The sequence below is a fragment of the Trachurus japonicus genome, chromosome 24, assembly GCF_045865225.1.
Source record: "Trachurus japonicus isolate A0001 chromosome 24, Traja_1.0".
In the NCBI taxonomy this organism is placed as follows: domain Eukaryota; kingdom Metazoa; phylum Chordata; class Actinopteri; order Carangiformes; family Carangidae; genus Trachurus; species Trachurus japonicus.
This window is the reverse complement of record NC_140930.1, coordinates 28,689,906-28,834,084: the sequence shown is the minus strand read 5'-3', so window position 1 is coordinate 28,834,084 and position 144,179 is coordinate 28,689,906. Positions and strand designations below refer to the sequence as shown.

General features: G+C 41.0%; 1 protein-coding gene across 2 annotated transcripts; it reads left to right on the top strand.

Moving 5' to 3' along the window:
* Positions 1 to 48,456: 48,456 nt before the first annotated feature.
* Positions 48,457 to 92,225, top strand: flrt2 (fibronectin leucine rich transmembrane protein 2). Of its 2 annotated transcripts, none has more exons than XM_085771763.1 (2): positions 48,457 to 49,162; positions 87,424 to 92,106. In XM_085771763.1, exon 2 carries the CDS (start codon positions 87,876 to 87,878, stop codon positions 89,856 to 89,858), a length of 1,983 nt encoding a protein of 660 aa, XP_085627889.1. In that variant the 5' UTR covers positions 48,457 to 49,162; positions 87,424 to 87,875; the 3' UTR covers positions 89,859 to 92,106. The 2 variants fall into 2 exon arrangements, with proteins under 2 accessions (XP_085627889.1, XP_085627887.1); XM_085771761.1 differs by lacking the exon at positions 48,457 to 49,162 and adding an exon at positions 84,298 to 85,028 and having other exon boundaries at positions 87,424 to 92,225.
* Positions 92,226 to 144,179: the final 51,954 nt, after the last annotated feature.

The following is a 144,179-nucleotide window of genomic DNA, read 5'->3' as shown; positions in this document are numbered from 1 at the left end:
CTTATGGTCGACCCTGATACTTTTGCTCCTTACCAAAAAATCATAAACTGAGTGGTCTGTAAAAGTTTTTTATCAACTCATATTTAATGGAAAGCTGTTCCGCATGGCAGCAGCCACTGCCAACGCTTTGGGTGAAATGTTAATACGCTAATTTGTTCACTATGAAAATGCTAACAAGTTAACTGTTGTAGCATGCAAATGTTTACTAAAATCAAAACTAAATACGATTAGGCTTAATCAATTGAATTTAAGTGCAGCTGAGGCTGATGGGAATGTTTGGACAAATTAAACTTTTGACCCAGAGGATGAGTCCTATAATTCATCCTGAGAGAAACATACAGTCTAAATACCTGCTTTATATTTTTTTGTGGAGCCATCCGAGAGCTGCCAAGATGCTTAACTCAAAACCACAAATGTCAGCCTCACAGTCACGCTGAGGAAAAGTCAAAAAGATCAGAGTCAGTAGTTTTTATTCCCTGGATGCCGTGGATGCCTTTTATTGCTTGAAAACAGCTTCTGGCTACATTAGATGGGGAAAAATGGACCCAGGAGTTTTGCTTACTGGTCAGCTTGCCAGCTCCCAGACTTACCTGTTTGGGATATAAAGCAGACATTCAGCCTGTTTAGATGAGAGGAAGACAGCTGGCTGCTTTCAGTAGAAGGTGCATGTCTGCAAGTTTAGAAATAAAAGTATCCATAAACAAAATCTATCACCACACCTTTAACTGGCTCTGCAGTGTTTACCTTGCATTCACTATTCAGAATGTCGTTATAAGCATTAATGTCTCAATTATTTTATGCAAAGATTTTGTGTAATCCAGTCTTAATTTGTTCTGTTAAAGATGAACTATGCAAGATTTGCACCTTAATTAAACAGTAAAGAGTAATTGTGATGATTAAATGACTTGTTAAAGGGAGAATGGAGGCTCTCTGCCTTCCACCAAGGGTCTCTTGGCAGAAAACCAACCTTACAACATCAGTGCCTCCAACCGGGTGTCCCAGATCTCGTGTCATGAGAAGCATGCTGCTTTACGGCACTATGACACGAACACGCCCTGTAATCTGTAACCTCTTGTTAGCATTACCCACTTCAGTAAACATTGCGAAAATATTCACAATTTGAAACCGTAGGGAGAGCGCCATAGAGAAAAAAAAGACCAAAACAGTGAAAAGGCAACCACACTTGCATAGTTCCCCTTTAAATATTTATTGCAATTATTTTGTTATCTGATTTTACATATTTCTATGATCATTTTATATCCTTTAATGTGATGCAGTGGTGCATGTAATATAAACTTCAAGATGATAAGTGCTAGAAACACAATTTCATTTTTATTGCTATTATTATTACTTTAATATTATTACTTTCATTATGAAATGAGTTCCTAAACTGTGACCTACGGTATGTCAAAGCTGTGCTGTGTAGTAGCTAGTATACAATAGAAACAGGTATTTCTAACTTTTTGTTTTTCTCTGCTGACCTGCAGTTATTATTGTCCTGATCAATGTTATTATTACCTGTGTTTCCCAAATCTCTGCAGTGGAGGTTGTGAATAAAGCCTCACCTTGTGCACAAAATAGAAGAACAAGGCCAAAGTTAATAAAGACCTGATTTCCCCTCACAGCGTCACTCCTACAACAATGTGCTCAGCTTATTTCAGATGGACGTGTGCAAACCAGAGGGAGAGAAGGTTTTTTTTCCCTGTGGTTAAGCGGCACTTTCAACAATAGTCAGGTTTACAGGTCAACAGCACCTGATCCTTGTTACAGCTGTTTCTTCGGATCTTCTAAAGAAAATATGTGAACCATTTAACCCTGTTAGAAGGGTCAAAATCTTTCCTCGCATAAGTGGCAATTAGGTACATCCAGCAGCGAGGTGACTCCGAAAGACAAGCTGACCTGAGTTGAAACTGTCGGATTGGATTCTTAATGAGGGCCACATTCTGCTGACACTCACTTAGCAACTGTTTTGTACTTTCTTTGGAGACTGACTTTTCATTCATTTAACCTCAACACAAAAGAAAAATATCCAATATCTTGTTTTTGAAGTAGAGACAGTGCAGACAAAGGTGCAGGTATTCTGACAGAGTGCTGCTGCTTTAACAGACTTGGCGAAGGAATGATGGGACCGGAGGATCTTTACAAAGAGCCAGACACTGATGATTAACAGAATCGATCCTGGATTCGGAGCTTAAAACCACATAATGCTGGAATTAATTTCCCAGAGAGCCACACGTGCACGCAGGCTTTACTCTCCTCATCCCCATGAATAAAGTTCACCTTAGCCTGTGCGGGCAGCCGTCGAACTTAACATGCAGTCTGAATCTCGCTGTGCTATCACTGCTCTTCCATTTCCCCGGTTTCACAAATCCATATTTAGCTGCGATATGTCTTTGGGGTTTGGCACCTTCACACTTTTGGACGTGGAGGAGATGAGAGTCGGCCTGTTAAATATTAATGCGGGGCCAGATGCCCGACTGGCCGCTGGCATTTATCTTAACCTGCTCCAGCAGGTGTGAGCCCAGCAGGTCCCTCTGACATCCAGGAGGAGCACTCAACCTCTGGATCATTTAGAGGCGTTAAAGGATTATATCTGCGCTGAACCAAGACTCGACCGATACACCCGAGGGGGAACGGAGGGAAGGACTGAGAGGGAGAGGGAGAGGGAGAAATGATTGTGTCTTCACGGCAAGTGTGGGTAGCGGGAGAGGGGGAGCTCAGAGATGGATGGGGTGTAGCATGCGCCTGGGCAAACACTCCCTGCTGTTTGCTTCCCTCTTCCCATTTTTCTCCCAAGGGCAAACAGAGAATCGAGCGAGCTGCAGCTGTCTGACAGTGCGAGAGAGAAAGAGAGAGAGTGTGTGAGTGTGAGTGTGAGTGTGTGTGTGGGTGAAGATGACCTCTGTGGCCTCTACATAAGTAGCAGGGAATCACCACCAACAAACATCCCTCCTGGGGCCCTTGGCCGCTGGCCCCCCATCATTACTCCCTCAGGATCCCGTTGCCGTGCCACAGCCCCCCACCGCCAGCCTCGTATTAGCCGTAATGAGGACACCGCGGCGAAGGGAAGGGGAAGAGTTTGAGTATGTGTCATGGCTGAGGAAGGCGACACCCCCCCTCCCCCCACTTGCTGGGAGTCATGACAGCGCCTCGCTCCTCTTCCCTCCTCCCCCCATCCCATAGCTCCTTCGCTCCTTTATGCCGTATGCCTGTATGTTTTCCCTCAGCAGTTCTGCCCTACAAAGGCAAAGTGCATTTTTTCCAATTTTTTTTTTAACCAATCAAAAGTGTGGCATATTCTCTTCAATCTGGTAGAATTTGATAGTGGTACTGCTAAAATTTAGAGTTATTGGGCTTTTTATTTTGCTGTCCATCCGAAAAAAGGACTGTGAAACCAAGGCAGAGCGCAGTATCTGCAAAGAGTACTACTCCCTACATTCTACTGTATAATTTATTCTATCCACCTTTTTCTGAACATCAAAAAGGTAAGCCGGTTTTGAATTTTATGTTTACGTTTCTATGTTTTTGTGGGGGTTTTTTTCAATGAAAATCTGTAAAACGCATGGATCATCACACCAGCTTTTAACAATGGATATCACACAAATTGACATCCGTGTTAAAAGCCAGTGTTAATAGATCCATGCGTTTACCGCAACTATGACAACGACTAAAAACCATGGAAACGTAAACATACAATTCCACCTGAAATGCAAAACCGGCTTCCGGTTTTGACCATACAGTAGATGATGTTCGGAAACTTGTGGATAATTCCAAAGTACTGTATTTGTTGCTAATACCAAGGCAAAGTGCAGTATCTGCCATAAAACTGTCAAAATTGGTCAGAAAGACAAACTACAAAATAAATTTAATTCAATCCTCCTTCATCTAATCAATCATAGACTTGGTAGTTGTTCCAAACCTGACAATGAAAAACACAAAAAGCTGTTTTTTCTCAGTTTGGAATTTTTACAGATACTGCACTTTGCCTTCGTAGGGCAGAGCGAGCATGGGGAAAAGGCAGTCTATCATGTTGCCGTAGCATCTGTCCCACACACATACACACAAACGTCTGAGATCATCAGGACAAGCTGTTGGCCATAAAGGAGGGACAACCTGATGAGACAACCTGGTCACTGTAAAATCAAACTGTGGCTCATTTTTTAAGATGGAGGAACATGGACAGGTGAGAAATTCCACTTCCTCCTCAGACATGTTATATCCATCCATCCATTGTCAGCTGACACAGGGTGAAGGCTGGGAACTCCCTGGACAGTTCACCAGTCAATCACAAAGCCAACAGATAGCGACGCACAACCTCACAGTGCTTACATTCACACCTATGGGTAATTTAAAGGTCACCAGTCCATCTATTGCATGTTCGTGGACTGTCGTAGAGAACCCACACAGGCACATGGAGAGCATTCAAACTTCATTCAGAAAGGCCCCACACCTGGGAATTGAACCCAGAGTGTGTGATTAATATGTTTTAATAATTTGTTTTTCACACATAGGAAATGGAAGAAAAAGAAAACTGGGACAGGAAGCATCCACAATTACTTCCTCTCTGTGAAATCTACATCACCACTACTGCTATAGAACTCAGTGACAAGTACATGAAAGAGTGGATGTGAAGAGTATGAGATGGTGAGCACAGGAAGCAACAGAGACACTGAGCCACACCTCAAATAGTAACCTGGGGCCTTTATTTACACAACTGCCCAGGATACCCGGCTCATTTGAGAGAGGCCTAATTGCCTCTGGTAATTTCTACATATTAATGACCAAGCTCATCTTCATCTTCCTCACGTATGAAGCCCTGACTGTCTGAATCTGTTTTTTTGTTTGCCATTCAGTGCAGCTCCAAGGTGCAGGTGCAATATTCATCCATGGCATTACCTGATATTAACTGCTCTTGACTTCACTTCTATCACACAAAAAAAATGAACATTTTTACCAAGGTTAAAAATGTGATTTTCACCAGAGGAGGCCTTGACTTAAAGGAAAAACGAGCAGAGAGACAGGACGGCGATGCCCCTGCTGATAGAGCACCTGGGATCACTAAATGATTGGATGAATAGGAGAATGGTGTGAATCATGTGCTCTGGCCTTCACAGTCATGACACCTCAACCCATTTGGAGATGGGAGATGTTTGACACTACCATGATCATAACACCAGTGTTGTATGATAAATTCCAAGGAGTATTTAAGTTCTTGCTGCTCATGGTGGCCTTACAAATGACTTTGTGTTGATTTCTCCTTCATCACCCATCTCTAACACAATATGATTTGGTTTCTATGGACACAAAAAAGGCATGCGAATGACAGAAGCCAGACTGTAAGGTATAAATCTTGCCGAAAGAGAGAGAAAAAAATCCTTCATAATAGATTTGTAGGTTTGAGAGTGAGAGAAGGGAGCCTTGGCTGTTGATTTGGAGTGTATATTTGATTCAAAGAAAAGGGATGTGGAGAGGTTCTAGGGAGCCAAGGAAAACAGCTGTAGACAGAGGAAGGTTCAAACCAATCTAAAACAGACTGTGCTCTGTTCTCCTGTCTTCTTTAGTTGATGTGTTTGTGTAAAACAGCGAAGAAATGATTATTTGCTTCTCCTGAGCTCCAAATAAGAGAAACAAAACTACGAATTACGAGCACGATCAGGTGTTCTGTTTTCATCTGGAAGCTTTGCAAGTCCTGAGTTTTGGTTTGTGAGAAGGAAAGGTTGAGACTTGAAAGTTAGAGGTTTAAACTCCAGGACCAACTGGATCATGTAAGTTGTTAAAGGGATAGTTCAACATTTTGGCAAATTGCCCCATTGCCATAATCCCTACAGTCATAGCAGTATAGGTTCGTTACCTTTAACTGTCCGTGAAGATGTTTTTAGAACGGCAGAGCAGAGCCGTGAGCTGCTCAAAGCTACGCTACAGAGGCTAATGGGATTTCTTGGTTTCCCATCAAACTCATCAAATACACAATCCAACAACTCCAAAACACTCTGGTGGACAAGTTGTGACCTGCACATTCACCACGCTATGAGATAATAACAGAACGTTACGAGAGTTGTTTTCGAAGCAAATGCTAGCGTGGCAATGGGCCAATTTGTCAAAATGTTGAACTATACCTTTAACAACTTACATGACCCAGTTGGTCCTGGAGTTTAAACCTCTAACTTTTAAGTCACAACCTTTCCTTCTCACAAACCAAAACTCAGGACTTGCAAAGCCTCCAGTTGAAAACAGAATGTACTGTAGTAGTTTGCCAAAATGTTGAACTATCCCTTTAAAATGAGTGGCCTCTGTCAATTAAGGTGGCTTCGAAGATGTCCCATTAGCAAGGTGTGCTAGGTGAAAGCCCCAGCTGACAGGGCTCTTCTCAGTTGCACCTTCAAAGACAAATGTATGTCTCCCTTTCACTGGTCAAAAAACAACAAGACTCACAGCAATGGAAAAGAAACAATCGACATTCAGTGCCAGTTCAAATGGCTCAGAATTATAGGTAGATTTCAACCAGGTCGAGCCCAACAGGCAGTAATATAAACTCCACATCTCAGTGGAGGTGCTGATTTGCACCCCCAAATATTGTAAAGAAAAAAATCCAGATGAAAAAAAGAAGTGAGCAGCAGCTCAGGAATAAGTTGAAAAATCACACATTCACCATTGAAGCGTCTCGCGTATACAGCCTCCAACACAGAGAGAAGCACCAACCGGGGAATGAGATGCAACACATCCATCTTACCAGTTTCAATGGCGGCTAGCAGACAACCGTTTCCCCCCTACATCTGCATCTCTATGTGTGCATGTAAGGCTGTGTGTAAAAGTAGTCAATCGCCTTTTCTGGACATTTACTGTACTTACATTTTTTTTTAAATCAAGGTTGTCCCACACCAACAAAAAAGAGACCTTACTCGGTATTCATGGAATACATCTCTTTATCAGACATTTGCTTGGTATTTTAAGGTCCTGCCAGACTCGGTGCTTGTATTAACAGTAAGTGTCCTTTTGGATTCCACGTGTATTCTTTTAAACTGAAAGGCCTGTGAAAAGCTTTCCTCCGTACCTTTACTGAGCGAATGGGGAGAATAGCTGAAGGTCACTACTACTGGGAGTAAATGTATAAAAGCATTCAGCAGCTCAGTGTGTGTGTGTGTGTGCGTGTGCATGTGTGTGTGTGTGAATTGCTGGTCATGCCTAAAGTAGCAGATGGGCATTGTGTATGACTGATAGCCTTGTGAAACATGAAGGTGTTGTGTCAATAAACGATGTTCCAACTCATACATCAACCAGCGCTGACAGGAGCATGTGCGCGCTTTTATCTGCTACACTTTTACCACACACACACATTATACGCACACACGGACACAGCCCTGTGCACACGTACACACATTCACTTATGGTACAGTACAGTGAAGACCTGCAAGTCCATGCATATGCAGCACAAACACACACACACACCCCTACTGTAGAAGTGTTGCTTCGATACTGTTACTTATGTGGGAAAATACACAGTGAGGAATAAATCTTGTCTTGTGAAGCGTGAAGGTATTGAGTTTTCCATGTGTTGCCTGTTCTTATGGTTTCAGCAGTGAGGGACTCGAGCACCTTTACGGCACCAAGTCTCGTGTGAAAATCACATCTTGTGGAAGTTGTGCGTGGGTTTTCCCCAAGTGTTGACTTTTCTTCATCGTTCATCATGACAGTGACATCATGCACCCCCCCATCCCAGCTCAGTGTGCACTAAACTTTTAGTGAGGTGTCGTAAAACGTATCTTTTGAATATTTTAACCTCCAATGTCTGTTTACATTTAAAGGAAGATTCCAAATTTCACATTTGTTAAACGGTTTGTATTGATTGAATGTTCCTTACACCACATATGTAACATAAAGTTTGGGTTAATTCAATCAGGAAGATTTTCATGATCGAAGCCTGCTACTTCATGCAGAAAACTCGAGCTGTGTTGCTTTACTCACACGACAAGCTTCACTCAATCATACACGCCCTCTTAATATGGTGCACTATTTAAACTGCAAAATTGTCCCATCTTCCTTTTTGCTGCCAGTGATACTGCTATTGCCTACTGTCTATTGTTGCAGCCCCACCTCCAACCCAGCATCCACATGCAGGCTCCTGGGGGGTTAAGATATGTCCTCACCGCTCCCATGTGCAGTATATTCGATGAAATTCAGGGAGTGATGAGCTGGAGCCTAGACTCTAAACTCTAATTGTATACTGAAGCCGCCAGACTGTAAATGTATACTGAAGTTATAATAAACATTTGAATAGTGAGTTTTCTCACTGAAATCTATTCATGTATATAGTATTTCACAAAGTTAATGGGTGGAAAATTGAATTATTTTGGGGGAGCGGTTTGAAAAGTATGCATGCATGCTCTGATTGCTTTTGTTTACTTAGTTTGTGGTCATTTAAAGAAATGTTTCACCTGAAAGTAAAACTGTGGGTACAAAAGAGACACAATGTTCAGGATGTTGAAGTCAGTGTCTCTTTATTCAAGTTGTGCACATAATCTCCCACAGCAGAGTCATGAGACTCTCCGAAATTTTGTCTAAGAAATGTCATATTGCCTTGCAACATCCATGCTATGTCTTATGTTGCAAGGAAGATGTTTTTGAAACTTTCTCTCTCAGAGCCATCCACATACCTCCACTATCATCAAAGCCGCTTTAGAAACTAAAACTGGGCAGATTCTCACAAAACTTTCCTGCAAGGCAGGACATATAATCATCATGGTTAAATGAACACTCACTATTTTTCCATCAAAAACATGTGGAGGTTACATGCAAAAAAACAAAAAACAAAATAAAGTAAGAAAAATGAAGAAAAAGTCTGAGAAAGAGAGAGGAAGAGACTGTCACAATCCACAGAGCATATGGTGTTGACTATGATTTGATGAGTATCATAATGTGATCCACTGTGACCTTCACAGTCACAGGCACCAGATCTCAACTCAGGTGAACAGCCATGTAATGGGAGATTTTGGTAGGACATGTTAGACAGCACTTTCCAACAATATCATCAAAACACTTAAAGGGATACTTCATCCAAAATCGATAATTCACCAATTTTCTACACACCATCATGCCAAGGAAGGGTTTGGAGGAGTTATCAAAACGCTTTTGTGGTTCCAGGGTGGGTCAAGTGTCCTGAAACCACCACATGAAAAAGTTGTTCGGAAAAAAATAATTTGATCTCTGTTTTTAGCCTTGTTGTAGTAGTAGCTCCCAGTGGCTCTGTTGAAGTTTGTGCGCATGCGCGAGATTTGCTGCGAGATGTTCTATATATCTAATGAGGGAATATCTAACAAAAAAAAAGCTGAGCCTCTCCATGTTGTTACGCCCTTTAATTTGTCACTTGTGCATGTTTACATGAAACATTTTGGACTGAAATGCTCTATATATGACCTACAGTAGAGGTCTTTTCTGTAAAAATATAAATCAGTTCCAACCAAATTGCTTACAGTACATTCATGTGTACTTGCTATGTTATTCTTCTTTGCCTTTTGTTGCTGTGTTACCACATGCCTTCATGCCAACTGTCAGTTGGCGTGTTAAAGTGTGAAACTAACAGGAGGAACGTGTCTCTTGCCCTTCATGTGCTTGTATTTAAATGCTCCCGCTGTTGTAGACAAAACAGGGACCCACTCATTGGAACATCGCTCCCCATTGCTACTAGTAATAGAAGCTGCTACAGGGTGCCTTTAATATCGTGCTCAAAAAAATGTTTGTGTAGTGATCAGTGGGTGGGCAACAGCTAATTTCTGTCCAGAAGTAATAAGACTTGTTGGCGTGAGATCCAACTTTGAAGTTTGAAGTGGGAAACGCAACCATGAGATGATTTGATTTGTATTAAATTACCAAAAAATATTTGCGAGACTTCCTCTTTAATTGTGGACTTCAAAGATGTGTAAACTCACTCGAAGGCACGGCAGCAGAAGCTGCGAAACAGTGGGCTTCATCCTCTGATCATAATGACTTCTGTGCACATTCCTCAGATGATTCCTCCACTGTAATATATGGGCAGTCCTTTGTGGTTAAAGAAAACAGAAAACTCAATATTCTCCGAGGTTATTTCCATCTCTCGGGCGTCTGTCTCTGCAGATTATATCGTTCTCCACGTTAGACAATGCCTGTCTGTCTGCTGTTTCCCTGTGTTTTTCAGACAAAAAAACACACCCACACCCCTCCCCCTCTGACATTATTACTCCATCTATAAGAGTCTACTTCCAAATGTCAGGCACATGCCCCGAGGAATGTCATACAACCTCTGGCCGAATATTAGATGAGGAGGAGAGCATGGGCTCCAGCTACACGGGCTACCCTCAGACTGTTAATAAAGACCAGACAATGCTGTCGGCTCTGCGATTCAAACGGAGTGTTTTCAGCACGCTGCCAGTGGAGATTACAGCTGGAGAAATGTCGGACAAACCGCAGTCATCCCACAAACATCAGCAACTTCCACTTCTGTTTTGCGAGACGAAAGCTGAGGATCAATTTTGCCATTACATGTCTTTGTTGTGGCTTTTTTTTTTATCCCTGTAGCTTTTCAGCCAATGTCATAACACCTCGGGAGCCCCGGAAAACAGCCAACACATTCTGAGCAGACAAGGCAGTAATATTCCCAGCGATTATTGCTAACAGCATTACCTCCATTACACCTTGTTATATAATTCACTCTAACTTTATCCCTCCTGCCAGCCCATATTACCAGCCATGTTGATCATCCCTGATGCTCCAGTGTTTGCCTGCTTTCCTTAATGGTCGCTTTTTAGATGACGGGGGTTCACCTGAGTGTTTGATGTTGGTTTGTATGTTTGAGCGTTTATAGGTAAATTGCAGGCATTTCCACATACCTCTAATGCCTCATAATACCATCACAAAGCTGAAGTAAAGGTAAAATAATGTTTATGTTATGTGCAATTTTGTTGTCAAAGAATTTGATGAATGCAGCTTCACAGGAAAAAACTAAACTGAATACAAATGTACTGTAGTCATTTTATGTGACTTCAGTATTGAGTTTATATAAACTGTAGTCACAAGTTGGATAATCAATATTTAAACATGGTTTATCATACATATTTAATTTTCACTGATTATTATGGCACTCTAGGGGCTGTGAAAACAGGCATAATGTTCAGGGCTTTAGTTTTGGATGGCTTTGACTATGTAAAAACACAGACTCCTGGGTCATGGAGGTGAAAGACTCTGATTGGACTGTTTTGTGTCAGTCAGATCTGGAGACGCCCAACCAAATAAGCCCCATTTTCCAGGCCTTGTTCAGTCTGAGTGCCCATTAACTCAAAATGAGGCTCATTTATGTGTCAGGAGGATATGCATCAATATGCACAATCTGTGAACATGCATGTAAACCTGTTAACATCATTTTTATCCGCTCCAGTAGTGAAAATATGAAAATGGTCAACAAAACCAGTCAGAAAGGCTGTCTGCTTTTGGAAGTCTTATTCTTGATCTCATTCTCAGGTTAAGTGTTCGCTGATTCATTCAGTGAGCAGCACCACTGGTCCAGCGCTGCTACCGTCCACACAAGTGCATGACATGTAGGGGTGGAGAGAGTGGACAGATGGACACCCAGGCTGTTTGGATGGCCCCCCTCATTAAATCGTCCTCTTGCGGTTGACCCCGTGTGGCCAGGAGGGCTCTATTCTGGCACTGGCAGTTTATGCAGCGGGACTGGGCTACCATTCATCAGCCATGGCAGGTTAAACCATGTGCACAATCTGTTTATATCCATAATTATATGGCATCGTCGTGCCCATGGGCTGCGAGGATTCAAGAACATCTGCTTGGAGATCTCTACCAGGAGGACGGCTGTAGCAGGAGCTGTCTATGGGTTGTATATCTGGCGGGGATAAATCTACTATGATGGGTATATTAGGTGTGTTGGTGTGTGAGGGGTCGGCAGAACTCACATCTCTATCTGTGAATCGCTCAGAGTCTTCCTAAAGGTTATAGCTACAACTTTTTTACCAAAACGATTAATTTTTCAAAAATAATACATCCACAGAACGTCTAAAGGGGTGCAGAATTAGTATTAATTTTTCGTTTTTTTTATAGTATAGAAATAATTGTTAAATAGGCCAAAATTCTGATGGATTCAAAATATAAATTTACATCCGGTTATGTTGGCAGCGTCGGCATGAAATGATCTGATGATGTCACGTGAGGCGGAGCTGAAGGGGGGGGGGGCAGATCCTGATAGCTCTGTGGAGACATGGCATTGTGCCAAAGCTAATGCTAACTAACGGTCAGCCGGTACTGTAACATTTCCGGTGCAGGTGTGATGCTGTGGGTTTGTCAGGTTCATCTGCAGGTGAGTTAGTGTGAAATGATTCAGATGTGTTTCCAGTCCACTGTCAACACCGGAGCTGCTGCTCGTTAAATGTGGTTAGAGTAAGCTTTAGCTACTAGCCACTCCCTATAGGCATACCTGACAACTAGTAGGCTACAATTAGAAGGTTGGAGCGAGAGCGGGCAAGTGTGAGTGCGACACTTACACGTTTTTTTTAAGTGGGGTTAAATGGCCCCTAAGTATAATATATGCATGCATATGCATTTTTTATTTTGCCTACAAGAAGTCCCATTTCAAATGAATACACCACTTATAAGTGTATGCTGTAGCCTATACATTTTTTTTTTCTACAGTGCATCAACTGGAGCAGTTTATCTGGAACTAATCAACTCACTCCTCCACGCAGGCAGGCTCCGTGACGCGCTGCATCACTCCAGCTATGATTGACGCCACTAAGAGTTTGACCAAAAAAGTTGATAGACATGTCATTAGAGACTGGAAGTAGTGCCACATCACTGAATGTTCTAATTCTACTGTTTACATCAACATCATTACAGAAATGCGCTAGATGTATCCTGCTGTGTTATGAGTAACATCAGTCTTGATGAAAAAATGCAGCCTGTTCCCGACAAACCAGCATCACCACGCAGTTGCCATTAGACACTAGTTAGATGACCATGTAATGAAGATTACTTTGGCGTACGAGAAACTTCACTGATGTGCTGCTGCTGCTTGGTTTCACCCATAAAACCCACACACACTCTCTTTTACAGTCATTTTGTCCAGCTTTCTCGCTATAGTCTCACCTGTAATTTCCTAAAAAGCTTCATAAGCACTGAATCCTGTCTGTCTCGGTGCCATTACAGACTATGTCTGTGCTAACCTCGAACCTTGCACATCAACTCAGCTCTTATGTTGAGCTGTGATGTTTAAACTGTGGCAGATAGGGCCCATGGGAAATGGTGTTTGTTTAAAATTTATCAAAAATATATGCCCACCACATTTAATTTGAGTTATTAGCATGACTGCAAAGGTCAGTGGGGGTTTGAATTAGGTTTTATTTCTTCCAGAAATAAGAAAACCTTTTTGGAAGAAATAAGAAAGGGATACCTACTACAGTAAACAGGATAAAACAGAGAGAAAGGACAGCAGACCCACATAATGCATAAGCCAGTACATATGCATATTCTACTAAGAGCAGAGTGAGAGAGACAAAGACTGATAGCATAATGATATTAATGAGAGGCAATTTATTATGCAGACTCATCACTTAAGTTGATGAATACCAGCAATTTAAAGTAGAGACTCAAGTGGAACATGGCTCTCACTGCTCCACTAGCTAACCTTTCAGTCTATTATGCCATGTGTCTCCCCAGACCTAAAACTGAATGAACCGATACCACAACTGCTGAATATTTACTCGGATGTATCAGCAACAAAATAAAAAAGATTAGTGGAGCATTAGCAGGAAAAAAAAAATAGTCAGTGTTTTTGAAGATGAGCAAGAATCCAATTAAACAGCAGCGTGCATGCTCTCACATTTTGGTGCACAGAAACCCTCAGCTGGAATCAAACCCTCAAAACCCTGGAAGGATCTCAAGCCCCCCCCCCTCACGCATATACTCCTCTCTCTCTTTTAAGTGCAGCATATAAAGTACATTTTAATTAGATATTAGTTAATTAATTACTCCCAACCGTGAACCTTTCTGCATAATTGCAAAATGCTGATATGTTCATTACTATGGACGAACGGTAAACATAAACATAAAGTTTAGAAGTGATAGAAATCAAACGAGGGGATTCCTGGCTAATTAAAAGGATCTAGTATTGGCTGATTAGGGCAAAAGCTTAAACCTTATCTGGAAACTTCTTAAGCAAGATTTAAAAAAAGAAAAAAGAAAAAAAGAGTGCTGTGTGTGCTCCCCTCGTAGCAGTTTAGTGAGTTGTACATGAATAATTCATATGCAAAAATGCATTTGTTTGTGAGTCAGTCCTAAGATTTAAGGCATTTAACTGCTGGGCTTTTTTTTTTTTGGACTCTCTTTTTTCTTCTTCTTCGCCTTAGTTAAAAAAGATAACAAGCAGCTGCAGATGTTCTCTTTGCATTAGCTTGAATCCCTTATATACACTACATTTTGGAGGGATGCAACAGAAATGAGTCTTACTGTAATGAATGAGACCCACTGACAGAAAAAGACTATTATTTCAGGACAGGAAGAAGCGGTACACTTGCAAGTTCACCAAATAAACATTTATTTCTTTTACACACTAGTGGAAGAGGAATCTCTGTCATCAGCAGAAACAGAAGTCTGTGATTCCCATCTGCCTCCTTCTGAAAACCCAATTCATTAAAGTACAGAAAGAGTTTATATAATATCACTTTCCAGGCTCAAATTTCTGTCCTTAAACCCATCAGTGCTATTGCAGTTTCATTTTTTTTCACCACGCATGCCTGGAGATAATTACCATACATTAAATCAGGACTATTAAAGACAAAAGGAAATTGTGGCTGTGCTAATTTACTCAGTAATGAGCCTATTTGTAGAAATGTAATTTTCCAATAATCCAATAACTGCTCCCTGCGATTCATATAGGCATGTGTGCACAGATTCATTTTACGTAAGAAGCTGAATGTGAAACTAGTGTTTTTTTCCTCTGGCAGATGAAAATCTATCAACTCATCCATGTCTCCGAAAATAAAAGTCAGGTGGAGCAACTGTTCCCATCTCAGAGGCAATATTTCAGTGTCAGACCAGTAATAACAGCATGTGGGAAGAATGCGTTTAAATCACTCGAGCTCCGGGGATACACATTTTTGAACATTGAAGTCCGACCAGACAAGTGTTTTCTTTTGTGTGCAACTGGCGAGACAATGTTTTTTTGCCGCACTCCTCTCCCGGCTTTCATTTTGTCCAACAACACTTACTTTGAGCGCAGACGAAAGGCACAAAGAAACAAAAAAGAAAAAAATGTCACAATCAAAGGATCCCGATGTTTAGATTGTACACCAGGGGTGCTGACAGCTGCGCAGCGCTGTGCAACTACAGTGAGATGCACTTTCACATTTTCCTTCTGCTGGTGCTTCCTGTCAATCTGGCCCTGTCATCCCCGGCTCTCTCTGTATCTCTCAGCACGTCAGTTTCATCACTCCTCTCTTTCCCTCACCATCTGTTTTCTTTCCTCTGTCTTTTTTACCTCTTTTTTTTCTCTATGCTCCTTCCTCTTGGCACAAAGATCATCCTTTAGTCCCGTGCACATGGTTATTCTTGCAATATAAGTGGGCGCGCCATTAGACCCATTAGTCCAATATCCCAGTGTTGAGTGGGGACGGTGAGAAATGGATCGGTGATGCGGGTTGCGTGCACTGCTGCGAGGTGTGTGTGTGTGTGTGTGCGTGGGCAGTGATGAATGTAACAAGTGTGTGGTTTAATGGATGGCTGTGAAGTGTGTGTGGTATGGGAGGGATGGTGAGTAAGAAAGAACAAGATAAGAGAAAGCGGAGGGTAATGTACAGTAAAAGTTGCATTATTGGTGAAGTACGTCAGTACACATGAGTGTGTATGAGTGGGTGCACAGAGGTAGGAGGTGAAAAATAGTAATCTGTCAGATTTTTATATTGAAAACCTTTGCTACTCTTTTGTCCATTGACATTTAGGTCTTCCTAAAAATGAGAGATGGACTTGAAAACTCATGGCAAGTCACAAGTTTTCTTTCAGTGCATTTTATTACTTATTTTTTTGCCATTGGGATAGCAGTGAGAGGAATTTAATGTGTTTACAAGAAAAGAAAATTAAAATTGCTCTATAATAAGAAATAAAAAACACATTACAAGCAACAGCAGTGGTATGAGATGGTGTACACCTCTGTCAGCTGTGGTCCAGACTGCTTGCTCGTGTCCAAACATGACAATTCATGCATTATTTCATCTGCTACCTTAATATCTGATCAATATAGAGGAACTATGCAAGATCGTTTACCTTAATTAAACAGCTTTGGAGTAATTGTGGCAGTTAAATGACTTGTTACAGAGAGAATGGAGGGTCTCTGTGTCAGGGTACTGTGGAAGGACTGGACCCAAATTCAAACTCAGGGGAAGGTTTCAGTGGCACAAAAAGGTTTAATTTAAACTCACAAAATCCAAAGACACATGCAGGTGGAAACACTGGCACACGGGGCATGGACACGGCAAATGACGCAGATGATCAGACAAAGACACACGGAGAGACTGAGGCTAAATACACAAAGGAAGACACAGGTGGTGCAATCAGGACAAGTGAAACATATTGGTGCGGGGTGCCCCCTCGCTCGGCACTCCGGATAACTGCAAAATATACACATTGTAAAACATACTATATATGATATACAACGTTATCCACTGCTGCATGGATTCCCTTCTTGCTGTCTTCAGCAAAAAACATTGCAGAGGGATGGAGGAGGGTTAGCAAAACAGTGAAAAAGCGACCAGACTTATAGTTCACCTCTCATCCCCAGAAACTAAGTGTGTGGCCATTGGAAATCTTGTGGTGTGCCAAAGAAGTGATTAAATTCAACATCAGTTTTGAACAAAGAAAAGCACCAGTGGCCACCAACCCATGCTCAACGTGGAGAAAAGAAGCAGATCTCTCACTAATAGAACAGCAAGTGTGCTGAATGGTAAATTATCTTCAAAGAAAAGTATTGTGAAAATCAGCATTTTTTTTTTCAGATGAAAAACATTAAAAGCTGAGATGGGATTAACTGTGTTTTTTAAATGCATCAACATCAATCACATAGGTGGAAGTACAGTAGCTGAAATCTCCCTTTTTGACAACACAAGGAGCTTCTGTCTTGTTTGAAATAGAGTACAGTTTTGCTGATTTGCAAAAATGTATTCCCTACAATAACAATAATAATGCCTATAAAGACTTGACTGTGCAATCATCCACCTTAACAAGGTTGTCCAAAGTAGGAAAGAACTCATCTGGCAATAATCACCAGGGGGAATACTCTGAGTAAACATGGTGTTATTTTACAGACAAAATGGTAAGCATTGAAAAAATTAGGTAAAAATGAGAATGGCTTATCTTTATCATCTTGCTATATTGCTATTGTGAACAAAGATTGTTAAGATGAAATGCTGTTACACAAGAAAAGTTCCTGGGTTAAATAGAATAAGTTGGTGTGTCGTAATGAAAAAAAAATTGAAAATGTCCCTGAAAATATAATATCAATTTACACAGCCAGTTTCTCGCTGTGTTGCTTCATACAACAGTTGAGGTTATTTAAATTCTAAATGTTTCAATTCTTATGGTTCAAAGATACTGAGGCTGAATCAGATCTGGCCAAACCACATCTACATGGTCCCAATGAAGAAGTTCCGGTCTCAACATAATCATTTAGGCTTATGATTAGTATTGTTATTATTGCTATTAGACTTAGAATTGTTCTGTTAGAAAGATCATCATTTTTTCTTCCCTTTTTTGTTGTAGGGGAGAGCGGGGCACAACCTAACAGATTTTGTTTTGGGTAAATATCTACAGATATATGAGTTAAATAATTTTTTTTTTACACAAGCAACATACACATCTCTACTACAAATGAGCACTGGAAGTTTGTTTCTAGAACTTACCATTCTTTTACAATTTCACCACAGATGGAGGAAGTGAAACGTTACAACCTACCCCACTGGTGTGGGGTAGGTTGTAACAGGGAGGGTGTTAGTTGTAACGCATGCTGGAAAGGTTTGTTTAAACAATTGATTCAGTACAATTTTATCTGAAGACTGATTGTTTGTCCATCTATGATACTAATAGATACTCTGTAAGAAAAACATTGCTATTTTTAGAAAATAAAAGATGAAGAGCACTTTCAAAAAAGCATTAATATAATTGGAATTAATCAGGCTGTCATTAGAACAAAAAAACGCTCTCCAAAATGTAACATGAAATTATTATTTTAAGTTTAACTGATATAATGTATTTTAATAATAATAATAATAATAATGATAATATTAATATTAATAATAATAATGCTCATTCTCCCTTTTCTTTCTAGACTTCATTCGGGAGATTAATTGCTTTTATCAAGGGTGCAAACCTGTCACACACTGTTTTGTTTTTTATTTTTATTTAATTTTCATCTTAATTTTTATTTCTGTTTTGTGTAATTTATTTATTTATTTATTTATGTTATGATTGTGCTTGATCAGGTTTTTGACGAGGTGACAAAATCATGGAAGGAAAAAAAATAGGCCAATATATATATTATTTTTTAATTATTAATAATTCAAATTATTATGGACACTAATGACCTATTTTGCATTTAAAACTGCTATTTTCGCCGAAAGGTTAAGTTTGCACCCCTGTTTTATGTCGAAGACTACATGAGGGGTTAGTTGTTGTAACACAGTGTTACAACTAACCCCTCATGTAGTTTCCTTACTCTTGCCTAGCTAGCACTGGCTACGAGCTAGCTACAAGCTTTAGCATGGTACCATTTTTTAGCTAAGAAAACGCTGAAAAAGATGATATAAGAATGGTTTTGGGGACTTGCACACATGCTTCAGCAACCAAAAAACTAGCGATATGGAAAAATATACTTTCATGGCGCTAAAACACACTTTCGCGCATAACTCTGTGAAATCGCAGCAGGATCTTCTGAAACTCCTCCACATAAAAGTGCTAACTAATACGGACCTGTGGCCGGAAGTTGGCGGAAGTTGACTTGTGCGTCTGGATAAAAAGTCCGTGTTTCAACTTGCCCCGCGTTAGGTTGTGCCCCGCGCTCCCCTATACATTATTTAAATTTTGTATTAATTTTTGATATTGGTTACCTTTGGGCCAACAAATAAGAAATATGGCAGCAAAAATGTTGAAAAAGGCAGGATGCACTCAATGCTCTGTACTTCTTTTGTAGACCTTGAGGATGTACACACAATGATAAGTAAGAGTGAATGCAAACATCATCATCCTGAGTTAACAACAGAACTCCGCTGTGTGTTCAAGAAGAAACACTTAAAGTCAAGTTTCCCGAGGTTTTAAAGCTCCAGACTTGCAAAGAAAACTTCCATGTTATATGAGAAAGTGACCATATTTTTTTTCCCCCTGATACTTGTGTAACTGTATGAACCACAAAAGTAAAGCACTGAGGTGACGGACCTTATCTGTCTCACCGGTCTCTCCAGCAAGACACTGTGGTGTCTCTGTCGGAGTGAGGAGCTTCTACTCCCCACTTCTTCCTCATTTATCACTCCTTACAGCAATGGAATCTTCCCCTCCGTGTTCAGACACATCCACCGGCTCCATAACTCACTGCTCTGACGTTTTGACAGCCTGATGAGTGTGTGTGTGTGTGTCTGTGTGCGTGTGTGTTTGAATGTGTGTCTCACTGTGTGTCTGTGTGAATTTGTGTGGGCCATCTCTCAGCTGAGTGTAAGTCTATGCATGCGGGCACTTCTGAGGTGTGTGAATGTGTGTGCATTAAGCTTCCCCCCACATACACAAAGACCTTTCTGTTCTGCTCCGAAAATGTATCACAGTTTCCTTTCCAAGGACGTGACGGGACAGGTGTGAAAGGCCTGGTGGCAGTGTCTGGCATGGGGGGGATAATGTAAACAGCCAGGAATGTGATCCACATCACAGCAACTGATTTAGGGGAGGGTTTGGGGAGGGTGAGAGGTCACTGACTGCACTGCAACAAAAGGAATGAAACATTATCTCCGTGACAATCAAACCCTGCTTAAGTTGCCTTTTCAACCAATTGCCAGTGTCTGTCAACTTCCTGAGCGAGTAATGAGCGCTATTAGTGATTTATGAAGGGAGAGTAGTCCCAGCACAGCAGTAAAAAATAATGATTAAAATAGATTAAAAATAATATTATATTCACCCACCCAAGCTATAGAAAAAAACATGTTTTTCAGGAGGTAAACATCTTTACATTTTAAAAACTTAAAAAGACTTCTTCCAAAAATAGCCCATATCTCATTATAAACACTGTTTTCAAATGACACAGTCCCTATAAAAATTAATTGACTGTTTCTTCAATATAAAGTAGCTCCTGTGGAAAATGTTGATAATGACGTCTGTGGACTATCTATCATAGATTGGATGTTTCTAGAAAAAAAATATTGATTTCGTATTCCATTAAAGCAACTGCATATCTGAGATATTCCCCTGATAAATACAGGTGAGCTGACCTTTTGATGGTGATTTACCGAGCCTCATTCCGATTTTGAGACCTCAAATTACAAGATTGACTACTTCCAACTGTTTCTAATTAGATCCTCAGTTTTATGAAGCACAGAACAGAATTAGCATCGACACCACATCCAAAGTTGCACAACATTTCATCCACATCTTTAAAACTATTTCTACTGGGAATGGACGATTGCAATGACATGTGTTTACAAAATAATATATAAATAAGCATGTTGTAATCAGGCTGAAATGTGATTTTTGAACATTTAATGAGACAGTAAATTAAAGCAGGATTTTTTTCTTTCTTTTTGGGCCACTTAGAATTATGTTGTATGGGAATATGGCAATAAAACTGTCAGCAGACAGTTTCCTATTTACTCATCCATCAGACATGAAGCAACATGAGCCTTCATCTGGAGGCATGGGTTGCATGACGTGTTTATTGTTTGGTGTTGTTGGGCAGGAAGTGTACAGCGGGTTTATTCAAATTTTTCACCGAGAGCAGCTGCTGCTGTGGCTGGAACCAACGCTGATGACAGCGATGAGGATGAATCAGAGTAGTAAAGCCAACAACACAAAAATAACGAATTGAAAAAACACTCAAATCTGGGGCTGAAAAATAAATGCAGAGTTAAGTGATGAATGCCTGTGGGTATGACACGGCCGTATTAGCATGTTGTCAGTTCGGTGAGGTAATTCCTTACATACGTACGCTCGTTGGTGAAGATGATGAATTTGGCTGAACCAGGTACAGCAGCGGTAACGAGAGACCCCGTCTTGATGAATCTTCCCTGACCTGCCAGCTCATCTGTTTGCGCTGACAGACCAAAAGGGCAGGAGGATTAGTCGCTTATTAAACAGCGCAACTCGCTCTTTAATCACAGCCGTTGTTTAAGAGACAGGAAAGTGTTGCCATACACCGCGGACACCACTTCCCCATGCCTCCTACAGAAACTGCGATTAAAAACGGCACGGCTAGAAACAGCAGTCAACCGAACAGATGTTGGAAATGCTGACAAAAAAAAAGCCCTTGCACACATTAGTGTTTAGAAGCAGCAGCAAATACTGTACATGTGCAGGAGTCTTTGTTCTACACTGCAAAAACTCAAAATCTTACCAAGAATATTTGTCTTATTTCTAGTCCAAATGTCATTCATTTTTCATTTTAGGTATAATGAGATTTGTCAAAACAAATCACATTATACCTAAAATAAGACTCGTCACATAAAGAGTAGCTTGTTTTTAGACAGCCTATTTTCACTTGAAATAAGTAGAAAAATCTGATAGTGGAGCAAGTTTTTCTTTCTTGTTACAAGCACAAAAAACTTCCCTTTACTGGCAGATTTTTCTACTTATTTCAAGTGAAAATTTGTTTGAAACAAATGAAAATGATGTAAAAACAAGTAAATTTTTAGGTGATGAGTCTTGTTTTAAGTGGAAAGAGATTAGTTTTGACTAGAAATTAGACATTTTGACAAGAAATAAGACACATTCTAAAGATTTTGAGTTTTTGCCGTACCTGTGTGGTGGCGTTGTTTATCATCTGCAGCTCATTATCACTTCTCATCTTGGAGTTACTGAAGAAATTTAAAGCTAAGAATAAGGGAAGATAAACCAAGCTGAAAATGATAAGGCATCTTTACTGGTTGTAGCCCCCCCCCCCATACAGTATGAGATCAAACAGCATGTTGCTGGACTTGTTGTGATGAAGTGGCAGTTCTTCCCACATGTACAGTGGTTACATCTGGAGAGAGATTCAAGAACACTTTACACCTAATTACCACTTTAAGAAGATAATAAAATCAGTGGTAGTCAAGGGCATTAAAACACACACCATTGGAGTATATGTGGTGGCGTACATGTAATGTTGTCTTAATTAGGAGTAATGAGGATTGCTTGGTTGGCAGAGGAATGATAGATGCCACCAAAGTGGTTCCAGACATTCAGTGGGTTTTGTCTGCTAAAGTGAAGGAGAGGGACGATTGTGCAGTGACATAAATACAGCAACATTAAATTTTTATGTCGAAAACATTCTCTAATGCCACTGCAACCAAGTTACGCAGAGCAGGAGGAACAACGCCATGGATTGTTTTTCTTGTTTTTCTTTTAATTAATTATACATACAGTATCCACAGTGTTCTTTAGTGATGTCCCACTAAAAGCTTAACAACTCGGGCATTAACCTCTCCGAGCTCAGCCGCAGTTGCTATCATAATTTACTTGATTGTTCCAAAGTCGACAAGTTTGTCATCACTCAAAAATCCTGAGATGCTTTTCTACAACATTTAACATTCCCCATGCAAGTAATTAGTGACAGCCATCTGGTTGTAACTTAACTCAGACTAATCACGGTGTGAACAACAGGATGTGTGGTCTGAATTGAAGAAGAGAGAAAGCATGTGCAGTTTGCTGCAGCTACAGGATGACGGCCATTGAATTTCCCCATGACTTAAGTCAGTTGCTTTGGGGGGCATTATTATTGGATGGCCTGGGTGACAGTGAAGGAAGACTGGGCCATAGGCACAGCACTTTGTGGAGATATATGGTGTGTTTGGCTCTCCCGGACATATGTATATGATTTAGGGCTAAAACCACTGAAATGTTTACATGACATGTTAGCAGCTAAACAAAAGAGGGTGAAAAAAGGAGACGTAGCTTGTGATGTTAAATCAGTGATGTCAGTTATGCCATAGTACCTCTTTAAGGCCTTTTTAACTAAATCTAGCAGTTGGTAATTTCCAAAGTACTGAATAGAGCATTTGCAAAGGTGTGTAAATCACTCTGAAGTGACAGGGGTATAATTTAGAACATGGCTATGGTGTTAAACTACTGCTTTACTTTTATAATAAAACCACTGTAATGGAAAATTTAGATGTTAACCCATATTATGCTTTAAGTGTTGTATAATCATGGTTGTGATGTGGTACTCAGTTAATCCCTTTGATGACAGCAGTGTGAGGTACACCAGAGAGTCCACTCAGGACAGGTTAAAGGGCCAGAAAGGCTCCAAGAAAAGAGTGTCCTGTGGAAATCTACAAGGGATTGTTGTGTCCTGGTGGTGAGACTAGGAAGAACCAACGGAGGTGCTATATTTTGTCTATGTATGTGTTTGGAAACTATTAAGATAGTGATAGTGTTCAGTTGTATGTGTGTGACTCCATTCATGAATGTTTATTAAAACTCAAGTAAGACAGCCGACGTGTGAAGCTTTTCTTTTTTATTCTTTATTGAGCCAAGATAATTATTTTTTGCTGTCATATTAACATGCAATATATATATATATATATATATAATGTTTCCTTAAAAAACAGTTAACAGTGGTATATCTTCTCTTAATAGACATTTAATCTTTAAAGTTCAGCCTCTATTACCTTGAGAGAGTAATAGCTGTGAAGTTATGATGGCCATAAGTGTCAGACAGACTTTTAGCCAAAAGCTAAGATGTTAAAAGGTCCAATTTCTTCTTCTTCAAGGAAAAAAAAAGAAGACAAAAGTATGCAGGGCTAAAATTAGCATGACAACTTGACAACGCTCTAATCGCCGAGGTCCTGAGAATCCTGAGACCTAAAGAAGCTCAAGGTCAAGGGCCAGAAAGAGTTGGGATAGCTTTGCACTACAGTGATTTAAAGTTCACGCTTAGGTTAAGAGTTAGAGTGACTGGTGACTGGCAGGGCCAAGTCAAGTTCCAACAGATCTCAGACACTGTGTGCGGTGTAACAGTATCACCTCTTGTCACTGATGAGAACAGATTGTTGTCTTCAGTTTGGACACGTACATTACTGCAACTCTACCCCGTTGGCACTTCAGAACTTCAAAACATCGAGTTATCCACGAAAATAAAAACCGGAGCGCGAGTCTCAGCTCGTCGCTCGATAACTAAGCTCTGTCAGTCTTTGACATTTTCTGTGAATCCACTGAAAAGCTCCTCCTCAGGTGTGTGGGTGAAAATGTCAAGAATTAAAAAAAAAAAAAAAAGGAGTAGCATTTACCAGAAGCTTACAAGTCTTATCATTTGTGATGTGGCTTTATACAGTAGGTTCCTTACTGACAGTTACCAACAGATTCCTCACTGTTTCAAAGCGCCCTCAGGCCCTTGTGGGCATGGGCCTGGTTTCCAATCTCCTAAATCACATCAAATGGGGTCATTTAAACAGTCATTGATTATCAACAGCCAACATCACACATGTTGCACCAAAAACATCTGAAACTCAGAACAGATGTCATGTTGGTATCAGTGTTTGTGTGAAAAATGTGTGTCAGGAATTCATTCAGACCCAGGCATGATAAGATAACTCCATTGTAAAATAAACATCTAGAAATCAAACGGTAGATAAGAAACAGGAACTTAGGACAGTAGCTAATTTATTCGTAGCTTTCTAAAATGTAAACAAACATAGATTTGAATAAAAATGGGGCTCAAAATGAGGCACACATAAGTCACTTAATCCACATTAATACACTCTGTGTCGAGGGAACATTTATTCCCTAAACTGATCCTGTTAAATACCTGTATCTGATGTAGTTGCACTTGGAGTAGATTTACTGAGTCAGGTTGTGTTGCTTTAAAGGTACATTGTGTAGGAATTACTCCCATGTAGCGTTGTGGTTGTATATCGCAAGCAACTCAATCGTATCTTTCATTTTGCATTCATGTGAAATTGGGCAGACAGCAGACGGACGACAGCCGCTGCATGTAACGGCATATGTAAACAAGTGGTCCGTCAGCACGAGGCAAAACAATACACGTGACTATATGTTGTCATGGCGATGTGGTATTGTTTACCTGACCCATGTTTTACCGGCTTTCTCTGGACTTCTGTGACTAAAATGACATCTGGTTTGGTACCGACGGCCGTCTGCCCGACTGCAGGTGAATGCAGCATCAGTGTAACGCTCCATTCCTCCTCACTGCGTTACCGCGGTGACTTTTCACAGACGCCACCTCGACCTGAGCCGACAGCTCCGGTGTCTCCGCTGAGTTTCCGTGGTTTCCTACCGTCACGCTGCCACTGAACGTAAAAACATGGAGACACCACATGGCAGCCAGCACCGAGCTTACCCGCTCCGTGTAGATATGAATGATATGAACGGCAAATTCAGAGCTGAAAGGAACCTTTTAGTTTGTTGATGGGGGGGATTACTGATTAATGAAAAACAGACTTTACCAAATAATCGATTTTCATGAATAGATAACAGGAGAAGTTACACAATGTCCCTTGAAGTTATACAGATTGTATATAATCAGAACCTTTGGGTGAGTTAAAACAGGGGGTGAGCGAGTTGAAAGCTAGCGGGTTATGACTCAGAATCATTTCCTGCCTGTCCTCCTTCCTGCATACCTGATTTCCAGCTGCCTCCTGGCTTCCAAGTTCACTCCTGCTGTATTAGTCAAACTTCCCTTCACTCCCTGCTGCCCCTGGACCCAGTAAACTCTTCTACAATGATCTTCGTCTTACCGACACCTCTCTGTCCATTTGTTTCCTCAGTGAGGGCTTCACAAGCGGGCAGTGACAGCTCCACCGCTAATGCAGACGGAGGGAGACAGAGACGAAGACATCAAAGTGCAGGTGGAGTTAGTAACATAGGGGCTGAGCAGGATGAAGGGATCACATCACTGGAGATAAAAGGCCAGGCGTCTCACACACACCAAAACAAGACCGCCGCATCACCAGGGCCCCAATATCTCTCACCTGTTACACCATGACCTTCTAAAGGTCTTGTTTTATCTTTTGTCTACAAAGTGTCTTTTAGTGGGAGTGAGGAGGGATGTGCGCAGCCTGTGCTCAAGCCTGTTTGTTGCATGTGTGCTTTTTTGTTTTTTTTAGTGTAGCAGATAAAACGAAAGCCAAAGACAGACAAAAAGAGAAAAAAAAACAGAGAGGAACGTGACCGAACTTGCAGTGTGTTTCCTCCGAATAATCCGCGCAGGCTCTCGCTCTCTGTTTGTGCATATGTTGATACCTTTCGCTTGCCTTTGCCTCATCTCTGGAGCTTTACCCCCTCTCTCTCCTTCTATTTGAGGTGACTCCGCGGCTCAGAAGTCTTTGAGACCAGACAAAAGCAACCACCACACAGACAGGATGAGCTTAGAGCTGTGTGTAACCAGATTTGATCCTGCAGCATTGTCAGTGATGCTCCGCTCTATGCAGCGGCCTGAGAGACGCTGCTGCTCCTATACCTCTGCCTCTTTGCTGATACCGACTCTATCTGAGCCGGACGGTGTAGTGGACCGAGCTCTCACCTCATCTCAATCATTAATCCCTCAGAGTCATCTCAGTGAGGAAAGCTCAATCTCAAAATGTATTAAAGTTTAAACCCAGTCTGACGGCCTGATGAATTAATAATAATGTTCACATGAAGGTCTATTCAAAGTGAGGAGAAAAGTGACGGAAATCAAGGTCTCGTTGCAAACACTTTGGACTTCTGAGATCTGTGTGAAGCATCTGAATAAAATATTACCTCGGGAATATTTAGCATGGATCATTTTGCTAATGTAAAACTGGAGGCACATCAAACATCTATTACTCCAGATGTATTTTTAGAGCATTTCAAAGGTAATTTTCATTTGTTTGGAAGACTCTGATGATGCTCAGTTTCACTGCATTGTGTGCTCTCGCGCTAGAAACGGTTCAAATCAGGTCACTTTGAGGTAGGTTTCTTTTTTTTTTTCTTTTTTAACGTTGCACAGTAGTGTTAGAGCCATCTGGTGCTGTTTTTCATCAACTCCTTATTACAATATGTTCTTCTTAATGGTGGTGTTTCTGACTTTATGAAGAAAGAATTGAGAGTGTGTAACACAAGCACAAACATATAATAAGAGCAGGTTGAAAAACTGTGTAATTATTCTTTATTTATTCATGATGTATGTGTGGCTGTTGGCCTTTCAAAGAGGGGGAGCTAATTTTCGGCCTACATCATCATACATACATCTAACTAACCAAAACTATATTAAACTTGACCAAATAAATGTGAGAATTATGTTAAACTGTAACAAATAAATTCTTCAACTGTGTTTCATTTACAGTTCGTGCTATGTACAATGGAAATGGACTGTATCGCTAAGCAAATACCACAAAATGAGCTGCAGTTTGTCTCCAGACAGCACTATCAAAATCTGCAATGAGAGCGAACTCAAACGCACCACTGCTGGTGTATGTTTCAAAATTGCTGTCAATCAATAAAGGTTTCAGCCTTTAGTTCCTCCAGTCATCTTGAAGAAACCCAGCGTCCAAGTCCGCCCACTGCCCCTTTCACTCCCGGAGACGTTAGGCGTCCGTTGGAGGGACAAAATTTGCAGCATTTATCCAATGGCTAGTTGGCTCCAATGGCTCCAATGACTAGTTTCACTGCAGTGAAAAAAAAAGAAAAAACATTCTATGCTGCCCCATTGAAGTCCATGGGCGCTGAGCTTCAACAGGTTTAATGCACTGAGATGCTACGGGAATGAATGAGAAGAAAATCACGTCAGTTGACCTGTGACAGGCAGCTGATTCTAAACAAACTCGCCTCTGAGTTGATCGTGTTCAAACACATTTTTAGTTAATGAAATGTAAACACAATAGTTCATATTCAACCATTTATTTTTTGACATTTTAGAGGCAGCAGAGCTTCCCTTGCAGTGTTGGAGCAATCACCTTTGGTGAGGAGCTATAATAAATTATAAGTTAGTTGAATACAGACTATACAGAGAGTTTACAGCCATGGTATCAGCTCTGTGGGGCTTCAGCACAAAGCTGCTCAAGCTAAGTCCTATTGTTATTATGATAATATGGCCACACTGTGACATTGTTTACATGCTTATGTTTGGCAGGAGCAACGTGTATCACCACACACACTACAGTCATGATTTATACTCCCACTCATCATTATTTTATATATTACACATCATTGTCTATTTCTGTCTGTTTTCTATTTTGTATATTGTCTACTTTTGTGCTACTAACTTGCCTCTGACTATGAAAGTACTTGGGAGCAATGCTACATTGGAGTCATATTCCTTGTATATAGTATACGCACATACTTGGCCAATATAGCTGATTCTGATTATTATGTCAAACATCTTACTTTGATGTGTTAGCATGCTAACAATTGGCAGCTAAAAACAAAGTACAGAGGATGTAGGGACCGACATTAGTATTCCACAGATTTTGTTTGACTTCGTGGCAACCTATCCAAGAGTTGTTTAGACATTTCACAAAAAAACCACAAACCTCAGCTTCATGGTGGCGGGTACAGAGAAAGTCAGAACATCATCAAAGTCAACAGGATACATTGTCTGGGAACCACAAATGTCTGCACCAAATTTTGGGCCAATTCATCAAATAGATGTTGGTGTGGTGGCACCAGATGAAAAAGTAAGGGGATGATATTGTGAGGAGTCTCGAGGGACAATGAATGTCTGACTGTCTATTCGGTATTGTTGATATTTCAGTTTGGACCAAAGTAGTGGACCACCTGGATCAGACAGAAATTGTATCATTGTAATACAGTTGTGTTGTGTTCAAAGAAAACTAGTGATCCCCAAAAGGTTTTCTCAATGCTGAGGGATCCTAAAAAAGTGACGCACACTAGAGTTCTGGCCACCTCTTTTCATTTTCATTTAATTTCTACTGAACCAGCTTGGGACATGACAGAATAGCACAGTAGTGTGAAGTGCTTGAAGGTTGTTAAAGGATATTACTTTGCCCAATTAAAGTGTATTAACAGGGGTTCCCTGCACAGTAGAGGTGTTGCCCTTCAACTCTGCATCTTCCACGTAGTCCAAAAACTCATAATGTGCGTCCACCACTGCAGAGGCGGTGGAAACGCTCCCTGCACGGCTCTGTGGCTGCGAACTCGGCGATTCGGCTTCGCAACTTTGTTCATCAGCAGGTACAGGAGACGTGGGGTGCGTCTGCTAAACGGTGGGTGACCGACCGTAATGATGCTGCTTTCGGTAGCGCTCTGTGTGCAGCTCGAGGCGCCCCGCCGCTACGGCCTGTCTCAGCATTTCTTCTCCATCTGTGGGAGACGGCGTGACCTGCCGGGCAAGAGTGAGTTGCCAGGGAGGAAGTAAGGGATCTGTGCAGGAATGGAGCATGATCTAAGGACGAAATGTTTACATCTAGAGTTGGAGGATGGTCGGAGAAAACATTTTTTGTGGGTTTTCTACATATTTCAGTGCTATTCTAGTACAGTATTGTTTTTGTTTCCCAGTAAGCATCCTCAAAGCTGTTGTGAATGATGTCAGACATGGAAACATCTGCCTCAGTTTTCGGCTGTATCTTCTTTTTGCCAGTCAGTCTAATCTTTTTTTGTCGCTCCGCCAGATGAAGCCTCAAACAGAAGACAGCAGCACAGCAGCATAAATACAGTTTATTTAATAAAGTATCAGCTGCAGTCACTTTGCTTTCCGAGTGATATACATGTGAAGAAAAGACATTTCCCTCAATGCGACTCAGTGGTATATATTTGTTGGACTCTCAAATACCTTGTATGTGCCTTTCAGTGGTGGCTTCTGGTCTTTAGAAGAGGGGAAGCTTATTTTTTGGCCTACATAAATGTGTCCATTTATTTATATGTTCCTCCTTACGCCCTCGCCTACAATATGAATGAATGACAGAACAGAACTACATTAACCCTGAACAAGGAAATGTGAGAATATGTTAAACTGAAACAAGGAAATGTTATAATAGTGTTTAATTTACATTGTATGATAATGCAAATGAGCTGTATTGCCAAGCAAATAGAAAGAAAGAAATGTGCTGCAGTTTGTCTCTCTGGACTTCACTTGCAAAATCCGTAATGGGACTGAAGTCGACAATCCTTCGGTGTTGGCGTGTGTTTCAAAATAGCTGTCAATCAAAGAGGGATTCAGCCTTTAGACAGATCCTCCAATCATCAAGCAGTAGCACAGAGTTCAGGCCCGCCAATGTACAATTTGTCCAATGACCATCTAGTTTTGCTGCAGTGAAAAAAAAACTATTCAATGCTGCCTCATTGAAGTCCATGGCCACTGAGCTTCAATAGGTTTGATGCATGTATTGAATGAGATATGAGATGTGACTGTTCATTAATTTGGTGATCCATAATTTAGCAGCTGGTAAGTTCAAAAAACATGACCACTCACTTTGTAAAAGACGTCATGCAGCCATGCACAGCCTTCATTTTTGATAGGTTTATTACTTGTGATGTTTGACCAATCAGACAGTGCTATGGACTGGACATTGCACAAGTCCATAGTGTGTGTCTATGAGCACTATATATAGAGAGGGGGTGGTAGAGAAAAAAAAGGAGCAGCAGCTAAATCAATAAATATAAATATGTATTCTATAAAACGGCCCGTGGTGAAACAGCGTCACGCCGGAAATCCGGCGCCCTGCCGGAGAACTTGTGTCCCCGTGACCACTGCTGGAAACGAGGTTCATGAGATCAATGAGACCGAGCCAGAACAGTAGCGTTGTAGGCCCTAAACCCACACAGTGACCTGACCAGTGTTAAAATACTCCACAGACCTGAGGGGATCTGCAGAGCTGGCTATGGGTTGTCCCCAGAAGTGACCCTCTCAAATTACACATAGTAATTTGATCTATAGCTAATATGAAGTTATTGATTTGTGCAGCTTTAATGAGAGACTGTGTGAAGTTAGCTGACCAGATAGGGTAATGCTAATGTAGACAACAGTACAGTAACAGAGATGTGTATCTGAAGTTTGCTGACATTAGCACCACAAACTATATACTGCAAGGCAAAAAGACAGAAAAAGCTTGAGCTGAACTGAGCAATGGTATTTTTTTTCCTATGAATTCATTTTTTATTTAAGAGAGAGATAATACTTGACTTTCTCTTCCTCAAAAGTTACATAGACTCAAGTACTTCTGAGAGTTCTGGCCTCAAGAAAAAAACTAGTTTACTTTTATGAGTATAGACAGAAAAGTCTTAGGGCATGGACATGTTAGGCATTCTTCAAATGGAGCAGCTGGCTCCTTTAATTTCTGTTCTAAGTGTGATTCCCACTGTTGATTTCAGTAGTTCTGTAGGTCTTGTCAGCGTTGGATCTCAGGCTTTCTTGCTGTATTTGTCAATTATGTATGTGCTGCAGACAGAAAGTATGGGAGACACCCTGTTGTTCTGCAAACATGCTGACAGCTTTCACAACCTGTGGGTATTTCCTCCGTTCGGCTCTTAAAGCTGTACAGCCCAGCGTTGTTATGAATGTTTTGGCTTCAGAAAACTAGTAAAACGCTCTGCGTCAAGTAGTAGGGTCATATTCATGTGCTAATCTGTCAAAATGACAACATGAATTCTGTGCATTTTCAGAATGAACCAACCAATCAAAAAAAAAAACATGACCTTATAATCACCTCATCATATTTCATATCAGTTTACAATCCAAAACATCCTGCTGACAGTCAGGTCAATCCTTCCTTTTAGAATTTGTCTTGCTTAGACTTTTAGATATGTTTTTTTGATTATCCTACTTAAACAAATGTTCAATATACAGGCAGACAAAGTATTTTTTTCCAGCTGCGAGGCTTTTGGAAAATCACAGAAGTGATTATATACAAAGTAATGTTAGGAAATTAAAATATTTGCATAATTGTGTTTACAATGTTGAAAAAAAAAAGCTACAATAACAGCAACTTTAGCTGGAGCACGCACACCCAAACCATGTAATTTGCTACTGTGTGTATGCCGCAGATCAGAGGTTTGTAAATTGTTTAGCAGAATACGGAAGCACAAAAGTGCATAATGTTTGACACAGCCCAAGACGACGCAATGAGCCAATGAAGCATGATGATAATGCTGCGCAACAAAGACAGCATGAAAAGTGAGCGGAAAGATAAAAAGGAAAAACACAAAAAAGAACAGAAAAATTGTGTGTGTGTGTGTGGGGGCGGTTGAAAAGCAAAGCAACAGGCCTACATAAACCAAAATAAGCGACTTGTGGAGAGCCTAATGCAGCCCTGCAGTAAACAAAATTACAGATCAGCTTGGCTTCGGCTCACATTTCTGGAACCACAAAAGCTGATATCCTGTTTATCTAGATGAGAAAATGGGAGAGAGTTAAGGTGTAATTTGAATCCATATTTCATCCTTTGACTTTAACAGGAGGTTTTTCCTGACTTGACATCTGTGCGATGACACACACACATGGCCAGTCATATGACTCATTAGTGTGTGCATGTGTCATGCTGCGTTAAGGGGTTATGCAGTGTGCATACTGAGCATGCGAGTCAGCGCCTGTCAGCATGTGATGTATGGGTGGATGTGTGAGTTTGTCCACATTTTTTAACACTGAGCATTCAAGGTGTATTGTAAGCACATATAGACAGGAAGACCTGCTGGGTGCTTTCTCATATAGTTCCCCCGATGAGCAGGATGAAGGAGAGTGATGGCAGCGGCAGAGCAGAAGTTGTCAGGAGTCAAATACTGAAACAGACTGTAGAAAGTTGGGAACCCAGGTAGAAAACAAGCTCTGTAAGTACAAATTCAGAGCAGATGTGAACCTGCTCAATGAGGTCAAGGCAGCGATAACAAAACACACCATTTCACCACAGATCCTTGTCAACAATGGGGAAGGTCAATGACCAGTGGATTAGCAGACTTTATTCATCTCTAAATGACTATACAGTGACAGTGCAGCCGTTCACAGCACTAAGTTGTTTTCCACCCACGTTGATACAGTATGTGTCCTTGCTTCTGAACCAAAACATTATATATAATATCTTTTGAAAAAAATCATTGCTGCCTCAAGCTTGTCTTACTCTAATGCGTTGTTAATAAGTGAAAACACCTGTATATAGGTCGTCCTCCTGTCTTCCTTTAAGCTACTGAAATTATCTCAGGAACTTTCACCCATTTCCCTTTGTTGGCTATCTTCCAACCCCGCAGGATGGTATGTTGTGCAAATACATTTTCCAAAGGCAAGAATAGTGCACATAAACCTCATTAATTAGCACTATGTGCCACAGAGGAGGTTAATATTCAATAAAGTGCAACCTTGGACTTCATGTAAAAATAATCTGCCGAGCCAAATCAGAGTTAATTACAGTGCAGAGGACCTCACAGAGCCGCTTTTGTTGTGTGACAGGACTTTACACAATCAGTCAGAAATGCAAAAGGTGAGTTTCCCTCAGGCCAAGTCTTTGACAGCTTCAACTCTCACTGCTATCAAAATACATTGGCTTTTCCTGGGCCGAGGGCTAAACACAAGGCAAAGTCGCCCAGACTGCATGAAACATTATACAATAGCCAATAAATTGTGAACCTAAGCCGTGGCCTTAAAACCTTAACGCATAAATGTAAAACGACCTCACTTGTCAGGAAACACCCTTTTAGCACCGACGGGATGAAGTGGGTGGGTGGGAAGGAGTTGTTGAAGTCAATCAAACAGACTTGCCAGGGATCAGTTCTTTCACCAGAGGAAAATGGTCGGGCTGCTTATAGTTTTCATTAAATAGTGGATCAGTCAGTCTGAAGATTTAGCACTGTGCTAATGTCTAGTTAAGCAAATCCACTGGCTCCCTTTATGTCTGACATACAGTAGGCTACCTCCTCATCAGATTAGCTCAACTACACCTTCGCTGACCTGCGTGTTCAAATGTATTCATAAATGCTATTACTTTCAGCTTTAGCTTTTTTTTTTGTGTTTATCCATCCATCCATATCTAGCTTATTATTTCAACTGTTTGATTACTTTTTAGCTAATTTTTCTGTTTATCAAATTGCAAGCGTTACCATAAGTGAAGCATTTAAGCTATAACTAACTATTGAACTGTATATCCCTAACAATTTAAACTTTATTTTTTAGCTAACAATTTCAACTGAGCTACAACAGCTAATCCATTACTTCCAGTTTACTGTTACAACTATTTTACCTTCAGCTAATTATTTAAACTGTTATTACTGACTTTAGCTGGATATTTCTACATCAACTACTGTATGTAGGCAATCTTTTGTTTTTGATTAGAATTCTTTCAAATGTTCATTCTCTCCACTCAACAGTTTTGACTGCTCTCCTTCCCTGCAAACTTTATATGGCAGCATATGGCTTAAGGGCATTGGCAGGGGTCAGGTCAGTAAGGTATGTAGTACTGTCTTGACCAATTGCCAGGGGTGGAAAGAGTACCAAAAAAATCTACTCAAGTAAAAGTACTGTTACCTTGATGAAATTTTACTCAAGTAAAAGTAAAAGTACTGGTGTAAAAATCTACTCAAGTAAAAGTAAAAAGTAGTTCATTTAAAATTTACTCAGAGTAAAAGTTACTTAGTTACTTTTTTTTGGCAGGGCGCTATAATGGCCAGAGATTGGCCTAACATTCTCCGTGCATGTCTCTATGTTTCAAATGTGTCCCTTCTCCATCGATACACTGGTCTCCATCATCTTTTAGCTCCTGTGGCACCAACTTGATTCTGACCTTCTGACACTGCAGTTGTCCAGAGCCAATCAGATGGACAGTTACAGTTACTGGCCTAAGGTTGTCACGATCATGATCATGATTGCCTACTAAAATTTTCAACTCAATATCGATATTAAGGAAAATATTCGATACTCAATACCATTTTCAATACGGATAAAAAAAGAAAAGAAAAATCTCTCTCTCCCTCTTTCACTCACACACACCTGTTTTTTTTTTTACTGTCTTTACTGTCTGCTCTCAAGGAAGGGGGGAGGGGTATTTTACTGTAGGTTCTCTCTCTCTCACTCACACACACACACACACACACACACACACACACTTACTTGCCTCTTTACTGTAACTGCTCTGAAGCAGTGGGCTGCTTGTCTGTTTCTCTGAGCATGGCCATGGATCTGACTGGGCTCCTACATTTAACTCAACGGACCGCCGGTCCGGCCTTCAGCCCCGGTGTGTCTAGTCATTTAATCTGGCAGGGTCAGCGGTCCCATTACCGAACACAGCCGGTCGGACATGTTCATGAGTTCATAAAAAAAAAAAGCCCGGACGCCCCGGACAGGACGTGAGAAGTGGACATGTCCGGGCAAAAGAGGACGTTTGGTCACTGTAAACGTAGCCGAATAGATGGACATGCCTGATAACGTTGTCTTTAATCATTATAACGTCAGCTTTTAACTGCTAGCTGTGGCTAATGGCTAATATTAAGACGACAACATAGCGACGAGCCCTGTTGCACAAACTCACGTAGCGCCGGTGAGGGGGAGAGAGGTGTGTACCTGCTGCTGCTGTGTGCGTCTGTGAAGGGACACACAGAGAGAGAGAGAGAGAGAGAGAGAGAGAGAGAGAGAGGCGGCAGCGGCGTAGCTACTTTTGACAACCCACACAGACGCAGTGCAAGTTCATATATTTTTTACTTTGTAACTTAAGCTATTTAAAATGTAACTAAGTAAATTTCTTCCAACAATATGTACTCAAGTAAAAGTAAAAGTACTGATTTTAAAAATTACTCAAAAAAGTACAAGTACACAAAAAAGCTACAGTAACTTGAGTAAATGTAACTCGTTACTTTCCACCCCTGCCAATTGCTAATCCTGTTTGGAGATATTTTTCTCCCCAACAAAAAACTACAGTTAATCGAAGCATAATGTCTACTTTCTCAATTAAGCTGAGTCACCGCAACATTTCCACGTACCCCCTGGCAGCTGCAGTAGTACTCCCATGGGTGACCCGGTTGGAAATCACTAATCTTTCCACCAACTGAGCACACCCAACCTGACTTGTAGCTTCACCCTCGGGGAAAATCGACGAACAGCAATTGACATCAAACTGCTTCATGCCACATGTTCCATGAACTGACACCACTGATTGGTTTTTAAGACACATCCATCCTTTAAGACTCTAATATGGGAGTGGTAGAGTGGTATAATGCCACAGGGCGATGTTCACTATGTGTGAACAGCAACAATAAATCAGCTGCCAGCTCTTTATCTCCTCACTGCCGCAGCCGTTAACAGGATTGTGGAGTGACAAATTCCATGTAGCATAATTACATCAATCTGATTACAAATGATGTTAATCCAATTACAAAAAAGTGGTAATGGAGTAGAATGGAGATACTAGGTGACATCCGTTTGATTCATTGGAATAACCAAAGGCACAATGGTTGTGGATGCAGATATTGACAAAACTATTTGAACTACTGTGTGAAATTTGCTATGAAAGATGTATTTGGTTCAAAGTACCTCCCCAAAAATGATTATTCTAACCCTTCTCATCTGGAACTGTGGGATAATCCTGCCACCACAGAGTGTTTTAGCAGGTAGTAGTGCTAAAATTTCATTCTGAGAGAGTGACCTTGCCCCGTTTCAGCCCAGCAGCTGCTCAGTCTGTCAGGCTTCTCTCTGTGTGCCACAGCAGCAGCTGAGGAGCCATTTTGAGGCCTGATGCATTCAACAGCTGGTGGTGCCAAACCCAGGGTGGGTGTACAGTACTAGGAGGAGAGGAGAAGCGCGGGGGAGGTGAGTGGGGGGGGGACATGAGGTCGCCTGTCTATCGAGCCGTGGAAACATGGGACACGGAGCATGTCGGACGACAGGCACAGAGCCAAATGGCAAAACAATGTTTGCAGGAGGTACGGGATCAGCACTTCACTCACATTGCTCTTCCTAAGATCTATAAGGCTGACCTAAAATCACATTTAGCCTAAACTGCAGCTATAAACATGCCATCACTGAAACTACTATGTAATGCATGCAATGAGAACACTGCATGTACCGTGCAGGCTGCATGTTTCAGTAACAAAAGCTCTCAGTTCGCATTGTTCTTTCCTGGTATGGGTCAGGTATGCATGTGTGCATGTGGACAGGGTGAATTTCCGAGATGTGAGTTCGACTTTACAGCAGTAAGAAAACAGAGAAACTGGATGGTATTCAGTTTGTTCGTACTTTCCCAGGATGTGTTTACATAAAATCAACCTTAGTGGTGTCAGGTGATGGAAAATTCTCTGCTGCTTTGAATGTTTACAGACACAAGTGGATGTGAGAGAGGGAGTCATTTAGTGGATGACCTTTGTCTTGAAATATCTCAAAACCTCTAGCTGCACTTCACAGGAACTTGCTCACTCTGTAATGATGACACTCATCTACAGCCAAAGCCACTTTTTCCCTCATCTTTCTGTTTGCTGTTTGGAGTGTTGCGGTGTCCACGCAGCTTGGGTCTGGTTAAAATGAAGCAGAGAGTATGCCACATGAAGGTGGAGTTTCCTGTAAAGTTGTTTTTCTCAAATGTAAATCACCCTGCATCTCTGAAGTGACACTCCTGGAAGAGTTTCACTCTGCCTTTATGTTTCGCTCAATCATGCAACCTGCTGTGTGTGTTACGAGTTTCTCGCTCGCCTTCAAAATGATGTGCTCTGTGTACTCTTTGTGCCGGCTGTGAGTGTGTGTGTTTTAAGGAGAGTCTGCAGAGATGACAAGACAGCTGAACAAATGAAGAAAGAGATAAACATTTGGACAGGACACACCAGGTGGATTGTGAGTTGTATCCAGGCGGCACTGTGAAGAAAAAGACTGTGAGATATTGATACAGTTTGATGCAGAATTAACAGGATTGTTTTGTTTGAACTTGTCTCAATACAATTAAGGATTTTATGGGAAATTCTAATTTTAGAAATTGTTGTTGAAATTGAGTGTATGTCAAAACAAACCTTAGCAAGACCATTTCAACATTTAGATGTATTGTGTATGCAGGCCATGGTTTTATTCCATATGTCGTTCTCTTTGGTTATGTAACTACTTCACGGCGAGACTGCACAGCAAAGTCAAAAAGCAGTGAAAACATCTGATAGGTTTAAACAACCTACATTTAATAATATGATCTAAATCAGTTCATTTAATAGGCCACAAGGCAGCAAAAGTGTGAGGAAAAAGTAGGCCTTTTATTGCAGACATTTAGACTTATAGCAGGAAAAACACAGGTGTTAGGATATGAATCATGGTTTTGTCCCAGTTAAGTCATCACATCAATTATCTGTATTCTCAGTTTGTGAATAAAAACACCTGAGTGGAAACTCCAGACATTTGAAAACAAGTCTAAATGGGTTTAAAGCGTGGTTGCTGAGGTGGAAAAGAAGATGCAGCAGTAAAACAAATGTGACAAAGTACAATGGGAACAGACTTAGTCATGCAGAAAGCATGTGCCAAGGTCCCATATTTTACACATTCCTGCTGCTATAGTTGAAGCCTTGATCCATATGAAGATTTTTTATTATTATTTTAAGAACCAAAAAGTCATCTCATTGTAGTTTTACCTCTGCTCTCACAGGCTTCTCTCTTGAGCTCTAGGAACAACAGGTTGGTGAACCAATGTGATTGGCTGAGAATGCAGCAGATTTCAAGTAAACACTCAGAGAAACAAAATCCTGCAAGGTTGGATGGTCGGTCCAGGTGGGCGGGGCTTAAGCATGGCCGAGAGTGGTGACTGCTTTGTTGTGACATCACAATGTTATACAGGTCCTGAGGCTTTCTATGGATGGTGTGCATTTGTCTGTGGACTAAGACCTGGGAATCGTGTGTTTTATTTATTTAGAGAAATGGAACTATCTTATATTGCCACTTATAATGCCATTGATAGGAGAGGGACACTATAAATGAAATATCAATGAGGAGACTGGCCTTTTAACCTCAAATTAATGCTTATAACACATGGCACCATCTTGCTGGACTTTCTTCCTCACCATTTGATTACTGACATCCATCTGGAGAATGCATCAAATCCCATTTAAAAACAGTTTTCTACAAAGCATATTGAGTTTGTGCTGAGAAGAAATCTTGTCGAGTGTGTTTTCTCACAAATATGGCTAACCTTTGAATCTTCTGATTGCTTGTGGAGCATTTTAATTTTCTTTTGTTGATGTTCACATGCTCCCAAAACTCAGAGATGAACTTGGTTAGTACAATGCTACTATTACCAATAAAAATGATGGCAAACACTCAAAAAATAACAGAATTTCCATCCAAGGAATGAAGTCAGTGTTCTGTGCTGCTTCTCAGACAAACTCTGCAGATTTTCTCTACAGATACATGGACCTTACACTTGACTGTGCTTTTGTGCACGTTGGAGATAAGAATACATGAGTCATAGCTAACAAGTAAAACACAATTTTACTTAAATCCCTGCATGATAAGTAAGATTCACTCACCCAAGAGTACTGTATATGCAGTGAGTTTTGTTATAGCTCATCTTACATGTAACTTGAATGGATGAGAGACCGTATCCAGTAGATAAGGGATGAAGTAATGAGTTGGAGCCATGGTCTTCCTGACCCTCTCTCTAATTAAGTAAAACCAAATAGTGGATGTTGGCCTTATGAAACATACACTGCCTATTTCAGTGTATCTATGGTGCATATTTGTATGAATTGTTAAAGACATTCTTAAAAGTCTTAAATCCTGTGAAATGCATTTTTCTATATCTGTATCTTAAACATAGTCCTTCTTTTTCTTTATTTGTACACATACTAACATTCGATGTCCACTTTAATGATTATTCGCTGCCATTAGCCTCCATTTCCAAGAAATTTGGCAAAAACTGCTGCTGTATCCTTATTTGACACATTATACTCCTCCTCTGGTGCACCTAAGGTGTGCCAATGAATATTTCAGCAAGTCAAAATGGATATAACTCCTGAGTTTGCCATGCTGGCACAGGCTGTGGTGCTACAGGTGGTGCATTAGAGCCATGCGTGCTCAAAGCACAGGGGTTATGTATCAAGGCGTTATGGACTTAGGTCACTTTGGTTCTTTTTGTTCCAATGAGAGGCAGCGTGTGGGGGGGGTTTAACGGCAAAAACAAATGGCTGCAACAGTTTATGACATTTGATGAAGTTTCTGAGTTCAGATCCTGAGAGTGTGACAACATTAGCAAGAAGTTTCTACAAGTACAAATTGTTCCCTCTAAAGAAGTATGCACACATAAATTGCTTCCTCTAAACACAGATGTTACCTCCTTTAAGCAATCTAAGTCACACCCATTCATGCACCTGCTTGTGTATGGTTAACATATGGTATAGTAAGCATGCTAACACTTACTTCAAGCTACTGTAGATTTCAGGTTTCTCAGACACTAGCCTCAGCTGCTTATGTGTCATCCTTAGGGTTTTAGGCAATAGAGTCCTCACACGGCTCATCAAAAGATAAGCTCCTCTTACAATTCTTGTATTTCAGCTGAGCTGAGACCTCTCTTCCCACAATTATAAAGCTGAGCACAGGAATTGCCTTTAACCAGTCACTGTACAAATACTTGACGTAAACCACGCATGAAAGAGCTTCTACCCCAAGCGCTATTTAATGAAAGAGAATGCGGAAACGTGACACTGTGCTTTTTTATAAACCCCTGAAATCTATGCAGGCTTAAGAAGTGATAACATTGGACTTGGTAAACTGTGTAGCCAGGATCTTATAAGGATGTGCAAAGCACAGCAGCCATTATTTGGACATAAGTGGCACATTATCCTTGGCTGCTAGCTCTGAATTTGCAAGAGGCACTTTGACTGCAGCTACAAAGGGGCTATGCGCCCTAATCAGGGTCTTACCCATCCCTTTCACTCTTATTCATGACAATACATCTTATCGTCGAGTATCCTTCCCCTTTCATGTCTCTCCTCAGGGACCAAACCAGTATCATAAGTGATATTCCATGCATCAAGTCTGATTCTGCCAATTTATTTTCCATAAGACTGTGTCAGTCAAGGCTCAAAAGTAATCAGCCACCACCGCTGGTACAGACGTTTGCAAAGTAAATAGAGGCTCCTGCCTGACACTGCAAATGTGTGCCTATGACTGCTGTCGCGATGGCACCGCCTGTCAGCATCGTTGTCACTGGTGTCGTCATGGCAGCATAGGCTGATGTTGATATATTGTGTGGGTGTGACAGTCCGTTGTTGGGCAGAGTAGGAACTCCAGCAGGGGTGTGGCAAATGTGTCAGTCAGCTACTGTTTGGGCAAAGAACCAAGATGAAGATGAAAAGCACAGACTGTATTCACAAAAAAAGACACACAAAAAAGATATTCTTGAGCTTTAATTTGTTTAGAAACTTGTTGAAAAGTTTATTCTACTTTTCATGATGTATGTTCTTTTCTTTAAACCAAACTACCAGTGTTTAGCCCTGACTGAAACATCTCAACAACTGCTGGACGTCCCAGAGGATCATTTTTACTGACTGTCTCCTTCATGAAGTCTCAACAATATGGACTGACACAGTACTCTTTGCAGTCACTTTGCATTAACTTTTGGGAAAAAAAGGGAAAAAAAAAAAAAAAAACTTCTATACTCACTAAATGTTACTGCCATGTTGCATCAGTGTGTTAACATTGTCACTGTCAGTTATCATTTACAAAGCCCCATTGTTGTGGCTCAGGGAGCTGTCAGCGTGCAAGACTGTGCTCTCCTGGAACCTTGAACTTGTTTTTTGAAGACAGTTCGACCTCCACCTTTTATTCTTGTGTATGAGACAATGGAAGTTTCCTGTCGACTTGAGGGATAAATGTTGTGTCTGCTGTGCCTTTTATAATTTGTATTTTGATCTAGTTGAGCTTCACCATTTGGTAGCTCTCCTATCTGCTTGGGGGGACAGAGTACGTGACTACACCTGAAATGTTGAATCTGAGATGTATTTATTATTACATAAGAGTTGTCAATGTATTTATGTTTGTTATTGCATAATGTTCTCAGTGTGAGAAATACAAAAGTCTATGTGGTTACGACTAGAGGATCCTCTCACTACTTACTTTCATTGACATTTGATATACTCCCTGATAATCAAAATGTCTCTAGATGTAAATGGTGTCAATGAATTTCACTGGGCACTATTCATATTAATATTTAACCTCTGAGTTGAAGAGAAAATATTGAGTATTATGTTCTAAACCTCGGAATGTCAACCCCAGCACCGTAGCTGTTCTTCTATGTTTTGAAGGTCACTGAGTGGTTTGAAACCTATCTGCCATCCCTGATACTGATTTCTTATTCTCCTCAACAACAGGAGGCATATGTTGCTAATTGAAATGTTGGTTATTCATTTCCACTGTTATATTTAAAATCTTTTACACTTCTACAGTAACACAAAATACACATTGTGAAGAAACGGGCACAGATCCAAGTGTTCCTCCCCTAGATTTTAATCATATGAAGAGATGACCAGCTACTACAAGTTAAGTCTCACATTGACACCGGTCGGTCAGTGAAAGACTATGAAAGACATCTTTCATTTCTCCACCTTTCTATTTGTTCAGTTCAGCCTGTTTCTTTCTTGTGGGGAAAACAGACCTGAGCATGGAACACATCTGGGATCAGACAGGACCGGTCTGGTCTTGATGTGTGTGTTGGATGGTGGGGTACCTACTAGGGTAGCCTGGGTGCTGGAGAGAATCACCACTGTTTTCTTTTTCAGTAGCGTGCCCTGAGCAGGTTTACACTGTAGCTGTGCCATATGCTCTACCCAGGAAATGTGCTTTATTAATACATTTAAAGGCACGTCAGGCTTTGGTGACTTATGGGCTATGTAAGCCGGTGTGAAGGTGCATTGTCGGCAACTTTTCACAAATAAGAGACGGGGTTAAAAAAGAAAAAAAAGAGGGGGTGAAATAGATGGAAAGAAAAACATTCTCATGGGGCCTCTGTGGAGCCGGGGACCCACTGGTTTCAGCCGTGTCGCGGGGGCCTCTGTGTTCCAGGTGTTGCTTTTTAATTGGCAATTCCGTGAGCAATAAAGCATTTCACTTACTTTCGCTTGTAAAGTGCTTTCATTCCATCTCCAAATGATGTAATTACCCAACCGTCCCAGGCGAGAGGGCGGCGGGAGAGGAGAGGCTTTCTCTCCGTGCAGCTCGCTCCCTCTCAGCAAGAAGCCTGGTGAAGGGTTTCATGGTATGTTTTCATTTAGGAAGCCAAACACCATAAAGTGAGTCAGTCGTTTGCACAATGAACATACACTTTAATTTTGTTTGGAGCTTTCTCCCCCTACTCTGTGTGTGTCTAATATTTATCAGAGCAAGAAAAAACATAGCTGAAAAAATGTAGGTTTGGAGCTCTCTTTGATGTATGAAGGTCAGCGGGAGACGTTTGTTCTTTGTTCCTGGACACAGATGGCGATTGATTGTGTTTGTCCGAAATTAATCATGTATTCCTTTTCATAAAGCTGCAGGAGCATATTTTATTTTCATCACAGTTTGAGATTGACCTTTTAAAGAGAATGATAAGTCAGTATTTTGCACAGTTTTGCTTTCATTTGCAACACATCGCTCGCTCACGGCTGGCTGATCCAGTGCCAATGCAAATATGCTTTAAAACTTCACCGTTCCTCACCCTCCTAGTGGTGGGGGGGGGGGGGGTTATTTTTAGGAAAGAGCAAGAGGTTTACAATTACAAGTATGCTAATGAAGTCAGCTAACCCGTGCAGTGATGTTATCATTTGAAACTTTATGGGAAGGGGAGATTTTTTTGAAAAAAACTTATTTTCCTGTTTTTGTAGTGTAAAATTCCCTCTGTGACACAGAAAGGTCAAATCCAAAGCCAAGTGTCTGTCGGCCAAGCGTGGGGAGACATGTAACACTAACCTGAAGTCATTTGACTAAAACGGATCTCATGATCCACCTGAGAATTGTGAACCCTCAAGAACAAGTTCAGCCTGTCAGCTTGTGTCGTCGACTAGCGCTGAAACATAAACCCCGCTTGATCAACATCGCCTACCGATGAAGGTGAAAAACATTGAATTCCACTAAAGCTGTATGACCAAATAACTCAGCATGGATGCAAAAACACAGAGGAGAGAGTCAAAGGGAAAACATTCTTTTCGCATCGGGCCTACCTGGCAACGTTTTTGCATATCAGACCTCCCCAGTGCCTGTCAGTATTCCAGCAGTGGCAACATTGCCAAAAAACACAAAAACAAGCTGTTCGCTATCACTGCTGTTCCCATGGGAACAGGCCCGCAGAGGGTGTGCCCGCTTCGACACTCATCTGCACAAACAGTATGCAAGCCTATACTCCCCAGCACACTACACAAACCAGGAGGGGGAGAGCCTCCACCACCCCCAGCCTCTTTTCTCCCAGAACCAGGGCCTCATACAGAAACCCTGCTATCAGTGTAAGCGATTAGCTGGCCCCGCTTGTGAAAAGTGCCACAAGGGGAAAAAGGATCAAGATTCCTGAGATGTTGGGCCTGCAGTGCTCATTCGCACACTTCCTCTCCTTAATAAAGACCACACATTCCCAGCGGCTGGAGCAGCGCTGGGCCAGCGGAGCCGCAGTTCAAAGCCAGCCGAGGCTGCAGAGGAGAGGGGGAGAAGTAAACAGCAGAGAGTCGACTGGCAAAGTAATCAACAAATAAATGCCAGGCCGCGTATATACCAGCCACAGTTATTTTTGCAGCACTACAGAGGCAAAGTCTTGACGATGGCATCTTTAAAAGGCCTCGCTTGGTTATTTGCTCTTGTTCTTTTGCAGTTGGCTCGTGTTGTCAAGTTAGCCACCGCTGCTGCACGGACACAGGTGGCACAAACACTGTGTAATTACATACCTGCAATATATTTACATCCCCTCATGGAGGCAAACGTACTACAAAACAGGTGCAAGTGATTGGTAAGACTTGCACGTCAATGTAAAGCTGCAGCTTTACAGTTTAGAGTGGTATGACATTTTCAAATGACCATAATCAAAAAGTGGATTTTTTGTCCATATGCTTTGATATATAACAGCTAAAAGAATAGTTATATACAAAGATGTAACTTTAAAAATGTAGTTACATAGACATAAAATATGTAAAAATTGCATATGAAACCTATGAGAAACTGGAGCAATTTCATACATCAACATAGCAGATACATTTGCATTTCGACATTTTTTCTGTATATTGTTAACATACAGTAGCTATATGTTTAATATAACCCTACATCATCTATAAGTGATAATAATATAGCTACTTAAAGTTTTATTAGTATAACTAACTGGACCTAGAGTCTGTAATGAAAATGTATTTAGTATTGGTATCAGTCTTGGTATTGGGATGTCCATATATTATATACATGGGTTGGAATCCTAACTTTGCAAATTATATTATATGAACTATTGAATGATTTTTCCATGAACCAAATTCCTAACCCAGAGTGAACTCAGTCACATGAAACCACTGCATAGGCTCAAATAATTGAATTAAAGGCTTGATTCACCCCTATTTCTGTCACTGAGATCTCAGCCTCCTTTCTTGTATAGTTAACGTGACTGAAAAAGTGGTGTTCAAAGTGTTATTAAAAAAATACATTTTTAAACATACAAACAAACACAAACACCTCTTTCCAGCAACACTGCCCCTGTTACTCTGGATAATCCACAGAACTGTTAACAGTTTCCATTGGAAGTCGGCAGTTTCTACCAAATAAAAACCATATGACTACTGTTAACAGTGTGTTCAACACTTTTCGGACTCAGTTACAACAAACATACTGTTGCCAGTTTATTGAATAACCACCTCGCTAAAGTAAATAATCTCATACAAAAGCCCTGAAGTGATTTTCACTTTATTTACCAAACTTTCACCAGTTTTGTGGACTGTAGTTTGTCATGTAGTTCTATACGTCTTATATTTATGAAAATGTTTTGTTTTTTTCTCATAAGAAAGGAAATTTTAGATAAAATAATCCAAACCTTTCCTTTCTATATCGCCTAATATGGCTATAGCCTACCCACAGTCAGCAAGATTAGCTTTACAACTTTATACAAACATTTCACCTCAATAGACTATATGCCAGGTTTTACTTTGGTGAGTTGAGACATTTAGATGTGAAGTGAAATGCAAACTGCTAGTGCCGTCACTTAAGATAATACTACTCATTTTAACTCGGATGTTCCTGCTCTGACTGCTTTAAGCAGGTCAGGTCTTTTGTTTGCATGTGTTCTCTGGTGAGTGGTGATTGACGGAGGAGTCTGTCCAAGGACGGCGAGCCTCCAAACCAGGATTCATCACGCTGAGCATTTGATGCTAAGCAACTCTGAGCTGCCTTGGACTGACTGACTGAGCTGTGGTAACTGACTGAATGGTAGGACAAACCATTGGAACTTGCTTTCCTGTATATATCTTTCAAGAACAAAAAGAGATTTGGGATTGAGTAATTTGTATTTCATGTGGTGTGTGCAACCACCCTGAAGCCTGAATTATATCCTGGGGGGTAACTTTTCTTGTTTTATTATTTTTAATTCTTTAGCTTTTTCTATTGTGAGCCAATTTCCTTTTTTGTACTGTTTTCTTTTCCTGTGAATGTAAATGATTATAGCTCCTTTAAATGGTAGCTGGTTGCAAACGTCTCATGGTTTCCTAATACACAACTACTCCAGTCGACTACAACAACTGGTTTAATGTTAGATCCATCCACATAATTCACATTCCAACACTTGAGATGAGTGCTACATGTTCCTTTGTGAAGATTCTCTTGAACAAAGAGTGAAAGTATTCTAACTCTTTCTCTAGTAATATCCAAAAGCCAATAGAAAGATCCCACAGGTTTTTTTCTCGAGGGAGCTGTGTGATGTTAACTCTGCTGTCTGAGGGGAAGAGCCAGTGTTAACAGGAGCAGCCCTGCTGGTTACTTCAGAGACACCTTGGCAGTGTTATGATTCTAAAAATGTCCCACAGAGACACAAGTCTGAAGAGCAGCTAGAGTGTAACTGGCTGCTGTACAGAAAGATGAGGGGGACAGGAGACATGTAGAGGATAAGACTTCATATCAGGGTTCCTCGCTGAGCACTGTGGAACCTTCCTTATTGAGAACATCTGGAAAACCTCTTTAAACCTCCTGTATTGTGATCTTTTTCATTTCATTTATTGTTAAATTGTTGCTAGATACATTTTATGGTCTTGCTTTCACTGAGTCTTTTTTATTTAAATTATTTTTTACATCAATGCTGTTTTTTTTTATCATTAGCAGATAATTTCCCAGTCGTACCAAATGTATGATTTGCATATAAAAGTATGGTAACACTTTATTTGACGCCTATCTCTATAATGCATTATAACCATAGTTATTATGAGTTATAATGCAGTTATAGCACTGTATAACTATGTATAAACACTCATAAATGATCATAGTGCTTTATAACAATAATCATAATACACTATAAAGCTTTTTATCTTGACTTATAAGGTCAGGTATTATGTTATAATTGTTAGTAACTCACTGACAATGCCCACATCGATAATGCATTATAAATATATAGTTATAATGTGTTATAATTGGCCTATAAACATGTATAATTATCATTATAAACACTCAAATGATCATAATGCTTTATAACAATAAGCACAACACATTAAAGAGCATTATAACCCTATTATAATACTTGATCTTATAAGCCATCATACAATGCTCTATAATGTGTCATGCTTATTGTTATGAAGCATTCTGATAATTTATGAGTGTTTATAATGATAGTTATACACGTTTATAAGACAATTATAACACATTATAACTATATTTATAACACATTATCGATGTGGGCATTGTCAACGAGTTATTAACAGTAATAACGTATTATAATACCTAACCTTATAAGTCGTGATAAAAAGCTTTATAGTGCATTATGATTATTGTTATAAAGCATTATGATCATTTATGAATGTTTATAACTATAGTTATACAGTGCTATAACTGCATTATAACTCATTATAAGTATGCTTATAATGCATTATAGAGATAGGCGTCAAATAAAGTGTTACCAAAAGTATTATTCTTGTGATTGAGGTCAATCTATTTTTGATTTTACTTTGCCTGTGTAATTCACATTGAGCAGCCTCATGTCTGTTGAAAATGTGCCCCACAAAAGTTAGAAAAAAAAGTTTTTTCCCCTGAGGAAAACACCCCACTCTCTAAGTGAGCAATAAATCTGGCACTTAAGAGAGGTTGTCTGTGTGTGTGTGTGTATCTGAGCGTGTAAATGTACTCAGTGTCCTTAAGTCCATAGCCTCCAGAGCTGTCAAATGTTGTCTGGCCCCACAACATCCGTAGCCCGTGACCCCTGTAACTCCTGTTTTGTTCTCGCCACTCCAGGCCCCTCAGATATCCCCCTACTGGAACTCCCCCCAGATGACGGACAGCGCTCTCCTCTCCTGTTCCTCCACACACCACCCCGGTAGCCTTTGACCTCCCCGGCACCTCTGCCTCTCTCTGCACCGCTGCCCTCGCATTCCAGTTAAAGGCGCTGAAACCTGAGCCCGCGGTGAGCTCATCGCCGGGCCACGGAATCAAGAGTTAAATGATACCAAAAAACAAGAGAGGAGAGAAAACGGAGACAGAAGGGGGAGAGGCAGCCGTTGGTGCAGGACAGGTCTGGAACTGGTTCTCTCTGTGTGTGTGTGTGTATGTGTGTGTGTGTGTCTGCTCGCTGGGGCTCCTCGGGGGGTTAAGTTACACCAGAGAAAGCGAGGAGGAGGAAAGAGGAAGAAGAAACTGCTGGCGTCTTTGAATTTTCTCCCTGCTTTTGTCTGTCTGTCTGTCGGCGTCCTGAGCGACTGGTGCCTGCAGCTTCCTCTTGACACACTCCAGCGAGCCCGGCCGCCGACCTCCATCGGCGCTTTCAAGTTAACGAGCCTCGTCGGTCTCGTTCCTGCTTGTCTGGGAGTCCGGCTGAGATGTGAGCGTATAGTGCAGCGAGGTCGTGCTCTCCACTCTCTCTGAGTCTCTCTTCTGCTCTGACCCCTTGCCATGACCACCAAGTGTCCAAAGACGGTAAGTGTCCACCTTTAAATTGTCCTCCAGTGTGTGTCTGTGTGTGTCTGTGTGTGTGTGTGATGCAGAGTTTGGAGCTGTTGTTAAAAAAAAAAAAACTGTTAGCAAAGAAAATACTTCATCCTGAATGTCACATCTCACAATGATTGTGATTCATGGCTCATATTGTGATGAGCACCACTACGATGCTTAATCACTGCAAACATAATTAAACCAATCAGTGTCTCTCTCAAGCTGAGTTCAGAGGGTGACTGCGCTGGTTTGGAGAAAGAAGCTTTTTTATCCAAGAGCAGCTCCAGCAGGAAGCAGGGATGAACTTTTAAAAGTTTTAAGAGTGCCATTAGATAAACCTTTCATCCATGCATTATTCATGGCTGCCATGTTTCTTTCTAGTTCACTGCCTGTTGTTGGGCATGTCTCCCCGTGACCTCTTGCTCTTGTCTTGTCAACCTCTGGGGTGACAAATCCCTCTGAAGCAAACGTTTAAACAGGGTTAGTGATTTTAATGGGTGCCCTACAGGAGACACTAAATAAAAGGTTGAGTACACTATTTTTTAAAAGCATAATAAAAGAGCACATTCACATCCTGTCTCTCAGGGACTGTTTTTAAAATTCAGGAGGAGTGGAAGGTTTACATGCTGGACTCTGCAACCTGCTCTTCCTCTCCTAGCACAAGGTAATTTGAAATAATTGTGAGCGCTGCCTGCAATAACTTTCAAAATGTCTGAGGTGAAACAGTAACAATTATCTCTCACATCTTTTGCAATGGTCTCATTATTTAAATAGGTGTGAAGTGCTCCATCGCTCCTCACAGGTAAACACACCACGCTTCCTGGGAAATAATGACATCTCTATGATCAAAAGCCTTTTTGTTTTTTATTATATTTTTGTGGGGCCAGAAAAAGCTGCCCTGAATGCACTCACTTTAAAAACAAGCTTTATTCACAGGTTTTATTTAACACACCGCCAGCCAGCGCACCAAATCCCAGACCATGACTGCCAATGGATCTGATTAATGAGTAAACATTACCACTTCTGGAGAAAAAAAACAGCACATACCTCACCAGCTTCAACATATAACCCAGCATTTAATTACCCCAATAAATGCTTTTATTTACAGAGGTGGCAGCGCTGCTCTCTGTAGATGGTGGAAAAAAAGAACATCAGCCTACTCTTGGAAAACAACAAATGTTTAAAGGTCCCTCTGTTGTTTGTAGTGTTGATCAATAGAAGGACATTTGTGAAGAGAGGATCTGATGCTCTCTTCTGTTGGCCGACTGTTTTTTTTTTTTTCTTTCCAGTGATCAAATGGAAATACAGCAGATTTCAATGAACCACCAGAAAAAAAAAACAAATCTTTCACTGCTGGGTGGTGGGTCCTGGTGGGCAGACAGGAAGCTGGTGATTGTTTTGTTGTGACATCATAAAGTTACAGAAGTCTTGAGCGCTTCTTTTAAGGCTCGGTGCCTGAATACATGCTGTGTCCATTTGACTTTGATCCTTTCACAGTGATAACACAGAACCTCAACCTCCTTTATAATCAAAAAGATACAAAAATCTGCCTTAATACAAGATGGGACCTTTAATGGACACAAACAAGTCAAAGCTCAGAGCTACAGTATATCACACCAGTGGTTCCCACTCATCCCATCATATTTCACATATATTTATTTCAGTCAATTTTAAGGTGATTTTGATGTTCTCCATAGTGTTACATTGTTCCTATGTGATTATTCCTATTGCAGATGGAGTTGGAGCTGTTTTCCATTACTATTAAATAGCTTATCCACCTTAGCTAACTGTTAAAATATGTATCCATACAGTAGCTAACTATTTTGACTTCTTTTCCCACTTCCTAAGAAGCTCTGATATTATCTCTATGGCAATATATGACTGTGCAGCCTTTTGTAGCTGTTACCTTAATTAAGAGCATGCAGCATCACACAAAACTGTCAGTTTCTGAACCTTTATTTAAGAACTAACAACACAACAATGTGAAACAACTTAAACTTCTTCATTTAAAGCAAAGCAAAACATACTAATTGTTAGATAAATATTACTCATGGACTATTTTAATGTGGTGGAGGTGGAGCTCATCATTTGCAGTTAGTCATCATTTTTCAAACACGATTGCCAAAGTGCTGCTTTCCTATGAAGGGAATGTGCTTGGTTTATTGGCCTGTTGGTCAGACAGACATCTGAAGACATCAAAGCAGACATTTCATACTAAATATAATTAACTGATTCATTGAAAGCACTGCAGCACTCATTTGTGAGATCGTCTCATCTCATTCGCATACAGAATGGTATCCTATAAATTAACGTTGTAACGACTGCTTTCAGATAGCAGTAGTGGAGCAGAGCCAGCGTGAGGTGACATTTAAAAATCTTTCAAACTCAACTACGAATTCCACGCATCAGCCCTGAAAATATGTCACTAATGTGTCAGTGCAGCTGACAGCTCAACATGCACCTCGTGGAGTGCAGGGGTTGAGGTGCTGAAAGTAAACTCTTTCACCTATAATTGCTTTAGGCGACAGGCAGGTAGTCAAAAATGGTTTTATATAGAGGGACAAGAGTGAACGTATTTGACAGCTGGAATGTGTTTTGGTACAGTGCAGGGGGAAGAAAGAAGCAGGCTCTGTTTCAAACTGTCCATTTCAAGTCATTTAGTCGCAGGAATTAAAATCATCTGACATTATTTTGACACTAGGAATGACTCAGTATGTCTGGATTTATTTTGTACTGTATATATATAATGATATAGGATATGTTAGGAATAAAAAACGTCCTATTCTTTGATTATTCAGCTGCTCTCTTAAATTACTTTCTTCTCCAGGCTCACATTCAGTACAATAGAATTGATCAGCATCCTGGTAGGACATTGAATCAATCCTTAACAATCCCGGTCTTATTGTACTATAGAGTCAGCTGACCGCAGCGGCCAAGTGAAGGCATGAATCAGACGTTGTCTGGCGCTGGACATGGCCCCGGGGCAGAGCTCAGATATGCAGCGAGGGAGCAGAAGGAGAGAGCTAAAAAGAGAGCATGAGGAGAGCATTGAGAAAGACCGAAAGGGAGAGGGAGGGCAGACCATAGACTGGTTCCCTGGCCAACTGGGAAATATAGCACAAGGAGAAGCTTGTTCTTGCACCGCCACACTGCTCTCTGGGCATGTAGCAGGAGGACATGGCCTCTCTTGGATGAAAGAAAAATAGAGTCAAATACCAGAGGATAATGTGATTACAGGCAAATAGGAGAATGAAGGTTAATTGGAGTTAAGTGTCCATAAAAAAAATGACCCTATATATACATCTGCAAGTCAACCTATATTCTGCCAGCAGGGCTTAAATTCTTACTGCTGCCTTTAAAATAAACACATAATTCAATAGTTTAGAAAGAATGTTGTGGATGTATATTTTCTGACACATGAGGTCCAATCATTAGATTATAGTCAATGGTTTGGACACATGATTAGAATAACATGAAGGCCTATGTGAAAAACATTAAGCCGCAGCAGTGACCTCACTACGAGAGCCACGAATGTCTGGAGGTCGAACAGAAAACAACACAACGCCATCCCTGATAAATCCCACCTATACCTGTAGCTGCAATCAAACACTCATAATCTTCCACTTGTGACCATTTGTGCCCCGTTTATGTGGGAGCTGTCATTCACAGAGACAGACCGCGAAAAGATAAAAATGCCTCGCTACAGAATACAACCTTGACCTTTAAAACTTGCCCCGAGCCAAACATGGGAGGAAGAAACCACTTGCTTTCGCCATACCTCGGCTTCCAGGATGCCTGTTTTGGCAAGTACGCTGACATTCCCGCTGTGACAGTAAATCCACCATAGGATGAGAGGTGACGAAACAGCTTTTTTTCTTTCCCAGATGAATCAACAAGCAGTAACTGATACCTATAGTTGTTCTTTAGAGAGCAATATAGAAAAGGAAAGTCATTTGATTACTGCAGCAACAATATCTGAAAAGCTCTGCAATGAAGAAACCTCAGAAACATTCAAAACAACCATTTACATCCACCCCACCCACTCCCCTCTCTAAATAACAGAAAACATTTTTACACTTGCACTTAGCTAGACTTCTTCAAAATAAAGGCTATTACAGTATTAGAAATGACATGTCAGTCAAACACTGTACGAACTTATTCTCATTGATTATTCAGCTGTGAGAGTGCAGCTGTTGCTTTGAGTTTACCATACTCATATCTGAGCCGCGGCTCTGCTCAGGAGAACTAGATGCAGTGTTCAAAGATGATACCCAAGTCATTCATCAGAAAGTTGTTCACTGAGCACATAAGCAGAAAAAAAGAAACTCTCCACAAGTTTTCCTTCACATTTTTGTACTCATAGAACATGCACAATGCAGACTTATAGGCTACACTAGATGAACCAATGTTTGTGTGTTCAGGACTTCTGCTTGCCAACCGACTTCCTGTTGGCCGCCCACACACATACTAAATGAGGCTGATTAATTACATTAAACATACTTCTAGACTTTCTAAGCATGCAATTCTTGTATTCATCGTTTCAGAGCTTATGGTGCATTATCAACTTCACAGTCACATCAGAGCTTCATCTGACCTTCATGCCATGTCTTTTTTATAATGGTGGATGAAAACAGCAGAGCCGCCGATGTCACAGCAGGCGTTGAGATGAATCAAAAAGTAGTTGCAATCCTTATTTGTAATTGTATCAAACTGGTTTCCACTTTTCCATGTTCCCCTAGCTTTATAACTTCCTCTTTCCATGCCATTTAACAACATAGTGGCCCCCTTCAGATATTGTAATATAATAAAGCTGAACACAGTCAGTTGTGTATAATGACTGACAGTTCTTTTCATACTGACTCTCAAATGTCAGTTAACAGCTGCCATGGGAAACACCCACCCAGAGGCTTGAAGCTTAGACTTTGTTTCCACAAATATATCAAAAGATTTAACTGTCATTAACAATTTATAGTCGTTTGACAAATGAAAATATCGTGCACAATAGCTGCAGCATTTTTTTTCCTATGTTTGTCCAAAGTGTGCAAAAATATATATATTTTCTTTTTTAATTTTTAGTATGCCTTTAAAACTATCTTAATAAAACCTTATGTATTGCCGTAACATTAAATCACATGATGTTTTTTTGTTTTAGGTTGAGAAGAAAATGTAAACACCTTTATGCCATTTTGTTGAGACAAGCGTTGTGTGTGATTGAGGACGCTGACCCACAAGTTTTACGGCCTGTAAGCGAGGCCGTTCCTGTTTGCTTTGGAGCCGTCTGAAAGCAGCCAAAAAAGCATCTGTGAATGCCAGAGAAAGCGGCTGCCAGCAGGCGTACAGCACACAACACACGGTCCTGCTCCAACCACACTGAACTTTTAGCAGGCTTCATGCTGATGACGCATTTTGGACTCAGCCACAGTTAACCACCCTCCGCCCTCACCTCTACCCCCCCCCCATCTTCCCCCTCTTATCTCAGATTTTGCGTTCACACCTCATAAAACCTCAATTCGTTGCTCAAAGTTGATCTTTCGGAACTGAAATCGCCGCTGTCGTTTACAAGCCACGTTGCTTTGGGTGTTCAGGCGCTGTAAAGCCATCAGCTGTAGTCTGTGTGGTAATGACTTTTGTTGCACTGGCACTGACTCCTGGAGCGTTTTTTTTCAGGGGTGAAACCCAAACAGTATACTGCAGAGTGTGAAGAATGTATATTATTCATTTGATCTGTGCCGTGCTGTTTGGGTTTCACTCCTGTAAAATGTTTAAGAATGGACAGTGAACGCAGCACCAATAACAAGGAAGGTTCATATATTTCTATGAGGGAAGGAATTGAAGTAACGTACTTTTATGGCACTTGTACCACTTGAGTATTTACTCTACTTTCTAATCCTGTATCACTATCCTACTTCACTCACAGATATAGCTGTTTTCATTTCAAAATTTTGATTTGAAAGAATTGATTGAGCTGTCATATTTTAGATGTCCATCAGCCCCTAGCTATTTCACCTCGGACTGTTTTCCTCTACAACTTACTCCCATGGTTTCATCAAGTAACTTAACCAAAGAAAAATCCATTAAGTATCTGTTTTAAAATCACTTGGCCAAACTGAGAACTAATGCCAGTTACCTTTACCCAGTAACCAATGGGGAGAAAATCCTCCCATTGAAAATACAGTTCAGTTTCAAGCTTAAAATTTATTCTGGATTTTTTTTTCTCTTGTCCTTTTTCTTTTTTTTTTTTTTACATTTCCATGTCACAACTTGTTAGCCAGTGATACTTTTATCCTTTGTGGGTTTAAATGTCTCATGCATATCTGTTTCACAATCAAAAATGTGTGTGTGCTCTTTTCTAAACTTGTTGAGCTGAGTTTTTGTATTGAACACTGAGCCAAAAAAGCTCATTTTAGATACAAAGCAAAAAAAATAAACTCCCACGCATTGTTGACATGATGAATTAATTCAGTAACTTTGTTTGGGTCAAGTGTTATTCTTCAGCCTTTTCACACACCAAATAAAAATGAGTCAATTACATACAGAACAAATCTCAAGAACTAAAAAGACCACGATAAGGAGTGAATTTAAGAGGTAACACCAAACATTGGTACTGGGCTGAACTAGCACACTATTCGTACACATAATTGCAAAAGCAAAATGCTTCATAGACCTTAAGTATGAACAGTTTAAATATATTTCATTTTTTCTGCAGAGCTGCTTTCCTTTTGGATCTTTAAGTAGATCTAGCTGATACCTCAGGATTTTTACATGGTTGTAGTGGAACTTTGGATTAAGGATCTGAGTACTTCTTACACCACTTCGCGTCGGTCGTAGCCAGATGTGATGTCACCATCATGTGTTCTGCGTTATGCTCTGTAAGTGACGTAAAGGACAGTATGAAATCTGATTTGAGTGGCTATGGCTAAGTCATTTAAAATTTGATTTGAATCAGATTTCAAACCACCTACAGAATGACTTCTATGTGTCTGCTGCCATCCACACTCGATAAAAGCAATCTGATTCCAATCTGGATACATGGAGAAACTGATTTAGGCTGCCAGTCTGACGCTGAGCGCTGTCTTAATCTAGATTTTCTGCCTCTCTCTCTCTCTCTCTTTTTTTAATCTCCTCTGTGTTTCAAGGTTTTCTCACTGTTTCTCTCACCAGACATGCTGACATCACCTTCCAGTAAGCAAACTTCATGATTCAGAGACCTGACTTGGATCAAAGGTCTAGTCAACATAATGTTTCTCTTCCAAACTAAACAGTACAACCCCCCGGGCCTCGTCGGATCACTCACCTATAAGTTCTTCCATATTAAACAATCATGCCCTCAGTAAAAATCCATATCATGAAATGAAATAAGCCTTTCACATAGGAACAAATTTAATCATTTTGTTTATATGTGCTACTTTAATACAAACCGATTCAAAATCCACTCTCAATAAAACCCTTGTGAACATACCTGTCGAGACAGATGTTTCTCTGCTCGTCCAGCTTTCAGTCAGACAGGCTCAGTTGACGTCCACACTTTGACAGCCCTCACTGGAGAGTGTGGATATGTGTGTGTATGTGTGGATGTTCACTTCTCCTTGGATAGGTGTCTGTATTGTTTGTATTACGTTTTTTTTTCCACCTGTCTGTATAAATTAGTTTTGTTTCCCATCTATGTGTCGGCTTCTCCATCTTGTTTATTTGAGCGGACTCTTTCCACTTCTGGCACTCTACACCATTATTTTCCTATTTTGCATGTCACTTGCTGAGTTAGCTCCTGTTGTCAGCTGCCTGCTGAGTGATGCATTCTCCTTTATCTCAAAAGCTTCACAGTAATTGCTGGGTAATTGTTTGTCCAGTAATGCAGCATGCAAAAGCCTATCCGCTCATTATGTCTGTCTGTTTGTCAAAACAGCACACCATCTCATATATAGATATTTATGTATAGTATGATGGCAAATAATGATAATAAATGAGTAGATAAATAAATAAAAATCTGAGATCTGAGCACCGGGGCAAAAATATTGTTACATTTTTAAAAACCCAATTATTCGAGTAACCTGGACTGTATTGAAACAGGGAGGAATAATCTCTCCCAGGTGGAATACAGTTTTCACTTTGTTTTAAGAAAAATAAGCTTTCTTGACTGAACACAGCCTCTGGCAAACATCCAGCTCGGCCACATTCCACTTTCACATGACCTCCACACAGACCTGGCCCCGAGCAAGAGCTGCACCGTCCGTCCCTGACCACACCTCCTCTCCACTGGCCTAGATAATTCAAGGCCTGCTTATCTTTTCTTCTTCTGCCTCCATCCCCACCTCCTCTTCCTCCATCCTCCACCACCTCCTCCTCACTGTTTACAAGCTTGACTCAACTCCAGAGATGCAATTGACTTGTAAATTTCATTTACAGTTTTGTTTTACAAGGACAGATACATCCCCTCTCAAACACTTAAAGTCTTTGTGGCAGGCAGTGGGCTGTCTGTCTGTACAAATAGATGTTATATTGGGACACTAGTTGATTGATCGCTAATGTTAGCAATCAATCAACTGCTGGAACAACCAGTGTTTTTTTATTGTTTAGTTGCTTAAAGGTCCCACATTGATCATGTTCTGTCCTCCTGATTGACTGCTGTCTGAGTGATGAAATAAAAACGTAGCAGATATCAGGTTGACACCCACATAGCCTACTGAAAGGGTTGACAGTGGGTCCAGGTGGGCGGGGCTTGGGGGACGACTGGGGGCAGTGACTGCTTTCTTGTGACATCACAATGTCACAGAAGTCCGAATGAGTACAGTGCTATGTACATTTCTCTGTAGACTGAGCACTTTCACTTTACTGTTATCGCACCTAAACCTGCTTTATAACCAGAGACGTGAACATTGACCTTCATACAATATGAGCCTTAAGAGGATTAGCCTGATATTTTAGGAGGTACATATACACATTGCTGAGAGTTTCCTCTCTGCCTGTTTAACATTAAATCAACACCAGGTTTTCATTAGCTCTGCTACAGCTAGCAATATGTTAGCCTAGCTCAACAGAATTGCAGGGGAAATGGCTAACCATGCTCTGTTCAAAGGTAATAATAATAGAAATAATAATAACAACTTATCTGTAATGTGTGAGTAGTCAGATTTTGATATAGTAGTGTATTAGCTGAAGCTCCTGGCTGCTGGCCCTGGCATCATATTTAATTCACTGAAATGAGAGCTGCATAAATCTTTCAACCCAACTTAATCTTTGCAAACTAGTGTCCTTCCCGAAATGTCAAACGTCTTCAAATAAATTCACGACACAAAAAATATATCCTCTTAATTGTGGGTGTTAAATCAAATATCTTATTCTAATGGTCATATAGAGAGTTTAAAGATTACACTTTTATATCAGATTACTAAAATGACCATTATTTGCGAACCTACAGTGAATGCCTAATGCACCATCGAGCTCCATCATTTCTGCAGCTCCTGATCTCACTTCTTATTTATTTTCAGAATAGTAACATAGGGCACACGTGAAGCCAGGCTCAGAAACAGGAAATAGAGCCGGCTTTTGCAAACGACAGTGTGTGTTTCCATTAAGGAGTCAGGAAGACGGAGCCACGCATCACTTTAATATCCCCAATAACGTTGGAGAGACGGGGCATCTGTTTGAGAATCCCACATCAAACGAGACGGCATGTCAGCGGAGGGTTATGCATATATTTCCCTTGTTCTTCTCATCCAACAGGAACAGGCAAACACACAGATACAGCTGATGAGGGGAAGGAGATACGGTTTTGATCAAGACTACACAGCGAGGGAAAAAAGAAACCAAACAGAGATGATACACGAGTAAACACATACAGCCCACATTCCCATTCTATAGTCCCATCGGAGCGAACGGGAAAGCGGTCTCAGACTTTATAGGACCTCGCTGTAGATACAAAACAACTGCAGTCAAAACAGTGATAACAGAAAAGCAAATCAATTATGTTACCAAGGTTGGCTGTGCTGTTCCTGCTCTGTGGCGGCGCAGGCAGAGATGTTGTTTTCCTGTGAGGGCATCTGGAGGAGATTAGGGTCCAACCTGACACTGCAGACCACGGTGAAACATGACTCAGGGATGAATAGAGGCTTTTAGACCAGTGTCTGTCTTCCCACACGTTGTTCTGCTATTCTTTATTTGTCCGTCACCCAATAAAACACGCACGGTGTTATCTGATACCCACACACTCAGCGAGCAAACAAGGCTCTGCCAATCTTACTCTTTTTTCTTTCTTTCTCATTTTTAACATGCCTTTGTTGTCATGTCAGACAGAAAATCACAAGGTTTCCCATGGGGAAAAAAAACAGGATGTCATTGACTTTATATGATTAGTTTCCAATCAGACTCCACAACACTGTAAGAGAACGTGAATTGTGAGGTCAGCAAATACTTTTTCTCTTGTAAAAGTGCCGAACCAGAGCGCGACGGAGCAGAGAACATGGAGCGTGAGGGAATGTAACAGAATAACACGGGTTTAGGGCCAGCAGAGACCAAATTAAGTGCAAAGAGAAAGTCTGCATTCAGAGCCCCCCCCTTGTTTTGATACAGTCTACATCTCTGTGGGTTGGGTTCATATTAGATTCGGCCTGCGTTTCCACTTGTGGCTCAGACGGGGCCCTCATCGCCTTGGTTTACATCCAGTTTTGGTCTGGTATCGCTTTGGGGGAGCTCGCGTTTGCTCAGGGTCGCAGAGAGTTGGGGTGTGGGAGGTGGGGCGGGGGGTGTGGGAGGGTGGCGGACTAATGCATGTCACTGATGCCACCTGCAGTTAGAGCAAACAGAGCTGACCGCCACTCAGCTGGGCACTAATGTGGCAGAAAAGGAGAGGGGGTTAGAGCATTAGGGCTGTATTACTACATCCACTGACCTGGGTCACTTAGCCGAGGACACGTCTATACTTTACTTTATTTTAATGGGACAGTGCACATTAACATTTAATGCAGAGGCAATTTTTGGCCTCTGCATGGCGATTTTTCAGAATCCTAATTATAAAACAGATTGAATTTTACATACATGGTTCATGCACTCCCTGTCCACACATGTACCAAATTTTAGGTTGATATGTAAAACTACTGAGGCACTATAGAGTTTTTACCAAACAGTGTCCCTTGGCGATCTCCAGTGTGCCAAACCTATCCAAAATGGTCCAATTTGGCTAAAATGCACACTGCAAGAGTTCAGTGAGATTTTTTTTTTCTCCAACAGATAACTTTTTGGGGCCAATCACAAACTTGATAGCTTGTAGGAACACCAGTTACATAAGTAAAATGCCATTTGAAAATTTCATTTAGGGGGATGAATGACAAAAACATGTAAATGTGCCGGATTATAGCAAGGTGCTAATATCTGTCCGGAGTCCCATAAACATGAAAACAGTTCAATAACAGAACATTTAGTAATGTAGACAACACACAAAGGCAACTACGACAATGACAAACATATTGACAAACACATTCCACAGGTAGGGGACCATAAGAGTTTTGTTCTCGGAGTTAAAGTGCATAAGTGCTGGGTTAAAGTGACAAGTGCTAAAGTGCAAAAGTGCATAGGTACTAGGTTGTATTGCACAATGCCCTATAAGAGTATAAGTGCTAGATAGTATTGCATAAGGCCCTAAAGTGCACATCAGTTTAAAGCGCCAGGTTGTATTGCACGATGCCCATTACACCCAGTTGCACAAGTATTATATATTGTATTATGTAAGTACTACTAAAACTAAAATGACATGCTTTTAGTGTAACAGTGCATGTGTAACAGTGTAAGGACTTCCTGTGGTTGCTCTAACCTGCAGGTACTGTAGACTTCCACGTTTCTCTCTGAAAGCCGCTTGATTGCCTCCATAATTGCCGGACTAGACGCTGCCACCGCTGCTGCTGCTGCTGCTGCTGCTGCTGCTGCTGTCATCAACTGTGTTTTTATTTTTTATTGTGAGAAAGTATGCGAGCCGCTGTAGCAACTTGACACATTAACGTGGAGGCATATCTGCTCAGCTTTTCGTGCTCAGCCTGACAAACGCTTTCTGTGCGAATGTGTGTGTGTGTGAGAGACAAAAATCCAGCAATTGTATGTTCCATTTCTTAAACCAGTCAAAGGGAAGACTACATGGCGCTGTTCTCTTTGAGACCGTGCCACTGTCCCTGCATGGGTTTCAATTTCAACTCCGTCAGCACCTCAGCGATGCAATTGCTTCCTACTGCAATTTATTACAGGCAAATTGAAAGATTCCAAGGTGTGAGTCAGTTTGTGTTGGCCTCTGAATGTGCTGTTACTTACACTCCTTTCTTCTCCGGCACTTTACATGGCCCGAGCTCCAGCCCGTCACCCCATCTGGGTTTGTGAGAGCTTGAAAGTTATTGTAACCAAGTCCTGAGGAAAGAGAAAAAGAGAGGAGGAATTGCTCCTTTTCTAATGCAGAGAGGGAGGATGGCAGTGGTCCCATTAGTTGACCCCCAGGCGAGCTCTCTTGAGGCATATAGGCTTACCAGCGTCAAAGCATAAGAATATGCAGCAGGCAGCATCAAAGAGCAGCACCGAGGCAGCTGATAGCTTGCGAGGACAGAGCACTCTCCGCCATCACTACCGTGGATCCCTCACATCGTCTATTTATAATCAATTTTCCATTCTGAAACATGCTGCATATCTGTCTCCCATATGGTGACGGAGGGGGAAAGGAGGAGAGGTGGGGGAGGAAACAGGGAGCTGGTCGAGTATTGCTAACACGGGGGGAGAAATGATACAACAGGGACTGTTCACATAAATGGACCCAGACGTGTAAAAGTAACAGCGGTTTAGTGAGGCCATTTCTTTAAAACCAGAGCTCAGACGAGGAATAAAACGGGTCAAACTTCAGAACGGTCCCCCTTTTTTTTAATTGACTCATAAAGTGTGTAAAGCCACATCATTATTTGTGACAAAACAGCCTCATTTACAGACAGACACCAATCTGAGCAGCTGGGTGATGGGCCAGTATTGTTCTGCTGCATCCATATTTATTATCAGGGGATTTTTTTTTTCTTTTTTACACTTTTCACTCTGATTATTCTGGGTGTTGTTTTGCATTTTCAATTTTTTTTTTCTTTTTCTGCGTGTGAGCACTGAAGATGCACTCATGAGTGGAATTTGTTTTGCTTTGGTTAAATGTCAAACGAGACACACTGTCAAGGAGAGAACACCACATCATGTACATCTTTGTATGGCCAGAAGAAAAACTGAAAAAAAAAGAGGGTGTGTTTGTATGTGTGTGTGTGACTCCCTTCCTGAGAGGAAGGCAGCATTTTTTGATGGGGGTGATGAACCCACGTTGTGGTGACATTGCGAGCGTGTGCTCCTGTGTGCCTGTGGTGTTATGATTTGTGTCTGACACACTGACATGCTAAAGGAAATGGAGTTTAGCTTGGACCCATGTATGTGACAGGAAAACGTCACCAAACAGAGACAATAGAGGTCAAGTGCTCCTTATTTTCTTTGCATCCTAATACCCAACACCCATTCAGGGACACATGGATGAGGTTGCTGGCCTTGTGGAGCCACTTTACACCCGCCTCCCCAGCGGCGCCAGTAATAAGGCTGGGAGTGTAACCACTTTCAGAATTGCTGCAGGTTAAGGGAAATGAACGGTGGCACTGACCTTTTTGTTAATCTCTCTCATTTTTCTGCTGCTTCAGACCCACTGACACCATCAGACATGCGGTTCAAAGTGGCATTACTGTGCCCTCTGATGCTTGTAACATTTAAATCATGTTCAAGTAATAATCTGTGACATTTGCCGTAAATTCTGATGCTCTGTTTTGCATAGAGCAGGAGCTTTTTCTGCTGATGTAAACACGGACGAGACGGCCTCATTCTGGTGACACTTGTTAATTCTGTTACTTATTAGATGTGTTAGAGTTACAATGCAAAAGTTATGTTGTAAGAAAAACCAATTGGTCACTTAGTCGATCAGCTATACTGGTAACTTCACTAATCTATCTATCTATCTATCTATCTATCTATCTATCTATCTATCTATCTATCTATCTATCTATCTATCTATCTATCTATCTATCTATCTATCTGTCTATCTATTGAATAACTGGGTGGCTAAAAAGAATGTTGATAATAACCATGGTTGAACAAAAAAAAAAATATCTAAAACTATATCAAAACTTACTCAGAAACACAATATCTAAGAAAAAAGACACAGACGCAGCAAGACACAGCATTGGACGCACATGATTGATTGACAACTGTCCTCAGGGGTATTGTAATGCGAGAACAGCGGCTTCTCTTCAAAGATATTACTAAAATAAAAACACAAAAACAAAAATAAGGATCATTATTTTAAAAATTGTGTCAGAATCCATCAGACGTCTCACTGACAGCCACTGTCAATGTAACGCAGTGGTCCATTGTTTAAAACTGCAGCATAACTTTGATGGCTGTTCCATCTGCGTACTTCTGAGACCAAACCAAACATAAACCAAAGTGAAAACTCTCCTGAAAGTTAATCAGTGAACATTCCTGCTCTGCCTCAGTTTAATTTAAAGAATAGAAAAGTTGCACTAAAGAAAAAGGAGAAGAAAAAACACACAAACTTCTGATGAGGGTGTAAATGATTTAAATGGCAAACTAAATGTTTCTGTGGTTAAAAGCTGGAAGAAAATTTAGAGAGTAATCAGGTGCTGAATCTAGCAAAGATCTTTTTTTAAAGAAATTAATCACTGGCTGTGGCAGAATAACGACATCCATCTAGCTTTACTTCTCTGAAAAATATTAGAAAGCTTTGAGGTTACTTAATAAGGCAGGACTGCTTCGTCATTAATTCCTCAATTAGAGGGGATCATTAATATCTTTGACACAATATTCATTATTCAGGGATCACATAAGCATTAACATGGTAAAAACCTGGTAAACTGACAAATTGTGTTTTCCTTTTAATCTCCCCCTTCAGAGTATCATCAAGCTATAGGTCAACATGTTCAAAACTGATCATTAAAATGTAGTAATAAGTGAACTAGATAAACATGATAAAGGTTTTAAAACTGTCTGACCTTTCTCAGAGATGAGCTAAATGTAAAGGGAGGGAGAAAAAAATAAAGGAAAAAAAACAAATCAGCATGGACTCCATCTGCTAACACTCGTCTGTGCTTCCTGGACTCAGAGGCCCCACACACTCTGCCTACGATCCAGAATTATGTGACTGGTTGGTGAGTAGTTGTGTCAAGTTGGAAGGTCCTTGGCGAGAGGCCTTGAGCTTCACTGGAAGACTATCAGAGTGCGGCGTCATTAGAAATCCTTCATTCTCACTCCGCTGTGTAAACGGCCCAGCGGCCTCCGTCTGAATGAGTCCCGAGGAAGGATCACCTCCGTCGGCCTGAAATTGGATCGTGTGCAGAGGAAGGGAGCTGTGGGAGTGGAGCAGGGGGAAAAAACCAAGTTAGCGTTCCTATTTATTGACTCGGCTGCAGAGATCACTAAACTGTTTCAAGGGAGAATAAAGTTTGGGGAGGTTTTTTTTCTTCTCCCATAAGCACTACAGGCATTAGAGGCAGTGAGCAGCTGCCTTTATAAAAGCCTTGAATTACCATGGAGAAGAGAACTCGATTGTAGTTGTATTTACACCAACATCATTTGGGCAGTTTATCTTTGTTAGGTTTGTTTTTCTACCTATATCTGCACCGTTGGAATGATTTCATTGTTACATATTTCTAGATACATATCACTTGAACTCCTTTCTGTCTTTCTTCCTCAGTCAAACAGTTTAAAATATGAATATAGTGTTTCATATTGTTAAAACCAGTACTTTAAAACAGATTTAATCTTATGTCTCTGCTGTCACAATAAAGGCTGAGAAATGTCCCTGCGAGGATAACACCTCTGCAAAATAACTCAGTAGCTTGGCTCCGACATGCTGTGAGCAGATGTCATGGTTTGTCTGGGACTGTCCTGGTTTCAGGCTGGGTGTCCATGAGTCCAGATAAAAATCAGTAAAAAAAAAAAAAAAAGAGAGAGAGAAATACCTCAAACCCTCTGTTTCAACCCACAATGTTAATTACAGATGAAATGTGCAGTCATACATTTTGAAATACACACACTCCTGAACTCTGAATGAACCCAGCCTTTATGTAAATGTAGGCTAATCAGGGCTAACGTTAGCAAGATAGTCAAATGTGTCCAGTTAGTGTTAGTGGACCAGCTACAACTGACCTGAGGCTAATGGTAGACCTCGGCACGTTTCTCCACTGAATACATATGACATTAAAGTCAAACCTCCATTAAACTTCTGGCAAGACAACATGCAATTCCAGACAGTATAATCCCTTACATTAATTGTAAAATAATTTGATGGTAAAGTTAAAGTGTGTCCTGATTCATATGGCAAAACTGTCTCCATTAGTCTCTCATCACTTAAACAAGTATTATTGGTGATTGGTGAACATTTAAAATTGTTATTTATTCTGTCTCCTTTAATGATGAAAGAAGCACAAGCCTTGACAGAAATGTACTTATATTACAAGTTCAATTCAACTCAGTTTATATAGCACTTAAATCTTATGAGCATACATTATCATAAAGCACATCATATCATCACTGTAAGTAGATCATACAATTATTCTCTAACTAAGAGATAAAAGAGAAAGAAAGAGAGAAAGAGAAATATTGTTTGACAAGAAAGTGTCAGGTGACCAAGAACCAAGAATTAGTCACGTTTATCATTATTATAGATTTGAAACTCACCACAGGAAAAACGCTACTAAAACTAACCTCCTGAATGTCTAATTTAAGCCACCATTTACAGTAACACGTGTATTCCGTCCTTACGTGACTTCATTAAACCACAGTTATTGTGCTAACAATCATATTGACCCCTCTTTCATCTTCAAACAGAGAACTGAAACTGGAATATTCAGAAATTCCTCCCACTCCACTCCAGTGTTTCACTTTACTTCCTCAGTCAAAGTAGCTGCGTATCATAAAAGTGCTCAGTAATGGAAGAAGTGAAAATAGTCCCTCAATAAACTGTATAATGAGCTGCATGATTAAGACACACGAGGTAAAACAATACAATACATGTGTTGTTTAAAAAACCATAGGGTGTGTTAGTCACGGCAGCCGTACGCTTTATGATCTCCAATCTGTTTTCAATAGATTTTCTGAAAACAACAGGATCTTGTGACTTCCGGGATGTAAGGCAAAAAAAAAAAAAAAGCAGCAGCTCAACAGACAGCTAAAGCTTCTGGCTGTGGCACACACATGGCAGAGCTTTTAGACTTTTCCAGCAATAATAGTAAGTTGGGGTGGGGGTGTATTAACACCTTGCCTCCACACAGACCTGTGCTCTCTGTTTTGTTACGTGACAGGGAGTGTGAGTAATGTGGCACTTGGCCTTGGTACTACATGAGAATGGGAGCTTTACTTTACACACGGCGTGGTTGTGTGTTGGTGTCTGTTATATTGAATGTGTGTACTGTAGTCCAAGCTGGAGAAACCAAGGTCTTTTCGCTGGCATGACTGAGGAGGTCTAATTTCTGTGGAGGAGGAAGTATAAAAGGCGGAAAGCAAGGGACAAAAACAGAGAAAGAGCAGAGACAAGTACCTAATGCTGTTTGTAATTGAATTCTGCCAAAAAGCCTTTTCATTTATGTGGGCCACGTTGAGAGATTAGCAGGAGAGGGGATGGCTGGGCTCTGCCATGTGTTTGCTCTGCTTCCCCCCAGAGTCGGCATGGAGCTGCAGCCAAGAAGGTGACAGCTCCTCTCTCCTTTTACCCCTGTTACTCCCATCATGTCAACTACAGACCCCTTCACAGATTGTAAACATCCGGGTGGGCGGGGCTTTGCTGGAGGCAAAATGTCTGAAACATGGTAGCTTATAAATGCTAGTTAGCATGTTTTAATGGACTGTTTTTTTCAAGAATGGATGAGGAAAAGACATATTTTAGTGAATATGTGCACCCTCCTAGACCGTGAGGGTTATCTTAAAAAGTTGACTCCAGACCGTCATATGTACCGTAAATTCTCAAATAAAAGCTGAGTTTCAAACAGACGCCGGCTGGGTCTGTTTGAAAGAGCCATGATCGCCTGTTTGAGCACTTTCTAAGCTGCTTCAGTCCGGCTACAGTTCTCAAAGACCCGACCTGGTCAGATCCACAGGTGTTGAAGCCTGGACCCGATGCGGCCCCGGCCTCACGTCACGAGCATTAATTCTTGACCGTGCCGCGGTAAAAAAAAAAAGAAAGAAAGAAAAAGAAGCCCATGGTCCACCGTGACCCGAGCTATTAAATGTTTTCAACCTGAACCCGGTACGTCTGGTCGTGTTGTTCGGTCCGGCCCATTGAGAACTCGGACTGACACAGGGAAAGAGCCAGGGGCTATACAGTCTGTGAGTGGAGTACACGTTTATTTACAATAAGTTTAATCGGTGCTTGTAAATGAATGCTGCTGCGGATCCGACTCTTTCCTTCTATTCTTACTCTTAAATCGAACCTATTATATATTTTCCATGTTTGCTGAGCATAACATTTGTTCAAAATTAATTTAAAACCTGTCCCGTACACAGTAGACGGCTTGACGTCACAGTGATGTATTATCCACCTTATACATAGATATAAAAATAACCAGACATATGTAAGTAGATGGCACTCTGCCAATCATGCCACAATCTCTCATGTAATCTGTGGGAGAGTTTTATTGGATCCTCCCAGGCTCATTCATACCACCCTAAAACATCAAGCCTGTTGAGAAGTGCACATTTTGGCCTCTTTCAGCTCATTGTTTTGGTTTTTTACAAACCGCAAACTTCACTTTGTTTTTCTTCAGTCTCACCGCTGTTCTCGAACCTCGTTTCCAGGCAGCAGCAGCAGCAGACAGCTGTTTTCAGTGAAAAATCTGCGATAATCCCAACATGCACAACCTTTTCCAGCTCCAAATGGCATACAGATGCAGTTAACGACTGGATGGTGAACGTAATGGAGCATTTAGCAGCTAAAGAGCCAGATATATCACTCAGGAGCCAATGGAAAGCAAAACAGAGCTAAAGGGAGAATAATGCTGAAAAATGCTGAATATTGAATATTGAATGAATGAATATTGGACTGTACATTCACCAGGTGGCAAGAGGCACAGCTCTGAGTGAATGTTAATGTCCATGTGGATGTGTAAATAAGCAACAGTTTGCTAACACAGTTTCTTAGCACACAAAATTCTTTTAGTGCAGACTCAAGAAAAAAACAAACTTTATTTGCTTCTTCTATACACAGAGGAGCAGCGATCACTTTATTAGTTCAGGGAAGACAAACCACCAAGATTCACAATTAAAGGTCCTGTATTTTCCACTTTTTTTCCAGTGCTATAAGGGAAGTGTTGTCAATAAGATATATTTATGTTTTTAAGAACCAAAAACAAACTACTCCCCTCTTGCAGGCGTCTCTCTCTCTGGAGCTCTAGTAACAAAAGGTCAGTGAGCCAATCAGAAGAGAGGAGGCTCTGAGCCTCTGAGTCAATTTATCTGCTGACAGAACAAAACCTAGCAGATTTCAGGTAAACATCAACCAAACCAAATTCCCTAAGATTGGATGGCGGATCCAGGTGGGCGGGGCTTTGGAGCATGAGAGTAGTGGCTGCTTTGTTGTGACATCACTAAGTCACAGAAGTCCTGATGGCTGGTTTAAAAGCAGGCTGTTAGCATTTCTCTGTGAACTGAGGGTTTGGTGTTTTCACAGTATTAATATAGAACACAGATATGTTATATAATCAAAATAGACATAGAAATCTTCCTGTATACAATATGGGGCCTGTCTTATGTACACAATAGAGAATAGTAAAAACTAATTATTTATCCTTACAAAAAATGTGTTATGATTAAGAATTACAATGTGTTCACAATGATTAACTTAAAGGGATAGTTCAACATTTTGACAAATTGGCCCATTGCCATAATCCCTATAGTCATAGCAGTTGTTACCTTTATTTGTCGGTGCAAGCTATTTTTAGAACGGCGGAGCAGAACCAAAAGTCATGATGGCAAGCTTCTCAGAGCTACGCTACGGAGGCTCATGGGATTTCTTGGTTCCCCTCATCAAACACACAATCCAACAACTCCAAAACGCTCTGGCGGACAAGTTGTGACCTGCACATTCACCACGCTATGAGATAATAGCAGAATGTTACGGGACAGAGTTGTTTTTGAGGTAAATTCACGCAAAACCGCTGATGCATGTTGCCTTCAGGGACAGTTTTTCAGCAACGCGTCTCTGTATTTACCTCTAAAACAACTCTGTCTGTCAAAATGTGGAACTATCGCTTTAATATCTATTTAGTTTGAATTAAAATAATTAGAATTATTAGTAAAGATGTCTGTGCTGTTACGCTGTATCTAATCCAAATGAAATTCGGTAGTATCTCCTATGTGTAGTATTTTCTACATTTGAATCTATACTCAGGAGGTTACTGTACACACACCTACTGAGACACCTCGGGCACGCAATCACCTACACAGTACACACACAAACCACCCGCATCTCTCTCCCTCTCCAACCCCCATTCTTTCCTGCTCAGTCTTTTTTGCATAATTCCTTCTGGTTAAAAGATTCAGTTTCCTCTTACAAGGAATAATAACAAGTGGGCAAAATGTGTGTGTGTGTGTGTGTGTGTGTGTGTGTGTGTGTGTGTGTGTGTGTGTGTGTGTGTGTGTGTGTGTGTATGCGTGTGTGTGTGTGTGTGTGCGAGGTGCAGCAATGAGGATCTGGAAGGGCAGTCCTGATGTCAACACTGCCTTTGTGCCCATAGGCCATGTGTGTGTGTGTGAGTGTGAGAGAGAGTCTTTCTCCCCATCTGTGTGTGTTTATTGCTCTCTGAGACTGGTTTATGTGCGAGTCTATTGGTTAGTGAGTGTGTTTGCATTTGCTGCGTGTGTATTTGTCTGTCAGTCCATTGTGTGTAGATGTGTGTCTGTCTGTGAGTTTACTGGAATGTTTGATGTTTGCGTTTCTGTCTCTGTCTCTAGTCTGTCTCTGTTGATTGATGTCTCAGTGTGTGAGTGTGTACGAGTGCGCGCGTACGTATGTATGTGTGTGTGTGTGTACAGCAGGAATAAAGCACCCCATTGATAAGAACAAGTTCTTCTTGTTAACGTATCAGTAGAGCTGGTCCTGAGCCAGCGCTGAAATCCCAGGGGCGTATTTCTATACAACCCCCGCTATGACACGGCAGTTACTATTCTGCAGCACCAGACACACACGCGTGCACACACACACACACACAGATAGCCCAGGAACGAAACATGTGTTAACACTCTCTTTCCAAGAGATACATTGAAGAGGACATTGAGCAATGTTTCGTCTTACATCTCTCTAGTGGCCGCCTGCTCTGCAGTCGTCTAAAATGCTTCCATGTGCAGTCTCTGCATTCCAGCTACGTTTCTGAGGCATTTTGAGACTCACCCCGAAGATACCTGATACCCAGGGGAAAGCAGATAGTCATGAGAAATACCTGCTAGCTCTTACCAGTTTTAAATAACAAGAGGGGGAATTTTTGCCATTCCCTTGGTCTTAGTATTTTTTGCACATGTGCCAGCTATTGTTTTCTTCCTCCTGTACTCCAGGGAGATGGAGCCAAGGTTGTTTTATGACAGTCATAATCACCAGCCCTGGCGGCTGCATAGGGACATCATCTCCAGTCGGCTGTTGCGGGGCACACCTCGTTGTCACATAAAAGTGTCTAGATGAAGGTCGGTGGGAGAACAAAGAGGTTCAGTGTGTGGAGTAAGCACCTACAAACCCCAACCGCTCCAGCGCGCGAGCTCGCTCTGCATCTCGTCGGTGTGGCAAAAACACTGCACGGATCAATTTTGAGATTTTGGGCTATTTTTCTAACTGAACATGTATTCTTTCAGAAAAGTTGAAAGAAATGGTAGAAAATCCACATTAAGGTGGTTATTTTACTTCATTTTGTCTTCTATCGTCAGTAGATTTCTCCTAAATTTACCAAAAGTTAGCAGCTATTGTGACATACTTTGCTGTGCCTGTTGTCTGACCCATGTCATGTCAGGTGTCGTTGTAAAGCTTTTTCTCTCCAGAGCAATCATGTAGGCTCCAAAAATGGTCATTTCCTCTGTATCTGCAATTAATCATAAAAGTACAATTTACATTAACAATCTATCGAATTTTACAGCGACTCTTTAAAGGCTGTTTTCTCAAAATTAATTTTTCCTCAGACTCTGAGCCCGAAATCTCCACTTCAGCAGCACTTACAGACACCGGATCTTCCAGTTTTATTCCTGTCTATATTCTGAAGGTTTTTACAGAGGTAGATTGTTGATATAAGCCTGATTTATACAACGTTTTGTTCCTAAAAACAGGGCGAAATTAGATTTTTTTAGGGTTTGTGACAGTATTTTCTCATTTACAGAGTGATAAAGAGAGATATCCAAAATCCCCTCTGTAAAAACTTCTGACTCTAATATGTCAACAAAATAAAACAAGAATTTTGAAAGTGGCTTTATCCATTGTTCAGATTTCGGTTCTGGAAATGTATGTAAAATAGCAGATATTTCATCAGATATTGCCTCATTTATATATTTAAACATACAATTTTACAAAACTCGTAATACAAAAAATATTTGTCTTAATGTAAGTAATAAACTTGGGAAGTTTCATGGCGATATCTGTTACTTAATTTGTTTTCCCTAATCACCTTAATCACGACGGTGGGTCGAACAAGTGGCTCGGCGTGACAAATGCATGTGGGCAGTGCATGCTGGGAGCCAAAACATAGCATTTAGTGTGGAAATTAATCATATACATCAAGGCTGTGTTTAATAAAACACAGGTCAGCACATAAATGTAAGGCCACGGCGCACCAGAAAGCGCTCGTAAAGCTTTGTGTTGTTACCATCTGTTTTTGTACATAGATCAGGAAATGCAAGCGCGCTCGGGGATGAACACAACCACAGTGAAATACAAGGGTTTAGTTCACTGCATCCGAATTCTAGCGTCATCATCCTCCAACCATTTGAAGTGCAATCACATAGAACATTTGCATGTACTGATTTACTTACTCTGCTCTCCCTCGACTCCAGGATGTAATGTGGAAATTCAAGACGCGGGATTTAAAGAGCACGAACGCACTTTTAAAAGACAAGCGGGAGACTTTTATTTTCCAGATGGCTTTGATACAAATCATAGCGGTGTCACCACCAAAGCATGCTTCCCCGTTATTACGACTGTTTAAAAGCTTTACCTTTAAAGTAAATGCAAAGTGACAAATCCAAAAGGGCTCAGACAAAGAAGGGGGTAGTTCTTACAAATGGAATTGTCCCCATGGGCAAACCACATAATATTCATATCAAACCTGATACATCTACCACTTGGATTTCTAACCATGCAATCAAGGGCTCTGCCAAGTTAGTGAATACACCCTGATCAGTCAACGATAAGAGGGAACCAACAGGGCACTGTGGCTTTGTACAAGATCGCCTTCTTGTTAACTATCAGACATCTTGAGACAGGGATGATATTAGCTCATGGCCTGTAAATGCCTCCTGTGTTGCCCAAGATCTCATTTGACAGGAACAAAATAATGTCATGAGTGGTACAAAGTCCACTCTCCTCTCTGGGTAATGGGCTTCCCATGTAAAGAGCACAATTTGAGTTGTGATATCTTGCTGAAAATTACCTTTTGTGTGGGCGTCCTTCCAGGAAGTTTGTGGCAGAAAATTCAGTCTCTTAGCTCAGTTTCTTAAAGGTGGAGTTTCTATGGGTAATCAATATTAGGGATGGTCAGTGTGACGGTGCACCATATCAGTGGAGACTGAATGGATTTTCTTGTTTTTTTGTCTGACACCCAGAGGTTCAAATTTGTGGCTCTTAGAGAAATGTCATCACCATCAGAAGCTATCAACCTGTCCAACACATTTATACCTGGAAAACTAATGAATTTCCCATCAGCCTTGGCTGCACTTTTTAATTTTAATTAGCAAACGTAAGCATGTCAACAGACTTAATTAAGATGGAACACATTGAACATTACACCCGCTCAACCTCAGTATGCTTATGTTGTGAACATGTTAGCATTTAGCTCCTGTGCGTAGAGTAGGTGCAATATAATGATGCTTATAACAAACCTTACATCATTTCATCTTTAATTTTTTGAAACTGAAAAAATGAGGCAGAATAAAACAATGTGCTACATATTATGATTTTGTGATCATTACGAGTTTTGCTTTTGAAATATTTTGATCATTCTTTCTTGAGGCATGGTTAATTTACAAAAGTCATTTATATTTCAGAAAACAATATGCAGGTTGTGGAGGTGTAATTTAATTTCAAACGAGGATCTGAAGAGTTGAGTGGATGCTTAAGATTACAGAACTGTGTGGTCAGTTGAAATGAGGAATAGGAGTGGTGTGGTGTTGATAACTTGAGGAAGCGGACCTGTTCCTGTGGCTGTTTTCCTGCGTGGGATCATTAAAGATCGACAATAAATGATGTCAAGATTCGTTTCCACGAACTTAATCTTCCTCAGATGTTTTGCTTTCACTTCCTCGACCATGTATGATGTTTTCATGGCAACCGCGCCGTGTTGACATGACAACCTGATGGTGCTGCCTGGCCTGACAGGGTAGTTAATGTCACTTGGGTCAACATTCATCACTTTCATGTATTTTTACCTTGTGGGTGTTGGTGCCAAAAACATGGTTAGTGACTATTCGCTCTGTCTCCTTCTTTTAGTGCTGTTATTCTGGGCAGTGGGTCTTATAAATAACTAATAAAGACCAAAGCTATGACACATTCATCTTAATGCTAGGTGGCATCAGGGACAGGTGCGCTGGCTTATTCCTACCTTTGGTACGACAGTGCAATTAATCTGCTTTGTGCCAAGTTAAGAGCAAAGAGTGGACCGTGGAAGGAGACAAATGCAAAAACCAAAAGGGAAAGTCATGAATTTTACAGTGGACTCAAACCAACACCTGACCTTGGCTACCTTTACACTCTCTTCTCCCTGTCTTTCTTTTGTGTCGAGCACGACTTCCGTAAAAAGAAAATACAAGGAAGGAGGCATGATTGAAGTCATCTGTTCCCCAAAATAGAAAGCAAACGAGGGATAGGTGATGCTTGCGTGCGCTGGAGAGGGGAAAGTGGGGAGATATTAGCCATATGTGATTCATTTACAACAGCATGCTTCAATTAATCTGGGCAGGGTGGCGGGCGCCAGGGTTGGGCCCCATGCCACCTGAGCAAGAGAGGAAGAGTGAGGCGCTGCTGGGTGAGGGATGAGCAATGAAAACAGATCCCTCCCAAACTATACGCCTTATATTGTTGCTCCAAACTCATCCCCCCGACTTCCCTCTCCTCCTCTTCCTCTCTCTTCCTTCTCGGAGCCTCTTTGTTCTCCCTTTTCATGGAACATAAAGATGGGGCCAATAAAGGCTGAACAAGGCGTTCTGATTCATCAGGCGTCCCCGAAGCACCCGGAGAGGAGCTGTAATTCTGGTGTAGGCGTCCACCTAGAGGCACCCTCAGGATGTTTTGTGAGACTATTCTCAAACTGGGGCGGCATGCTGCGGCAGTAAGTGAAAGCAAAGGAGGGGGGGCACACTGGTCAGGGGCAAAAACCACAGTGCCCAGATGGAACCGCAGATTGTTTTAAAGGGGCTACCGCCTCAGTAAAACCATATGGGGCAAAAATGCTATTTATCGAAATCTCATTTATGTTTTTCATGACATGGTGAGCAGCACCGGAGGATCTTGTATACAAAAGATAAAGTACTGACACTGTCAACGCATGGTGGGGAGGGGTGGGTGGGGGGGGGGGGCAAAAGAAAACCAGCTGCCTCATCTACATGTGCATATCTCCAGGGCGTGTTGTGGTGAGAAGTTTTATTTCATCTTGCAAGCAATACTCCAAAATAAGAGTGAATGAACACATGCCAGGCTTTATTGTCGTCATGGTAGAGCCTGCCAAGGCTAACACTGGGATTGTTATAGAGTAAATAACATGAAAAAAATATGTTGATTAAACCAGAGGTAAGACATAGGATAAGAATATTAAATTACGACAGTTAATAGTTAAAAGACAAGCTATGGCATCAGTATGGCAAAGGATTAAACAGTGCAGTTTAGCTATGTCTGATGGCATAATTATATTTTTATCCTTCTGTTTCATGAGCTGTTTCACCTGGCTTCTGATGTAATCTGGATTTATCCAAATTCCCCCCTCATGCATCATGGGGATTTCTCACATTGAAAAGACAAGGCGAGGGCTGAAACAGATAATAAGAAGCCTTTCAAACATCAGCTACAATGTATGCTTTCAGACAAACTGCGAGCTAAAATGCCTCTTTGCTTCCCAGGCAATTAAAAATTTCCACGAGGAATGAAGATTGGCATAGTATTTAATCTGAAAGTGGAGACACAAGAGTATAGATGAGGAGTGAAAACTCTTCTCCAGTGTCTGTGTCTGTGTGTGTGTGTGTGTGATAGATAATCTAACTCACCAAATTGAAAAATGATGATGATAATAATAATTATCTCCCTTTTATTGTATTCAGTGTTAAGTAAATAAGCAAGCATTATAATTATATCTGTCCATATGAAATTACATTATATGCGCTATATTGTAATTATCTCAGATTAAAATATAGTAATTAATGAGTGTCTGAGGTCATGTGTGTGTGTAAATTGCTGTGAGACATTCTCCACTCAGCACTAATTTGAAATTGTGCAATAATAAATCAGCTGCGGGGAGGAGCTGTCAGAGAGGGAAAGGTTCAGGGGACTGTGGTGTTTTGGTGTTTCAGGGCTTAGTTAATTAGTCGGAGGGGAAAGCCGAAGATAAACACAGATTGTCATTCAAGCACAGGATGAAGCTTTAAACAGCTGTCCGCGGCTGTGAGGTCCTGATCAAATCAAGCTGGTGGCTGCTCGGACACAACGGTGCAATGTTACGACACACTTTTTTATTTATTTGCAAAGAGCTAAATGTCTTTTAATTACTGCTCGTTTCTCAGCCTCTGTTCATTTGAAGCCATCTGCCCTCTCTGACTTTTCTTGTCTGCTTAGTTGTCGTTTTTTTTTTTTTAACTGTAAAAACTGGTTTTATTTTGGAATTTATGTAGATATAAAGATAGAAAACACTTGGTATGAAGCCACTAAACAGTCACTAGATTCAGTTTTTTAAGGAACTTATCTGTCTCTCCACCAGAGGAACCACATAGTTAATTTAGTTTAGTGTGGCAAAAATAATTTTTGAACTGCCATTATTCAAAACTATCATAATCATAATCATTATTTTTGTTTTACACAATATGCAATTTACAACAGTCAATATTAGATTAAGCTAAAGGAAAAAAACATCCACAATTGTTTTTATGAAGTTATAATATGCATAGTCGGTTTTAACAAAAGTTTTGCAATAGTTTCCAAACCCGCTCTACCTCTGTGATTCCCACAAAGTTTGGAGACTTATAAGAAACAGATTTTTGAAAAAGAGTGATTGAAATCTAAGCAGCACGGACTGAGGTATCATAACTTTTAGCCCTGAGCGTCGGCCAAACTCCAAAATACAGGGGATCCTACAATTCCCATAATGCAATTCAATACTACAATCCATTAGTCCCTGCCCCTTATATGCCCATGCCTGTCAGATTCCATGCCTCCAGTAACACAGGATTTCAGTGAAAAATGTCAAAGACCAAGATGAGACAGCTTGAAACTCTAGAAAACTCCTCCAGTGGCCACAGAGGACGAGATACAGCTGCTTTTCTCTTCATGATGACTAAAGTGATACTCTGTAAAATCAGTAGAGAGTGCTTTTAATATACCAAAAGACCTGGATCAAAAGTTTACGGCGCCATTTAATTGGTCAAAATGATCATAACACAGGTTTTTACATGAAACACGGTCTCATAAATATGTTTCAATATGAAATGTAAAACGTCATGTCTAAACATTTGTCATCTTTATTGTAGAACATGCAGAGCAGTTGCGTCCAAACTCTTCCTCGTAACCTTTATAGTTTTATTCTGAAATGTCCCAGAAACAAGAAACATTTAACAGCTACAATTTGAAAAAATGTTGAGAGGAATACTTTTTATTTTCGGCTCCTGACCCCAGGTTGAGAACATCTGAACCAAAGCGTCTGCTGAAGTCAAGCTAATCAGCAGAATAATGCATACTTTATACTAAGTGGTAAGTCTCTCGTGACCTTTGTGTTGCACCTATGTCTGGTGGTGGAGGTGCGATAGCTGTTAGCTTTTTTTAGACTTATAGTGATTATTGTGCGACCCCTCACACCTCCATGTGCAGCTGTTTAACAGCCTGACAGGATTGATTAATCTCAGTCAAAACATACCTTCGCCCTCATGTGTGTGAATGACTGATAGCAGTAGTCACCATGATGAGCTCTGAATCAGGGTCTGGATATATATTTGCTCAGTTCCTGCTTTAGTGACTCATGGATCTACAGTATTTGTACAGTTTAGCCTGGGAGGCAGGAGCGGCCCTGAGCCCCCGTCCACCCACCCAGAAGACTTCCTCTTTGCTCAAGTCAGGAGGGGAAATTTAGCCCAGATGTGACTTCAAACAAAAGAAAAGATGCAGGGATTGGAGGTGGGATTAGGCCCATCTTTTGCCTGACCCCAAGACCTCCTTCTTCCTGGCATCTGTCTATTTTCCTCCTTCTCTCCTCTGTCTCTGATGAACTGTTCTAAGTTTCTGTCTCCCGGGTCCTCTTATTTTACTCCTCAAGAAGAGTACTTGCTTTTAACATGTCAGAGCAGCGTTGTTGTTTTTTTTACTTAGTCGATGTGTTAGTTGCCCACCACTGTGCATGAAATGATAAGAAAATCCTTTGTAGCAGCACATTCTCCCCAAATAAGGTGAAAAACAGGGATTTGTAAGGTTCTCACAATGCGCACATCTAAACCTTTTAAGTACTTCACAGTTTTCAGCCTCGTGCTGTTGCTTTTTTTTCCTCATCTGACCAACTGTAAACAGCACAGTGACACAGCAGTATTTCCAGGAGAAGCTTCAGTGAAGATGAAACTGATAATACAGTGCTATAAATATCACTGGTAATTAAACCAAATTAAAATTCAATGGCTTCTCTCTAGTTTTGCATGATTACACAGGTAGACACAGATTTGCATATTTGTGTTTGAAATACAAATGTTGAGAGGCTTTTTTTTTTTCCAGATTTGAACGTTCAGGCATGGTGTGACTGTGACAACTCTTTTACTTTTTCCTCGAATCCACTCACACGTACCCGTCTCCAGCACAAAGACCTAGGCCCTAGAAAATAACTTTAACAGTAAAATTGCTGGGAATTCAGAAAATGATATCAATTGAAAATGTAAATGACAGCAACTCGACATAACTCCTGTTTGTGCCTGTAATGCTTCGCTATTGGATTTGAGACACAGTGTGTCACAAAGCGTCCAATTTTCCGACAGGATAATTTGTAAAAGGTTGTTTAAAAAGAGTTTCCACTGTTTGGCAGGTATTTGCAGAAATGCCCCAGTCTTCTTATCATATCAAAAACCATCTGTTGCAGACAATAAAAATAGATTTTTAACCTGATTCTCCAAAAACGTCCCTGTGTTTCTTCACCCAGCAGAAACATATAAATCATTTCAAGGAAGTATCATTTTAAGTTCAAGGATAAGTGGCTTTTCTGGCTGACTCTAACCAAGCCATGATTATTTCTTATTGAAGCCATGGTTCTGGTGTTACAGTACGCCACTGTCAATGCACTTATTGTAACCAAACACAACCAAGGTTCAGCACACCTGCTGCTGTAAGAGACTATTTCAGGAGACGCTCATATGGATCGTACCATAGGGTTGAACTTATATGGATTAGGAACGAGACAAAGCGTCTAGCCATGTTTGCTGTGAGGCTGTTCTTGGCCTAATGGTGTTTAAATGCTAACACACCACAACTCAGCAATTTACTGTAAACCAGAATATGGTTTAAATCCAATAATCAAGAAACCAAAAATAAACAAACTTCTGCTTGCATGATAAGAAACATCAGTCAGTCTTACAGAATGAAGAATCGTGTGAAGTGAGTGAAAGATTTGCAGTTGGTCAGTCTTGAGTCTGGACTGGTGGACGGAACATCCAACAGAGCAACACTGACAGTAGCATCACTTAAAAATAGGCACAACCGGAGACATGTATTTAAACATTTTTTGTGCAACAGACAATCCCCACAGTCAGAAGAGACTCTGACCTTTTCAGAAACACAATAATAAGGTTTGTTAAACGACATTTCACCAGATTCTTATTTTTCATAACATCGGAAATGTTGCACCGACAAAATGTAATGGTTATAAGTGAAATGCACAAACTGGCTCCAGTGGTTAACACTTGATGACATACTCACACTGTACATCACTGACTGATGGCGCTAAATGAATAAATGACTTTTTCAAGGGCGGATTGCTCCTTTAAACCTGTATAATTTTTCATAGCAGAGAGCAGCACATGTCAGCACAAAATGGCCACCACTTATTGACAATTGCTAAGCAGTTGTCCGAGGTATTCAGCCTCAGAAGGACTCGGGTGACGAGGTAACCACATGTCAAAAACAGCCGTGAGCCACAGTCCGTTCTCGCCGCCTTATTTTTTAGTGATTTCAAACCTCTCTATCACTCTCTCCCTCTGCACTTCTCCTCTTGCTTCTTTGCTCCTCTCTCTCTCTCTCTCTCTCTCTCCCCCCATCCCTCCCTCAGCAGAACTACAGGGGCTTGCTTGTTGTCAAGTCAGTGTTTTTACAGCCTGGCATTAGCACAGGGCAGCATTCAGTCAGGACCCTGCATTCACTTTGCCTCCCCTATAATTCACATGCTCATGTGTGAGCGCGTTGCCCGTGCTGCTATAGCCCTACGACTCTGATTGAGTGTCGCTGGCCTTTTGACAGCTCGACAGACCATTTTACTCTTCATATAAAAGCAACTTCAAGCCTTACAAATAAATCTTTTACACATTTTAAATGCCACACACAACACCCCACACGACATTAGGAAGGCTCAGATGGTTCCTGATGCTAGATTGAGTTTTCTGATGGGGCAGTATGGGGGGTTGATTTGTTTGGCCCTAAAGAGGAACTATCCAGGATTTTTATCTTAATTATGCTACATTTTTTACCTTTAATAAACAGCTTCATAGAAATTGTGATGTTACAGGGAGAATGGAGGCTCTCTGCCTTCTACCTAGCGTCTCTTGGCCAAAAACCAACCTTGCAAGATCAGTACCTCCAACCTGGTGTCCCAGATCTCGTCTTGGCAGCACTATGACACAAACGCACCCCGTAACCCAACAAGAGGGTAATCCACAATCTTGTTTTTGACAGATTAGAATACACAAATATTCACTTCATAACTTCTTATATGATATATAACGTTATCCACCACTTCATGGATTGCTTTCTCATCGGCTTTGTTAAAAACAGATGCACATGGCCAGGAGGAGGGTTAGCTAAATCCTAACTTCACCATCTAATTAAGAAGGAAATTTGAATATTAAACAGAAAGCAAATGAGGAAATAACAATCTTATGATGTGACACTGTTTGGACTGCATACTGTATATTTTATTGTCTGTCATGTATTGCTTGCATTGAGACAGCAATAAAAAAAAAATCCAACAGTAGGAAAGAAAATATGAATTTTGGTCTTGAGGGGCTCGGGAGCTGGTGCAATCCTCTGACTCCTTCAACTCCTCTCAGCTCACTCCTTGAGTAAAATATACAGTGTATGCTGGCGGCTGACTCGTTTCCTCAGCTGTGGAAATGCGTTTTCTTCTGGGAGCTACGCTGTGACATTAGATGTATGTAGATTGATAATCGACGGGGGTAAACATAATTACATCGCCTTAGAAATTAATGAACGCATTGATCGCCCACTCTAAACATAATCAGCATATTTTTCTTTAAGCCACTGAAATCTCAAGCGACGGGCCTGATTATATCACGGCTTTGGCGATTTGCAATATTACTGCGGTTTTTCCCACAGTTAGTTCTTTCAAAGATCTTGCCAATACTTGTGGGGAGGTTTTTAAACACTGATGTTGTTGGCACCTTTGAAGTGCCTTTCAGTGTCCAGATGTAAATTCATGCAGGGAGAAATGTGATAAGCTAATGATGTCTCCAGGGACTGGAGTGAATATAACCAAGGGATAAACATATCTGCATATCTGAGTGGACTTTTTTTTTCTCTCTCCCCCCGCCCCCTCCTCGCACTGTTTGGGGTCTGAACAGGAGCGGATGGACAGAAGAGGCTTTGATGTGCTCTGGGGTCATGTGTATCTGCAAAGTTATCAAGGTACACAAGCGTGCAGAGTAAATATGCCACACCAAAAACTGTGGGAAGCTCTCTGGGTAAGGCAGAGAAGGGGAATTTCCACCTCAGGATGTACAGTAGACTGAAATCCTTCTCTGCATTTCTGCAACTTGTAATATGGAAAGTATATCTTCACTGTGCCTCCAGAGAAAGACACATTACACATATTTTACTTTTTCACCTACTTACTGTAAAACTAATCTAATTAGATTTAATTTTTAAAGTCACTTTTGCAATCAGTGGTTTCAGGCTCAGCTGTATTTTCCTGACACCAGTGAGTGAATCAAATGAAAGGACAGCATAAAGGCTTGATTTGCCCATAGGCTCCTCTTGTGTCTATTTTATTGTCTGTCATTTTATCCCCAAAAAGAAAGAGACACTCCATAACGCTGCGCCAACCAGGAACAGAGTGCACTACTGCAAAACATGTCCATCAAGGAGAAAATAAAAATAGGCTGTTTCCTCTAAATTCACTCAATCAATAATTCATGCCGTGCACAGATGCTTGATTTATGACAGAATTAAATGTTGTGGACTGGGCTTCGCAACGGCCGTCCATCTCGGGGACGTGGCAGTTGAAATTAAACATGAAAGGCAAACGCTGAGAACAACCAAACCACCTCGCGGCGAGTTGACGTATTAGAGGACTTAGATGGCACATGCAGCGACCGACACCGGTGATTTAAACAGGAGCCACGTAATTTGTTTGGAGAGTGTTCATGAGTTATATGTTTGAGCGGGTCACCAGAAGTCAAAGAGCGACATTAAAACTATTTGGCAACCGAAGCCTGAGATCAAAGGCAGACGTGCACCTGCTGACCTGTAGGGATCTCATGTGACTCCTGCCTGCCTTTATGACCCTGGCCTTCACTATAAACTAACATAGAAAACACAGAACATGACAGTTTTAGCATTTCTTTAGTCAAACTGAAATTTGAAATCCTCTCTCCTTGTCAGTAAGTTATATCACCTTTCCTGTGTGCGGAAATATAAACAACTGTCTGGTTGCATTAATTTCTCCAAATTTCAAAAAGATAAACCTGTTTTTGAGCATATTTGTGGAAATATAACTGAAGCTTCTAGGCAACATTTGCCATGGCAACGCTTGACAGACAAGTCAAGACAAGCTGGGACATACTGTCACTCCTGGTGCACTGACAGGAGCAGGTCATGGCCCACAAACACTGATTCACTTCTTTTTTTAAAAAGCTTGTTAAATGTTGGCTATCAACTGTCTGTCTTATTACACACAGCAACTATGGGAGGAACTAATTACAACCAACAACACTAACCATCACTCCAAAAGTTGAGCCTCGCTAATGGAAATTAATTTGCCTATAGCTTAGTTGCTTTAGCTACAGGACGTGTCTGTTGTTACAACAAACCCACTTCCTTGGAGAACACAAGACACTGTCAAATATATAATCAAAACACAACTGATTCGTTTTTGGTCATTTTGACAGTCACCAAACCAAAATGCACAATTTTGAAGTAAAAGTTGAGTTAATTGAGAGTATGTTAACTTAGTTGAGCTCTACGTGGTCTATAGCACAAAATATTTTCCATATCATATATACAATAAAGTCTACTGAGGGTTTGTAACCATTAGTGAACCTATAGCCTAGTATATCTTTAACTTCGCAAGCTGTAACTGCAAAACCTCCAGTTCACTGGGTCACAGGGTGACTTATGACCTCTGTCATGGAGGATACATTTGAACAGATAATTGTGCTTTTGTTTGTTTGTTTGTTTGTCAGGTTACACAGACAGTAGTGAGCCAATTCTCACTAAACCTTTGGAGGGATGGTTCATGGGCCAGGAATGTTGTTGTTCCAGCTCAGGAGCAGATTCAGGAACTTTTCAACATTTTCCCCAGTTTCTCTTTAAAACATATTTGGAACATGATCTCGGAATGTATGGTTTTTAAAACGTGGTGTAGGTCCAGGTTACAATCTGGAGTAAGACCGTGATCCGTTACTCTTTCGGTCCACGTTTTTGCAAGGGAAATGAGAGGCAGAGGAAAGAAACAATAGGCTACACATACAAACGCAACACTGTGTTTCAATGATTTTTATTTTTTTTTATGTAGGTGTGTGTGAGAGAGTTTTCAGTTGAGTTTAAGAAATTAATGCGCGCGGAGAGAGATTGTGAGAAGTGTAGGCTCGAGCTGCAACCAGATGTAGCGTGCGAGTGTGTGTGCGCGCGCTAAGGGGTGAGCGCGTGAGCGGCTCGGAGTGTGTGGGCAGAGCAGCAGTGCCCTGCTGAATCAGTATTAGCGCGAAGAGGCCGTGTAGTCAGATGAAATTACTTTGGCTGTCAGCTTGTGTCTAAATGCTTCAAATCACTAGAAGAAAGTACGGGGAAGTAAAGATGAGATTGTGCTTTTCACTGGGGGCTAATTAACCAGCAGTAATTAAAAATAGAGGGAGAAAACCCCTTTGGAAAATAACTGGGGCTGTAGTGGCAATAATAAATCCTCCAGCAGACCGATCCCTGCACAGCCGCGGCTGATAAACCCCTCAGAGACACGGTGAGACCCCAAGGAGAGGCTCGAGCCGGTCACACAGTAACTAACTGTGGGAATATTAAAGGAATGTGCCCTGTGGTGATTTTTCATTGAGAACGCCACTGCTGGATTTCGTGATTAAAATGCAAATGGGGGTAGAGACGCCGTCGCGGGTTAAGGCGAAAACCCGGGAAATGGCATGTGTGTGTGCACGGGCAAAGTGTGTTGAGAGACAAACTATTTTCTGCAGTGTGAGGGCAGCAGGGAGGATCTGTGGCTTCCAGCCATCACGGAGCTGCTGGAGGAGATGCATTCTTTATTCTAAAGGAGGGGAGGAGGGACAGGGGTGAGAGAGCGAGAGAGAGAGAGAGAGGAGAGCGAGGGAGAGAGAGAGAGAGAGAGAGGAGCAGAGCACACACGTCGCACTATCAAGTGTATCCATCTAAGAAAACAACTCGCAGGGAGTCCGGGTCTGAGCTGCGCAGGCACCAACGGCAAGTTTGAGCTCCCCACTAAAGAGCGCGTAAAGGACGGACGCAGCTGGCCGTCATGGCCCGTGGCGGATCAGGCAGCGGACACTTCGGGTGCGAGTCCGTCCTCATCGCTCAGGCAGAGTGTGGAAGGGAAGAAGTGGACGCCGCGATCATCCTGCCGCCGCTTTCTTCGCTCCTCATGCGCTGCAGACGGTGTTGAGTTGAAGCGGAGGAGCTCCGTTGTGAAGAGCTGGAAAACAGAAATTTAAAAAAAGGAGAGAGAAAAAAAGTGCGGACAGCGGTGCGGGCGGACGCGCAGCACACAACCCGAGGAGGAAAGGGACCCATGCAGGCAAATATGCTGTTCTGTAGACTCACCGGGTTCACGCTGATGATTGGAACCGAGTCGCAACAGCGTTACCGAGCGGACCTTTACGCACGGTCGTACAGCAGGACCGACTGAAGGACGGAGGCTTGAAGGAAGGGGGAAAAGTTGAACGCGGTATAGCGGGGTTGGGAATGGATAAAGGCTCGTCAAAGGTACAGTGGATGTTTCTCAATAACCCAGGACACACTTGGAGAGAAATGTACAGGGGGGATACAAGGTTTAGCCCGGGCCTAAGTTGTTTATCAATCGACTACTTTTCTCATTAAAAGCGGGTGAAATGTTTTTATAAATCATGCACCTTATCTTTACCAAGTCAGATCCTCAGATATGTTTTCATCTATTACAGCCCCCAGCAAACCGCAGGCACAAATAGTCGTAAAATGAGACTGGTTCGCCCATTCCCACTGACTTTTAAAAGATGAATTAAAATTGTTGTTCAGTTCATTGGTGGGTTAATCAGATAGGGATTTCATCCTGTTTGATATTATTCAGCAGTGCAAAGCGCGACGCTCCACATTTTTCACCCCGGAGAAAGCCTGACTTTTTTCTTTCTTTCTCTTAGAGGGGCTTTCACTCTCAATGCACTGCACAGTTTTCAATTCCCCCCTTTGAAATAATTCATTCAAATGAACACCGCTCACTGGGCAGGCTTTGAAGTATACCTGATCCGCCTCTTATCGCCTCTTAAATACCCTATCCATTTTAAACTTTTAATTGCGTTTCTGTCGCTAAATCCAGTTCTAATCGGATTGTCCTGGCCACATATCACAGCCTTCATCTGCTGGTGAGAAACTGTGCTCCCTCGGCTGGAAATGAAATCAAAAGAAAAGAGGAGGAAAAAAACTCTTTCCATCACTTTCCCCTCCTTGATCTACCCATGTCCACAGTTTATCAGTGCTGACAAGTACAGAGCGACTTGATAACATGCTTCTTTTTGAGCTTCGCTTATTATTTGGATTCTCAGTGATTTTTCTCTTTCTTTTTTTATTTTTTTTATTTATGCAGCTATAATAATCTTGATGCTGCTGCCTTCTGCTGTTGATTCCACTGCTGTGGCAGCACATTTTATTGCCTCATGTGGTTGCTTATTCCCCCCTAAGCTTATTTGATTAAATTTAGCTCTTTCAATTTGGAAAAGTAGATCACAGATGTGTGTCAAAGGATTGTTTCTCCATCTCTACCACAAAGAGCTCATGCTATGTGGGCTCCATCTCCTCAATAAACAACACAGGGAATTTGAAGAAGCAGTAGGCAGGTAGATTGATTTTTTTTTGGTAATAACTTTATTATTATAGTATCTTGTTTTTCTTAACAAAATATAGGCTGCCATGAGTATATGATATTACATGTTAGAATTTAGCTTTGAAAATTACCTGAAAACGTCAAAAAAAATGTGTGTTTTTGTGGAATTGCGTGGATCACAGTCTACTCCTGCTCCTGGCTAACCCTGCAGGACACCTTAATCCACGCTCATGGCCGTTTCCCATCATTCCCTGTGTCAGTTAAGCTAAAAGCTACTGATGACAACAGCTATCTTTCAATCATGGTGTGGGGTTAGGTGGGGGAAAAATGTTTGATGGTTCGTAAAACTTAGATTAATGAATATGTGTGTGTGTGTGTGTGTCATTGGGGTGGGGGTTCTACTGTAATACCGTGGCCTTGTATTTTACTATGTGCCTCTCCGTGCTGAAAAATGGGCCTGTATTGATCATTTATCGCAGGTTGAGGAACTAAATTATTTTCCAATCTCATCACATTTGACAGCTTTTGTGTGGTGTGTGTTCATGCGTGTGTGTGTCACACAAGAGGAGGAGCTGATACGCAGGGCTCTCTGTTCCTCGACTGCCTCCTCCTTTGTTTTCTAATTCCACTCTTTAAAATCTTGAGTTTGATGATGGTGTGTTCAGGCCGGCATGTAATAACAAACTCCTCCTTCGGCCACCAGCAACACAATTGCTTCTGTTTACTGTAAGCACTTGTGTGTTTACTCGTGCACCTCTGCCCATAACACAGTTGTAACTTGTTCTTGTTCTTTTTTTCTTTTCTTTTTTTTTTCCAGGAAATATCTTGTGCAGCCGCACAAAGAGCCGATGTCTTATTAGTCTTATCTCTTTTTAGCGTGTTTTCCATTAGCGACAGTGATGTTGCTCAGAACCTCTGAGCATCTAGGAGTGTGTGTCCTTGCAGTGGTCTATTCCCTCCTTTGATAGAGCGGATGGGATAAAAGCCTTCTTTATGTCTGTGAAACCGGATGTGCAAAGAGCTGTTCTGAATATTTATCAGATGGTTTTGACTCCTTTTTTTTAAATAGCCAGTGCATAATTTGAAATCGGCAGTGAACGATATGTTTTGTGACTTTGTCTTTCTGTTCGGGAGAGAAGGAAAGAGTGAGAGAGAGGGGAAGACAGTTGGTATGTGTGTGCGTCTGTGTGGATGTTTGTATGTCAAATAAAGAGACAGAGGACACAGGGAAAAAGAGAGGCCCTTTTTTCCGAGAACAGGCCACCCCTGAAAACACTAATCTAGCATTTCTTTGTTTTCCCACAGGTCTCTGGATCCAAATGTCACCCCCCTTGGACTCTGCCCTGGTCGGGGACCAGCAGTGTGTGACGGACAGGCGAGTGGAGCCTGTGGTGGCTCTCTACTGTGTGGCTTCAAATTGGCCCTGGCTGAGCGCTGCATGGAGCTACGAGTGAAGAGTCCTGCTATGGTCTGATGTCTCAGCATGGATGGAGTCAGTCAGAGGACTGGCCACCACTAATGAGACCATCGCTCTTCAGCTGAGGACTAGCATTTACAGGATTACTCCCACGGTTTCCTGCTCTTTTCCCAGCTAACTGCATCATTACTGAACTCTCCTAGGTGGACTTTTCGTGAGTCTAGTTTTCGGTGGATATATTACATCATTGCCTTTCAGATTTTTTTCGTATTTGTTTTTTCCTCCCCCCACCAAGTTCTTTTTATTGTTGGTTCCCATTTCTCCCTTTTGCTTTTCCACTATGGAGTTTCTGGCTGGACCTTGGAATAAGGATTGGGCTTCATTCTTGCAATTTTGGTTGACTGTCATCCTAAGCCTCCAAATGCAATTCAGCCTGGGTGGCGCTTGCCCGGAAGAGTGTCGTTGTGACAAATTGTTTGTGTACTGCAACGAACGCAGCCTGACATCAGTGCCTCTGGGGATAGAGGAGGGCCAGAAGGTCCTCTACCTACACAACAACCAGATCAACAGTGCTGGCTTTCCAATGGAACTTCACAACCTGGCCTCTGTGGAGACGGTCTTTCTCTACGGCAACCAGCTGGACGAGTTCCCCGTCAACCTGCCCAAAAACACCAAGGTCTTGCATCTACAGGAGAACAATATCCAAACAATCTCCAAGGCAGCCCTGGCCCAGCTGACTCAGTTAGAGGAGTTGCACCTTGATGATAACTCCATCTCCACAGTGGGGGTGGAGGAAGGGGCCTTTAGGGAGGCAGTGAGCCTCAAACTCCTCTTCCTCACCAAGAACCACTTAAGCAGTGTTCCCATTGGCCTCCCCGAGGACCTGAAGGAGCTGCGGTTGGACGAGAACCGCATCGCCGTCATTGCAGAGGAGGCCTTCCAGAATGTGACACGCCTGCAGCGCCTCCTGCTGGACGGGAACCTGCTGACGGATGAGGGCATTGCGCCGGGGACCTTCCAGGACCTGGTCAACCTCCGTGAGCTGGCCCTTGCCCGCAATTCGCTCACCTTCCCCCCTCCCCTCTTGCCCAGCCAGTCGCTGGCCAAACTCAGCCTGCAGGAGAACCAGATCGACCAGATCCCTGTGGCGGCCTTCGCTGATCTAAACAGGCTAGAAAAACTGGATATCTCCACCAACCAGCTTCAGACTTTGACGCAGGGTGTGTTCGATGGCCTGTCGAGCCTGAGGCACCTCATGGTTCGCAATAACCCGTGGCGTTGTGACTGTGCGGTGAAATGGGTGGTGGTGTGGCTCAAGTCCTTGCCTTCCTCCATCAACGCGCGAGGGTTCGTGTGCCTGAGTCCAGACAAGGTGCGCGGCATGGCAATCAGAGAGCTGACGCTGGATATTATCGAATGCCCGGTCGACGACGATCAGCCGCCCTGGCCCACCCTCCGGTCCACACCCCCTCCCCCTCCCACCACCACCCCTGTCACCACCATGATCTCCACCGTCATCACCACCTCCATCCCTTACTACTTTGACTCACCCTCCCCTCCCTTACCCCCAGTCCCTAACAACCCCCCCGGGCCGCTGCCTCCGTACGAGGACCCCCTCCAGATCTCCTTCAACGTGGTCAACTCCACCAACATCGAGGTGAGCTGGGATTCCTATTTCACCGTCACAGCCTACAAGGTCACTTGGGTCAAAAGGAGCCAAACGCAAATAAACGAAGGGATGCGGGAGCGGACGGTGAGCGGCGGCCGGCGGCACATCAGCCTCACCAACCTGGAGCCGCGGTCAGTGTATCGGATCTGCGTTCACGTTCTGGACACGCTTAACTCCTACAGGCCCGGAGAGGATACTATATGCTCCGAGGCCAGGACCAAGCCTGCCTTGTCTACTAAGCCTCCTGGCAGAGACCAAGCTCCTCAGGAGAGCATCAACTCCACGCTGCTCATGGCTGGGATCATTGGCGGGGCGGTTCTTATCATCCTGGTAACGCTGCTCAGCCTGTTCTGCTGGCACATGCACAGGAAGAGCCGGTCAGCTTCGAACAAGTGGAAATACAACCGGGGCAGGAGAAAAGATGACTACTGCGAGGCTGGAACCAAGAAGGATAACTCCATTCTGGAGATGACTGAGACCAGTTTCCAGATAGTGGCGCTGAACAATGAGCAGCTGCTCAAGGGAGATTTCCGCATTCAGCCCATCTACACGCCCAATGGGGGCATTGGATTTAGAGACTGTCACCTCAGTAACAACAGTATAGCCTACTGCAAGAGCAGCAACGTGCCCAGTACAGAGTTCTGCCACACGTGATGCAGCAGCAAACAGTACAGCGGCATACACACACATACATACACACACTTTACACCACATGCATAAATACAAACACATACACTGTTTGTGTAGACAACAAAAAACATACAAAATTCTAGTGAAATATAACTGTACTATATATATTTCCAAGTTCTGTCTACAATGTAATTTATACTGTGGATAATAATGTGGGATTCTCTGCTATCTTTTTTATTCTTAGGAAAAAGAGATACAAGTGTTTCTTTTTTATATTCAGCAGGGTTTTGAAAGTTGTTTTAATGGTCAGTACTGTACATGAACATGGATTTGTACAATCACGGCACCCTGGGTGTAGCTACTGACGAACGCTGTCAGCCTTGGAAACGTTGGGGCGCTTAGAGGGCTGGGATCCTTTGCTAACCACAGAAGCAAAATATGGCCTTTTTTTGCGCTTTGACACACTGCAAAACACTCCCCAGTACAACAGAACAGTGGTAAAGACAACACAGCACAGGGGAAATCCAAACACTGCTGATTAGAGCGCTGTGGAAATAAAGCACTGGTTCACTGGTGGCATGTTGTAAAAAAAAAAAAAAAAAAAAAAAAATGAAGTGCACTTTCTTATTAATGGAAGCAAGGCAGGAAATGAACAGAGGTGGTGATCACGTGCAAGGGATTGTGGCTGGTTGTGTAGGGAGAATGTCGTGGTGCTGTTGGAAAAGCCTGGTCTGAGATTTCCCAAAAGTGCCTTAACACTAAAAGCACCTTTTGTTCCGTTGTTTACAGTGGAACAAAGGTAGGCTTAGTCTAGAGACGCTTTTGGAAAACTCTGGGAAAAAGGATATGTAATTTTCACCACACTTGTTTTTTGTAGTGATGAGGTGCAATTATTAACATTAGCCTAAAAAGCAACAAAGGATTATTGTCCTTAATGAGGCGCATGGATGTGCTGAGACTTGCAGATCCTTTTTGGAAAGAAACTCCTCAATTTTTTCAGCTTCTGCTTCAGCTTTTTTTTTTTTTTTGCCTGTTTTCCCTGTTTTGGCAAGTAAGACCACAAGAGGGCAGTTTCCCTCAGCGTCATGTGTGGGACAGAGGAACAGAGGGCAAGACAGAGAGATCACTTTACCACTACCATTCCCCATGGAGTCCATTACCCAGACAACATTACTCATGCCCAAACAGCATTGTTTTAGAGTATTATTGCTCATCGACCAAGCTAATGATGTGGAATCATTTAAAACTAACGGTGTTTTCTGTGTTTGGTGGCTAAATTATATGGATTTTTCACCACTGTGGTCTATCATGGGGGGAGGTCCCTGCTTCCTCGTGTGTTAGTGTGTGTGTGTGTGTCAGAGAGAGAGAGGGAGAGAGAGCGAGTGCATGATGAATTTTGAGAAGACACACACATTATGCTAATTATACACCCACTTATTTCAGCCTTGTCCCAGCGTTCATTAGGCTTTTTGATAAATTAGGAAATTGCAACAATAAGATCGTGCGCCGCCCATGATCCTTGCCGTGCACAGTTGTGACTGAGCAGCTCATCTCACATCTCATCATTTATCCCTTTGTCTGCGTTTATGAGGCCGTCTCCTTCATTTCTGGTTTGCCCACCTGAACAATGCACCTGCTCACTCCGCAACATTAGTTTCTGCTGTGGCCATTCTCAACCCTTTCCCTCCCTCATTCGCTTTCTGTGTCTTTTTCCGTCCGTCTCACTGTCTCCCTCTCTGTCTCCTTGCACCTCTTGATCCCTGCATGGGCTCAATTAAAACACTTTTCCTGCCCCTCAGCTCATGTGGCTGCGGTGGCAGCTCTTTGCATGTGAGGTGCCAGTGAGAGGTCTTCATTATGCACTTCTTAAGAAGACTTTATTTGATTTGACAAGATTTTATTTTGAGGGGCCAAGCTTAAAGAATTCCCACCGCCGACCCCTCTGCTCCCCCTTTTTTCTTTCCCCCCCTCTCCTCATAATCCTCTACCAAAAAAGGGAGAAAAATATGTAGACCTTATTTTCACTTGGCTGCATGGAGCTCACGCTGGGAAAGAGTGTGTGTTAACTCTTTGTGAGGCATGCAGGTTTGAGCTTCTGGGACATACACAGCAAAGGCCGAGCAGTTACAGTACAATGATTTGCAAGGGCTTGTGCTTGAGTTACAGCTTGAGTTGAGATTATCTCTGAGAGGACTTAGCTCTACTTTTGCGATACCTTGGAGTATCTGCACTTAATGTAATTACAACAGCTCAGCTTACGACCATATGGACTCAGACATCCTCAGCCCCTACGAGCAAATTCTGATTGAACACAGTGAATTCCTGAAAACATCTTTCTCAACATTGTCATATACGTCTTAAAATCATGTTTGTATTGAGACAATTGAAATAGCTTTGCATACAGACTGTAAATAGAATGAAACAGCTAGCCTAGCTCCTTCCAAAGGTGAGAAAACTTTCCATAAAACTACACGTTAGTTTTAGTTTCAGGTTGTTTTGTGCGGATTAAACAGACAAAGCTTATCATGTTAATTTGTCAGCTTTTGAAAATGCTTGTTGATTGATTTTGTTAGCTTTAATCCATTACCTAGACAACATAACGTAGTAAATGTCCCGGCTTAGAGCTTCTTATTCACCATTTAGACATGAAAGTGGTATCAATTTTCTCTGAACTCCTGGCAAAAAATGAATAAGCTTTTTTTTTTTTTTTTTTTACTGCAAAATGTGGAACTGTTCCTGAAAGTGAAAAAAAAAGAAATAAATTAATTTGCATTGGAACAAAATAATGATCTCATTCCCCCTGACAAATGACAAACACTTGTCTGGTGCAAAATAAGGTTTTAAGACTAAAGAATTTAATACATGACATGTTTAGATGGATTTTTTTCCCATCTTGGATTCATTAGCACTGCGATCCTCTGTGGTTATCAAAGCATCTCCACTTTTTTTTATTCTACTAATATCCACATATCAGCACACCCACCGCACACAGATGCACCAGGCTGCCCTGACCCGCGCTTTGATCTACCCCGCTTAACAATCACGAAGCTGACTGACTGAGCATCTGTAACCTACCGACAGTTCATCGTGTGTGTGGTTTGCTACATGCTGCACCAGCTGACAATGAACCCCTTCATGCCTAAACACTTGAACATTTACATCAGACATTGTTTAGACTATTTTGTTTTTCTGTCATAGATAAAAAAGCCCTATCTTTCAGTCACATGCTGACAAGTCAGGTCAAAACTAGTGCAACATATAGTATCTCGCCTGTCTGTGAATGTGTAATGGAGACAGATATTTGCCTTACCTTTTATGCTGGACTGAATGATTAGCTAGAGATAAGCAGCAGCAGGAGGAGGAGTGGGTGAAGAGGAGACACAAGGACGCAGCAGAACAGAAAGCACATATCTCCAACAGATTGCAGCCACGATGGCAACAATAACAGTATTAACAGGGAGAACAACACTAAGCATGACACACAGTAGCTAACGAGAGACTGTTCATCCATAGTGCCAGAACTTAAGAGGTGCATGGATAATGATTCAACCAAGACTGGGGAAGGAGCTTTGCAGCGTACATTACTCTTAATTTTCTACTTGCTTGATGAAAGAATGCGGCCGCAGCGCCGTGACCAATGGAATTACACATAATGTATTACAGACTGCTAGCGTCAGTTTATTACTGTTTCAGGGTGCCGAGAAGTAATTTCCCTTAAAGCTCATTGATCCCCATTGAAATAATTATGTTTAATCACTGAGATCCAATTCAGACAAAACATAGAAGAGGTTGAAACTGAATACTTTCAAAAGTCATCTTTTTTCTCCCTGTAGGAAAAACCTTCACTGCAAATAGCTCTTAGCCAGTGACACTCATTTGCGGATCTTTGCATGTACTGTATTTAGCTTCGTAGCCTTTAATTTTTTTTTTTTTTTTGTCACACCAGGTTTTGGACTTTAAAGGTTTTTTGTTTTATTTTATTTTATTTTTTTATCCAAGCAATCACCCCAGTGGTGGTTAAGATACAGTATGAGCAACCATGGCAGAAAGATTCTCATATGGTTTAGAGGAAGTAGGCTGCAAATTTACAGTGCATGTAAAACAGCTGTGTTGGGATACTTTGACATTCTGGCTTCTTCATCGAGACACACGCAGTGTTATGTTATGCCATCCACCCCAGGACGTTTTCTTAGGAACCAAAGTTAAATTTCTGTTCTCATGATGAAATATTGATGTTGTTCCATGTATGTGCCTTGAGGTTGAACTTACAATGTAAAGTCCTTGAAACCTTTAAATGTTTTTGCACAAACTGTAAATACTTAAGTGAAGCTTTTTGAAAATAAAAGAGCCATTGGATTTGAGCGATCACTCCTTTTCATTTTAAAAGAAGAAAATCCTTACCAAAAGCAAAAGCTGTTTACTCCAATGAATGATTCAACATTCTTTCTCTTTCAAATTAGTTTTGTGTGTTGGCATGAGCCGTCAAACTGTGTTAGGAGAGTTTGTCCAGGAACACGGCCATAGCTAAATCTATTTTGGGTCAGACACTAGTAATTCTGGGTCAGAGATTTGTGCTGCACCACACCGTTCCAAGTTATCCTCTTATTTCTATATGGGAAGCTTCAGACATCTTAGCGTAGCCACCACAGCTTAGTGTTCAGCTGGGGAAAATCCAGGATACTCTTTCATTGGACATGTATGGCACAGCTAAATCCCAGAATGGGCTCGTTCTCCAAATCCCTGTGTTCCACCAAAGTCCAACTTTTTTGCCTCCTCATGACCACATCCCTGTGTTGCCTTTGCAACCTCCAGCCCGCTAAACAACCCTCACCAGCCCAAACTTAATTCACTATGACAATTAACCACATACATCCAACTGGAACACAAGAGGGTGTGCCATTCTGGTATTTTGAGCAGGAAATTGGTATTTTTCTCAAAATCCCCAAATGTCAAAACACGATTTGTTATTGCAGAAGTGTAGGCTTTCTGGAGAGGCCAAGTGGGCGAAGTGAACTTCAGCTTTGGCGCTGAGAAATCAACTACTTTGCTATTCCCTGCTCCTTGCGTGATGTGTAACCAGTAGCCACCATGAAAGATTCAGAGTGTGAGCTCATGGCCATCCATCAGGATTGGGTTGTAACCCCAGCACTTTGTGGGTAGTTTGTGGGTAGGTCTCCTTCCCACTGATTCACTCAAATTAATTGTATTAAAATGGGTGATACGTCTTAAGGAGTAGAGGTTTTTAGTTTAATTTGTCGATAGGAAATCTAGCCTATCTATCAGCTATGCAAACAGGAAGCAGTGCAGCAGTGCAAGTTGTAACTGAATTTCCAAAATGAGCAAAATAAATATATTACACTAAATATATGTATTTCAGATGAGTATTCACTTTAGAAGTGTCACATAGAGAGGGAAGTGTACAATTAAGCTAACCTATCTTAAATTATTAGCTAACTGTGTCTTTTGTTAAAATTAACCAAAATATTTCCAGTTTACATCAGAACTATTTAGCATTTTGTCAAATGTCAGGTCAGATATCCATCCATCCATACTCTTTACTGCTTATCTGTGTAGGGTCGCAGGGGGTCTGGAGCCAATCCCAGCTACCATACGTATAGGCCAGATGTATCAACTACCTTACAACTTCTATTAGCCTTAATTTAATGTGTCTATGGCAAGCTAATGTTAGTTTTGTCAGTTATACTATAGTTCACAACACAGCAGATCATTTCACAACAACCAGTGGTGGAATGTTACACTTAGTACATTTATTTTATGGCTATAATTAGTCTTTACAAAGTATTTTTTAAATACAAAATATGTGATTCACTGGGATAGATTAAACTTTAAACACACCTCAACCAATCACAGCAGTAAAATGTTCCATATTAACCTAGCAGTAATATAATAAAATGTATAATTATAGTTAATAAAACAGTCACAAGAGCTATATTTCTGCACCACGCATTAAGTACTTTTTCTTTAGATGCTTTAAATACACATAGCTCCTTATAGTTACATGCTGCTTCTTTAGTAACAGTTGTATTTCTACATTTACTTATATTTCTTGTGAAAGATCTGAATGTTTCCTTCGCCACAGATACAGTAATAACATGTTTGCTAGTGCTAGTTGGCGCAACCTGTTTTAAATTATTTTTTATTGTGTAAGCAATGAAGTTGTAACAAGGATCATTTTGAACATCAAACTAATGCAGTTGGCTGGAGGACACTAAGTAGATCATAATAATACTGAAAAATAATGTGAAGTAACAGTGCATTGCTGTTCTCTGTCTCATTTTATGTTCTCACTTTTGTGGATGTTATGATTCATCTAAAACAAAGTGGTTGTGTTTGTCATATTCCGTATGCCAGAAGCTAATGAAATGTGGATTTCTGCCTCTGAAATGTTCACTGAACAGGTGTTAGCTTCTTTTTTTTTTCATCTTTCTCTGCCAAAAGTACATTCAATTCTCTTCTAGTTAGATATTCTCTAAGAGCTTCACTTTGTGATTTTCATTTAAGCACCTTAATCAGCCTCAATATGGAGGAGAAGTCATTAAAGGATGCAATTTAAAGCAATTTTATTCCAGGTATTCTAACATCGACATCTGGTAGACTTAACATTGAACTGGCAGGTTTAAAGCCACGTTCTCTTGTTATTCCCATCTTTCATTGCCCTCAGTAGCCTTTAATTAAAGACTGAATGCAGGTGAGGCCTTTGCCTCCTTCACAGTACGTCAGGCTAATGCATGTCAGGATGGGTCACTGGATTTCTGCCCACTTGCTGCCAAGAGTGAATGCCATTTACATTAAGCACAAGTCGACTAAATTAATTTAGCGACCCCTGTCTCTGGTCGATGATATGAAAAACTAAATGAATTGAAAACTAGTGAAAATAAACAGCCTGCTTTTCTTTTCTTCCCGTGTGATTGGTGACAGAAAATAGCCTTGCACTGTCTTTTTTCCCCCTCTCTTTTCTTGAGTTGTGCTGTTTACTGAAGGTGCTTACTCTGTTTGAAGGCAGTCATTAAAATTTGATGTTATGACTTGAAAAAGACCAAAACAGAGCACAGACTGTATAGAAATCCCCCCGACAGCATTTAAAACAGTGAACACGGGATATTTTAAGTGAACATCGATGAGGGGACTGGTTTGAGATGCAAATTAAATTTGTCCTCCCAATTTTAGATGACTGAGCCAATGATTACTGTGCGAGGGGAAAATGCAAACAGAATTCTTGTCTGTTTTTCTGTTTTAGCTGCAAAGGAAATTTGACACATGCAAGATATCCTCTGTAACAAAATGAATACTTTGAATCCTGCCTGACAAGTCTTTAGTGTCTGTTCTCCCAACAGCGAAACCGCAGCACTTTATTTAAGAAATGTACACAACGCACACAGTTTGTGTTTGCTCCCCCTTTGCAACTCATGAGAAGCGACTCGCCAGCTGTACTGACTTCCTAATTGGTGACAAAATGAGTTGAGTTTTACACTGAAAACTGTTGGAAATTCTCCCAGGCAGAGGAGGCAATTACAGGTGTCTGTGCAATAAAAGCAAACCTTGGTGTTTACACTATGATGCAAGCCACTAACACAACCCTGCAACAAATACAACCAGGGTGAAGCAGTGAAATGGTCAGTTTGTGTTGCTGTGACCTGGAGGCACTGGTGTTCTTGTAAAGGATTACAGTTCTCCCTATGGTCCCACCCCACCCCACCCCTTACATAAACACCACTGGATTATACTAAGGATGACTTAAACATCTCAGAGGGTCATTCACAGTGATTATAGAGTATGTTTATCACACTAATGTGTTGAGATTTAATTTATGACTTGAATTGTGATGGAAATTGGTGAGACTGTGCAGTATGCGTTTTAAGTGTGGGAGTGCAGGGTGAATGACAACAACTTCCCTCCTCATTTAGAGTCATTAGCATAAACCTGTTCCTTTCATCTTATGCACTTTCCTCCCTCTGCTTCCAGCTGAGGCTGCCACACAGTTTGAAAATCTAAGGTGAATCTCATAGTGCAGGGCACAAAGGATTTTGTGCTTCTTAGAAAAAAAAATAGAATCCAGAGCTGAATCAGCAAATGCATTAGGTTCTACAGGTTTGTTGTGTACTACCTTCACTTAATTGACACAACTATTGTGCCAATGATTTAAACAGCTCAGTCAGGTACATATTTATTAGGCTCAGACATAGGATAGACTGACACAATAATGTGAAGTGTTACAGTAGGGGAAGTGCTCAGATCTTTTGCTCCAGTCAAAAGAATAGTATGAGTCTATAAACAACTCAAGTCAAGCATCCATAATCTTAAGTGAATGTACACATGTATTATTGTCTTAAAGGTTCATTGTGTAATAATTGGTTACGTTTATTGGAAAAATCTGAATATACTACCCATAAATATATTTGTATAAATGTATAAGCGCTATAAAATAAAATATGTTTCGTTTTCGTAGCCTTATAATTATTATTTTATATATACAGCAAGGGTCTTGCTTTAGAGAGTGTCGCCATCTTGCGCAGCCATGTTTGTACGGCAGCCCGAACAGAAAATCCAGCCAGCCAGAGAGCATGTTTCGCATGCATAAATAAATGAACGAAGAAGAAGGTGGAAGGAAAGAAGGAGTAGGAAACAGCAGACATATCGTAAAATGGTTTACTAGATAGTAGATCTTCACCTATTCGCTCCATGCTCCTGAAATACTCCCAGCTGTCCCAGTCGTGGTACACTACAAAACGTTTTTTTTTAAGTGCGAGCAAGTGACTGAGTGCTGCAAATTAAAGTCTGAACGCTGGATATCAAGGTTTTACCCCCATATTACACACTGGACCTTTAATAGATTTAAGAATTATGCAGAAAAATGGCGCCACTGTCTTATAATTATCGACTGTTAGATTCATGATGCTGATTCATTCATGTGTAAAGGGTATTCTTCCGCTTCAGTTGGTCAAGATGAGGCTAATTTAATGTACTGTTAAACCTGTGTTTTGCATGAATACTCTTAATCTGCCAAGTACAGATTCGAGATAAATACGGTAGATGAAAAAGTACCACCACATTGCTTTAAAGTTAACATTCAAGTGAATACACCAGGTTGATTTCCATGGCAGTCGAGCAATAACATTATACAGTCAAAACAATCTGGTTGACAAGAAAAACAGTGATTCCTTTAAAAAGCAGTCAGGGTTCTGTATGCACAACCATATGGTCAGCTTTAAATATGCATTATGAATTTCCTTATTATAAACGTGGCTGGCGCATGTCATGCCTCGTACTGAGCTGTAAGTTATCAAGAGAGATCACAGAGCAGAACTGTTGTGTGTAGAAATCAAATGGTTACAATGTGCAGATTTGTTTAATATAATAATGCATATTTTCCTCATCTGCCAAAATAGTCCTTTAATTATGCGAGTAGTGCTGTGGCTGAGCTGACCCAGTTCATAAACTATCAAATCTTTAGCAGTTCACTTGTTATTTTTTTTTAACACATCTTCACAATTTATGACACATTTGGTCTTTGTTAAAAAAAAAAAAATCCAGATTTAGCTGTTTACACACTGAGTAACACAAAGAGAAGTTTGTGCTGTCTTGTATGTTAATTGGTGATTGCTGTGTTTGGCATATTGCAGTGCTGGGTGCCTCAGAGAGGTTGTTATCATGTGCAAGGTGATTTCTCCAAGCACATCAATGCAGACAAATAATTAGTATGGATCTTAACAACACTTCTTTGTCCTCTGTCTTTCTTGATTGAAAGGAAATGTGCTTCTACCAACAGCTACTTGAATTTTCAGACATATACAATATTAATGGAGTGGAGCGGCGAGCTGGATGAGATGCGTAATAGAAAGGAAGATTATGCATGCACGGAACATAACAGCACAATAGGGAGAAAGCCAGATATGCTTAAAATTACTGCACACTTGCAGTATGTGGCCCTGACTGCAAGTTGTTTTTGATGAAAGAGTCTTTCATGGCTAAACTAAATATGAACCGAGCATTTTCAATAATTAAAACACCACCTGTCAGGGAAACTTAGAGTAAATTCCCTAGTAGCTGGCTAGATTAAAGTTTAACTTTCTCCCCTGGACCACATGGAGCATGGCAGCACCTCCATATGTTGGGCCAGTGGGTCAGAGGAGTCTCAATTCCAGGTGGGACAGAGCAGCTGTGACCTTGAGCGAGACTCAGCGTCTGGTAAGGCCCGTAATGAATGAAGACGGTGATGAATAGTGAAGGTAAAAGGCTCACGGCTTTCTGGAGGTGACCAGGAAACTCAGAAAAAAAAATGCTTTCTCCTTTTTCTCTGTTTATGTTCGAAAAAAAAGTTCAAAGTGTGCAAGGCTTCAACCCAGACGCTACAAAGGTAAACTGAGAGGTGGATTGTCCTTAAGGTTAATTGAAATTTCATTATTTCATTTTAAGAGAGAAATCTGAAAATTGCCTGGTTCAGTGCTTTTCTTTTGTTTTACCCCAAATGTAATCATTAAAAAAAGTGAAAGCATAAATACTAGAGGGCAACAATATAACTAAAATAGAAAAATAGAAAAATAGAAAAATAAATAAATAAATAGAAGCTTGAAATTTAAACTACTGAATCCATAATGAATTTTTTTTTGGAATGACAGTGAAAAATAAATTAATCTCACAACAAGGCCTCATGTGATGTATTTATGACACTGACAATGACTTGCTGATTGAGGTTCGAGTTTTCCAAACATGAGTTACGATGAACCTTGACCAGAGACAATGAAGTCTGCACACTGTAAAACTGCCACTTTATATTATTTGGTGTAAATAAGTAGGTGGTTATGACTTGGAAATATCAGCATTTAAAGAAAGTCACTGCTAGGCCAGACTTGTGCCGTTAGTTTTGGAAAACAAGACAGACACTAGGAAACTCAACTGTTCACAACTGAACTCAACTTTGTGTTTACTGTGACTCCTCTACACAGTAATGTGATAAATTAAGTCTTTTTTTGTTATTAATCCAGAGTCATTGGATGGTTTTCAACTCAATTTGACTTGATGGTTATATTTCAGAATAATGTGCAGTAGATTCACCTAATTGCTAAAAAAAATTGCTAAGAAACATTCTTAATTAATTAGAGTGAATAAATCACTTGGATTCTTTTTTTCTGACATGCTGGAGGTTTGTTATATTTGACTCAAAACATGTGTCTGGATGTTGTTGTTAATTAAAATGTTTTCCTTTCATACAAACTACATGAAAAAAATATACAGTAACAAAATTGCATAGGCCTACATTTTGCTTGGTTGATGAATGTACTCTATATAAAAGTCAGTTTTCTTATGAACAAAGGTTTGTCCAATCTAAAATTAAATTAAATTGTTTATTTTATTTTTTAGCTCTATCATAAAAATAACTACTTTATTTTTACAGTGCAGCCAGGTGGTAACAGGTCAAGGAATGTTTTTGGCTCAACTTCCAACATAGCTCCACTGTTTTGAAATCTGCTCTCCCTCATCTGAGAAACTGTGCAAGTCAAATCTCAGAGCGAGGACTGTCCTGAGTCATTAAGTCTCTGTGAGTCATGAACTCCTCATTCACAGCTGCACACGGGCAAAGTCAAAAATACAGACTTAAGTGAAAGTAGAGTATGTGGTGCTGCAGGCCCAGAAACAGGGCTTTTATGAGCAAAACACATTCTCCCGTTTGTGATGGAAAGACTGCTGAATGTTTGTTTGTTGCCTGGCAAACACTGCCAGCTGATGTAAGACTGGAAAATAGCTTTTGATGTGCACTCGTTTATAGTCAGACTGAAATTAGAATTCATTTTTGCTAAGAAATCAGTGAACATATCATTGGCAATTATTTTGATTTATGTTGTTACCAAACAGGGAAAAAAAAAGGATAATTTATTTTTTTGCATAATCTCCCGACATTCCTGTTCACCGATTGCTGTGGGCTGTGACTGACAATACTGGTACACATAATTTGATTAGTGCAATATATATCAGGGACACTAAAAATAGTTTCACATATCTCCCCACTTCCAACGGACACGAACAGGTAGTTGTCAGCAGATGTTGTTAACCACTGGCTTATTCCACTGCTGATTTGATCAGTCCTACATTACTTCAGGACTCTGTGCTTGTTGTGCATTTAATTATGCTGTGGACGGTTACATGTTTGTACATGTCCCTCTGAGTTCACTGGTCATTTAACTGGATTCGTGAAAGAGAGAGCAGCTAATGTTAATACGAAAAGTATTGCACAGTGTGAGTCACTCCCAGGGCTCTAACAAGGCGTACGGTGGCGCAGCCCGCACAGTGCTAAGTTCGTCCAGACACGGAGTAATAACGGTTCAACCTCTGTCTACACTAATACAAGCATTGTAAACACTTTCAACTTCTTATAGTGAATACTCATTGGTGATAAAACATAATCATGCTGTTGATTTTGCTATAAAAGTAAAAAATAGCTTCCTTTTTTCTTATTTGAAACCACAGAGAGCCGCTTGCGCTTGTAGCACAAACTGTATAGTGCATCTATGAAGCTTAATTGAAAGTGTCTCTACAAGTAGTCTGAAACAGTTTCATGCTGAGAAACCGAGCAACCTTCCTTCCTGTAGCCTACTTTCCTTACCCTAGAAGTAAAGCTATTTCAAATTTCTTTGCAAGATGCTGTGTCTTAGTTGACACTTATGTCCACAGTCTGTTCATTTCTTTGCTCCTGTGTGTAGATTTATGTTGATTTTAAACCAAGTGGACAATTATTATTCCAATATAGTAAATACAAGAGCAATGTTCTCAACGATAATTTAAAAAAAAACATTAGCTTTGTTCATTTCCTGTCATGTAGACTAATTACTGTTTTCTTGCTCCCAGTATTTTCAGTGTTTTCGAATGAGCTCTAAACTCAACTTGATTTTAATAGAATCAAGGAGTCATAAAAGCATGTCAGCGTGTGTGTGTGTGTTGGGGGGAGTTACAGTAGAAAATCATTTGAGGTTTTCAGTTCCGTCGGTGGCTTCGGGATAAAATGTGCTGTTGCCTTTTCCGCTGCTCTCCTGCTGAAAACCAAAAACTATTGTTTTTGTGACTTTTCTGACTTGTCTCATTCTCTTGAACTCACTTTTCCAGTCTCATGTCTTCTCGCTGAACCTCTCTCCGAAGCAACACATTCTTTGACGTCCCACACAAACATTTCTGTCTAAATTGGGAGCTCATTAGAGCCTCACACATCCACCGAGAGCAGAGAAAAGCTAGACATTATGAATTGATTTTCTCTATATCTGGACCATAAAAGCCGGGTGCATTAGCATTAGAGGAGATGAACGTTGCATTTGAGATCAGCAGAGGGGTGAGAGTGGTGTTGAATTAAACAGACATGTTTAACAAGCTGTTAACAACTCTCACTATCCCGCTCTCCTCTCTCTCTCTCTTTTCCTCCCTTCGTTGTCGTAAGTAGCGGAGACAAAAGCCAGCCGTGGCCTTAACGGGGAGTGAGATCCCACGAGAAAGCGTCAAGAGAAAAGGGGGCTTGCCGAGCAGAGGTGGTGACAGTTCACACAGGAGAGGAGTCCATCCGAGACAAAAAGCAGAAGCCCTTTGTCTCACAGCTGGGGAAAGTGTGGCTCAAAGCTGTTTAAATGTTATGGCGAGTTGGAATGGTTCTTACGAGCCCCGGGTCCGGAGTGCACATTACATGTTAATGACTTGGAACACAGACAGCAGAGCAGAGGCTCAAACTGCCAATTAAGCATATGCTGCAGACGCCACTGGTGTTCAGACACAACCATCTGATAGCGTTCAAGCTTGGCCTGCAGATCTGAATCTCTTCATGGGACATGGAGACACTCCAATGGTGAGTCATTAGCCACAGACATCCCTGCAAAACCACAGAGGAGTATGAGCAGATGATTGGATATCAGTCATTCAGCTCCATCCTCGGCTGCATTGTTTTGTGCGGAGCGGCACTGCCTCTCTGTTTCCCACTCATCTGTTTAGTCTAACACTTGGTGATGATGTTGTTTGCCTGTGAACAAGTAAACAAGCTGTACTCCAGTGCTTTAGCACTTCAAATCTGTGGAAGTGGTAAGCAGCTGAGGAATGGCTTGTTATTAAAGCAACATTAAGTCGGTAAAATGTTATTACTGAAGTCAAAGGAATTCCAGTTTGTTATCTATTTTCCCTTCTTTCTGTTGGAATGTTTATTCATTGCATAACTGTCAACAGCAATACTGCCCTACAAAGGCAAAGTAGTTTTTTTGACCAATCAAAGTGTGGCATATTCCCTCCAATCTGGTAGAATTTGATATTGGTACTGCTAACATTTCCAGAGTTATTGGGCTTTTTATTTTGCTGTCCATCCAAAAAAGCACTGTGAAACCAAGGCAAAGTGCAGTATTTGCAAAGTATACTGTACTCTCTACATTCTATACTTTACTCTATAATTCCATTGGAGTAAAACCAAGGCAAATAATACCAAGCCAAAGTGCAGTATCTGCACCAAAACCAAGGCAAAAGTGCCATGTATCCAAGTATCTGCCATAAAACGGTCAAAATTGGTCAGAAAGACAAACTACAAAATACATTTAATTCAGTCCTCCTTTATCTAATCAAGTATAGACTTGGCAGTTGTTCATAATTTGATGCTTAAACCTGACAATGAAAAACACAAAAAGCTGTTTTTCTCATTTTGGCATTTTTACAGATGCACTTTGCCTTTGTAGGGCAGAATAGGACTGACCATTTCTCTACATGTGTTTTTATGCATATGTATATCAGAAATACAGATATTTTCCCACTTAAACTGTACTATATTGTAGGCCAATGTGTGTTGTTGGTATTCTTGGAAAAATCAATAATTTATTCATGATTCCATTAAGCCAACTACCTACTGAAGAGGCCTGACCCTGACCCTGTGTTAGTTATTTTCCATCTCTTTGTGCTTATTTGATTGACTTTTAAACCAGAGTGTTAAGAGGCAGCTCATACAGTACAGAGGCTTTACCCTGTACGCTAGGCCCCTAAAGACGCTCATAATACTAACAAGCCAATTGTGGATCACCTATCACCATCTCTGGTATTGGGCACCAGTTGGACCAATCAGACTCTAGGAGGCTCCTGCCACCCTTGGCCACCCCCTTTGGCCCCAGCCCCTGTTTACATTATTGACTTCCCCTGTGTGTGATTAGACCTTTTTTCTGATGAAAGCTAGAAAACCCAAAGTGGAAGAAAAAAAATCTCTACAAATTGATCTAATTTGAAACCAAGGATAAAATACTAAACACCCGATGGCATAATTCACCCACTTTGAGTCAATATTTAGTCAAGGCACCTTCTGGCTGCACTGGACTCTGTATGGATGGATCCGTCTCAGTCTGGATTTCTGGACACTGTGAATTTTCCCTTTTGCCAGACTGAAGCTCTGTCAAGCTGCATGAGGTCCGGCCACAAATTCTGGATTTGATTGAGGTCTGGGCTCTGACTTATAGCTACTTCAGGACGGAAGCTTTATTGCTTGAATCTGTTCTTTTGTGGCTTTGGCTTTGTGTTGATCTCCTCAGAATGCCTCCTGCCAACTCGCTGCACATGATTTCTTTGTATTTTGCTGAATTCAATCGATCTTTTCTTTCACAAGATACCCAGGTTTCTGCCGGAGGGAAGCATCCATGTAGCATGAGGCTGCCACCACCAGAACTCATGGTGGTCATAGTGTTTTGCTGACACCAAAGCGAGCATTTAGTATTTTATTTATCTGTCATATGCATTTTCTTGGTGCTTGTCTCTTTGCCAATCTAAATGTGTAGTGTCTACACTGAGATGCATCACTCCTTTTTATGTCACACACAGACATTTAACTTAGTTAAGCTGTACTAACAGAGGCATAATTACTGATGTGACATATTTCCATTTTGTTTAATATGACTGGTGATTTTCTGTTAACTTGGTGCACATTTGTTTGGCACATTCATCTGTCAGTGAGATTTAGTTTTAACAAACAAAGTTTTCCCAGTAAAAGACCTGTGTAGTTGTATTCTACTGAAAATAGTCGTTCACATTCACAGTCAAAGGGGAAATACTCATTAAACAGGTTCTTTGATTTTTATATTAGTAATTAAACTTATTATCCTTAGCAAAGCATTCCACTGAAGATCAAATGAAATAAATGGACTGCATTTACATTGAGCTTTTCTAGTCTTATCAACCCCTTAAAGCAATTTACATTGCAATTAACATTCACCTATCCACACACAGGCCTGTGGCAGTGGAGGTGCTTGATGCTTCAGCTTCAGTGTCTCACACAGCATACACAGCATGAGCAGCCCATAATCAGTTAATACTCTTCTAATATCTAGGAGCTGATATATCCTGTGGGTGAGAATGGAGCTCTCCAAAGTCCTAAAAATAATACACAACACAAACACAAAGTGACGACTGATAAAATTCGTAAAAGTAAAACTTGCTAACATGCATAATTTCCCTTGAATCCCTGTGTGCGAAGGGACTGGACTGTGCCTCTTGGAATAAAAATGACTCTATAGAAATGTAATTAGGCTAATTAATGTTAATATGATAAATAGCCATCCATAAATTGAAAAAAATTGTTCATGAAAATATTTTTAAATTTTCATTTGTTGACCTTTCTTTTTACATGAAAATCTTACATACACAAAAATAATCAGAGAATGACACAACATTATTTCAAATGTGTTTTGATGATGGTGTTGGAGAACGCCATCTCACACGCTGCTCTGTTCAGTTTACACTCATTAAACCAGTCAGTGACCCCTGAGTGCAACTGCACTCATTAAAAAAAAGTAAATGATATGATATAAATCATAAATATGACAGAGATGCTAATCAAAAGAATTTCTGCTCTTGTGAAAAAAAAAAAAAAAATCACGATGGCAGTGAGGCAGACAGGCAGCCACTGATCCCATTCTCTCAGGCTACTTGGGATCTTTGTTGTACAAGACACAGACCAGGACCTCATATTGTGCTATTGTTGAAAGTACATTTTCTCCCTGATATGCAAGCAGCAAAATCAACAGTGACAATTCAATTTTCCACCTTCCATGACTGTTCAGCCACTCCTGAGCCCTAAACCACACACATCTGCTGATAAGCGTATCCACACACCGAGGAAAGTTGGTGCCAAAAGCAGTTTGCACAGCATCTCTTTGACCTTGGCATGATTGCCTGTGAGGCACTTTAATTTAATCAGCTTCCCCAAGCTTGAAGCTGTGCTCATTGTTAAGGCGAGCAGGACCAGGGAGCGCTATCCACACACGTCCACCCACCCAAACACACACACACACACACACACACACACGAGCACATGAAGGTATCACCTCCTTGTGCTGAGGCAAGGTTAGCGACAGACCATACCTCCAGAGACCTCGTCCTCACATCCACACAAAGGCCAACAGACAGAGGAGTTTGCCAGGCATCTCCATCAAACAGGCCCGTCTCTAATTATGTCATCAATCAGGGACGAGATGACGGGCAGGTACTCAATTAATGGCCATTGGAATGCAGCGCGGGGTCTTCGGGCACTGTGCCATCTCTGTCATCTTAGGCAGGCAACAGGACATACACATCAATGCACTTAGAAAATGCATGAGGCCGTGAGCTAGGACAAACACACACAGCCATTGTACGAGACCCAAAGAATGTTAAGGCTGCATTCTTCTAATATTAATCTTCTACTTCTCAGCGCACATGTAATTGCATGTCTTTGTGATCATTATGCTGTACTGGCTATTTACTGTAGCACTGTGATGCCCTTCTTATTTTGTTGCTATAGTTGCAGTTGAATTTATTTTTCCTTTGGATGATTTATATTTATCCATCTGCTCCTTAGACTTACATAAAAATGCATTGTTACTGTTTAATGACTTTAAAACTTGGCCAAATAAAGTGGCTGTGCTCTTTTGAACTTTGATTCAGTTTGGATGAAATGAGTTCTTCCTGGAACATTCTGGGTCTATATTTGACATTCACATGGGCGCGGATGGAGACACTACAATTAGATACCGTAGCAATTAACTGGACCTTTTAAAAGGTACCCTGTGTCATTTCTCCACCACCAGCGTTTAGATGACGCAAGTCCCGGTTCTGTGTGCATCAGCACACCAGAGAAGTTGTTGATAATGTGGCTGAATATGCTGAAAAAAAAAGTTTTTTCAGGCTTATTTGGGTTTCCACATTTTTGGGCAAATAGAGCAGACACATTAGTCATTCTCTGGCTGAGCTGGATGAGCACATGCACATTACAGACTGTTCTTCCTCCGTCTGAGCTGGCTGACTTCATGTTGGCTCCCACTTTTATGAATGACAAAAAGGCTAAATGAACAATGAGATATGATTTGCTTGCCCTAAATGTTCACAATGCATTTCCAATCATGCAATGCAATGAAATATGTACTCTTTTCTTATCTGCTACACCAAAACTGTCTCAAAGCATACAGACATGTGAGTATCTACAAGCATGTGGGTGACACAATACACATTCCTGCCAAATGCAAAAGGTGGTAATGCAAGGCACAATATTTAGGCAATGACAATTATAATGAAGGAAAAGCTGTGAGAAAACAAATCTAAAGTGCCAATGTAATGCGTTGTGCACACAAGTACCTCACAACGCACCACATCTATTGAGCTGTAACTGACAGTGCTTTACAGGTACAATGAGTTACAGTGTTTGCAATGTGATGCATCAATCAAACCTGTGAAAAGACACTATCACTGCCCTGGTATTAATTCCCAGCACTGGATTTAGCACTATACCTGCAGGAGGCCTAGCTTAGACTAAGAGGCTCTACAATGCTATGCATTTTAAAATGTAAAATAATTACATTCAGTTCACAGTTTATTTTTGTGCAGCCAGTCATAGAATGAGAAAACAAATGGAGGATAATATTGAATGTAACATATAATCATTTCATTTAATTGTGGGATGCAGACATATGGAATCCACATGTTTATTGCATGAGTTACAGAGGGCCATCATCAGGGCATCTATTTTTTCCATCTGAGCTATTAGAGTCTGCTCAAATGGACTTTGATCAGTGATTTGGTTACAAAATGAATCGCACTGGAATTAATGATGTTCGATTACTGTGCTAGCCCACTTGTGAGATGCTAACTGCACTCATTAGCCCCTGAACTGGGCAGGCGTGAAATGGGCGCCCACTGTGTGTCAATGCTAGCCTCTGCCTCAATGTGCACTGCACAGCATTATCAGCTGCTGTTTAGACAGGGCCGGCTGATAAATAGAGGAGCAGAAATGCACTTAAACTGATTCATTTGATTAGTATTGGGTGTGTTTCTTTCTCGGTGGAGACAACCTGTGCCTGTCTGAGATGCAGTTGAGCCTGTGTGTATCGTTGCCTGTCTATATGTGTGTGTGTGTGTGTGTGTGTGTGTTGGCTGACAGATGCTGTTGCAGTCAAACCATGAAAATACCTCCCCAACAAGTGAATTAAGGTGAAGCCAATACTTATGCCCACACCAACAAATTCTTTATACCAGCTGGATCAATAGCTTTCTGCAGAGGAGAGATATCCTGGGAAGACAAGGCTGGACATTCCTTTTTGCCTATACAGCTTTATATACACAATCCAGCATTTGAATTAAAATTAATGTAATAGGCAGTATGAACACCACAGGGTTGTTGAGAGGAAAGAGGAAACATGAAATCATGATAATTAAGTTTTTGCTTAAGCTGAAGTGTTGAGTGTTAATGAAACAAGGATCCTATTAATGAAAGGAGCTTTAAAGAGGTCACATTATGAGTCTGCCAGTACAAATCGTAGGGCAGGTACATTTCACTGGTTCCATTTTCTTTTCTTTTTTTCCTTTCCTTTTTTAAGACTTTAAACTAACTCTTTAAAATATGTCAATGTTAACCTTAAAGCAGAAGTGTGCGACGTGCTTGTTTCCTGCTTCTCCGCCGGTGTCGTGTTGACCCCCGGTTCTCCCTCGGTCTGTAAAAAAAAAAAAAAAAAAAAGCTAGTTTACTATAAAAGTGCACTATGTTAAATGTTTCCTGTGTTGTTAATATCTTAGATTTTTCTTTTCAAACTAAAAATATGTTTTAAATGTTTAATGTTTAAGTAAACATTAAACATTTAAAACATATTTAGTTTGATGCAAAGGAGTAGGTCATATACACTGAGTAATGCCTTTTACATGCGGTAGATACAGAACGTGTCCATCCTCAAGTGCATCAAATCATCACAACCCAGTTTCCATTTTTGGTAGTTAAAATAAAATATAGAGTTTACATGTGTTTTTTAAAGCATTTATTAGGTAACAAGTGTGTTTTTTAACCTTATTTGCTGTAGTTTTCATGGTCACAATAAAGCCATGTACAATATTCCTTGATATTGCTTTACAACACAAGTATATAACAATGGTGCAGGTGTGTGAAGTGCATACCCATCTCTTAATCATGGTATGAAACCATCTGACTCCTCTGAGGCAAGGCAAAACACATGTAACGTTTTCCATCATGATTCCTTGGGGCTTTAGCTTCACTGCAACGCATGCTGGGGGAGTATGCAAATAAACTAACAATGTTGCAGAACTTAAATGATGGATTCCGTATACAAATATAATTTTACTCAACACATGGAGAAATCCAAAATTTTGAGAGTACTAAAGTACAGATCAGGAGAGGGTTTAGAAACCCTCCAACTACAGCTTTACACAAATCTGTGGTGCCAAAATATTATAGTAAAAAAATGTATCATGTGATTTTCTGCAAGTTATTAAATCACTATGTATGTCGGGCATTAGGGTATTGTAGAGAAACTATCACATACCTTACATTTTATTCATAACTGCAGTTCAAGCTTGGAGTAAAGAGGAGCTGAGAGCAACATCACATTCGCTCACAGAAATCAGTCTGAAACCCTTTTATCTTCAGCCCTCTTCAAATCCCATTGACAGATAACAACGTACTTCAGTTTTAAGGGTTTAACAATTGGAAGCCTCATTCTTCCTGCTACTCCTTTCCTCCTAATAATGGTGAGAATAAAACATGTGAATGTGGAAAATTCAACTCATGCAGTGGAGTATTTCACCCTGTCTCAGGCTGGCAAACAAATGCTCCACCATGCCCTGATTTACTCTCATGGTTTTCCAATCATTCTTTTGATATATTTAGTGTTGCCACGAAACTTAATGTGATCATCCTTATTTTTCACATTTGTCCCATGTCAGTCAACATGCCGTGGCATTGGACCACCTCCACTGCAGTGTGGAGGGCTGAGGTAACCTTTAATTACAGCCTCATAGCACAACGTGTTGAAAGGCAGCTATTTGTGGACTTTAATAACTTATGCATTAAAGGATAGCAGGGTATTCATGACACACACTAATAACAAGGGCATCAGTGGAGATTCACAGAAACATGAGCCGGTGGTTAAAGTACGGCCTGACTTTTTTTTTTTTCAAATGACTTTTGCTTGTTCAAAATCTTTTGAATGTGAGCCTGGAAGCAGCGCTCCATCTGACAGCATCACAGTGCACAGAATGATCAGTTTCATGACTGACATGGCTAGCACAGCTTATAATAAAGGTTCAGAGGTCCTCTCCTGCCAGTAACAGTGTGCCTCTGTGCTGAACTGGCACAAACTATTGATGCATAGCATTGACTTGTATTGATCTGACTTCAGTACAAAGCCCTATAGAGTCATTGTGATGTGCTGGATGAGTTTTAAAAATGTACTTATTGCCACCAGAGACAATGGCAAGACTGAAGGGTATATAAATTATCCTAATGCTTATTTTAAATTCCAATTCCAATAGGACAATTAGTGAATCTGATAAGAATAGATGGTAGTGTGTTAAAAGTAGTGATAATTGCTCTGCGGGTTGCCAGACTATGGTGGATATTTGTCTTAAAATAGACTGGCAGATGCACCATACAGTATATGGGAAAAATCATTTCTCTGACTACTTTTGTAAGACCCTTCTTTCCCTCTCTGTAGTGATTTACTTCTCATTATTGTTAATTATCTAAGGCTTAAAACTTCATACTTAGGGCTCTATATTATTTAGCACAGGCTTAGATACTGATTTGGGAACACTTAATTAGGGCTTAATTAAAGGAAGGAGGTGTTTAGAAGGTCAAACAGATTAGTGTATGTGTATGTTTAAAACATGCAGACAGTACTTGTGCAATCACTTTGCTGGATAGAAATTGGTGGTATTAAACATCTCCAAATCACAATCTTTTCACATTTGATGACATTTTTCATTTGTTTTTGTTTCTACCAAAATGTTTAAGTAGATAAAAGTTGCTGTACAATCAATAAATTGCCAGATAGAAAGTGCAGATCAAACGCAAATTCCGGTTATCAGCATGGATGTAATACGTATAATGCAACACAACCTCCTCATTACCCTAACCCCCACACCCTCACTTTCCTGCATCGGCACTTAACTAACTGGACATAAATCGCCAGGTGACTGCAATGTGAACACCCTCCCTCTGGATACTGTGTCAAACAAATCTGCTGCATATAGCTCAAGATCTGGGCTGATTTACTTCTGTTTACTTCTGTTGTGGTTTGCATATTAGGAATACCAAAGACTCATTTACCAAAAATGCACACACAGAGAGAGAGTATACAAGCATGCACCAATCAAATACACATTGCCCTTCCTCACAGTCTAATTTCTGACAATGCAGCTGCAGTATGGCATTCTGAAATGATGGCCTCGGGGCACAAGCACCACTCCAACACATAATAATTCATCAGATACTCCAAACAGCTGTCTGTGTTAGTTATACTTTGAATCAGGGAGCCATAAGTTATATAAATGAGACGTTGCACCTTTTATGTGACACATACATTTATTTATTTCAAAGATGCCAGGAAGTATTTATGTCGCCGTTAAAATGTAGGTGGTACGTTTACATTAAAGTTTGATAAAACACATTTTGATAAAATACATATGACTACCTCCTAGATTTCAGCAAAATATATTATTAGTCATTTCTGAGCCTACTATGGTACAGATGTTTTTGCATCCCATACAGTATAGAGCTTAATCCTCACTTCAGGTGTAGCTGTGAGGTTTTCATTAATAAGCAGGAGATACTGTATCCATTAATTAGCAGTTTATAACTTAACTATTCTGTACTCATTCTTGCAAGGGATGAGGTACCTTGAGGTATCGGTGCATTGAATCTACCCATCAAGGAGTCTGGATCTACAGCAAAAGGAATGTTACGTTGGAGGCTAATGAAGGCTGACTGGGTGAAAGAGCAGAATGGCGCCAGGGAGCTCGCCTGGCCTCAGCCCCTCCAGGGAATCACAAAAGACCTGCAAGTAGAGGAGATCATGGCCCTGCCAATCCCTGATACCCTTTGAAAAGGACAGACATTGTCTGGCCTGTGCTCTGATGCCTGAAAATAAGCATTCCTCTGGGCAATTTGAGCTGTTGTGGGTGCCAGGAAGAAAAAAGGAACTGGTGATGCAAGGTTAACGTTGGCAGATTAAGAAGACTCATTCACAGCTGGTGTTGTTTGTGTAGGTGAATTCATGCATTTGGGTAAGTCTTATCTAAAACGTGGACATGTATTCACTGATGCTCAGCAAGTTACTACAGTCATTATTATAGTATATTAATATTACTGCTTGGAATGTAATGTGAATAATAATTCATTATTAAAGTAATTGAAGACTAGATGAGTAATTTGAAGTAAGTGACATTAATTATTTGCTACTTTACTTCCATTACTCAGTCCAGCTCTGTTAAAGGTGCCTTTCAAGAACCCCAAAGCCTCCACGCCCAAATGTCACACTGTGTATTCAACATGTAGAAATACAAAAAATGACACTGGTTTAAAGGGGCTATTTGTCATCTTGTCACGCTGAATGTGATTTCTTGTTGGAAGACGAGAGATTTTTTTTTATAATACAAGAGGTCGTAATACAGTACAGTACATCCGCTGAGCAGTGCTGCGTCCTCAGGGAAGATTTTAGGCTACAGTGAGTTGCTATCATAAACTGACAAGACACAAGCTTTCCACTTCTGGAGACAACTCTTGGATAGTAAAGGAATGAAGTTAACTAGATCTTGCCCATATGGAAACAAAGCTAGCTTCCTCAAAACAATCTTTTTCTTGTTCATTCTCAAAAGGTTTTCTGTACACATGACATTCTTTAATGAAAACGACTCAAAATGCTGTAGTACATATGCCAGGTGTGTATGTGGCGCTGTAACGCAAGCTGTGGAAAACTTGCACGTTGTATACAAACTAAAAAACATTATCAGTCGACTAAACACGGAAATGTTGACTGGGAGTCTTACCAGTCCAAATATGTTGATGCCAATTTAATTTAGCAGTGTGGCTCAGGTTACAGGTCAGGGAGGTGGGGCTGTGACATTATCACAAATGACCGTTTTAGTTGTCTACAAGAAAACGCTTGGGGCGGTGTTTTGAGATTCATTCACTCTGAGTGACCCATTTCCAAAAGCTATCATTCCTGGCGTCCCAACATGCCGTTTCCATGTGAATGAAATGCCAAAACGATGAGCTGTTATTGCTAATGCTAAGCTATGTAGCAAAAGCTAAATTTACCAAGCTTCTTATTCACCTTACGTTTCATGGTGGTGTCACTTCCAATTGTGTTCCAGCAGGATTTTAATAGATGAATTGGTCAGACTGAGCTAGAGACCTGCTGAAGTAACATAATCGCTTTTGATCATGGGCAGGAATATGGTGAATATACTGTTAGTTTAAGATTCTGTTCTGGCGATGATGAAGCAAAGTTCAAACACCTTCCAACTCTGGAGATCTCACTTATCAGTAGCTCCTATTAGCAAGTCAACTAAGCAGGCAGGCAATGAAGACAATTTTCATTTCTCTTCTTTTGTCCATCTCCTCATACCTAGCAAACACGTATTGAAGCAGTCAGCCAAATGCAGAGACAACTGATATCCATCAAACTCACAGAAAGAGAGGCAACAAGCTGACATCTAACCCTATCAAAGTAAAGAAACTTTAACAGTGATGTAATCACTGAATGCTGAATTAGAGACTTGACAGAGGGAATATAAAGCTATTCCAGCAACGAGTAATTACTGTTTAATGTCAGAACTCATAGTTATCAGTGGTGACATGACATTTTACATAATGAAACTGATCATTTGGAGGATGTATTTTTCCGAACCAGCACCTTGTTGCATTCCCACAGCTACATGGAACAGGACCAGACAGGCCAGCTGGAGGAAGTATAACTGCACAGCCAGATTGCCATAATCACGGAGAGATCATCTCAATCAGCGACGAGCTGACTCAGAAGCTTGACCAAAACGGTTAGCAGGTTAGAACAGCTGGCGTGTCTCTGAATGCAGCAGCGGAAAAAAGATTTACTCAGAGAAGATAAAAACACTGCAGACGCCCATTCACGTATCAATCACTTCTCTGAGTGCTTTCACATGTAATCATGAATCGTGGATGAGCCAAGATGTCAGAGGAAATTGTTCAGGCCAAAGGGAAATGGAAACACTCATCATTGAAACAAATAGTGGAATAATTTTATAGAGCATGACAGGAATTTATTCAACACCATGTCTGCTGTTTTTGTTTGTTTTCTTTCTCTCTCTTTTGCTTATTTTGTAAAGGGATACTAAATGCCATCAGTCAGAATAAAGATATAGGTTTATGAGTTTACCATCTTTCTTTTTCCTTTTCCCTCTCCCTGCCATATTGGGCCATAGATCTGCAAGGGCTGACACTTCGATGAGCCCATTCCAAGCGAGTGATATTGCACCATAGATTTTAACAACGTGACAGAAACACCAATACAGTGCTGAACAAAGAGGCATTAAGGCAAAGATAAACCTCTGTGAAAAGCACATAAATCTGCAGGGCCCTGGTTTAAGATGGAGCCCAGAAGGGTGATGGCCACCCTTAATCAATAAGAACCTCATCAGGAAAGGTTTCCGTCACACAGATGAAACTTATACTGAGACTGGAAGCGGATTCTGCTTTTAGGGTACACTTAGCTCCGCTGGCTACAAATTGTGCATGGACAATTTTGCAGTATTCATAGATCCTAGATGCTAACAGCTACAATGTTTTTTTTCTAAACTTTACTGATCAGTTTGATGAAACTCCTGTGGAGCAGAAAGACAGACAAATTCAAGGAAGGAACTGTAAATGGCTTATGTGTAATTTTGATAGTAAATGGCTGACTTCCTACAATGGGTCAAAGGGCTGTCAACAAGATTTGTTTCAATAGACGTGACAAGTATTCAGCGAAGCCTTACTTTACTAGAAAGGTCATCTCAAGTGCTAATCCCCAGAGTCCATCAGTTAAGAGGAACAGGCCAATGAGCCGAAAGTTCACTCTGAGTTCACTGTGGAGAGACCTGAGATCAGCCGATGCAACCACCTGCTTTCCCGCATTTCATTTAATGTAAGGTCTATACTGTGATTAGTCTACCACCTAATGTATTAGGTAACCTAAGTCTATCACCTAATCTATTAGGTGTGGGGGGATTGAATTTATTCCTGACCTTTCCACAAAGCATCAACGGTTTTAAGGCAAAAAAGTGTGACAAGAAGCAGAGAACCCTGCATGCTGACATACACTTACTTTTTTAGTTGCAATGTATGTGTGTAATATGGTCCTATGACTTTAGTTGGTGTTATCAGTTGGTGTCTATGAATAAAGATGGATGTCACTATAGTTTCCTGAAGAGAGGTTTTGAAGCTCACAGTGGGCTGCTTAGCTATCTTGCCAGTATCTGACATATGCTTATCCAGTCATCAATCAAAGTGGAAACGTCCTCAATCATGCAGAATTTTAAAGGTCCAGTGTGTAAAATGAGGGGAAAACAGTGACATCTAGCATTTCAATTCTATTATTTATCTATTAAATAATTCCAATTGTGTTCTCTGGTTGGCTGGATTTTACATTCCGTACAAACATGGTGGTGCAAGATGATGACACTCTCTAAGCAAGACCCTTGTTATATGTATATAAGAAGAATTATAAGGCTATGAAAACCAAACAGATTTTATTTTATAGTGATTATGCACTTTTACACATACATTGGCAGTATAAAGATTTTGCCAATAAACCTTGACAGATATTACTCACTGGACCTTTAAGCCTAGATAAAAGTAAAAAAAAAAAAAAAAACATGAATCATACTGTATCACAATTCAGTCTCTTAAGGAGGAAACATGTTTCTGCTGTAAAGTTAGACAGTTTTAATCTAATGTACAGGGATTTATTAACTTTTGAAACAGGACTCAAGTGGCCATTCGAAGAACTGCAGTTTTTGGTGCTTCCATGTTGGCTTCAGCCTTGGAAGTTGTAGCTGGTTGTAATCTGATATTTGAATTGCTGGACTGCTGATGATCAAAGTTGTTTCTCACTGACTCACTAAAGTTTTCAGTCACCATTATTTTCTTTGACATTTATGGATACTGGCGGCCCAGTGGTGAAGTGGTTAGCACTGTCACTTCACAGCAAGGAGGGCCTGGATCTCTGGGCCTGGGGGCTTCATGTGTGGATATTACATGTTCTCCCTGTGTGGGTTCTCTCTGGCCACCACTTGGTACCTCATGTGCACAAGGTTGGTTGTCCAGAGTACCCCAACCCTCACCCTGCACCAGTTGGGATTGGCTCCAGCCCCATGCAAACCTACATAAATTAGTGGTATATGGATAGAGGTGGCCAATGGATGAAAGGATGGATGGATTTATTGACACTCCAGCTGCATTAATGGGTTTTTACAAGGGGTCCTAGTGAGTGAATGGGTCAATGTCACAGTGTTGTAGTCCATTCCAGTTCACCATTCACCAATATGGTGAATGGTCTGAAAAAGGTATGCAGAGTGACAATGTTAGAATAACGCTTTGCTGTCATGATAGTATGTGCCTCAGCTCAGTGTTAATATGGACTCAATATGCATGTTTGCAAGGGAGAGCCTGAAGATGTGTGAATGTGGCTTGAGGATTTCTTCCTCTTCAGTCTGATTGAAGTCCCTGTTGTATAAGGTTAAGACAACAGTCGCGTCCCGGGTTGCCATGTGACACGTCCATGTCCTTGACATTTTCTGCAGCTCTGCTGGAATAATTACATGGCAGCAAAGATCAGACCTGCCCAATACCGAAGTAGCAAGTGAACTGCAGACATTACAATGCTCCAAAATACCTCTCAGTGTTGCCCTGAAGGTGCTGCATTATTCAGCTTTTCAGGTTTGGTGTGTCATCTTTTAAAGAGCTTTGTCTGAGAAGTATTGTCTTTTTTTATTCAGTTTAAATAAAATGTGTTCATTCTTTATTCCTGCTACTGTAATTGCAAAATGATGTATTTAAATATTTGAATATATCTGTTCTACCACCTGTGTTTTCCTGTGTCTTTGGGTTTTTTTGTCTCAACATTCTTTGGTTCAAATCAACAGATAAAGTGCTGATTTTATTCACTTGGGCACCTTAAAACTACACAGACCTTCTACCCAGTTTGTTTTTGGCGTTTGTGCCTTGCGGTCAATTGTCATGTTGTATTAAACATGTGAAGGAACAGTCATGTGAGGAATCATCTGAAGGTCTTTGAAGAATCCTTCTAATAAACCTTTGAAGGTGCACTGATCTGGAAAAGTGAACAGAGGCATGAAGTTCACCAGTTAACATGTGTCAGTTTGGAAACAAATACTGAGTCCATGTTATTATGTCATCATACAGTAATTACACCGCTTATTATCGTCACAGTTTATAGCAGTACTGCCTATACCATGCTAAGATCAACAGTATGTTGATCGCTTGTAGCTGTGTGCTAAATGCTAAGTGCTAAAGACGCAAAAACTTCCACGATCTGTTTCAGGTTTAGTAAATCACGTGTGTGTGCTAAATAAATTGGTAACACTTTACTTGACGGGTTAGTGCATAATGCATTCATAAGACCGTTTATAAGGTGTCCGTAATACATCCATGACAACTTCATAAGGCATTCATACATCAGGTTACATTGCTATTGAATTACAAAACAGGGATTTTTTTGCACTATTATGTTGCATTTCACATGCAGTTGTTCGCAAAATGGTCTCTTAATATGAGCCTCGTTTGTGATTGTGACTTGCATTTTCGATAACGCTAGCAAGCAAGCTATGCTACTGCAACCTTTTTCTTAATCGTTTTTTGCATTAATTTGTGTGTGCATTTATTTATATTGTTTCTTGGCATTTGTGCACAAATTAACAGATGAAGAAAACACGTGCATCCAAAAATAAAACGGCAGGCCTGCAGCAAAAAAGCAATACATTTATTTGCATCTACTCTCCCAATATTTTGCACCTTCAGGCAGAAACGTCCATATTTGTATATTCATCAAGGCAGACGTGCTAAATGGATTGCACATGCTATTTTTCCTGTTTGAGAGACGCAATCCTCTGTGCACCCGGTTAGTAGATCAGCTTCACCATGTGTTTGCGCGTGCAATCAAGTTTGCACATGTTTTTATACATGCATACCTTTAGTAGATCCGGCCCTTAGTGACCACTAGGAAACATACAGTACATAAACACACACAAAGCAATAAAATGGTGGCTGGCAACTGGCAGCTCATGCACCAAAGTTCCCCTAGCAAAAATATCTGACACGGCAGTTTAGTTTGACGATGAGATTTTTTTTTATCTACAGTATTTGACTGACTGTATTTGACTATAATGTATAAATAGAGAATTTATACCCACCTGAAAAGTGTGTTATTTGCACGGTGGAGGGTGAATGATTGACACTGTGGTTATAGTGCACAGTGCCTGGTGCTACACCAGATCTTTTAACAGATTTTTTTTTTTTAAAGATATGGACTTCAAAATAAGAGTGTAATGTCATCCTTTGCAGCAATGTTTTGTTTCAAGCTTTTGCAATTTTGTTCTGGAAAATTTGAACAGAGCGTTCCAAAGGATCTGTTGCCCACTCAACCAATTTCATACATTTCTTGAACAATAATTTTTATATTGGCCTGTAATTACGTATGTTCTGGCCTGCCACCTAATGGATTAAAAGAGGCCAAATTTAAGGCTACTTGTTGGCTTGTTTCCTGCATTTAGGTATCACATGACTAAAAGTGATTTCTTTACACACATACAGAGACAAATCATATTGGTCACATAAAATCAGAGTGAACTATATGAAAGACATGTTTCTAACAGATGCTACATTTCCAATATGAAAAAACCCTTCACATGGATTAATAGGCCATTTATTAGGCAGAAAGAGCTGAGGGCACTGACCAAATTACTGAGTCTGATTATCACTATTTTGATTCTTAATTAACTTCCACAATGGAATTACTGCAGAAATGTGGCACTCACCACAGATGACATCTAATTTATTCATATCAAATGTGTTACTATATCAGAGAGTCTTAAAACTATAATTATCTTGGTATTAAGTTTTATATCATACCAGAGTTGTACACAGAGGGCATGATTTACTAAGATCCCAGATAAGGGTCACTGAAATGTGTGCTTCTGGTAAAGTTTTGCATGATTGGTTAGCATACACTAAACAGGTGCTCTACTATGAGTAACACGCTAAATGACAGCACCAAACCACAGTATTTAAATGAGGGTTATGTGCGTGGTAATCGTTTCCACCATGGAGAGAGTGGACAGAGAGCTGGATGGCCGCAAAGACGGAATGAAATTTGATCCAATGGGTTAATAGAGAGCTCAGGTGGGACTCAGGCCACACTCGGATCTAAACGCTCTGACCAGAGGGATCAAAGACGGGGTGAGGGCAGCGGTGACGTCTCTCAGTCCCGGTCCCTGAGCTGAGCAGCCAGATACTCGAGAGGGAGCAGAGGAGAGGAGCGCACTGGAGGAGAGACGTGCAGCATGTGTAACAGTGCTTAAAGGACTTTTAACACAAAAACTGCTACAGTTAGCTGGAATCACCCAGACGCAAGGAAATGAGGAGCTTTTGGCCTGGCAGCAGTGGCAGCCTTAGACATCTTAGAAAGGACGCAGTAAACGCACTATCCATGCATCCCAACAACACATCACTATCAGGGCAAGAAACCAGGACTTAGAAAAAATGAGGACTGAAGTTGGTTTTCATCAAAAAGCAAAATCATTATGTACATTTTCAGACATGAACAGGAATCTTAACACAATCAAAAACGACAGGCTTTAGCAATATTCTGAATTTTAATTGGCAACAAAAGTAGCTAATGAGAGCAAAGTGCTCCGCGTTATTTCAGCACCACGACCACGGACAAGGAAAGGACGAGACATGCAGACAGACAGACGTCTACAGGCGCTGATCCTGTCGGTGCTGCGGTGCTGGAGCAGCAGACAGACAGCTGTCTCCTCCATTATTAAAATCTGTAAATAAGCTGCCAATAATATCACATTTTAGTTGTGCTCTTGCTGTGTTTTATTTCTCTGTTAAGTTAGGACGTACTCATAGATCGCCTGTTTGGAGGCATTTTAACCCGAGGAAAAAAATAAAAGAGGAGGAAAGTGATTGACAGACGTCAATCATCAGGTTACGCAACTGGGCGCACGTCAGGAGGAAAGCAGAAAAAACAAAAGGACATTAGAAACGCTAAGAGAAAAGGAATAATACTGGGAGAAGGAAAACGAGGGTCTATTGATAGTTTGCGGGCCGTTTTCATAGGTAAGCCTACGTTGTTATTGATATTTCCTGTCGTATTACTAATTAGGAGCGATACCGTCGCGGTGTGGCAGATACGCTCATCAGTGGTTGTAGAGCGGATCAGGGGTCGAGTGTGTGACTGCACGGTGGACAGAGCTGTTTGTGTGTGTGGTGGATGTAGGCCTGTGTGTGTGTGTGTGTATGTTAGGGTGAAACCTAGGTGATGAATCATTGTACTGTCTTTTACTTGGTGGCTGGCAGCTGGGGGCCCCCCTGGTGGCTGGGGCCCGTTTCAATTGAAACGGTTGAAACATAGGTAAGGCCTGGCAGGTATTAAATCAATAATCACAGAATGTTTCGCAAAGTAAGCAGAAGTAAGGTGAATATTTGTGTTAATATAAGTCTTAAATAGTTATATCTTCCGACAGCAATCACTTACATAGAGTGTTTGGTCTGAAACACGGGTCTGTCAGTCACTCTGCTCTGCTGTAAGCCGAGGAGAAAACTTTCCTTGTATCCTACAACCTTTATCCAATGAGGAGAGAGAACAGCATAAAGGGGCGGTCCTCTCTGTGTGTGCAGCCAAGGGATGCGCGTGAATGTGGTGACGTAGGGATGAGGGCAGGGACTGCTAACTCCATCGGCTGACAAGAAGTTAGCCAAAACGACCGTATCACTTACTTCTGCTTTAAGACTTGCCTTTCAAACATGTTAAATGAAGATGCAAAAACTTCCACCGCAATCTGTTTCAGGTTTGGTAAATCACATTGCGTGCACTAAATAAATTTATTTGCATCTACTCCTCCCAATATTTTGCACCTTCAGAAACCCCCATTTTTGCATATTCATCAAGACAAACGCGCTAAATGCATTGTAGATCAGCTTCAACTGTGCTTTGCGTGTGCAATCAAGTTTGCACACGTTTTTACACATGCAAACCTCTAGTAAATCAGGCCTGGAGTCTCTCCAAATCAAACTTTTGTCAGACTAGTGATGTAACAAGAAGTGTTGACATGTAGTACATGCAGAATATAGATCAGAGAAAGACACAGGGATTTATTTATTTATTTCTGGGTATTATAGTTTTGACAGCTGTAGGACCCCATACATCTTGAGTATTTCATGTAACCCCACAGGGTGAGCACAGCCCTCAGAAGCCTTGTGCCTCCTGGGCCCACTACACACAGGCAGCAAGCACCTCACTGCTGAGGTGACCTTATCCCCCGGCTTCAGACAGGGGGGTGTCATGAAGGGCTAAGAACTGCAGATAAATCAGAGATGCTGGAAATGACAAGGGTCTTGTCGACTGACAAGCCTTGTGGTGCTTTGACAAGAATGATGAGGATAAAGAAATACTTTGTGTAATCTCTCCAATCGGATTACGTTTCACCTTTGCTGTGATGGAGTGATGTCGGCATTGTGCATCACTGCTGAAGGCTTTCATAATGAATGTCTCTGCTTCGCCATGATAAAAAAAAAAAAAGAAACACTGTGCCATCTCTGATTTTTGTTTGAGTTTCTCATCTTCCATTTGTTAAATCCCACCATGTCTGCATGATTATAGTTTTAAAAGGCTGCCCAAATCTAATTCCACACCAGTGAAGTGAACACAAAAGCAGTAGACGGCTGTGACACATGATGAAAGATCTGACAGTAGCAGGTGGCTTTTCTGTAAACTCCCATAACTCAACTAATAGAGTCTAATATTGTCCTAAAGTTACTGGAAAAAACAGTCCTGCTGGGGGGAAAAGGACATTAGCACGTCCTTTCGTATTCAATTTTGTTTTGAATAAAGCTACATTTCCAATGTATAAACCTTTGTATGAAGGAGATAATGGGAACGATCACTGAAGAATACTCAGTGGTATTGTGATACAAATGAGTCTAGAAGTGGGTTGATATTTACCGTACCACTGGAACGAGTGGTGGATAGAGTCATTCAGCACAGATCTGATGCTTTGTAATTATCAGCATGCAAATATCACCCATCTGTGCTTTAATGTGGCCTTCATTTTTATTATTTTTTTCCACCAAAGGGTAACATTTCTAAAAAGACAGTAATTACTTTGTACTCAGATGAGAATGTGGGCCCCATTCATTTCTGCTTTGGCACAAATACTGCAACTACATCCTATGCCCTCTCAATGCCACAGCTGAAATTTATTACAGTTCAGCTGGCGCTATAGGCTGCACATTGTCAGTATTTTTTTTTTTTATTAGAAATAATCATTAGATATATTGGTATACAGTTTCAAAACATATGGTTAGTCAATTTCATCCCATATGGTCTCCATAACAGAGATACTTGAGAATTATCTAGTGTAAGTGCATATTCCCAAAGCAGTAAAGGTGGTGTTTCATTGTGAGTCGTATAAACTCAAGGGTGTTGGGCATTTAAACGCTCCTTAATCCACTATTGCTTCTCTGATTTTGGTTTAGCAAGGAGTCAAGGACTAAAAAAAAACATCCACAACACCTTGCAAAATCCAGTTGGATACAGTCAATTATAGGCACCTCTATACACAGGAGTACGGGCTGATCCAGATACAGCAGTTATGTGTGTGTGTGTGTGCATGCTTGTTATGATTTTTGTGTGCGTCAGCATGTTTGTGTACATATTCCCACCCCGCGTGTAAGCTGGTTACATGCTGTTACCCCTTCAAAAGACACCGGTATGTGTGCTGTATGTGTCAAATGGATAAGACCTAATCTAAGAACATACAATACAATCACCCACTCGTTTCTGACTGTCTGTCTGTCAGGAGAGATCTGGCTTTGGTACAATAAATCACTCACTGACACACAATGTAATTGGCCATGTGATGCAATGAAGTATGCTTGAGTATCTGATGTCCAGAGGGGCCAGTCCTTAAGACAGCTCTCACTTTGCTTCCCAGCACATCATAATTACTCTGTTTCCCTACAGGCTTGCAATCAGTCTCCATAGTGATCCATCTTGTACATTCAGGAAGTGTTGGGTCATGCATGTAGGTATGCAAGCACACAAATCTCACACACACATCCCTGCGCACATATTTCTCCCTTCACATTCCTCTAAGCCCCCAATTAATCTCTGTAGCAGACCCTATTGCATTCATTTTTCACACGTGTTTGCATTCACACGTTTAATACATCAATAAATGATCATCAACATCATGCTCGTCCCATGTCGACACACAGGGGGGGACTAGGTCTGGGCATAATTGAAGGTAAGTCATGATGAAAGGTTTTCAGACTACCAGGCTCGATCTAAACTTTAATAGAAACTCATGAATCCTCCTGGCGATCTCGGAGATGAGTTAATGCTGCAGTGTTTTAATCCATAATGCATCATGGTATATGTTCTCGTCCCAGTGATCATCTAATGTGATCACTGGGATCCAATCATTTCCACTTGACACATTCTGAATATTCAAGGGACAGAAATGGTGTAATCATAACCTCATGAATAAAGTAGTGCACTATTACAACCTTATGAAGACTGTAATTTACATTTCATGGTGAGATAGCTTAAATGATAGCCCAGGGACAAGCTTAGCACTCGTAGTCATCATTTATAAGATTATATAGACTTTTAAGGGAAAGTTTTTGGGGTAATTTTGTTCATCACGTTGCTTTTAAAATGATTCCTTAAGGCTTTTCCCATTACATGGTTTCATTGTCACAGTTTTGGGATTGGCTCTGTTTAATGATGGGTCATTTACTGGTGATATCCTGAGGTTGTGCATGCTAGGAGTAATATGACTCATTTCAGTCACAGTCAGAGCAAGCCTAAAATTACTGTTAGTTGATTTTCTTTTTTAAAGGCAGAGTATTAACATTAAAAGATATTGGCAGGTAAGTCACAGCGGTGAGCAAAAAAAAAAAGTAATGCATATATGATTTTGCTGGTCATGTAAAGCAGTTTTTGGCTTGGCTTGGCTTACTTAGACTTGTGAATTTAACAAGTCAAATCTTATATCCTACTTTTTCTTAAAAGAACATTTCAAAGTTGTAGTGATATCTTTGTGGTAAAGAAAAACAGACACTAATATGGATAGAAAAGTAAATATTCGTTAAGAACTTGCTACAGAACTCTGTGCCATGCAATAACACCACCAAAAGTATTTCTAATTTTAAAAAAGGAAAGAGATTAGGTGTTTTGCTATACAAAATTGACTTATAAATTTAAATTTGAAGTTTTGGATTAAGGTTCCTGGTTAGAGAGGCATAAGTGCATGAAAAAGCTTGAATGATGCAAAACCTGTGCAAAGTGTCAGATGTGGTTCTACACTCTGTTAGGCGACATATCCAGTAATAGCGCTGCTGTGCCTTCCCTCTGTTTTTTCACAACTGCCATGACTTAAGACCTGAGATAGAGGTCAAGGAACAAGAAAAAAATCACTGAAATAGCAATTGAAATAGAAACTGAAGAGCAGGATGTGTGGGTTTTGGCAAACATCAACAAATTCATTCTCCTTGTGAGGCCTCTGAGATGTGACAGTTTGACAAGTGGAAACCTCTGGAGAGATGCTTCCCATAACGCTGCAGGAAATGAAATATGGATTGTCAGGAACTATCCATGAAGGACACCATTGGCCAGACGTCGAGCAGCGCAGTCAGTGTGTATGTGTGTGTTTTGGTGTGTGCATGGAGAAATCAGTTGTGTTATACCAGACCGCACCACATCCTTAATTAGTCCTGTTGCAGTGAAAATTGTAACCGTGTTTTCAGCCTGTCTAGACAATTTAGAGGCAAAGCCGCAGTTGCAGAGCCTAACACATCACTCATCCACTGAGGTGCAGCTGGTGGCAGGTTGTTGTGTGTAAGGTTACAATAAAGGTTGGTTATTTTTTATTGGCATATTACATGTTGCTTTTTAGTGACAGTACAGTAGCAGTGTGGTGTACAGTCAGTCAGTTCACCACTGTTGCAACTTGCACCACTGAAGCATCACAACAACCATTGGATAGATTGTCATGAACCTTCGTCTTGTGTTAGCTTTCTGCTGGCATCTATTGTTCAGGTCAGTTTTGACCAGTGTTTTAAATCAGCTGTAATAAAGACTAAAAACATTTTTTTTTCATCCAATCTGTTTTTCTTCTCTTGTTTACATTGTTAGGCTTCCTATTCATGAAAATATTGTTTTTAATATTTTTTGGTGTGTGCCCCTGGGTCTTTTTTTTGTCAGTATACCCCTTGTCTTCAATTCAACCTTCCTCTTGTCAGCTTTCTGCTACCATCTATGGTGTTAGGGCCAGTTTTGACCCAAGTCTTAAATCAGCTGTAAAACACACTAAAACAAATATTTATCATCCCATTTGTTTCTCATCTCTTGGTTATGTTGTTAGGCTTCTTTATCCATGAAAATGTTGGTTTTGCACTTATGATTTCAACACCACAAATGTCATAATTTTAACCAGAGCATTTTAAAATTTAGAGTTTTATTTTGTTTAAAGCAGAAGTAAGCGATCCGGTCGTTTTGGCTAACTTCTTGTCAGCGGATGGAGTTAACAGTCCCCGCCCTCGTCCCTACATCACCACATTCACGCGCATCCCTTGGCTGCACACACAGAGAGGACCGCCCCTTTATGCCGTTCTCTCTCCTCATTGGATAAAGGTTGTAGGATACAAGGAAAGTTTTCTCCTCGGCTTACAGCAGAGCAGAGTGACTGACAGACCCGTGTTTCAGACCAAACACTCTAGATAAGTGATTGCTGTCGGAAGATATAACTATTTAAGACTTATATTAACACAAATATTCACCTTACTTCTGCTTAGAGGTTCCTGACAAAGTCAAAAAGCCTTGATGCTATTAACAAATCTATGCATTTAAAACCTGAAAACAGGTCACTGGTCTAAGCGATTGACATACTATATATTTTCCTGTGTCTTGAGTGCAGTAACTTTGTATTTTATATTGAGGCTCCAGCTCTGTCATTATGCTGAAAACCTCCTCCCTAAACAAGGCCAGTGACTGCACATACAGTACTGTACAAACGTTAAAGGCACTTCAGATGTTTAGAATCTCATCCATTATGCAATTCCATCCAAGAGGCCTCTGATCAGTCCCCAAATTATTCTACAGCATGAAAATAACCCATAAATTACAGCCAGTGTACAGCCCCCAATCTCAACATCTCAACATTATTGAGTCAAGGTTGTGAAGTTAGTGTAACTCAGGGGAGCATGAGTGAGTGTTTTTGTTGTTTTTGTGGAGTGAGACAGCTGTTTTTATCAAAGTTGCGAACAGCCTAGAATCCAAAATACTTCTGCTCATGCATCAGTGTTGTGTTCATCGGCTTTCTTTTTTTTTTAAAGCTCAGATAGGTTGACACCATCAGTTGAATGGGTCAGGAGTTTCAAGCCCTCTGCTCCCCTCATCTGTTCTGAAGATGAATTTGAACAGGTCATCACAGAATATCGAATATAAAACAAATGATAAATGATCACATTTTGAGTCAATGTATGAAAAGTTTAATCTTATTGACTTTATCTTATCTTTATCTGACTATATCTTATACTGTTTCCAAGATGATCAGACTGACAGATTTGCTGTAAAATCTTGAATTTAATATAGTTTCATAAAAAGTTTGAGGTCTCAATACAGTACAATACACCCCAATACAAATAATATTGCACTATATTTATATATTTCAAAATTGCAATCCTTTTTATACTTATGAGCATAGCAATATTTTGTTATGTTATGTTGTTAGGTTTTAGAAATAAAAGTACTGTGGTTCATAATCTACTTAAGATAAGTAACTGTTGCTCCATATGATAAATACGCTTTGCCCTCGTACCTGCTGTTCTGGTTGGACATGATCCCACCAGAGTGGGCCACCACTTGAGATCCAATCAGACCGCTCTGCAAGAAGGTGAGAGGGTGAACGTTCCCCAGCTCTCAGTCATAAGCCTGAGTGACTGTTACCACCAAGCAAGTAAGCTCCCACTCGTCACTGAAGTGAGAGGAGCGGGACGCTGTGGTGCTAATCACAAGTGGCAGGATGAATCATAAGTTCAGTACTGAAACATCATGTACTTTACTGTAATTCCACAGGTCACAATGTCAGAACAGGCATCACTTTGTTAAAACATGTAACATTCAGACACTCAGATGGTGCTAAACTGTCAAAGCCCTGATTCCTGAAACCCAATAGGGAATAAAAATGTGTCTTTCAAGTCTATGTTAAACATGCACAGCCCCATTTCAGAATCTCTAGCAAAAAACACTATCTACCATAGTAAACTCCTTATGTGGTGGTTGTGCAAAATAGTAAAAACTTTATGATACTCACATTTCTATGGCATGACACTTGTATCATGTTCCAATTATACTGATAACGCCGGTAACACACCAAATTTAAGTCCGTGTGGCAATAGACACGTTATTTCTGAGGAACTTTACCATCCACAATGATAAAACATTTCCCGTAAATGGTTTTCATACTAGAATGAAGGATCTGAAATAGCAGTAACCATAATCAAGCATGATCAAACTTACTTTTGTTGCCTGTAATCAAAGTATTTTAAGTGATAATCCCAAGGATTTCAGCTCTGGTTGCTTTAGAAACACCTGCTTCTAACTGCAGTTCGTATTATTCTGGGTGAAGTAAAGACTTCTTTGTTTTCCTGCTTTGGCAGAAACATAAAAGAAGAGCAACTGGTTTATCTATTTACAGAAGAAACACATTCAGTCCAAATAACACAGCTAACAGATTGCATTTTCTGTTATTGCTTCACAATAAAAGCTCTATGTTTAAAAACACTTTTGCTCCGAAACAGCAGCAAAAAGAAACTTTGGATTCATTTGTACAGCTCTGGTAAAGCTAGGATAAATTATCTGATCTGATAATACTCTGATAAATTAGGATAATATGTGTCCACTGTGTAAAAGTATTTGGACCTGGAGTGAATCAAATGATTGAAAGACATCTATAGTCACATACGAGTACACTCTCACATCTGAGCCAATCCTCAATCCTTAGGAGACTCTGCAAAACAATTACAAATTCAGTGCCTATTGCTGGAAAACCAATAACCACCAATGTGAGAGCTGGGTCCCTGCAGCTGAGCCTGTCCCTCCAAACCCACTGTATAGTGGCACTGGAAACAACATGCAACAAGACTCCATTATCAGACCTGTGGTGCTGTATCTTGCTATCCCGGTGGCACAAAAGTACATTTTATCAACTCTCATTAATGCTGGGTGAACGTGACTGGTTGGTCCATTTAAATTGATGTTCTGTCAACACAATTAATTAGGCTTGACAAAGACTGATTGCCATTAACTGTTGAGAAGCCTGGGCAAATGCTGTCTTTGATCTGGTCCTACTCCCTCTAGTACACGTCTAAACATTTCAGCTATCTTTTAAAGGAATACATCATCCAAAAATGATAATTCACCAATTTTCTACTCACTGTCATGCCAAGGAAGGGTTTGGAGAACTTTCAAAGTCATCAAAACGCTTTTGGAGTTCCAGGGGGGGTCAGACTGGCAACAGATTTTCATATAATGGCGGCGGATATAGTTCACTTTTGAATCATCCAAAACACACACTACTGTATGAAACATCCAAATACCTCCATACTGGTCGTCCATACTGACCCAAGTGTCTTGTGCCCAGACATGAAAAAGTATAATTTGATATTAATGCATATTTGATACGAAAGTTTTCATATACTTCTAATTATTCCAAACAAATGATGGGTACAAAAGTCTTTGCTGATGTTCATAATATTGTCTTATGTACAGCCTTGTCAGTACATAGGACATATCAGGCCATTGGACTCGACTAGCCTGCTTGCTCCTGTATTCTTGTAATATCTGGTGTAAAAAATGTAACCGGTTTGTATCTTCTTATTTTTACACTTGGGCAAAATGTCACAACTCGCTTCAGCGCTTTTTGGCTGTCGGAATATTACCGGCCTACTGTACTCTCCATCCCACTGCTCCTCTCTGCATCAGTAGACAACATCTGGCTCAGTGACCTCTGAGACAGGACCCAGTGGACTTTCAACAGCGCCTTCTGCTGCTTTGTGCACTGTCACCCATATATATGTGCCTCTTGTCATGCTTGCCGCATACAGCCTGCTTGGTAAAGCACCTGACATGAGACCTCACGTTCACACACTCTTCTCTGTCCCCTCAGGCCTGAGTGTCCCAGCCTCCAGGGGCTACTGGGGAAACAGAATATTAACTCTGTGTAAATTGGCATTTCTCCCCCATCAGCTTCCCGCATTCCCGAACTCACATCCCTGAATTTCCCTTCAGTCTCAGATATTGAGTGTGTCGTGAAGGCGCGGTGCTGGAGGATGGATTGGAGGAAGAAATGTGCGTGAGGAATGTGGAACGCTGTGCAGCGGTTAGTGAGATAAGTGGCATTTGTGTTTCCTCCCGTGGCTAATTATGCTATTTATACCCCGGCAATGGAGGAGACGCTCTGAGCTGGTACACCAAGATTAGTATTCTCACTAACATTGTTTATCCTCCTGAAAGTGATAACAACACACACCTCTTGCTTTAGGGGCCGCATTTGTGTCTGTGTGTGTAGCCTATATCCGAGCGCATGGTTATGAGTCTCTCAGTCTAGATGTGCATGCATTTGTCTTCTTGTTTTTTTAATCTATCTAAATAACATCTTCTAGATAACAATAATATATTTGTTTTCTGTGCTGTATTCATAATATCAAAGAGCAGCACATACGGTATGATATCAAAATGTGTTATCATTGAAAACTGGGTCCCGAGGCCTTCAGTGTTCATGTTGTGTTTTGTAGCAAGGATCACGTGTGGTTTATTCAAAAATGGATGAAACAGTTTCTTGGAACAGAACTGATCTTAACTCCTCTTAGTGAAGTGTTCATAAATGATGCACAGTGTGAAGTGTGATGCAACCTCAGCCTGCAGACATGACCAGCAGAAATGGCCCTCTTGTTACAGTAAGATAGTACTGGGAAGGAGGGACCAATGCAACATGCAGATGCCAATATTAGGTAGGTAGGTAGGTAGGTAGGTAGGTAGGTAGGTAGGTAGGTAGATAGATAGATAGATAGATAGATAGATAGATAGATAGATAGATAGATAGATAGATAGATAGATAGATAGATAGATAGATAGATAGATAGATAGATAGATAGATAGATAGATAGATAGATAGATAGATAGATATATTTGCAACTTTAAAAGGATAGTTCAACATTTTGGCAAAAAAGACCTGCACATTCACCACACTATGACATGATAACGGAACGTTACAGGAGGAGTTGTTTTCGAGGTAAATTCATGCAAAACCACTGATGTGCGTTTCTGTTGGGGGTAGTCTTTCGGCAAACAGTCTCTACATTTGCCTCGAAAACAAATCCGTTCCGAACGTTCCGTTGTCATCTCTCGCGTGGTGAATGTGCAGGTCACAACTTGTCCACCAGAGTGTTTTGGAGTTGTTGTGTATTTGATCAGTTTGATGAGGGAAACCAATAAATCCCATTAGTCTCCGTAGCATAGCTCTGAGCAGCTTGTGGTTCTGCTCTGCCATTCTAAAAATAGCTTGCACCGACAATTACAGGTAATGAACCTAATCCTAAAACTATAGGGGCCAATTTGCCAAAATGTTGAACTATCCCTTTAATACCACGCATCATCAAAAATGCACAATCATCATAATTCACTTCATCTCATTCTGGGCCCTAGTTTCTTGGCGCAGCGCAGGTGGCGCACAGTAGTGCAGCTGGTCTAATGCAAGTTTCGACCAGCGCAGCCTAGCGCAAAGTCAGATTGGAAGATTGGCAGATCGCGCTGCGCTGAGATAGGCGTGGCCGCGCAGCAGGGGGAGGCGTCACAGATTCAGCTTGGTGCAGTGGAAGTTTTGTGCGAAAATGTCCCGCCGAGGTTGCGCTGAAAGCTCGCCACCTCCAACCAGGTCTACTCTCAGCGCAGGGCGGAGCGCAGCAGGTGCAGTGGAAGTTTGACTGACTGACCTGCAGTGCACACACGTCACCAAGACCTCACAGGCAGATCTCCACACTTCCAGGCACATTTCAATGCAATAAATATCCACAATAACCACTATTTAATGCAACTAATGGAATCAACACGTGAATTTATATCTATATAGATTGTCCCGTCACATCTGACGTCAGATCAAAGCAGAGATCAAAGGCTGTCGGTGCGTAAAGGAAACTCCACCTGAATTAACACAGCAGGGACGAACTGGCACTGAAAAGCAGCTGTGGATGTCCCAAAAGCAGGACTGAGGGTGGATGACTGCATGTCGCTGCCGTGTTGAGATACCACTCTGCCCTTGTGATGATCGCTTTATTTATTTATTTATTTACTTATTAATTCATTAGCGCGAGCGACCGCATCACGCAGCCGTAATGAAAAACAAAACACAAATCATTATCTCTCTTAGTCCACCACAACAGCCTCGGTATCAGATAGTCAGTATATAGCCTACTACAGTATACTCAGCATCTCTATCACAGGAAAAAAAGAGACGGACAGAGAGAGAGAGAGAGAGAGGAGGACAGAGAGAGAGAGAGAGAGAGAGAGAGAGAGCGTCCTTTACGCTGATTTCATGGTGTTTGTTTATGTTGTGATTAGTGTAGCCTACACCTCTCATCTTGCTTACACAGGGTTTGAATAAATGTGAGTTTCTTTATTAGTTTATTAGTTGTTGTTTCTTACATTGGGCAGGGGTTCTCAGTGTATCAGATCAAACCTGATTAAGGATATTAGTAAACTCATTATTGGTCACTCTGAGCTCGGACCTCCGGACCAAAACAGCTGTTTCCTCCTGGGAGAGGTTCGGCCTCTGGCGTCGCTGTCTCCTCCGTCCATGTCAAAGTATAAAATGACAAACTTGCAGCGCGCATCACCCGCCGCGCAGTTAAAGGTGAGGAGAGGAGCTCCTTTGATTGGTGAAGATCCGAATCGGCTGTGTTAATCCCACTTCTCCTCCTCCTGTCTCCCTCCCGCCCTCTCTCCTCCCCCTTTGCCGTTTGCGCCGGTGGGAGGGACGAGGGGAGGGGCTGCGCTGGTCTAAATCTGACTGCGTGGCCCACCAATCTTGCGAAATGGACCTGGGCCACACCCTGTTGACGTGGCGAAGCTGCGCTGAGGTTAGACTTCACCTGGTCTAAGAAACTAGGGCCCTCTATCTTAATTACAACCAGCAATGGTGATCTGTGTTTGGAACACGTTGCAGGAGAATAAGAACAGTGTGGAGTGTGATGAAACTGCCCTCAGGCTTTTCAGAATAAATATCAAGTGCCATATAGAGTATATCTTATGGACATCTGTGTTACTGCATACTCTGCTAAGCTGCAGTTACTCTGCTGCATCGCCCCTCCATTCATATTTTGTTCCTTCCCTTTTCTCATGTTTTGCCAAAAAAGCAACTGAAATAATCTGCAACAGGTCCAGATAAAGTCGACATTGCTATAATACAGTACAATAAATATTCTCAACTTCTTTACTGCGCTAGTTGTTGGGAGGCAGAACCCACATGAAGTGCTCCTAACCAAGGTGTTACATTATTTATAATTCAGTAAATATGCAGGGTCAGTGAAAAGGAAGCCAAGGTATCTCTCTCCCTGATGGGCCATATCAACCACTCTCTCAGCTTTGACACTATGTATATTCCAATCACTGCTGTGGTGTAGATTGGTCAAAGCTCATGAGAAAAGGCTTGTTGCAGTGTGGAATATACTTATATACTTAAATATACAATATACAAAACAAGACTTAGAGCCATGCTTGCTTGGTGAGGCAGTGGTACAGAAGTCTAATGTGCTGAGCAACAATTTACATAGACTTTTTGATTTTCACAACATCTAAGTTGAACAGTAACTGATTTTGTCAATTTTAAGAGAAGATGTTGGACAAAATACCTGATTTAAGAGTCAAGAGTACAACCAACAGTTGTTTAAGGTTAGTGATAGCATTAGCATGCTAATATCCGTGTCGATGTTAAACATATTAAAAGTTACACAACATTTAATATGAAGCATGATGTCTCATGATATCAACTGTTTTTCTGGGACATTAATGCTGTCCTGTCCTGGCTCCATTCCTGTTCATATTGTATACAACAGTCTTTAAATATAATTCTGAGTCCTGCGACATCCAGAAATACTCAGATGACACTGCTTTTGTGGCATTTATTATGAATGGACAGGAATCTGAATGCAGGGATTTGCCTTCAGTGACTGGAGTCACAGAAACTGCCTTATCCCGAACATCTCAAAGATAAAGGAAATGTTAGTGGATTTCCATAGGTCCAAGCCCCCTCTTCAGCCAGTGAACTCTTGTGGAGTGGACATCGATATCTATAAATATCTTGGTGTACACCTGCATAACAAGTTGGACTGCGTGGTCCCTTAACCAAAAGGGGCAGAGCCGCCTCTTTTTCCTAAGGAAGCTCAGATCTCTAAACATCTGTAGTAAGATGCCGCAGATGTTTCATCAGTCTGTGGTGGCAAGTGTTTTTTATACTGCAGTCTGCTGGGGAGGAAGTTTGGGGGAAAAAAGCAGGCAAGGAGGCTGGGTAAGCTTGTCAAGAAGGCTGGCTCTGTGATCGGAGTAAGGGTGGACTCTCTGGGGGAAGTGGTGGAGAGATACACAACGAAGATGTTGGAGGCCTCACTTCATAACACCTCGATGGACCAAAGAAGTAACGGTGCTGGGCGGCTCCTCTCTCTTCATTGCAGGACAGAGAGATACAGAAGATCGTTATACCCACTGCCATCAGACTTTGTAATTCTTCTGCAAACGGTACATGAGTTGAAAGACAAATGAATTTGGGATATTTAGCCTAGTACTTGGGTGGATGGAGACTTGGAATTGGAACAGCACTTGAGCTGATGTAGCCTCGTAAACCAGCCTCTCGCGGAAGTGCATTTCATTTCATTCCGAGGGAGAGTCTGGCCTCATCCCCATTCTAAGCGTTTGGACTGAAACCCTCAGAAGGCCGAGCCAATCAGTGTCGCCCGCTGTGATTGACACAGCACGTTGGCCAATCAGGGACCGACTGGTGCAACGCCCCGTCACTACACCAACTTGCTGATTGGCTGAATGGGGTTGTCTGTCAACCACAGCATGAAAAAACGCTACCACCAAAGATATTAAACCGTCTTTGTACTCCCGCCCAGCTCCCGCCCACCCCAAACGCTTAGAATGGGGATGAGGCCAGACTCTCCCGAGAAATGAAATGAAATGCACTTCCGCGAGAGGCTGGTTTACGAGGCTAGAGCTGATGTGGTTAAACGGTTAAAGTTGACTGTATTCACCACCAGTTTGGCATGTTACTGTAACATCTGCTGATTAGCACATCTATTCTCAAACCAAGAGCTCAGCACTCTGCAAATTATGAAAAGACACGCAAAGACACAACTGTCCAAATTCAGAAAACAGGTTAATCAATTTGATTAACAGATGCTTGGAAAAACTTACAGCACAGCTGAAATTAATCATGCAATTTTGAGGTTATAATGAACCAAACAAACAGACGTGTCTGTCACTCTTTTTATCCTCAGTAAGATTTCTGTTGTGTTGTGAGGTTGTTAGTTTTTTTTTTTAATTGTCTCCTGACCCTGTTTTGCATTTGTATCTTTGCCTGTGTTTTTGTATGTTACAGCATCTCAAACTCTAAGGACCATCATGATTTTCTAATTGATAAAACTGATGAAAAGAAAACTACAGCTCTACAAGCTCTGTGAAGTAGTGGGATTTTCAGCTAATTAAGTTACTATGCTAATCCACCAGCAGGTTTGTGAGGCTTGATAACATCAGCATGCAAATAGAGTAGCAATGAATGATGTTACAGTAATGTGTAGATGTTTCACAACTACAGTGTCTTCCATGTTCACCATGAAGAGCGCTGAACAAGAAGTTCAGCGTGGAGAACAAAGTTAAGCCGAAGCCGATGGGGATGTCATCAGTGTAGTGGGTGTTTGGTTGTCATGCTATAAATTCAATGTGAAGAGATTACTGAATTTATTTCAGTTCATCCTGGGGGTAACAGGAGTGTCCACAACAAATTTGACAGTAATCCATTCAATAGTTGTTGGGACATCTTCACTCAAAAAAAAAGACACTGACAGACCAACACTCCAACATGCATACTGTCCTGATCCTATCTCATGATCCTAAATCCTGGCATTTATATGTTGCTCCTACTTCCTCCATACAGGATCCATACAGGACATGCAGAATTGGCTACCAGTTGGCATGACTAACAGGCTAAGCCTTTTTCTGGTATTCTGCATTGAGTCTCTGAGATTTTGCAGATAGAAACAGAGGGAATGCCAGACTTGGACACATTGGGAGTGATCTGATATGCGGCTTGGAACAGATTTTGTAGTTGCGTTTTCTTAGATATTGCCCATGTTGTGAAGAATCATGACAGTGCCATGCAATATGCAATTTGGGGCAGCGCTTTAGTGTACATAAAGTAGCTTAACTGTAGTTGTTTGCAAGCTGTCCTTGGATTACGAAACACATTACCATATGCTTCACATTATTCTTCAGCTGGAGACACGAGACATGCTGCCACATTAGAGGACAGTGCAGGAGACTTTCCATCAATATCAATCCTGGTGTACGTCCTCTCGGCCTCCTCTTACCTCAGTTTCTCATTCTGTCATAGACAGTGTCGTGGAAGGTAGATAATGGATTCCACAGCAGCTCACTGTGATAAAAGGCGACACAGCTGAGTCATTTGGTCTTATCAGCTCTTTGTGTTCAGTGTGAAGGCCAGATCATCCCAACGCAATGAGAAAACCCCATTGTCTCTTTTTTTCCCCCTCTCTGAAAATGAATTCTGATTTGTAATTCCACAGATACAGAACGAGTTACCCAACAAGATTTCAGAAACAAAATCCCATTTTTCTCCCCAAATCCTGCTGCAAATGAATCATGCCAGGGTTCTCATTGCATTCCACTGTTCTTCCCGTGACTTATTAAATATATTTGAATGTCGTGGATGAGTTAAGATTAGGCATGCTGTTTTAAAAAGGAAAACATTACCAGGTCTGACTCAAACTGGAATTATAGCAAATCATTTCGTAAAATTAAACACAATTCGATTTTGTGTCAGGGCCATAAATCGTGCCCACCCTTTAAGAGCTGGTTTGTTTTTATGTTGTTTGGGCTTGTTTCGAGTTCTAAGCACAATTTAATCAACCACTGCAGGTGCATAAAACAGAGATGAGTGTGGATTGCGAGACAATAACAAAAACACAAATTGCATTTTCCATTTGCTTTTACAATTAAACAGTTGGGCTACTGATTAACACTTTTCAATTTCCTCCTTCCCCGGCTGCAGCTGCTCTCTATCCCTCCCATCGCTTTTCTACTAGGGGTGTAACAGTGTTTGTATTTGTCCCCTGCTGTCACGGTACGGGCGTCACAGTTGGGTGCATGCAGTCTGTCATACGACGAAAACATCTAACTGTAAAAAATAAAATAAAATAAAGTATTCTGAGTCAGTCCTCGCTCCAATCCAGGTGGTGGTAACGCCTCTAAAGCTGCCTGCAACCGCCATTACAGACAAAGAGGAAGCAGTTGCAACAAAACAGATGAAAAAGAAGAGGGACATGGTGAGTGTAGAGCAGGAGTTAGAGGAGCCGCCCGCTTCATTTAAATCAGCTGCATGGGAACACTTTGGATTCCAAGGGGAACACGACATCGATGGAATGCAAGTGGACAAAGTGTGGGCCGGCGTTGTTTCACAGCTGTACGGTATGTTGCTGGAAACACATCAACATGCTAACACATGTATTGTAAGACGGCATCACGCCCAATCAACACAGCTAGGAAAAAGAAAATACGAGTCCTATAACTCATCCCCACTGCCTTAAACAGCCTCTATGTGGAAGCAGACAGACATTACCGAGCTAATTGGCATAATTCAACAACATGCAGGAGACAGTTACTCTACAATCTACATAGTGACATTTACCTTATCTTGTATTGTTTAGTGTGTTGGTGCAGTGAATTTGTATTTGTGCAATTGCATGTTGTTTTGCTGCTGCTCTATGTAGCTTTATTTTGAAAGAGCTTCCTTTACGGTGGGAGGCATTACTGGTCTCATTCATTACAGAGCTGTGTGAGAACTACAACGGTTGTTTTAAGTCTCTGTATTTACAGTATCCACCCCATTATAGGGGCACAACATGTGCCCATATAAAGTGGTAAAGCAGCCCGGCTTCAAGTATTTATTGAAAGTATTCATTACTTATTAATCAACCTTAGAGTATTGTGTAGGAATTACTCCCATCTAGCGTTGTCGCAAGCAACTCACTCGTATTTTTCATGCTGCATTCACATGAAATTGGGCAGACGGACGACAGCCGTTGCACGTAACGGCATAAACAAGCCTCTATGTAAACAAGTGGTCCGTCAGCACGAGGCAAAACAATACACGTGACAATAAGTTGTCATGGCGATGTGGTATCGTTTACCTGACCCACGTTTTACCGGCTTTCTCTGGACTTCTGTGACTAAAATGACATCTGGTTTGTTACCGACGGCCATCTGCCCGACTGCATGTGAATGCAGCATCAGTGTAACGCTCCATTCCTCCTCACTGCGTTACCGCGGTGACTTTTCACAGACGCCACCTCGACCTGAGCAGTCAGCTCCGGTGTCTCGGCTGAGTTTCCGTGGTTTCCTACCGTCACGCTGCCACTGAACGTAAAAACATGGAGACACCACATGGCAGCCAGCACCGAGCTTACCCGCTCCATGTATGAATGAGATGAACGGCAGATTCAGAGCTGAAAGGAACACTTCAGTTTGTTTGTTCTTATTCACCTGCTACCCAGGGGGCAAAATCCCAGTTTTTTGAAAAACGGACACGGAGCGTTGTAAAAGGTTTGACACCAGAAATGATATCTAGGAACTTCAAGGATTAAAACCTGGGTGGACAACCCGGTCAACTAGCTGCTGGAAAGCTACAGGGGGCTAAAACCCCTTTCTTGGGTCATTTTGCTGGCGAAATGATGTAAATGCAAATATTTAGGTACTACAATGGCATAAATAGTCATACAACTATAAAATTTGGCAGAGAGTATCTTGACACATAGGGAGAGGCAAGAAAAGAAGATTCTGGGGTTTGTTAACTCGATTTTAAGATATCACCCTCAACATCCCAAAAAAGACCAAAAAAAGTACTGTTCGCCTGACAAATTCTCATGGAAATTATTATTTTTCAGCACTTTATGGAGAATATCTATGCTTAACATGTATATAGAAAATTTCCTTAATTCATAAGCTTCCATTTGAGTCCAAGATAGCCTTTCTATCTCAAAAGCTCCACTTGCTGTGGCCAACGGTCTTCTCTATCTATCTGTTCACTTTGGGGAGACCAGAAATAGAATGGTTTCTGATCATGTCAGTTAACATGTAGTTTTTCACAATAGGTGTTGCATTGTTTGGAGACAGCCTGTAGCTTTCCAGTAGCTAGTAGAAAGGCTATCTTGGACTCAAATGGAAGCTTATGAATTAAGGAAATGTTCTATATACATGTTAAGCATAGATATTCTCCATAAAGTGCTGAAAAATAATAATTTCCATGAGAATTTGTCAGGCGAACAGTACTTTTTTTGGTCTTTTTTGGGATGTTGAGGGTGGTATCTTAAAATCGAGTTGCAACAAACCCCAGAATCTTTTTTTCATGCCTCTCCCTATGTGTCAAGATATTCTCTGCCAAATTTTATAGTTGTATGACTATTTATGCCATTGTAGTACCTAAATATTTGCATTTACATCATTTCGCCAGCAAAATGACCCAAGAAAGGGGTTTTGGCCCCCTGCAGCTTTCCAGCAGCTAGTTGACCGGGTTGTCCACCCAGGTTTTAATCCTTGAAATTCCTAGATATCATTTCTGGTGTCAAACCTTTTACAACGCTCCGTGTCCGTTTTTTTGCTTTGCCCCCTGGGTATGCCCAGGGACTATATGGATGGAAAGTAGCTAGTAAGCTAAATCCGCTACAAGGCATCTCTTCTCATTTCGAGACTAATGTTATCTTGTACATTGTCCCTGATACAAATAAACTTATTAAACTAAACTAAACTGTTGATGGGGGGGATTACTGATTAATGAAAAACATACTTTTGAACAAAATAATCGATTTTCGTGAAGAGATAACAGGAGAAGTTACACAATGTCCCTTTAACCCAAACAAATGAAAACATTCCAAATGCACAAGTTTAATGTTTTATTCCATGTATTTTGTACTTTTGTAAAAGGAGATGCTTTTTATATTTGTAGCCAACTGAAGACTCTGTAACTTTCAAATGCTGTCTGTTGAATGAAAATAATCTATCTATCTATCTATCTATCTATCTATCTATCTATCTATCTATCTATCTATCTATCTATCTATCTATCTATCTATCTATCTATCTATCTATCTATCTATCTATCTATCTATCTATCTATCTATCTATCCCAAAAGCCTCCATCAAAAATCATAAAATCCAACGCAATAATTGCAGCCACCTGTGCTCAGTCACGAATAAGCCTCATTCATACTGTATTTCCATGAACTAGAGTGTTGTTCCTCTCAGTGCTAAATCCAGTCATTACAGTATCACCGCCAGCCCTGCACAGCTGATTTGTGTGACACAGGACAATTTTGCTGCGTCTACTGCTCATGATTGATGTGTGTAACGAAAATCCATTTTGTTGTTGTCACAGACAGTATGAAAAAGCGGGAGATGTTGTATCGTGCACTGGACGATAGATAATGTTATTGGAAGTGCAATAATTCTTAGTCGGCATGTGTCTAACCAATTAAATTTGTTTTCCGTCAGATGTTGCTTTCTCATTTTTGGTCTCACGCTGCTTGAAAGCACCGTGGATTATTATTATGTAATAAAAACCAAATCAATTTAGTTGATCTCTGTATTTTGGTGTTATTGTGTTTTCAAATCCGAACAATTTAAGAAATTGTACCACAGGCTCATAACTGCATTGTGATTGAAGGCACTGTTGGCATCTGTATACTGCACACAACCTGCATTTTAATAAATCAAAAATCCAGTGTGACAGTTTTATGAGAGTGAATACATCTCCACAGACCCTGAATCCCTCACGATAATAATGCTTGTTACAAGTGCATATAATGCACTTAAGATGTTATTAAAATGCTGGTGATATTTTTCCCACTTCAAATGAAAAAAACAAAACAAAATAAGAAACAGGTTTTAACCACCATTCAAATCTTCAGGTGAACTCCTACAATTATTTTTTTCATTTAAATGACAAGTTTCTCACTTTGCAGTTTCACAAACTCAACAGGAGTTTGTCAGATCTAAAAACACAATTGATTACTGATTACAAATCAGGTCGAAGTTGTTAATATTGTAAAATGAACATTGCCCTGTATTCAAAAACTGAGCTTTAAATGAGCTATGAGGACTTATTTAAAGCAGAAGTAAGTGATATATTTGTGTTAATATAAGTCTTAAATAGTTATATCTTCCGACAGCAATCACTTACATAGAGTGTTTGGTCTGAAACACGGGTCTGTCAGTCACTCTGCTCTGCTCTGAGCCGAGGAGAAAACATTTATCGTATCCTACAGTTTTTATCCAATGAGGAGAGAGAACGGCATGCAGGGCTGTGTGTGCAGCCAAGGGACGCCGTGAATGTGGTGACGTCGGGACGAGGACTGTTATGGTGCGTTCAAGGAAACTCGTATTTTTCCGACCGTGAAGTCGTACCAGTTTGATCTGGTACGAGTTCACCGGTCGGAAGTTACGAGTGGCCGTTATAGTGACTTTCACCGGTAAAACAGGTCGGAAAAACACGAGTGGGTTGCCTGAAACGCTACAAAGTCGTAAGTTGTGACTTGAAGCTGTAATTTACGATTTCAAAAGCCTGCCTGGAACGCAGCATTAACGAAAACGACCGGACCACTTACTTCTGCTTTAACTTTGTGATGTCACAACAAAAGACTCAACGCTCCAAGCCCCGCACCTGCACCCCAGAAACTTGAAACTGAAAATCTGTAAACTTTGTTTTCTCTGTTTACTGCTAGATTTGTTATTCAGTCAGTCAGAAAACAGTCCGGAGATAAGCTCGGAGCCTCCACTCTTCTGATTGGCTCATTGACCTGCCGTTGCTAGACCTTCAGATAAAATATGTAAAAGCTAGATGGTTTTGGTTCTTAAAACCATAGATATATCTCATTCTGGATATCAGAACATAAATAATTATTAACAAATAACAATGCTTTGACAGCAGCCATGGGTTTGAATCTGACATGTGGCTTTGCTGTGTTGTTCCTCTCTCTGACTTTCCTGTCACTCTCTACTATCTTATCTGAATAAAAGCAAAAATGCTAAAAAAAGAAAAGAAAAAAAAAAGACTGTTAGCCAAGAGAAAATAGAAGACGGGTGTTTGAGTGAGTCCCGGCTTCCTTCTGGCTTCACATTTAACACACAGACAAACAAATGGTATAAATCTGCTCATCAAACTCTCTGTGGGAAAATAGATGTCCTTATTCCGAAAATGCCGAACAATTTCTTTCAAACCCCGAGCACATAAAACCAACACTGAATCTCCAACAGTACTATCCTTTGCAGTACGAAAATATGAGTTTTCAATGTATTTTTTAAAAGACGCCTCTGGGCCTGCAAGCTTTCTTGTAGCAGTAGAGAGGCGGAGAGAAGAGGCAATTACAGTGTAGAGGACAAATACAGCTTTCACACTACACTACAATGCCCCCACCCCACATACACATTCATTCACACTCAAAAGCTTTTGACGGCTTTCCTCACAGTTCACACACACACACAACCACAACTTTACAGTCACTGGCCAAAAGTCCACACGCTCACACACACACTGAGTTTTTTGTCCAAGCCCAGATAAGCATCTGGTGAAGGTCGTGAGAGAGAGGGATCTCATTCTCAGCAGAGATGAGCCTGCCGATAGCGTCAGTCCTGCGGGCAGATTAGCACAGTCTGATTCCAGTGCTGCCCCAGTCGTCCCAGTGGTGTCATAGCTGCTGCACTGATGCTATCGCGCCCAGCCAGCCACCGATGACCCTTAAAGTCCATTAAAGATTCCATTTAACTCAGTGTCATGCACAGGAAAAGTGTGAAGAGGACAACGTTTTGAGTGTGTGCGTGTCAGTCTAATTGAGACTTGAGGTGGTTTCATGTGTGGGTGCATTTGTGTATTTCTTTTACTCGTTAAAGAATGAATAAAATCTGAACCTGCCACACTTTTACACAACTGGGAGCTGCCAAGTACAACCAAAGTTTTCAGAGCAGCTCAAGTGGAGTAATTGTGACTTTATGTCTTTTGCTCAAGGCACATCAAGGGTAGTTGCTGAGGGAGGGGTAACTATTTCTTTTCTCAAACTTGGGACTCAAGAATAATAATCTGGAGGTCAGAGGAATGGTTGTGCTGACAGCCTGAAGGTGAAAAGAAACACACATAAAAATGGAAGAAACATTGTCTTGTCTGCAGTTATTGTAGCTATTACACTGTGGAACTTGGTGTTGAGAGAGAGGCTGTTTTCCTTTGTTGTCATTTCAAAGGTTCAAACTTGACAAGCTGATCTATTTTAATCACAAAGATCTTAGGACGCACAATGTATTTTGCTACTTTGAATATTAAATTATTCACCGTGGAGTGCAGGTTGTTGCTTTTTTGCACACCAGAAATCTGCTTTTCTGCAAGAGTTGGTTATCAACCACAACAACAACAAAAAAATTGGCA

Bases quoted from the DNA above. Each gene is read 5' to 3' on its own strand.
- flrt2 (XM_085771761.1), top strand. From the start codon at position 87,876: ATGGAGTTTCTGGCTGGACCTTGGAATAAGGATTGGGCTTCATTCTTG.